Here is a 127700-nt window from a genome sequence, read left to right on the forward strand (position 1 = left end):
AATCATTACCTCACATACTTTTATTCATTTTGAAAATATCTTGTCTCAAAGAAGAAGAAAGTTTATCATCTATTTGTACGCATAAAGTATAAAATATACACCACCACGCCACCTAAGGATGTCTGAGTGTCTAATAAACACTGGCCACCCCTCTACCCCAAAGCATAAACAGTCATTTGCTACATCTAGTGGGCATAACACAACATTACAGACACTACACGGCGAGCCAGATAACTCATTCTACTTTGCAGTCTGATGGTAAAATATGATATAATAGCAGCATCCATTTGTACGTTAGGTGTTCTGAATTGTGAGTTACAAACGGATGCTGCCATCAGCGCCACCTTCATTCGAGTCAAACGCAGATGCGACCGTCAGATCAGATAGAACCAAAGTTAAACAAATGTGTCCAACTGAGAGGAGCAGCTGCTTTCGGCTGCAAGGAGCCTGTCTCTCAGATGTCCGGTGCATTCAGGCCAAATTCAGAAAGCAGTCCCTTGTAATTTTGATGAAGGGCCGTGCTCTTGTCCTCCCACCTCCGTCGAGCCACAGACAGCTGAGAACTCAGGCTGTCTAGAGTATCCTGCAAAAAAAAAGAAAAGAAAAAAGAGATACAAGTTAAAATTTTCACTTTAAATCATCCACTTGTCTGACCTGATACCACCCACCCCCAACCACCACCACCACCCTCCTCCTCCCTCCCTCCTCCACCTTTAGCTGTGATTAATTTCAGGAGAGCTAATGGAGAGGAGGCATAATTAGATTCTGTGCCATACTGAGAAAGAGAGGATGTTACATATTAACATCTTAGCGCTTTAATCACAGGCTGAGGCCTCTAACGGGGCTCAGGGCTTGATCACTGGCACTGCGCTAACATTTTGCATGTACACCGTCTGTGCTCTGCCAGTTTGGGCTGTGCTTATAAAAGGCCAACAGCAACCCCACTATATATAAACTCTAATGGAGAATTCTGCTATTGCACAACTTATGTCTTATTTTCCTGGTTAGACACAATATTATGTACATGTGCGTTAGCACCACACTGTATTATCGTGGAGACAGTAGAAATTTTGGATTGTCGTTATCATTCCTCATTCTTCCGATTTCTCAGTTGCGCTGCTGCTCAGATAACATCTCATATCTCTCTGTAAACAAAGCATCTAGGTCATACTGCAGACACTGTAATGATAACAAGTGATAAGACTGCTTAGTTTTATTGCTAACCTTTGCTTCGACATGACGATAGCTGCTTCTGGCTGTCAGCTGTTTGAAAACTGTCCAGTCTGTTATATCCAAAGTGACCACAGTGAGTGGCCTACAGTGTTATGTTAACCTATGGATTTATTGGACAAAGCTCTGATCCCGGTTATAAACAAAGGATTCTCCTTCATGTGAGGTCTGGAGCAGCAGGAATGCTTAAGTACAGCATACAGTCATTGTGTCTCTGATTGACACAGAGTTCGCCCTTTGAAGGTGCTTAAGGGATAGTTTAACATTTTGGCAAAATGGCCCATAATCTTTATAGCAGTAGGTTTGTTAACTTTATTTGTCGGTGCAAGCTATTTTTAGAACGGCGGAGTAGAGCCGTGAGCTGCTCAGAGCTATGCTACGGAGGCTAATGGGATTTCTTGGTTTCACCTCATCAAACTCATCAAATACACAATCCAACAACTCCAAAACGCTCTGGTGGACAAGTTGTGACCTGCACATTCACCACGCTATGAGATAATAACAGAACGTTATGAGACGGAGTTGTTTTCGAGGCAAATACAGAGACTGCTTGTTGAAAAACTGCCCCCGACGGAAACATGCATCTGCGGTTTTGCATGAATTTACCTCGAAAACAACTCCGTCTCGTAACGGTCCGTTATTATCTATGAATGTGCAGGTCACAACTTGTCCACCAGAGCATTTTGGAGTTGTTGGATTGTGTATTTGATGAGTTTGATGAGGGAAACCAAGAAATCCCATTAGCCTCTGTAGCGTAGCTCTGAGCAGCTCACGGCTCTGCTCCGCCGTTCTAAAAATAGCTTGCACTGACAATTAAAGGCAACAAACCTACTGCTAAAACAATAGGGAATGTGGCAATGGGCCAATTTGCCAAAATGTTCAACTATCCCTTTAAGAGCAGCATCTGGTGACCTTCTGCTGCATCCTACAGTAGATGTGGGATTTGATCATTTCTGACCAAAGCAACTGTTTGTGATCTCAGAAGAAGACATGCGTCGTGCTATTCTTCAGACAGAAGATGCTATCTATCAGACAAAATGTTGAAAGACAGAAAAAATGTTCTACACAGGGATATAAACTCTCTACCACTATTGTGATATACAGTATTGAATGACTGTGAATTTCCAGTGAATGGGCCTCAAAGACATCGAGTCAAACCTTCAGCGTGCTGTTTGTGGAAGCTTCTTTAAATCACCATTCTCGTTTTGACTCGGTTTGTGTTGCTACTCACGTGAAGGATCTTCTCGTAGTGCGTTTCCATGTTGTCCAGCTTGTGTTGAAGGTCAGCTATGGTGGCGTCCTTGTCCTGTTCCGTCTCTTCGCGCTCTCTTTTCTCTTTCCTCAGCTCCTCCTGACACAGAGCTGGGCAGACAACATGCATACAGGCTAGCTGTCGCTTTTAATTTGTGAACTAACTGGCACCCCTTGGTCTTTATGCATTCAAGTATACACTGTGAAAAAAACAGATGTATTCATACCCAGTTTTTCATTCAGCTGGCTGACCTCCTCCTCCAGTCTTCTCACCCTGTTGGTCAGCTCTGTCTGCATGGTTTTATACTGGCGACTGAAGGCTGAGGATGAACATTTGTGTTAATGATGTTGGACTTAGCCTTCTTTGCCATAAGGCTAATGCAGCAATCAGCTTAGGCACCGAGCTAATTAGACTTTTTGTTTCTCAAAAATTAGCCTAACCATGGCAAACACACCCCTTGTCCTCACCCCCAAAGGGATGCACTGCTTTATCACAGGTTATTAAAATAACTAACTAATTGTTGATTCGTGCCCTGGTCTGTCCTGTACCAGAGTTGACGTCCCTGTGGTCTTGTCTCTCGTGCTGCAGTTTCTGCTCCATGTCTCTCACGCGCGTCCTCAGGTCAATTCTGTCAGACTGGACCTTCATCACAGACTCACACTGCAAAGCTGTGGTTATCAAACAAACACACACATGCAAGTGTAAAAAAAAAATTGCCTACTCTGAAAGCTTCATTAGTAAAACATGCACAAGTACAGAATTATGCTTCAGAGTGTGAGCTGTAATTCACTGTTGCAGGAGGTACACATGCTGCTAGCCTCGCTTCCGCTGGTTATGCAAAATATTAAGATCATCCTACATCCTACATCAGCAACAATGCAAATTCTTCATTCAATGTGCAAGTCCATTCAAAATCTCTACCCAAATACAAGTAGCCTACAGCAAAGTACTTGGGCAGAGACAGGTTTACTGTACTTTAACTGGGTTATTATAAAGTAACAGTTAACTGTTGTAGCTGGACAATGAAGAGCTTAACCATGGATGGATGGTCATAGCAGTAACTGTTAACAATGGCTGTCAAAAAGTGAAACATTTCCCTCTAGTAGAACTACAGTAGCAGAAGATAAAGTAGCAAATTAATTGATCAGCAGGGAATTAATCAAGTAGGCTATTATTTTGATTATTTCATATTTGTAGGAGTCATATCACACACTAGTAGATTACATGATTAACAAATATAATGAAAAAATAACTGTAGCCCCAGGACATATAGCCTACTTAACATCACTTTTTAAACAATGAAGTATGGATTAGTGAACTTAAAACGTAAATAGGTTATGTTGAACAAAAGTGACATTATCTTTGACTCTGTAAGTAATAGAGCATATTATACAGTATAGTAGTTTGGCCTAATACATTATTAAAATGCTCACTAGAAGAAGTTAAAACAGCTGCTTACCGATTCGGTCCTGTAGGATAGCTACATCCAGAACACTGCGCTTATACTGGGTCTCCAAGTCATTGTCACCTGCAACAAGACAAGATAAGTGTTCAAATGGGACAATTTAGCAAAAAACAGAGTCAGAATCACCTCAGGAGAAAAGTTACTTTTTTCAGGAGTCTTCTTCTTTGTGGTCTTTTTTGTCTTTTTCTTTGGAGGCATGTTTGCTTGCTGTGAGGCTGGCTGCCTCTGCTCAGTCCTTTGAGAACACAAAGTGTAGGCTACACACATGCACATGCACATGCACAGGCCTTCACTAACTACAGACAAGGATGAGTCTTTGTTGCTGGGCACTGGTTGCCAAAGTGAGTTACCATGGCACCAGAGCGATACATGGCACTAACTGTCCAGCTTGATTGATAGTTGGTTCACTTAGATAACAGCCAATCACAAGTTGACTGGGGGTTATTAGCTCTGCCTTTTTAACTTATGCACACGGGCCATGAAATTGGATCCTTATTTCTTCTTTCTTTTTTTTGTGAGACATCTCAAAGCGTCCTTTGTTGTCAGGGGTGACCACGGCCCGCACGGGGGGGAATCCAGGGCTGCATTCAGCATCTCTTGGACGTTTTATGAATGCTGCACACTAGGCAGGGGCGCGCTCCCGAGCACATTCATGACTCGGGGACGCGCACGAAGAAGGCGTGGAGTTTGGGGGTTTTGAGGGGAGGAGGAGGAGAAGGAGGAAGAGGAGGAGGGGGGCGAACGGAAGGGGACGTACAGGAAAGGAAAGGGTCGCACATACACGTCACGGAGGAGGAGGAGGGGGGGGAAACAGAAAAAATACAAGGCAATGTTTAATTCCCACAATTATTTATTCGCCCTGGTTCCCGTAGGTGTGCGACCGAGGCCGAGCAGCTTTCGCAGTTTTGAGCGCAACTTCCTCTCCTCGGTGATCGGTGAGTGTGCTGCTACTGCTCCGTCCGTGTCGTCAGGCTCGCAGCCCGCAGAGGAGGAGGAGGAGGAGGGCTGACACTGTCACACAGACACACAGACACACACAACTTCCCGTCAAGACCAAGACACAACAGCACAGGCGACAAGAGCTGCTGCTACCACCGCCGCTGCTGCTGACTCAAGAAAAAAGGGGAACGACGTCGGGTGTTTGTCGAAGAAGAGGGAGAGAGAGGACGCTCCCGGGCAGAGAAAGAGAAACGCTGCCATTGTCCTGCAGCTGAGGGCGAGTGGAGGCAGGTTAGGTGGGTCTGCTGCTGCTCTGCTGCTGCTCCGCTAATTAGCTGCTGCTGCTGCCGCGGTGAGTCCCTGCAGAGACGGAGCAGCAGCTAGCTGAGGGACCGAGGGGGGCTTGGTGGTGTGGTGTGGACATTTATCTGGCAAACTGATGTTAGGTTAACTTGATGGGAGCATATAATATCCGATAGACCCACCCCCACCCCCTCTTCCCCCCTCTTCCCCCTCTCCCCTTCCCCCTGACTGACTGACTAACTAACCCCCCGCCGGGCCGAACCCTGGCTCGCATCCGCCGCTCGGCTGTCCTCGCCGGGGGGAGCCGCCGCCGGAGGATCACCATCGCCCGCCGGTCCAGCTAACTGCAGCACCCCTCATCACCCCTCTGCCCTGTCCTGTCCGGTCCTGTCCGGTCGACCCCCCCCCCTCAGCCGAGCCAGCCGAGCCCGATCATGGCAGGGAACTTGAAGAAAGGCGGGGGGCTCATCGGGATGATGAAGGATGCCTTCCAGCCCCACCACCACCACCTCCACTCCCACCACCAGCCCGGGGCCGTGGACAAGAAGACGGTGGAGAAATGCTGGAAGCTGATGGACAAGGTACGTGCTAATGCTGCTGCTGCTGGTAGTGGTGATAGTGGTGGTAATAGTGGTAGTGGTCTCCCATAGATGTGTATATATATGGTGGTGGTCTCTCCGTTACCGTTAACCGTTAGCGCTGGGTGCTGCTAGCTTCACCTCAGCGCAGCAGCTAACTAGCCAGATAAGCTAGCTAATCTCCGCCTGCTGCTGCTGCTGCTGCTGCGGGTCTGACTGGGGCTGGGGTCGCTCGGGTTGAGTGGGTGAGTGAGTTAGTTAGTTAGCTGCTCAGCTGGGGCTAATGTCGCCACATAATAAACTAAGTTAAAGCCTAAATAAAAGTCTCTCTCGGGTGTAGCAGCTCGCACTGCTTAAACAGACAGAGACTTTTAACCGCAGCGCAGCGTTATGGTGGTTAGCCTGTGGACTGAGTCTGTTTAGGTGTCACATCTGTGTGCTAGTGCTGTAATTTACCTCTGTCTGCTAACTAGCTGTCATTTCGTCTTAACGCCAAACTTGTTGGGCCACATTACACCTAACATGTATCGTAAACATTAAAGAAAAGAGCTGCTGACTCTAGCTAACCCATGACAGTGTTTTAGCATAGTAACATTATCTTCTTTCTGTACACTGTTGCTCTAATGTTGTCCACACACACACTAGTGAACTGACTTGTATTGAAACTGTAGCCTAACAAAGCATTGAGTTGTATTTAAAAGATAAAACAAAATGCGTCCAATCATCATGTAACCACCAGGCCAATTATTCTCTTTCACAGGGAAGTCTCATTTCACAGCTTCACTTCTCGGAAAAAAAAAGAAAAAAAAAAGGCTGTAGCATTTTGACCCCCAGTTTCCTGTGAGATTCACACAGCAATATTAGTGTGAATAGGAAGACAAGACACTCTTTTGTGTCTCCTCTTCCTCTTTGAGGCCTCAGTGTAGAGCTCTGATGTTAAGTACTTTTACAAAGCTGTTATTAAAAAAAACACACACACACACATTCCTGTTTATTTTACTCCATTAGCATCTGTGGTAGATTATCCTACTAGGCTGTTATGGAGGGCTAAACACTTATTTTTGATCCCAGCTAATGTTCAATGCTTCTCTATAAACTTTGTCTGTCTGCACAGCTGTAAGGGCAAACCAGCCAAATGACACAGCTAACCTAACACCACTTGTGCAAGTCAGTTTGGCTTTTTGCAGTTTACAGTATGAGAATAATTTACCATATTCATCTGACCCAGTCAAACAGTTGAGTGGCAGCGCCGGTTAAGGTGAATAAATAGTCTATTAGCTACCTCTCGAAGGCTCTACGACCAAAAGTATTTTTACTCCACCAGATAGTTTAAAATAGCACCGGAAATATTGTTCAGCACCGTCTTCAGGAAAACCACAAGTACGTACGGTAGACCAGCACTTGCAGAATAACAATTTCTAACAGTTTCTCTTTGATAAACAGCTCTCAGGCAGGACGAGGTTAATTTTTCATCAGAAGCATGAGGTTAATTTCCCTCTTCAGTTGCCTACCTACCTTCTCTTCTTCTGTTGAAGTGCTCGGCATAACAAAGCTGTATTGCTGAATTCCTGTTTCTAGGGCTTTTCTTTTAATCATTACATATTTGATGCTGCCCCCAATCAAAGGGGCGTGTAAAGCTACCTGAATGAATTTTAAACAGAAAATTAAACTCTGCATCACTAAAGGTTTAACTATTGAGTTAACAGTAAGTCACTCTGTTGTTGACTTACTAAATGCCTCGGGCCAAGTGAATACTCTTAAATCGAGGCCTGGCTGAAGCTGAATGTGGAAAATCATCACCAAATCATCAGGCAAGCAAGGAAGTACTGGCAATGATTAGTTTGCATATTTAACCAAAGACCATGGCAGATAACCACCAGTGAATTTCAGTTCCTCTAGTAATCAAAGATTACGTGAATACTTTTTGTGCATTTTTGTCTCTTTTGTGCACAAACAAGAGTAGTAAGACATTAGTCACTCTAAACAAAACTTCAGTGGTAGAAAAGTGGTGTCTTGCTGTTACGAACTTTATGTAAGATAAATAGATATTAAGTTGCACATATACCGGTAGTTATTAATCAGATTTACTGCAAAAAAAACATTGTATTGTGAAATTTAAAACTTGTGAAGTCCACAAACTATCATTGAGCTCTGCAGAAAAAGGAAGCACAACGTTACCTGTGTACAGCTAAAGCCTAACCAAAATTCAGCCAAGGTCAACTGTTCTTCACGCAGGTTAAACTTTGCAGGCAGTTTGAACTAGATGTGGAACAACCACCAGGTCCATGTCAGGTGTACAGTCGAGTCAGGAGAGACAGAGAGAGAGAGAGAAAGATGAGTGGAATGCAGTTCATCTTGGAAACATTCAACATATCACTTCAAGGCAGTAGCCTTCAAACACACTGACACACACGTTGTTGTGGCATTGCATGCATGCACATGTGCTTGCCTGAGGTTCAGTTGCAAGTGTTAGCAGGGAGGGAAGATGATAAAGTTGGTGTTATAACCTTGGTAACAGTCTTATCTGGTCTCAGACATAGCCTGTGTGAACCATCTACACTTGGACGCCCGAGGAAGGGGAAGGAATGAAGCACGGTGTTGGAAACAGTGTTTCCCTGAGATCTTTTTTTCATCAGTGGAATAGATCTTGGAATCACAAAATATCAGATTGTTTTTGTTTTTCTTTTGGTCTTTTGACATGTATTTGTCGAATACCTCGTTCCCTCTCTCTAACACACTTTAACACAACCAGCATTTCTACAGTATGGGTCATTCTGTGTAGGCTGTTTTTGCAATAAAATTCAAAACAATCTTCTCATTCATTTAAAAGGCAAAGTACATTGCATCCCTAGTTGGTTTTTCCTTACTTCAGCTCCACCATAGTCACCCTCCTCCTTCTCCCTACCTAACCAGTTCAGTGGACCAATCAGAAAGTTGAAATACGACGTAATTTAGATATTTATGTACGGGACAAAATGTGAGTTCAATCTAAGCTCATACCTGACGTTCACTTACTGAACGAGCCAGTGAAGTTGTATTAGTACTCTTGCAGCTTAGTCAAATAGCTCACTATACTAGTAGAGGATCTTAAAGGGATAGTTCAACATTTTGGCAAATTGGCCCATTGCCATAATTCCTCTAGTCTTAGGAGTAGGTTCGTTACCTTTAATTGTCGGTGCAAGCTATTTTTAGATCGGCGGAGCAGAGCCGCGTTATGGAGGCTAATGGGATTTCTTGGTTTCCCTCATCAAACTCATCAAATACACAATCCAACAACTCCAAAACGCTCTCAATTAAAGGTAATGAACTTACTCCTAAAACTTTAGGGATTATGGCAATGGGCCAATTTGCTAAAATGTTGAGCTATCCCTTTAACACTGGAAACACAGGTAATAATAAAGAGCAGCTAATTAACACGATTTCCTATTAATGTTAGCTAACATTAAATAGCAGCCTGTTCATGTTGGCTCGTCTTGGGGAGATGTTTGCCAGAACTGAGCCCACTTCACTTTTTTCCAAGCAGTTGGGGAAACAACATATGACTTTTCTTGATATTTATCTACTGACACACTGCAGCCCAGTCTGTACGATGTACTGCCATATTGACGGTATCCTGCTAACCTTTTCTTCTGTTCGCATTTACTGCTTCATTACTCATGGCTGCTCACTTCTTATGCACACCAGTCTGTTACCTTTCACATAGATGTCCTTTTTAGAGAATGAGGAGATGTAACGATGGGTGTTGCTGTTCCCACACATCTGCAGTAGCAGTGGAGCCTCACAGCTGATATAGTGGTGATCATTAATTTTCAGTTGCCGATGTAGTCGAATGAAAATCGCCTCTTATCCAGACATCTACCACAAACACATTATCCAAAATACACTTAGGGTACAAAGGGTACTATTCTTTTAGTGTGCTGCACAGAAGCCATCTTTAAGCCCTTCTTTCTCCTTCAGTTGCATCTTAGTTCTGGAAATTACATTTTAATTAGATCGATTAAATCGGCAAAAAGGAATCCTTGTGATTAATATAAATCAAGACTGTTTGCTAGTTTCTGTTGCTTAAAATATTATTGCAGAATCCAGCCCAGCAATGCTTTTACACAATTTCCTTGATGTCCGTGATTGTAGATTTTGTAGATTACGCATTGATAAGATAGTATGAAATATGGGCTTTGTAATATTTATTATTAGTGAATAAGGTTTCACCTGTGATCAGTTCACCCCCCCCCCCCCCCCCCCCCCGACCTCGATGGCAGGCTGACTTGAATTTTCACGAACCGATGGAGGCCCCACATGCTCAAAACATTTTGCATGTTGTGAAAGCAGTACTGCTTAAAATATCCTACCAGTCAAGTGTGACCTCATTCTTTTTGAGAGGCATTTGATACAGTGAGGATGAACCAACTGGTCCGGGCGCAGCGGCCCATTTACCAGCTGCAATCAAATATTCCTGATATGTTATACACTCTCAGTACGTTAGTAGTATATAAATGTGGTCTCGTTATGTCTGGTGTCTCTTATCTTGGGTACCTTAGATGGGAATAGGAACAAAATACTCTGAGTGAGATGAATGAGCAATGATTAGATATAGGGCTACAACTTATTATTTTTCATAACTGGCTATTTGGATGTCAAAAAACTGTGATGCCCAACACAATTTCCTTACAATGTCAGATTGTTAACTTCTGATTCTCCAGAAACCAAAGATATTCAGAAAATAAATGAGAAGCTAAAACATTCTTTTAAAAGATTAGTTAGGCTAATAGATAATGGATCAAATTTTGTATTTTATTTTTCCATCCTTGGGTTTATCAATTAATCAAATACTAAATCTATGACTGGCCAGGATATTATGAAGAACTGAAATCCCCATTTATTTTTTTTCCCATATTGACAAACCACCGGCTTCCAAAAAAAAACAGAAGAGGCAAGGAAATTGAAACCGACATTCTTGTCAGGCTGTTCCTGCCATATTTCTTTCTAACACACAGACATGATTAGTAGACAATAATTTGGCCTGGTCTACAAAAGAATGAGCCACGTCCTGTTGACTCGACACGCAATTGTTCGGTCACCGCCACCGAAGCCGAGAGCCCGGCTCCGTATCAGCGCTGGTTCACACAATCGGGACATGAGGGACCGTGATGATGACACCCCCCACCCCCCCACCCCCCCCAACCCCCTGAACGATTGAATAGCTGAAGTGTAGTTTAGTTTAGTGCCACTGTGACTGATCACACAAGTAAGGTCCACTTGAATCCAGTGGTGGATTTGCCTGTAACCATTACAGAGCTTAATGACACGGTGTTCTCGGTGCCTTTTGTAATGGTCAACCAAGTGACTCGGATACAGTGAGATGGTTGAGGAAAAGGTTGAACATTACTGAGGATGAAGTTATGCCTTCACACAGTCTGGTGAGCACGTAGCACGTAGTTGACCTGTCATGGTCTGACCATCAACAGGGGGAGGTCTAAATTTACATGTTGTATAAAACCACCACCCCCGCTCAACCATCACTTTGGTTGCGTCAATCATTGACGTTTGTTAAGCTTTCTGACTGGAAGTTTGTGCTTGTATTAAAGGGATAGGCAATGGCAAGGCAAGGCAATTTTATTTGTATAGCCCGTTTTTACAAACGGTTTGTCTCAGAGGGCTTTTACATGGCATCGTAACAACATCCTCTGTCCTTAGACCCTCACATCGATTGAGGAAAAACTCCATGGAAAACCCTTTTAACAGGGAAAAATCTGAGAAACCTCAGGGTGAGCAACAGAGGAGGGATCCCTTACCCAGGACGGACAGACGTGCAATAGATGTTGTTACAGACAACATCCTATCTATCCTATTACAGGATAGTTCACCCAAAATTCAAATTTCACTCATTATCTACTCACCCTCATGTCGACTAAGAGCTGTGAGAAGTTTCAGAGTCCTCCGTGGCTTCTCTGAGTTACGGGGGCGGGGTCCGTGCAGCAGTATTTGTCCATATAATGGTTGTGAATGGATACCAACTTTCTTCGTCCAAAAAGACACACCAAAAAACATCCAAATACCTCCACGCAGCTCGTCTGCAATGTCCCTCTTGTATTGAAGCCCCGACAAGAGAAATTGTTCTGAATTTTTTTTTAAAAAGTCTATATTTTAAGCTTGTTTGTAGCGGAAGCTCCCAGTGTCTCAGTTCACTGCTCTTCCTGTGTCAGTGCACTGACCGGCGGAACAATTTCTCATTTCGGGGCTTCAATACAAGAGGGACATTACAGACGAGCAGCATGGAGGTATTTGGATGTTTTTTGGTGTGTCTTTTTGGACGAAGAAAGTTGGTATCCATTCACAACCATTATATGGACAAATACTGCTACGCGGACCCCCCCCCCGTAACTCAGAGAGGGAACGGAGGACTCTGAAACTTGAAACTTCTCACAGCTCTTAGTCGACATGAGGGTGAGTAGATAATGAGTGAAATTTGAATTTTGGGTGAACTATCCCTTTAACAGGTTTTTTTTTTTTTTTCAAGTTTACTTTGTGCGCGCCATTGATTCGTCGCTCGAATTGAAGCACGTATAGGCCAGACGTTGGCGGCGGTCTCGCAGCCGCTGTTCAGCTGTTCAAATTTGCAAAGTGATCATGTTCAAATGTTGAGTAAAAAGAATGTTTGTCTTGAATGAAGAAGCAATATCGGATGTGCAGATTGAAACGGGGAAGTGTCAACAAATCAACATGCGGAAGAAAGTGGAGAACAGGATCAGGATTATTGACAAAGTAGTCGGATAATAAGGTGCAAGCATTCCCGTGGTGCACGTCGACAAGAAAGATGTCTGTTTGGTTAAATAAAACAGAAATGGAGATGATTTGCTTATGCGACGTGAACAGAAGCCGTGAAGGGGTAAAGAAAGAGGAGCGACGGTGTGATGCTGTAATGGGCTTGAACCGGTGATCGTTGGGGTGTTCCATTACACAAGGTGTAGACTTGCCATAGTCTGAGAGCTCCGAGCCTGACGGAGCTTTTAAGGGCCTTTCTTTCAGTCTTCATCTTTGTTGGCATTTTCCATTTTGCATTTTGTCTCCTGTGTTGGCTCACAGACAATACTTAAGTGCTTCAATACAGAAAAGAGCTGCATCATGCAAAAGCTCTGTCTTACTAACACACAAATGCATAACGGCACTAGAGACGATTCTCAGATTTTCTGTTGTTTTCTGTTCTCTGTCACTTTCCCTCAACCCCTGTCTCACCTACATTCTGCCTCGCACCCATCTCATATCTGTAACTGTATCTCTCCCACCTTCCCCCCCCCCCCCCCCCCCCCCCCCTACACCTCGTATCCTCCCTTTCTGCAGGTGGTACGCCTGTGCCAAAACCCCAAATTGGCTCTGAAGAACAGCCCCCCTTACATCCTGGATCTGCTGCCAGACACCTACCAGCACCTGCGCACCATCTTGTCTCGCTACGAGGGCAAAATGGAGACTCTGGGGGACAACGAGTACTTCCGGGTCTTCATGGAGAACCTCACCAAGAAGACCAAGCAGACCATCAGCTTGTTCAAGGAGGGCAAGGAGCGCATGTACGAAGAGAACTCGCAACCCAGGTGAGTGGAGCGGATAAAAGAGCGGAGCATCTGATTGATTTTCCTGAATGAAGCTGCCTGATGCGTGATTCCCGAGGTGTGAAGTCTTCATAACGCAGAAAGTTCATTCTGAATAATTCTGACTAGCACAGGCAAGGCACCGAGTTAACAACTGCACCCATTCCTTTTGCCCCAGGGTGGTTGTAGCTCAAGATGTATGACAACAAGAGGAGAGAGGTGTTGCGGTTTGAGCATGTGAGCGTATGTGGTTAGAATGGCGCTCAATCTACAGCTGCCTGTCACTTTGTTTTTTCGTGCCTCGCTATCTCTACCATCTGCTTGAACGTCTTCTCCTCGCGTAGCCGTCGTGCTGCGACACTTTCTGTTTTGAAATCACACGGCGGCTCCTCCTCTCACTCGCTCTTCTTCCCTCTCACATTCGGTTAATCTTTCTCCCACTGAAAACGGACGTAACTAGAGTACAGTCAGTACTGAGAATAAGCAGCTGTCTTTGTTTTCTATGTGTGGGGAGACTTGTGTAAGTGTGTAAGGTTTTTGTTCCCTTGCTTAAACACCAAATTTGAACTCAAGACAAATGGATTTTGGAGATACACTTGTGTTAATAAGGTATCAGGGCTGCTCTTACCGACTTGTTTATACCGCTACAGTTGACTTCAGGTCAAGGCTGTGTATTTTAAGCAGATGTTCAGTCATAGCTGAACCAGGTAAACGTCACCTAACGAAATAGTGTGACAGGTTTCATTATGTTTCTGTAGGAGGTGTTGCATGCAAGGTGAGATACTATCCCGCAGAGGGCTTTCTCCAGAATCGTGTCTGGATCAGTTGTCTTTGTTGCTTGCTGGCATTGAACAAGCTGCAGGCAAATTACTGTTTGTTTGTTTTAAAGAAAACCTTTGTTTGGGCCAGACGACTCTCTCTGTCTGGCTGCTGTTTGTTGCCGCTCTGCAGGAGCTTTTAGATTGGTTTGTCGGACAATGACACCGAGCGGATGTGGAAAAGGGTGGCAGACAAGCTATCGCCCCAGGGTCGAAGTTAATGGCAAAATAAGGACCTAAATTTGGTTCATTCATGTGACAAGTGGAGTCTTTTTTTTTTTTTTCTATCAACATATTTTCTATTTCTAACAGAGTTTTCAGTGGCATCCTTAACAAACTACAGCTTAGTTATTTGAGCTACCATTTGGAAGGGGACCACCCCCCCATCCTTCATGAATAAATAAATGGTGGCGCATAATGAGCAAAGGAAAACAGCTGATAGGTTTAACGTATTCAACATTATTTACGAGGTGATTATTTTCACCCCTGTGGAGCAAGTAAATAGTCATAAGCAGAGAGCTGATGTATAGTCAGAGTCTCCCCTGGTATTTATCTCAGCAGCGACGTGCTGCTGTTTACACATCCAGGAGTGATTGCCACGATGGACCCGCATTTATGCACATGTAGTAATAAATGATGAGGAAGGAAATGCCTTGACCCAGAAAATTACTCAGGTTACACTTTAATTATAGAGCATAAATTTAAAAAAAACTGTCATTGTAACACGACATGTTTGATTTATTTTGCCTGTCTTGACACTGCTCATCCTACCCCACACTTAATAATGTATATATTTACATACGTGTGGGGTGAATATGGGGTGCCACGGTCATAAGGGGCAACGTCTGCATAAGGATAACCGTTCAGATGTCCAGATGTGTTAAACTAATTGTTTGTTTTCCTAATGTGAAACGTGCAGGTATCACAGCCGTGTGCAGAACAGCCTGCACGGCCGTGTTAAAGGCAGAGCTTTAACAGGATTAACTAGTAGCCATTTAGCTTGTCTTATTACATTCACTTCACCACGGACAATTGGAAACCTTCACTTTGGTTAACTCAATTCTGGTGTTTGTCTTCACTGTTGCTGCCTTTGGCAAAGAAGTTAGTTAAATACTTTCCATTAGGAGAGGTAGGTGGGTGTAACTCGTCACTGTAGGCCGCCTCTCCCAAGTGAATTGGCCGGCTGCTGCTGCTGCTCCTGCTGCTTCACACACGGTCCCAAACCGCCTATGTTGGACTGCTAACTGGTGACACCACTTTGCTTGCACATATGTATTCGTATATGGACGTGTGGCTGCACACTAGCCCCTGCTGCACACAATGATGGAAAGTACAAGTTGCACTTGTTACTTTTTGTTGTGAACATTATGGCCAAGTGAAATTTCCTCATCGGCTGGTAAATTGCCAGTTAAAATGTAACGTTTCAGTTTCAAACTTACAGTGACACAATGCACCCTTAAAACTTTTAAAAAACCTTTAAAAAATGAGTCCATTATAAAATTATGTGACACTTTTTTTAATAAAACATTTTGCTGTTTAGCAGATATTTGCCCCATTGGGATTGATAAAGAGCAAACATAACTCTCAGTTACTTAAACATGTTTTGCATAATAAAAGTTCACTATTTTAATTCCAACATGAGGTGCATGAGGTGTTGTCTCCTACCTCTAGCTTGAGTTATGCACGGTACTTGTTTGTATCTATAAAAAGAGTTAAAAACTGGAACATCTAACCACCATGCAGGAGCCGAGCTTGAACTACGGGAGCCCAGCGGGGACTGGGGAGCGTCGGTTCCGGTCTGTTAAGGAGTTTTTTTGTTTAAACAAGTCAACCTGAACTATAAATTCAAATTTGATCGATAAAATGGATTTGATAGCCCAGCCCTAAGCAGAGCTGACCCTTGGGAGCAAATCCTTGAAGGAGAAATTGGTGAACCTCTAAAGTTTAAAGCTCAAAGGCCTCAACTTTGTGACTATACAACTGCTCCCATTTGACCGTGACCTTGAGAAAGTTTTATCTAGCCGGTTTGAAGTCATACATCCTCATGTTGTTGCTCAGTTCCTCAGTGAGACCGTTCTTTCTCAGCTAGCACCGCTGCTATCTTGCAGAGAGAGACAGAAAAAAAACCCCTCAGTGACGCAACCTAAAAGAATAGGAAGCTCATCAACCCATGCATGTATCAACGTCTTCTACGAAATTCATTTTCATCATCACTTTATTGCACTTAGAGTCTGTGCAGACACAAATTCCTAGTTGAAGCGGAGGAAACACACACACACACACACACACACACACACACACACACACACACACACACACACACACACACACACACACACAGTAGCCAGGCGTTACACACAAAGACTGCTATTGTCTGTGTGGAGAAGGCAGTGGCAGTGACACCGACCAATGGGTATTAGCCCCCTTAAGAATGCTATGGAATCAACCAATGGGCGCTGAGCCGCTAGAGAGACTAGTATGTTAGGCTGCAGCTGAGCTCAGCACATGGCTTAGACAGGAAAAGTCACAGTGTAAGGAGGAAGATAATCTGCCTGAGCGCAGAAAGCCTTTAATTAAACACCGCTCGCTCCGTTTTCTTCAGTTCAGCCTGAATTAAAACGACACTGAAAGATCTGAGCGTGTCATGAGAACCCCGAACGCAGCGTGGGTGGATGTGCTGTACTGTGAAGTCGTGAAGTCGTGCAGACTTCTCCACATGGTCCTCCCCAGAGATTTACATCCTCTATTTATCTACACCCCCCTCCCTCTCCCATATGAATCACAAAGATTGTTTATAGAAGTGAAGTAGAGTCGAGGTAGTGCAGTGTAACCCCCCGGTTTGTTTTTGTTGAGCAACAATTGGAAGCTTGGTCTTGACTTTAGCAGCCGCCCGGCTGCGTGGGCAAGAGGCGTAACGTGTTGAATGTTTCTTTACAAACCGACAGAGGAGAGAAAAACGCGTATGAAAGTGCGTCTGTTGCAGAGCAGGACTTAATTATTAACACCGACAGCCCATATTCAGTGAGAATCAACACGGCACAGTCGGCACTTCCTCCTTGTTTGCTTCACTTACTTCCTCTTCAGGCTTTAAACAGCACGGGCGAGACCTTTTGGCAACGACCCGCACAGGAATGAGTTTGTTTTTAATCAACACATTTTTTTTAAAACTCCTCAACCAACCGTAAAAATGTTTCTCTTTTAGCTCATTCTATGAGCACAGTGATTAAACTCCAAAAGATGCCCAGAATCTAAACCAAACCGCCTCATGAAACGGGTCGTTATAGCTGGGCCAGAGCTAGAACTGAAACAATAAATGAGTTTATTGATCGGTTGATCAACAAACAATTAATTGTTAAGTATAAACAAAATAAAAGTGTGAGTATTTTCTTCTTTGGTTCAGGTTTGAACTTTGTAACACGTGATGTGAAGATAATGATGTGGGTTTTCTTCTTTCTTCCATCAATGTTGTCATTTTACAAGATGGCAGTTAATAAAGACACTAAGCAGCATGCTAATGAAAATAACCCTAGTGTGAGATCTGTCATCAAGTATTTTTAAAGTTGAATAATAATGCTTTTTTTCTCTCTATCTAACTGAGTAATTGTTATTACCAGCTGTGGTCTATTAATGTTTCTCACATTTGTAGATGATGACCTCAAATCGCCTTTTCTGTCCCACACACTGTCCAGAATCCAGAGATATTCAGTTCACTGTCACATATAAGGAAGGAGAAACACCAGTTCAGCTCCAGAGGTTTTACTGACTGCTGGCTCGCCGGTCTCCTGCTCAATAAGCCACGTATAGCAGATAGAAGGTTTTGTGTGTTTGACTTCTGCATTAACTGAACTCTGGTCTGTAGATGAAAATGTTTGCTGATTAGGTTTGGTTCATTGTTACGTCCACACACACACACAGTCCCTGTGAGCTTCCTCTTGGCCCGAACACAGCTGCGTCGTCTGCAGCCAGTTTCTGAATTTACTCATGGTCCAGTAGGAAACCTATACCTCCTCCACGTCTCTAACCGGATATGGCTTTGACCTCTCCGTGAGACTCTGTTTGATCGTCTTCCTGAGCTAAGCTGCCATTGCATCCTGACCACCGTCGATAGGTCCAGCTGGTCACAGGAAGTGGTGGGCTTCTAGGCTGCAGGGTGATGCATCTGCACCGCGGGACAGCCCACACTGCAGAACGTGATAAAGCCGGAGGCTAATAATATGCTGTGAATGTTATTTGTAGTAAGGGTGTATATCTCTTATGGTCTAATTTGTCTCTTTACACCCCTAGACTGTTTCCTGTGAAATGACTGTTGGCTTTGTTTCCAAGCTCTGTCAACGTGTGTGTGTGTGTGTCCGTTGACATTTTCACATGTTCAGTTTCAGGTTTGGGATACCACATATAGAATAGGCATAAAACAGTTTGTTAAACAAATTCTGTTCTGTTCTGTTCATATTTATTTATTCAGCAGTTATTGTGATATTTATTTGAAATATATGTTTTTAGTTCATCTAGAGCTGCAAGTAACGGTTATTTTCATTATAGATTAATCTGTTGTTTATTTAAACTATTAATTGATTAGTTGTTTGGTCAATAAAATGTAAAAAAAATATTGAAAAATGTCAATCAGTGTTTCCCAGACCACAAGATGACGTCCTCATATCTTGTTTTGTCCACAAACCAAAGAGAGACTCAGTTTATTGTCATAAAGGAACAAAGAAACCAGATATAAACACATTTAAGAGGCTGAAATCAGAGAATTTTGACTTTTTTTTCTCAAAAAACGACTCAAAGCGATTATTCCATTATCAAAAAAGTTGGCGATTAATTTAATAATTGATTATTGTGCGATTAGTCGATTAATTGTTGCAGCTATGGGACCAACAGTGAAGCTATAACCTCTCAGTTCTGGATAGTGAATGTTTTCTGTGTCATATAATATAAACTCATTATCTTTTACTGTTTTTTTAGGCTTTTCTGACATTTTGAGACCAAATGATAAACTGATTAATGATTAGATGAGACGGCAGGCAGACAAACTGATAATAAATAACATTTTAGTCGCAGCCTGACACACATACTGTATATTCAGTCTCTGAGCGCTACACCTCCTGCTCTTTTACTGCCTCCATCGTCCCGACCTTCCTTTACCGACAGCGTATATATCGCCTCGGCCCTTTGCACAATAGAGAAATGCATTCCAGACGTGCTTCAGTGATATTATTACAATGGTTGGTAGGAACAACTTCCTCAAGCCTTGACTCATTCAGCCTTCCCTGCAGCTGAGCTACCGTTCAGGCCTCAGTTTGCAGGTGCCACCAAGAGCCTCTGACTCCACGATGTTGTGGATCTATTTTTCTCGACTCCCCGTGGCAACATTCAGCCGTTTCATAAATGTTTTAGTGGCTGCTGCTGTGTGAAATGGTCCATGCTTGTGAAATTGAAAGAGATTCGAGTGCTCAAACCCACCCGATGAGCTGCTTTTTCCTCCTCTTTTGTTTTATGCTTTGTAGAAATGAAACTTTTCTTCATGTTTTAGTTTATTTACATTTCACAACTTTCATTTAAATTCCTTGTTTGGAGAAGGCCTGAGCTGTTTTTGCACCTTTATCTGAAGCATAGTGCAGGTGAAGCGTGCAGGCTTTGCATGAGGTGCAGACAGGTGTTTGGCCCTAATGGAAGATTTTACATTATTACTGGCTGTACAGCTCCTTCTTTTGTCACCACTCTGCTTGTCTGTACATTTGTGTTTTGGACATAATGAGCGGTTTTAAAGTTCATGTCTTCATTTTGTTAATGTTTATGAAACCGGCGTTACAAGATGACAGCAGCAGATGCATTCTGTGGCTGTTTACAACAAAGGCCATGTGTGTTGGCAGTGATTGAAGCAGTCCAGGCTTTTTGGACAGAGAAAAACATGCGGCTGTACGGTACGGTACACTACCTCTGATATTTGCAAATGTCACTTGCACCCATTCCTATTTTGGTTCACCAACACAGCCCCCCTCCTAAAACCTGACTTCCTATTTTCTGTAAATGAACCTGGCATCCACGTGAAACAAAGGCCGCGTCTCTGAGAGCAGCATGGGCCTCGGACTTTGACTATCTGAGAAATCCATCTTATCACTGCGGGGCCGTGACACTGTGAGGAAAGCTTTGTGTTTGTAGTATTGGATCTAGGCCATCAGGAAACGCAGCAGTGCATTACAAGGGTGAGCAATGATGGAATTGATTACAGGAGATGTTTTGAATACGGCTCACTCCTGATCAGCAGCTGCTGCGCTAACTTTAGCTCCTCTCACTGCCGCGTGTTTTAAAAACCAGAGAAATACGCTCACCGGCTGTTTGATATGAAAGATTAAACTTGTTGCTATATTTGAACGTGGGCGGCTTCATATGTGTGCAGTTCATAGTACAGTAATGGGAAATATGCACCCCTGAACTCCTGCATTATTGATGGCCTGGTTGGAAACAGGCTGCGAGTGGTCCGCCTCATGGGTTTCACCGCCGGTCTCTAGAGTTTGGTTGATGTGTTGTTCTCTCACCAGCAGATGAATTAGAAAAGTAGACAGTTGTAATGTGTTGATGTATCACTGCTCATTCACATGTTGATATGTTTATTTGTGAGGATCCCCAGTAGCTGCACTGCGCTCTAAAGCAGTGGTTCTCAAAGTGGGGTCCGGGGACCCCCAGGGGTCCTTGAGAGGGTTCAAGGGGGTCCCCAACTTTTTCTTGAAATCTTACCACTTCTTTCTAGAACTTTTTTATATATATATAATTTCTTACCACTTTTACCACAAATTGTACCACTTTCTCCAGAAATTTCTCTACAATGTTTCTATAAATTCATGCCATTGGCCCTAATTTGAATGTACATTGACTACAAAAGTAACGATTTTCAGTATCAGAACAAATATTTGTGTATTTTGCTTCAAAATTTTGTACAATGGGGGTCCGTGGTCTAATTTGTGTCCTTGATGTAAAAAAGTTTTCCTGGGGTCCACATTTATTGCCGTGTTTTTCAACCTTGGGGTCGGGACCCCACGTGGACTCACCTGGAATTCAAATGGGGTCGCCTGAAAGGTCTAGTAATTGAAAAAAGACTGATAAAAAAAATGTATTTAACTAATTATTATTCTTTTTTAAATTATGATTAAAAACACCACACACCATCTTAAACAACTGTATTCTATACTTTCACTTCATCGAATATGAATTGAGTTCAAATAAAATGCAGCATATAAAAATATCTGAGCCGGCGCGGGGTTGACTGTGGGATCGCCAAAAATGTGTGATGTCAAAATGGGGTCACGAGCCAAAAAAGGTTGGGAACCACTGCCTTAGTGGCTAGCCTAGCAGCTAAAGGGCTGTAAATGGAAAACACAGTTCACACCTAAGAACCCAGGTTTTTTTTTTTAATGCTTAAATTACATTTGCTCACCCTTGTAGCTTTAGGCTCTGTACAGATAGTACCTGCATGTATGTGTACAGAATAGATACACAAATAGCAGAGCGTCATGGTTATTTATATTACTGAGCGCTGAGCAGCCGACTCATGTAAGTCCTCACTTTATTAGATTATGGTGATTAGCATGATGCAACCCGCTAGCTTCTGTGGCCCTCAGGGTACACCACGCACTGGTTCTTTATCCACACAGATAAATGAGCTTTGATATGCACTGAGATATGGCTATTGAGCCGCGTTGAGAGGATTACGCTGACACGGAGCTGTTTTTTTTTTTGTTTTTTTTGACTATCTTTTATTTCTCAGTTACAATAATCTAAGTTTAAGCCTGTCTAATTGTCAGGAGTGATAAGAGCTTTGAAAGTGATAGAAATAAACATTTAAATACACATTCAGAGAAGTTGTCTCGATTTCACACAGGTGCGTGGCAGTTTGATTTTATATTTAGTTTATAAGTTTATATAAGGAAGTGGTGGAAATGTGTTTTTATCGCTGCTTAAGTGCAGTGCAGCATAGTGTCTGTGTGTGTGCATGTAACGGAAACGGCACATTAAAAAGTGATGCTGGAAGTGTCACAGTGGTGTATTTATTTATAATATTTAAAGCTGATTCACTGACAAAACGATGATGAAGAAATGATATCATGATATAATGAAAACTGGTTCCATATCTCACAGAATAAAGTTTGCACAGAGTTTTGCAAACGTATTGTGTAATTTATTGCATCGGGAACTTCCTAAAAAAAAGTCCTCCAATTGCATACAAATGGAATCAACAGGAGTTCAAAAGGGTCATGGAAGCAAAATGTGTATTTTCTCCTCAAGCTCCTAATCTAGTTTTATCTGATTCATCTTATAATTTGTCGGGAACAAGTTTTAGTAGCTTTTTTTTTTTTTCTTTTTTTTTTACAGGACTCAGTTCGTGCCTGATCTAAATTTTTTCCATCCAGCCTTGAGCAGAAAAGATAATACAGCTGCGTGATGCTATTACAGCTACTTGTGACTCTTCCAATCCAGACAGACTCTGTATCTACAGGGTCGACCCTGGCTCGGCTTTGCCGCGGCGCTGGCCCGGGCCGAGCTGAGCCGCGCTACTTTATCACAGCCAGCAGGAAATAGGAAGGGAGCAGCCAGCTGCAGGGTCAGAGGTCAGGCTATAGCATGAGGGGGGATGGTGGACAAAAACCTAGTGTTCAGAAAAAAGGGCGGCTTAATTTACGTTTTTTTTTTTTTTTTTTTTGCTCCGGTCCTGGTTAAGAGTGGTAGATGAGAGATGGAGAGAGGAAACACTGCAGAATCCCATTCCTGCTACGTCTGAAGCCCACTTGTCAGGGTCGGCATAGCAGCTTAAACAGCAGTAACAGTTGTAGCGGGTCGGCTATTAGGGCCCTGGCTGCTGCTCAGTGTACACACACACACACACACACACTGCCCACCCACTACAGAGCTGGTATTGTAGAGAGAGAGAGGGACAAGGACAGACAGAGTGAGATGGAGAGATGCTAAAAAAAAACACTTATCAGCTTGTTCTGCTATGTACGAGATTAGATTTGAACCTGTATCTTACTTAGTTTCACATTTGTATAAAGTATGTCCTTGATAATGTTTTTCTCTGTCATAGAAACAAAAAAGAAAAGAAAAAAAAAACCTCAATGAGGTCTCAGTCACAGGGCAGAGCTGGTGCCAGGGACAGCTGTGCCACCCCGTGAGCCTGATGCCAGTCAGGCCAGTGTTGACTTTCACATCCAGTCTCTGTCCCTCACATTCACACAGTATGGATGTTTGCTGTCAGAGCGCACACACCGAGTTCACGTGGATGGACTCACACTGTACGTGAGCCAAGACCTACACTTTTTTAGTTTTTTTTGCTGCCGATCCCAAAACAAATCTTGAGCTGTGGCTTGTGACCCCCAGACATTGTTTCAACAACTCAACAAGTGCACAGTCACATGTTTGGGATTTCTTTTTTCTTTTTTTTTGACTGAGCATTTTGTGTGTTTGCCTCCTTATGGAAACCTTCCTGTACTTTTACAGATACACAACCTCGACTGTGTCTTTTTAAAAGAGCGACGTCTCCAACATGTATTAAAAAAAAAAAAATTATAAAATTATTCATGACATTTAAAACAGTTACAGTAGAACATTTGAGAGATTAAGGGTTTTCTCTTTTCATCCTCTCCCAAGATTTTTTAAAGGGCAGGACTCAATTTGTCACATTCTGACATTCATGTTTAGAAATATCAATAGATATCATTATTAGATAAGTTTTGTCTTGCCAGAACTGTCAATGACATTTGATCAAATGACTCCCACCTGCACAAATCCCAATCAGGATGATAAGCTGGAACGACTGTTTAAATGTTCACTTCTTCATTCCATTGAATTTTTCCATTGGCTTTTGGTTTGGGTAAACCGCTGCCTGCCAACCCAATGTTTACTTACATACTAACATATTTTGTATAGCAGGGTAATTGTCACAAGATGTGAGAAGTCAGAAGCTAATGTTACGACATGAACGACATCCAGGTCACGTGACTCAACAGACCTCCATCCTATCGTTTGATTTCGCTCGCTTGACTCAGCAAGAGTTTACAAAGAGTGAGAGTATAAAAACAACAGGACAAACATTCACTTGGACTCAAGGATGAGCTGATTAGAGTTTGGTGCTCAAAGGTCAAAGTCACTGTGACCTCACAAAATGCAATGGTTCTCAAAGTGGGGTCCGGGGACCCCCAGGGGTCCTTGAGGGGGTCCCCAACTTTTTCTTGAAAATTTGTAACTTTTTATTTTATTTTATTTTTTTAGAAATCTTACCACATTTTTTCAGGAATGTTTAAATGTTTTTTGAGAAATTGTTCCACTTTTTTTCCAAAAATTTGCGCCATTGGCCCTAATTTGAACGTTCATTGACTAAAAAAGTAACTTTATTCAGCAGAACAAATATTTGTGTATTTCTGGTGTGTAAAATTTTGTCCAAGGGGGGTCCGTGGTCTAATCTGTGTCAATTTAGGTGGTTCTTGATTTAAAAAAAGTTTGAGAACCACTGGCTTACAATGTCATATGTGAAAGAAACGCTTGGTTAGTAGCTAGTTATGGACGTGGTGTGATGAACGAAGTCTCTTGGATTCATGCAGCATGGAGTGAAGACCCTGACATAGCTAGTTGTTGTTGAAACTCTTGGAGAACGTCTTGTCTGATGTACTGCAAACAAAAGGGCTGTTGCTGACTTTTCAGACCTGGCATTAACACACAACGTCTTCAGTGATCCGATCAGTGGTCAGCCCTGACTACGTAGATACCGTAGATCACACTGGACTTCAAAGCTGCCAGCTCTCCGCTTCATGTACAAATAGACGGGTATGATCGATGTGTTGTTTTTAGCCGACCAACAAGTCCGTTGTCAACCTGCTTGTGTCTATGCGTGTGTCAGAGCGGGGCTTGGAGGGGTTGAGAGTGGATGAATGCACTGCTTGCAGATCTTCCAGTGAAATCAGGGTTGATCCACTTGAAATAGTAAAATAGGTTGAGCTCATTAGACTGTGGCAGCAGAGAAATGTGGGCAGAATAGGTGGTCTTTTGATGTGGCCACATCACACTGCGTGCACTCGAACCCATGCAGCGACACCAAATCAATACATCAACCACAATCTGAACTGTTCATTTCCCACACTAATAGGATTAAACGATGAGGCCGTTGCCCACAGCGATCGACCTTTTACATGAATCCAAACGTCATCGAAACCTGACAGAATCACTCCTGTGCAAGTGCTGCTGAAACTGCTTTTTTAGTCGAGTCATCTACAAACATTCTTGATCTTGTCTAGGGATAGACCGGTTATCCGTATCACCGATATTCTACATTTTTACGATAATTTGTATCAGCCATTTATTTTTACCTATAACTGATAAAATAAATGTATTTTAAAACGCACTCCTCCGCCGTCTCTCTACCTGAAGTCACCACTCTTGGCTGTGTAACAATGTCTCGCCCACTGAACCAACAGCTTTTATCCCAGTGTACAAAAAACAAACAGTATACTGAAATCTGTCCAATTCCAGGTGTGTTATTCTAAATTTTGACATCAAATTTTTGTTTTTAGTGTAAAACAATATTGGTTCTAAATATCGGTTATCAGTTTCCTTGATTACTAATGATCAGTATCGGCCCTGAAATCCCTAATCTTGTCATACTCAACAACAAATAAAAGTGCTCTAACCTGCTATGAGCCGTGATTGGCTGAGTAGCATCACATGACCAGTGTTATAATATGAAGATGTAGAAAGGCTGCACCGATTATAACAGAATCACTCAGTCAAAATGTAATAAATCTCAATAATTTCCAGATTAAAGGTTATTTTTGATTCATCACAATCGGAGCGACCTGAGCCAGTTGCCCATCATCAGCAGCAGGCCTACTTGTTAAAATCCACTCCTCAGATCACATTATTCCAGCGCATATTGTGCACATAGAAACCGTGTCCCCCAAGTGAGCTTCTTCAAACATATCATTAGCATTCGCTGGTGAATTAGAAATGAAATGAAATGGTGGGTTTGAAGAGAGGGGCTTAATAAGCTTAAAGTCTTAAGTAGCCCCCATGAATGTTTCAAGTCCTGAGACGAGGAGAGTCGACGAGTGTGTGTGTGTGTGTGTAAGACGGCGAGCCGACTACTACTAGATGTGGAGAGGAAGGCTTTGAGTGAGATGAGATGAGATTCAACACATGACCCTTGGAGAGACGGCGCTGCTCCTGGTGTGATTAGGTAGTAGATGAAAGTGCAGCAGGAGGATGGGGGGATGGGGGGGAGTTAGGGGGAGGTTGTTAAACTACGTAGCTCAGATAAAAGCACAGAGCAGAGAGAGGTTGACAGAAGAATGGATGAGGCTGCGGCTTTAAGGCTCAGTTGTAGGCCAGTAGGGCCAGGAAGCAGGAGAGACCAGAGCTGCTGAAGAGAAAACACACACATACACACACACATCATCTTCTCCTTCTTCACTGCAAAGCGTACACAATTACGACTGCATGAGCTCTTGAGGGAAATGCCCGGAGTTAGTCGAAGAAGGTCTCATTTTCCACATTGCATCAGTGATGAGGAGAGCCCCCGACATCAAAGACGTACAGTCAGTGGCCGGCCGCTGCATCTGCCTCCCAGCTTCCTTCCTTTGCTTTGCTGTGGATTTAAAGTGGGCAGTGCAGCGAAAGATTAGACAGCCTATAGCTAGAAGGGTGCTCACTGTTAGAGGATCATTTACTGCTGAGAGGGTACAAATATAACCCTTTATCGCCGTTTGCCATCATTGCATCATTTTTTTTTCTTTCTCACTCTCGCTCTCTCTCAGATTCTCACACGGTTCCTCCGAGGCGAGCCACCGTCGCACCCGCTCTGTTCTGGCAGGTTCTCAATGTACACTAGTAATCTTATTCATCTATCTTCGGTCACTGTCCTTCCTCATTCACTCTTTCCACTCCCTCTCTCTCTCTCTCCCTCTCCACTCATAGGGTTTGTAGTGTAGTGTAGTGTAGTAAGTGTAGTGTAGTGCGGGGCAGCTGCAGCAGAGCCACTCTTTCAGCGCTGCCTCTCTCGTGCATGTCAATTCCCCCTGCCCGGCAGCCAGGCACAGTCTCGCCTCTGTGCTGCCTCGTAAATCATGGCTTTCTCAGCACAACGTCTCTAATGCTGCTGCGATGGGGCAAACGGGGGGTATGGAGACATTGTGCAGCCTGGTTCTCTCATTTCCTAGTCTCCTTTTTTTTCTTTTTTCTTTTTTAAATTTGTATCATCCCCGCTCACTTTTGTCTTCCACAATTATTATACTCTTCTACTCGTCTTCCTTCTTTATTTATATACAGCAGGGAAAATAATGTGGAACAGCGTCAACATTTTTCTAATAGAGCTATAGAGAATGTGAAGTTACGTCACGCCGCTTTGCATTGTGGGACGTTGGGCGCCATCTTTGGAGGATCGCGGATGTAAACACTTGCTTGTCTCCCAAAAAAAAAGTCCCCCAAAGTCTTGAATCCAGTCCCTTAACGGCAAAACGTAGAGATCGACACCGTTAATAAGTTGTAGTTTTTCTGTGTGTACCGTTGTTTCTCGTTAAATTTGAGTTTATCACGATACGTTCCTCCTTCGTTTTCCTTCCCCTTCTCCATTTCTTTTTTTCTTTTTGTCCGTCTTCCTCGTCTCTTTTTCTTTCTCTTTTTCTTCTTGCTCGTTTTCCTCCGTTTTCCCCACTCTCTGTTTACGTTTGCGTTCCTCCAAAGATGGCGCCGACGTGACGTCCCACAACGCAAAGCGGCGTGACGTCAGCTTCACATTCTCTATTGACATGAAATTTTCCCCAGATGTCGGCAACAACCCAAGTAATGCACATGTTCAAAGAAATCCAAACATTTATGTCCATAAATGAAGTAAATGTGTAAATAACGTGGAATTACACGGGGAATAAGTATTGAACACATGAAGAAAAGGAGGAGGTGCAAGAAGGTTTGGAAGCCAAGAAGGCAGCTGGAGTCTGTCAGTATTTAGAAAGTCATCCTGTGCCCTATCAGTGCAAAGTAATATCCGCTGCTTTAGTTCAAATTGACAGTTTCTCATCACCAAGGTGTCACACAAAGAGGCGTCTCATGATGGGTGAAAGCAAAGAGCTTCTCAAGACCTTCAGAAACTGATGTTGCAGAACAAACTGATGACGTTGGTTACAGATGTGTCTGAATGCACCTTTAGTGGAACTAAAAAGAACAACATTTTACTACGTATAAACTGGCCACGAACAGCCAGGTGCTCACAATGTTTCTGACAGAGTCAAAAGAAAACTAAGAAGAGTTGTCCAAGAGCCAAGGATCACTGACAGAGAGCTTTAGACAGACCTGGAATCAGCAGATACAGTTGAGTACAATGAGTAATGCATTTAAAGACCCCCTCCCATGAAAATTGTGTTTTTCATGCTTTTCACATGTTCCTGTGACATTTTTTTGATGTTAGAGGACATAGCAGCAGAAAAGGAAGTGCAAAATTGCATCTCTCAGTTTTTCTGGCTTCAAATTGCTGTGAACCAATGGCAGACGCAAACTGGCAGTTTTCAGGGAGACTGGGGTTGACGTGTCAGAGCTCCAGGGGAGGGCACTAGTGCTACAAGCTCCCGCCCCGCTCTGCATCTGGCTCAGAGGTGAAAGGCTTGGCAGCTCGGTGTAGCTGTCAAGGTATAACAGGTATAGCTCACCTGGTAGAGCAGCTTGCACAGTGAGCAAGGACTATGCTCCAGTCTGGGATCGAATCCCAGTGTGGAGTTTTACGCTAAACGCGCTGAATCTGTAATTGTACAATGTCCAGCTGTCAGCGAGGGGGTGGCTGGGCGGGTGCAGAGCAGCGTAGTCTCCGCCCACCCTCCAGAGGTGCATTGCTAATGAGCTGCTGGTGCTGTGCAGAAGAAGAGCCCTGGGAAATGGCACAGGTTTTGTGATTTTGGCTAAAAACTTCATAATCACAGTTTAAAGACCACAGAGAATGTTTTAAAATAACCAAAAACGATCGCGGGAGGGGGACTTAAAGTGCCATGGCCTCTATGCTGCTCACAATGCAAGTCTATTATTGACGCGTTCATACTTATTTCCCCTGCTGTGTCTTTGCCCCTAGCCCTTTCCTCTGCTGTCGCACTCCAACCCCTTCTGCAACTGGGACCGAAGCTGTACACTAAAACCCACTGGCCTCCACATGTCAGTCGCTGTGTGATTGTGTATGTGTGTGTCCTTGAACACTATGTCGTCTCCACGGACCTACTGTATGGCTATTTCTGTATCGCGGAGGCAGCTAAGGACAATTCTCAGTAGAGGAAAACACCGAGCAGAAACCCCGGCTACGAGCTACACGTCTTAACTTCCACCCTCGAGTCGACCCCCCCCCCCTCCTCCGTTAACTACAGTCTGTCTCGCTGCATATTTCACACACCGTAACTTGTTGTTCTTATGGAAGCGTACAGTCGACTTCACTTACTTTTCTAAACATTCACGTTGCCTCCTCGCTCCCTGTCCAAACTCATTTTAAGGCTTTAAAGTCATCGAGTTTGACTCCAGTTGGAAAAAATAAGTGAAAACAGATGAAGCGTGACTTTGTATAAACATAGTTTTCTGACTGTCACCAGTGTTAACAAGTGTGAAACTAAATCGCTCGTTGTTGAAAATGCAATAGTTGTCTACGACAGAAGTAAACCAGTGATAACGGTTTAATCTGGGTTTTTGTTTTTTATTGGATAAAGTATGTGACTGCCAACAGTTAACCCTTAGTCAAACCATTCAGACCACAGCCTGTCATGTAGATCATAGGGACAGAGGTAAAACAAACAGTGAATGCAGATCATCTTCCCAAGCCACCAGTGGAACATGAGTATGTCAGAGAAGTGTCAGTGTTGGATGGCACAGGTGTCAAGATGAATTTACAATAGAAAAAATGAAGAAACAAATGAGAGAGGATGGATATAATCAGCAAACGTGTACAAGGAGATGTTTCACTGGAGTCATCTTTTCTATTTGTCTGCGTATGTTTCTTCTGCATCGCTTATTTTCATGACTGACCCCTGTTACTAGGTTAGCTAGTGAGATCTTAATGTTGCCTCTGCTCCATAAAGGTTAAATGTTTGTGTTTAGAAAAGCAAATGTAAAAGTAAAATGATTTGCAAAAGCACTAGACATGTAATAACAATTTTTTGCGTCTGGGAAATTTTCAGCACTTCCTTTTTTTTGTCCTGTCATTGCCAGTGTCTCACATCGCCTCACTGCATTTCTTTTGCATCGCCACAGATGTCAAAACCAACAAGTTTGCGAAATAGGAAGCTATTTATAGTCGCCTGTGAAAGTTGCATGTTTGATGTGCATTTGAATATTGACAAATGGACACGTGACGTTTTAGCAGAACTCACATTGAAACTTTTCCCCGTCCATTTGTTTTTTGTGAAAGTGTCTTTGAAAATAAAGTAGAAAACACACACATTTGATTCTTAATGATCAGGTTTATAGGACTGATGTGATGCGTTGACGTCGACGGTGCCGAAGACCCCGTTATCTGACACGATCTGCTCTTGACTCCCACAGGCGGAACCTCACCAAGCTGTCGTTGATCTTCAGCCACATGCTGGCCGAGCTGAAGGCCATCTTCCCCAACGGGCTGTTCCAGGGCGACAACTTCCGCATCACAAAGGCCGATGCCGCCGAGTTCTGGAGGCGCGCCTTCGGGGACAAGTGAGTCATCGGTTACATGATGTCGCTTTCCACGACCGAATATGATATTTTTCCTCTGGCGGTTTCCACGCTGCCATCCTGGGGCCCTGTGGGGTCCCTTACAGCAGTGGTTCTCAACGAAGGGGGTCCACAATTTATTTCTTGAAAATGTACCACTTTTTTCTGGAAGTTTTTTTTTTTTTTTTTTACTTTTTTTTTTACGAGAAATTTTTACACTTTTTTCTAGAAGTTTTTTTTTTTTAATTTTACCACTTTTTCTAGATTTGTTTTAAACTTTTTTGTTTTAGAAATTTTACCACTTTTTTCTAGAAAATGTTTACTTTTTTATTTTTATTTTGAACATTTTTTACGAGAAATTTTACCACTTTTTTAAAGCCAGGCTGAAACTTGTGCACACCGGCACGGACGGACAGGTGCGTTGGAGAAGACCTGGTGGTCGAGTAACGTGAGAAAAAGCTCCCGCACACTGTCATCACTTGCAGAGGTTTTATTGAGCAACGTTTCGGTCCTGAGAACCTGACGAAGGTCTCAGGACTGAAACGTTGCTCAATAAAACCTCTGCAAGTGATGACAGTGTGCGGGAGCTTTTTCTCACACCACTTTTTTAAAGAAAATTTTTATTTATTTTTATTTTTTACTTTTTTTTTTGAGAATTTTTACCACTTCTTCCTAGAAATGTTTAAATGTTTTTGGAGAAATTGGACCACTTTTTTCCAGAAATTTCTCTATAATATTTCCAAAAATTCACGCCATTGGCCCTAATTTAAAAGTATAAAAAAGTAATGTTCTTCAGTCTCAGAACAAATATTTGTGTATTTCTGGTGTTTACTTCTAAATTTGGTCCAATGGGGGTCCGTGGTAGCCAGGCTAGCGCCGCCTACTGGTTCCGGCAAATTTCATTTGCCTCAAACATGTAGTCAGGACACTAGCAATGCGTTTCGGTTTGCTCCGTCCGCCAGAGCGGACGGACCAATCAGCGAACAGACGGGTAAGTGAAGGCGATGACGTTGAACTCAAGCGCTCAAGATTAACCTATGAGCTTAACCGGTGTATAGCACACGTGACCACCAAGCAGCAGCGATTAGTTGAAGCAAATGTAAGCAACCGCCTCCCGGAAGCAAACAAATCCCTATGGCTCGTGTTCAGACCGCTATATGAAATGTAATGAAGTAAGCGGCTGATGCATCAGGCTAGGTCCGTGGTCTAATTTGTGTCAATTTAGGGGTCCTTGATGTACAAAAGGTTGAGAAGCACTGCCTTACAGGATGTTCCCCAAGAAACTGTTGAATTCACCATTTAATTAGTGGTGACTGCACATCTAAGAGAAATAAGTTTCAGTGCCATGCTCTTCCTTTACAGTAGTCATAGACAGTTTTTCTCTGGAAAATGTAGGTGTCTTTTTGAAATGATTAACATGTCAATGTAGTGTTTGGGTTCTGCTACAACATTTCAGCAGCGAAGTCGCTAATGCAACCATAACTGAGCATTTTAGATTTGAAAATGTAGTTTCAAAGCCAGAGTCTGAAAAAGTTGGATTCATGCATGCATGCATTTGCATACTCATGAATATTCATAGAATCTGGATTTTTCAATGAGGGAGAAATAGTAGACGTGTTTTTAGCCTCTTTGAGAGTTTTTTTAAACACCTTTTTTGTGGGTAAGCAATTTTAATCCCAAAAAAAAGTCAAAATTTTTTACAAATTTTAAAATGCCTCTTTAGGGGGACTCTAAATAAATAGATGTGACCCGTAAATGTGCGAACTCCCCAGATTTTACAGTACATTTCAACGACATTAAATCAGACCTGTGTGACTGGAACTGACCAGAGAGTACGACAACCACATGGGAAAGTTAAGTTTTGTATTTTTGCAAATCTTGTTTTGCAAGGCTGAAATAAATAACCCCACAATCTATTTCTTTTCATCACGTCAGCTTTCATGACCACTGACCCTCAACTGTTTTTAGGAGTGATCAAACGGTCTCTTCACACAAAAAAAGCATTTCCTCTTTCACACATATGAATAACTACATTTTAACTTCAACGGGAAATGTGGTTTACAGCTGCAGTTAGATGAAGCACTGTGCATCTCAAGATGCATACACCAATCATCACACCAGTTGGTGCTAAGTAACACCAACACCTTCATGCACCTACAAGGGAACACCACCATTCATTATGTATGATGTGCTGCTGTTTGTTTGATTTCAGTTTGTGCACAGGGATCATCTGTTGTCTTGTGTGTGTTACAGGACCATCGTGCCTTGGAAGGTGTTCCGTCAGTCCCTTCATGAGTTTCACCCCATCAGCTCCGGACTGGAGGCCATGGCCCTCAAGTCCACCATAGACCTCACCTGCAACGACTACATCTCTGTCTTTGAGTTTGACATCTTCACCAGGCTATTTCAGGTACTGAACACACACACACACACACACACACACACACACACACACACACACACACACACACACACACACACACACACACACACACACACACACACACACACACACACACACACACACACACACACACACACACACACACACACACACAAATACTCCTGCACACCCTGCACCTTTCCCTTAGTCTCATCATTTCCTTGAGTTAATGAGAGCAGAGATGTGCAGAGGAAGAGAGTGACAGAGAAGACGGCGAGAGAGAGAGAGTTGTTCTGCAGTCCGTTAGCCTCGGTAAAGGAAGCAAATTTCATTTGAGCAGCACATAATGAACTTAAACTAATCTGCCACATCTTTTTTGGGCTAACACTATCAACCTGTTAGCAGGATGCCTGCTGACACATTCGCACTGAGGCTGAAGTTGAAGCCTTCCTCCTCTCTGCTCACACAGTCACAGATAAGGGGGTCGTGGTGAACTACACGCTAAATGCAGCTGGCCGTGCGTCGTTTCCTGCAGCTCGGTGTATATACGGCTGAAAAACACACGTTCACCGTTTTTTTCTTTTTCAACTTGGGATGAAGCAGCCGGAGAGGGAGGGTGGATAAAGAGGGGGAAGGGAAGAGCAGAGGGCAAGTTTATCAGGCATCATCCTCGGAGCTTATCTGCACAGTAGCACTTAGTGCAGGCGTCCTGTATCAGCATTATAATTAACAAGGTACCAAATGAAATGCAGTTTATTGCATCTCATACTCCAAACCACTGCATTTTAATTACGTCTGTGCACTGACAGCCAGAGCCAGAGGCGTGTTGTTTCCAGCTTGTCCAGGCAGCTACAGAATAGATATTAAAGTTCTGCTGAATGGTTTAGGTCCAGAATACATGAATGACATGTTAGTAGAGTATAAACCCAGTAGAGCTCTGAGATCTGCTGACTCAGGTCAGATAGTCGAGCTCAGAGTTCAGACCAGACATGGTGAAGCAGCATTTAGCTGTTATGCTGCAAACTACCAGCAGAACTGAGATCAGCCCCAACTGTCAGCACTTTTAAATCCAGGTTGAAAACATTTCTCTTTTCACGTGCTTATAGCTGAGCTCTTCTTTAAGAACTTTAAACTCTATCTATTTTCCTTTCTTCTACTTTTTTATTCTTCTTTGCTCTTGCTTTTAACTCCATGTTTAATGTCTACAATTTATTTTTAATCTTTTAAAAATTGTTTGATTTTATGCTGTTTTATGCTTTTCTTTTTAAATGTTTTGTCGTTATGTAAATCACATTGAGTTGCCTTGGTATTAAAAGCGTTATGTAAATAAATATACCTTGCCTATGTACTGTACTGCATATGATATGTTGTCAAATAGGCGCACATTTTCATTCAAATCTGGCCTGTCAAGGGTTAAAAGGCCATGGCAACCTCACTTAACATGGTTTTTAACCTTGTAAGCACAATATCAACAGCAATTATTATGATAATTTCACATAAATGGTTAATAATTTATATAACTCTGGACAGGCAGGGATGTAACCTTCAACGAGTGACAGAGGCAGTATTTCTAGTTTACATTACCCAAATCCCTCCTGCATCATATTTCCTATGCATTAGTGCGTGTGCTGTTTGCTCCCTCAGTGACATTATCCCCGGCTACTGGTGTGCAGGCCAGGGCAGCGACAGCCTTAATGAAAACTAAACAGATTACAGACATTTCCTATGACACTCCCTCATGCAGAAGTGAAGTCCTCCTCTAAATGTCCTCAAACTCAGAAGAGGAAGTGAGCCTGTGGCCATTTTAAGCTCCGTCCTTGATATGCAGTAGACTGGAGGGGGCGGGGGGTGATTATGCAGTGTTTTTATTACATTAAGAGCACTTCAAACGTGGCGTTTCTGCCTGAGCGAGTGATGCGCCGGTGATTATAAACCAATATTTAAAGGCAAAGTTTGCTCGCTGTGCTCACTTAAGTGTAAAGATGACCTAGGTTTGAATGGATGTCCAAACAGCACAGATGTGACTTAGTGAAAAAATAAAAGACCACTGATGGGCTCTTACATTACTGAGCTCACTTTTGTTTACTAATCACATTACACTGAAGACTGATACAGTACGTCCAGCAGAGGAAACGCTTTTAACTTGTCACTTCCTGTGTGTAAACAGTGTACGTTTAATTTGAGAGATGAGGCTGCAGCGCGGTTGGACAGTCAGTCCCTCTTTGACATTACCCAATTTTTTCTTTCTTTTTTTTTTAAGTCTGCGCTTTGCATGTTAATTAGTCGTGTAGCTTTAACTATAGCCATGACCTCTGCAGCTCATTTTCACTGTTGCATTAAATCCACTTCCTTTCACACATCAGACACACTGTTGAGGGTGATTGCGGAACCTCCTACACACTACTGCACTCCACCCGCCCACTATAGGACACCCTTACATATGATTTTATTATTGTGTTTGTGTTTTTCTCTTTATGCTCTGCTGCTGCTGAACTTGTTTTGGGTCTAAATGGAAAAAAAACACCTGTTGTGTTGTGTCTTACCTGCTCTACAGAGAGCGTGAGACGGATTCTGCTTGTGTGGATTCCACCTTCCTCATTCTGCGGCTCCAGATGGCCCCAAATGAGTCGCATGCTGTTTTTTTAAGTGCTGCTAATTAAGCTGTAAGGAGCGTTTTACTTTGCTCGGTCCGGATTGAAACGGCCGTTGTAAATCTCACTCCAGCAAACAGTTGTTTTAACTTCAGCGGTGACGGTGTGACGCATCCCTCCCTCCATCACTCTGCTGGTAGTATTATTGCTGTGTCGAATCACTCACATCTGACGAGTCACTCTCTTCTCTCTTTCATGTGTGTGTGTGTGTCTTTGTGTGTGTGTGTAGCCTTGGTCGTCCCTGCTGCGGAACTGGAACAGCTTGGCAGTTACTCACCCAGGGTACATGGCCTTCCTCACCTACGACGAGGTCAAAGCACGACTGCAGAAGTTCATTCACAAGCCCGGCAGGTGAGACTTAAAGAAAGATGTGTGTGGGCGTGCGTACACATGTACACACAACCTACAATTCAACCGCAAGTGGTCTCAATCGGTGCTTCCTAGTGCGTCTGCAGCGCAGTCATAACCTCTTGAACACAGTTTCTATCTAAACTGGGGTTGTCCACGCAGTCGGGTCACATTGAGATTTTATTTTGGCCTGTTTGTGGCAGAGTGAGCGCAACGCACTTTCATTTAAAATGTTTGAATCTTAACGAGACACAATACAGTTTGGTACAGTTGTGGGTTACTAGTTCATTGTAGTTCTCACGACCTATTTTAGGAGACTCTGACCGAGCATTTGAATGCGTATGTGTGTAGTATTGTTACATAAGCGGCCAGCGCTTTCACAACGCATGCAAACACACATAAATGCAAATCATCAACGTTTTGGTTTTGCATCAACAGGGCACAAGTTCAGTCTTGGTTTTACATTCCTTTTATTCTGCTGTGTGTGTGTGCGTGTGTGTGTGTCTGTGAGGGCTTGTGTGCAAAAGGACCCAGGGCAGCGTGGCACTGGTACCTACTAGCATCAATGGTCTGATTGTACACTGAAAGCTGATGTCACTGTTCAGGCCCGGCCTGCGAAGGGCCACGTTGACATCCCAGCAGTTTATTGGCCCCATTCAAGTGCAGCGTTTTTTTTTAAATTTATAAATTACAGCTTTTTACTGACAGGAACGATCTGTTTATATTATGGGCGCAGCGCTCGATCCCACTTCAAAACTAAACATCAAGGCCATCACCAAGACTCCTCTCCTCTACTCGTGCAGTTCCGCCAAACTCAGTCCCGTCCCGCCGGGAAATCCTGATAGATGCGTTTGTGTCATGTACGATCGATCAACGGTGCTGCTCTTGTTTTTTCTGGCCTACCTAAACAACTTACCGAGGTCCCCGTCCTGCATTGAATGTCTGTACGGATATTCAATACCCCCCCCCAGGAGCTGATTTTTAATTTGGTCATTTCCTGAAACAAATTTGTCAAGTTCTTACATCTGAGCCAGCAGCCAGGAAATGTTGGCCTCTGTGGCGACTGGCTCACTTTTCCACTCTAGTCTGGTTCATTTGGAAGATCTTATCTATTTACTGATGAGTATTTGATGTGTGCGGATGATGACGTGATTCTGTCACCCACTTAAAAGTCCAGGCTTCAAATAAAGATCTTTTATCTTTTTTTTTTTTTTGTGCTCTTACGCCAAGTCTTCCTCCGCCAGGTTCACTGATAATAACCATGATGACGTAACTATAGCTGCTTTCCTATTGTACATACAGTAATGTACAATGATTTACCACTGTGTTTTGTGTATTGAATGTATTTTATCTCACTGTGAGTTTTCTTATCTTTGGATGAAAGATCTTCAGCAGTTTCATTCATCAGACATTAGGGAGCTATTTCTATGCGGAGTTCGTCCCAGATATTTTCATTTGGACTCGATTTATTTTCATGAAAAATGATATGCATCCTTGAAGAATGTGTTTCTTCATTTTTGCACAGTTTGCAGGAGCCATTTGCAACCCTAATGTGTGATCACTTCTTCAACTAGAGTGTGTCTTACGTCTTCATGTCTCTCTCTCTCTCTCTACAGTTACATCTTCCGTCTGAGCTGCACGCGGCTGGGTCAGTGGGCAATCGGTTACGTGACAGCCGATGGAAACATACTCCAGACCATCCCCCACAATAAACCCCTCTTCCAGGCCCTCATAGACGGCTTCAGGGAAGGATTGTGAGTCCACTGGCATCTTGTTATGTTATATGTCATGTGTAGGATTCTTTTTTTTTTTCTTCTATCATTTCTCCTCTTCACTCCCCTCACTGCATGCAAGGCGGCTCTGGTTAGCATCCCACCACTGAATCTGCCTTTCAGCTTTAAACCAATCCAGCCATATCATATTGCTCGCTCCCTTCATTCCAGTGTTATCATAACCAGAATAGAACTGTTGGTTTCCGAGTGCAGCTCAGCCGGCGGTTTAGCCGGCTGGCGTGAAACTTATCTCTTTATGCCAGCGTTGATTCCTTTGTTTAATGAAATCGTTTGGCCCGCTCCAACCTGTGATTAAGTGCTTATTTAAACTGGGAAAAGGCCTATACAGTACATCGCCTGCATCTCCAAAACATTTGTCAAACGATAATTACAGCATCTGATCCATTTGTGAATTAGTCATGTACTGTAAATGCATCAAAATCGGCGGTGATATGAAAACGCCGCTGCCAGATTGAATGAATGGACTGAACAGATGTTTTCATTACCGCAGCCTGTTAGGTATACATGCATAATCATCATACTCACTAATGATGATGTTAAATTAAAAAGGAAAATGCCTGTGTGGAAAGACCCGTAGATAGTTGAAGGGAACCTCTGTGAGCTCATGCGCCTCTGCCTTCCTCAGCTATTTATTCCCCGACGGCCGGACCCAGAACCCCGACCTGACGGGACTGTGTGAGCCCTCACCTCAAGACCACATCAAAGTCACACAGGTCAGAGCAATGCGCTTCTCACACTTCACCTACACTCGTTTATGTCTTTTTTACTTTCTTGTTGGTTTTTGTTGCATTTTATCGTAAAGATTAAATGTGTAGAAACACATGCCAGGAAATACCCCTGTTAAAAAAAAAAAGATGTGACAGGGCACACAACCAAAAGGAGAAGTAAAAGACATGATAACTAGACCCACAAGAAGTTAGCCAAACTTACAAAGTGGCTGAATAATTAATAGATTCAAAGGAATAGCACTGTTCTCACATTTGTTTTAAAAAAAAAAACAACCAGAGCTAATGAAGTGTACCAGTAAATGCAAAAACGGTGCCATTGCACAGATATTTGCAGAATGAATGTTTCCTGCCTGACTTACTATATTTTAAACAGGATGTTTTGGCTTCAGCGTTGAGTCATCACCAGCCTCTAAGTGTGTGACAGTTAGCCTCATGGTCCGCAAGTCAAATACCAGAACATGACTTTGACATTTAAATAAAGTTTTTTTTTTGTTTTTTTTAAGAATAAATGTAATAATTGTATTTATTTTGTCAGTTCACGCTTTCTCCGTTGTTGAGCTTAACAGGAAACAAACCTGTCCTGAAATATTTCATACTCTCATCACATTGCACATGTTCAATAAGCAAGATCCAAACTGTGAACTGGGAAATATCATAAAGCATCATGGATCCAGATCTCAGCCTTGTTTGTGTTGCACATCTGCCCAGAGTTTGGGCAGATGTTAATGAGCAGACTCATTCTGCTCCAGCACAGGAGTGAAACTAAAAACACGCCCCCACGTTTTGACTTTGCTCCAAATCAAACCCTTCCAGGCTCCGTCAGGTGATGCTGGTGATGTGTGATGTGTCTCTGTGTTCAGGAGTTGAGAGCTCACACTTGTCTCGTTTCTTTCTCCCCCTCTCCCCCTCTCCCCCTCCCCTCAGGAGCAATATGAGCTGTACTGCGAGATGGGCTCCACGTTCCAGCTGTGTAAGATCTGTGCAGAGAATGACAAGGACGTGAAGATCGAGCCCTGTGGTCATCTCATGTGCACCTCCTGTCTCACCGCGTGGCAGGTATGTGAGTGGGCGGATGTGAAGGGGTGGTGGGGGGGGCTCTGTGGGGGTGGGTGCAGCTCCAGCTCAAGTGTCATAACGTCATACAGTACGTGTTGAGAGGAGAAGTCACTGTCACTGTGTTCTCCGGTACAGACGTTATTAAAGGTCCGTCAAGGTTTAGGATATTGTTAAAATCTGAATATACTACCAATGAATATATCTGTATAAGTGTATAATCGCTATAAAATAAAATATGTTTGCTCTTCGTCGCCTTATAATCTTCTTTCATATATACATATAGCAAGGGTCTTGCTTGGAGAGTGTCGCCATCTTGCGCCGCCATGTTTGTACGGAATGGAAAATCCAGCCAATCAGAGAGCATGTTTCCAGAGTTTCACGTTCATAAATAAACAATAGAATTATTTATGCTGCGTCCAAAACAACTCGGAAGTTGGAAAAAAACGAGCTCTGAGTTGTAAAAAACGAACTGAACGGTGTCGAACTCGGAAATTACAGGTCGGAAACTCAGGTATCACTTCAGAGCTCCGACTTTCCATGGCGGCCCTCGTCTTTTTGTGTATTATTGCACTATATGAAATACATTTATATTAAGCTGTGATTGCTGTATTGTGTGAAATTGTGGTCCTCGTATGTAACGGAAATAACGTTTAACGGTTGTCAAGGCTATAAACGTCTCCTCGCCTCTTCATTTGCCTCCAAAACAAACATCATTTACTGCTGCATATATTTTTCATATTCAGCGATGAGCCACAATACGCACAAAACTTCCTTCGGGTGTCCAGTTTCTGTAGCGTGAACGCAAGGATGTCGGAAGTTGGACATTTCCGAGTTGGGAATTCCGATCTCCGAGTTGTCTTGAACGCAGCATTAATAGATGAATAATAGAATCGGAATGATGTCACTGTTTTCCCCTCATTTTACACACTGGACCTTTAAAGCGCATCACCTCCTTCCATCTCTGCGTGCCGTTACATCTGCCATGTCTGTCTGCGTCACAGGAGTCGGAGGGTCAGGGGACGGGATGTCCCTTCTGTCGCTGTGAGATTAAGGGGACAGAGCCCATCGTCGTGGATCCTTTTGACCCCAAGGACAACAGCGGGGGCTCCTGCAGGAGCTCGTACGGGGCCGAGGGCGCTCCGTCGCCCAGCTACGACGACGACGATGATGACAGACTTGAAGACCCCCACCTCATGATGAGCAAACTTGCCTGTGCGAAGGTAAGACATTACAACAGGGTATTCGCGGAGTCTTGAAAAGTATTGAAAGGTGATAAATCAATTTTGGGAAAATTGAGACCCTTAAAAAGTATTAAAAAGTCTTTTCATGACTTTATAAAGTCTTACATTTTTTATTATTTTTTTCTGAATTAGCTCTCCAAGAGTTTGAGTCCTAAAAAACATTGTAAAAGTGTGTGAATTTATTCATTTTTATTAAAAAACAAAGATGAACCGGTACATAAAAAAGAGAAGTGTTTTTTGAGAGTGGAGCAATGTTTTTTTTGGATAAACTTTGCCTTTGATCTATTATCCTAACCTATTTTGAATTCTAGTCTTTATCACAAACTAGAATTGTTAAAGCAGATATCAGCTTCACGGCCGTTTCGGCTAATGCTGCGTTCAAGGCAGGCTTTTGAAACCGTAAGTTACAGCTTCAAGTCACAACTACGACTTGGTAGCGTTCCAGGTAACCCGTAGCTCGTGTTTTTACCATCCTGTTGTCTGTGAAAGTTCCCTATAACGGCCACTCGTAACTTCCGACCCGTGAACTCGTACCAGATCGAACTGGTATGACTTCACAGGAAGGAAAAACACAAAGTACGAGTTTCTTTGAACGCACCATGAGTTAGCAGCCCCCGCCCTTGTCAGGCATCAATTGGTCCTCGTGCTACGTCACCACATTCACGCGCATCCCTTGGCTGCACACACAGCCCTTCATGCCGTTCTCTCTCCTCATTGGATAACACTTGTATCCCACAAGGAAAATTTTCTCCTCGGGTTACAGCAGAGCAGAGTGACGGAGAGACTCGTGTTTAGGCTGAAACACTTCATGTAAGTGATTGCTGACGGAAAATAGGACTATTTAGGACTTATATTAACAAAAACATTCCACTGATATCTGCTTTAAGTTAGAAGTGTTACTGATGTAAGTGGTTACAGCTTGAAGTGGCGGTGAGGTAATAAAAAATATTGAGAAGGTCTTGAAAAAGCCTTAAAAAGGTATTAAAATTAACTTTAAGGTTCCTGTATATACCCTGTACAAGTTGTTCGAGTTTCCAGTCACAGCACTAGGAGACCTGCTTTAGTCTTTCCGAACACTGATAAAACTCAAAGCGTCTTGGCTTAGTTGGTTTGAAACCCCGGGTAGCACCTCATGTGTTTTCTACTGTCCTCCTCTCTTCTCAGTTTTTTTTCTGTGAGACCTCGTCTCTGTGCAGATGAAACACTCCCTGCTTCACCCTTTTCACTCTTTGTGCGCTTCAAGCTCACGGCTCATATCTAAAAGTCTTTCATCTCCATCTTTCACGGTGCCAAGGTAGCAGCTTCTTTTTTTTTTCTTCTTTTTGTGCCTTTCAGCATTTGATATGTGGGGCATTCTCCTATCCTCCATCTTTTATGTTCCTCGGAGAAGCTGTGTGTGCATTAGCCTGCTTATAGAGGAGCTGAACACCTGAGATCACACACACTTTGATGTGCTCCCTGGAATCTGGGGCTTTGATTGCTGACCGGGCCTCTGTCTCATCCTTCTTTAAATGTACTTGTACACCTTGAAGTATTTGGCTGTACTTCATAAATATTTTTGTGTGGATTTGTGTTTCACGCTAAAACAAAATATGTTTTGGATTTTTCTTTTTCTTTAAAAATCTGAGCAAGATGATGCCTTTCCATTGGATGGGACGTGACAATCTTGTCGCTGCTTCACAGACATCATGCATTAAGGTGTCAGGCTGAACAGTTCATCAAAATGATCAAAATGGGAACATGACTAAGTGCAATATCCAAATCATTGTAGCATTGTGATGCTACTGACATAAGGGAACATCCGTGTGTGGTATCAACCCCAATAACACATGGTATTCCCATTAAAACAGTGACTTATTCTATGTTTGTAATATGTTGAAATATATTACCTTTATTTTTTTACATGTTCTTCCTACTACACTGTATAGATCAGCTAGCTAAGCCCATTTTATCAGGCACACTTATAAAATCTAATGCAATCCAATACAACAGCTCAGCTGTGTGATCTACCTTTACAACGATAATATTTATTTGTGAATGACACTTTTAACTAAGTGCTAATTTTATATGTTTATTATAAAAAATACATGTGTGAACCAGGAAAATCACAAAAAAGAAAGAGCACAACCTGTGATTGGTCAAAAACTACAAATCCCACAATCCTCTGGCCTCAACAATAACAGTAGTTAGTGTAAGTAAGGGAGAGTGGAGTTGTCGGTGAAAAGAGGAAACAACACCACGTCTGGTCCTGTTCTATGTTGTTCGTTCACACCGTCACCGTTTATTCGTTACGTCCGCGGTGTAAAAGGCCGTGACGCAAAGACGCGATTAGGCGCGAGACGCGATTAGGCGCGAGACGCGGTATACGCGACTTTTTTTTTTTTGCGACGCAATACGCGATTCTTTTATGGCGACGGGACCTTCGCGTCTTCGTCTATTTCATCGTGTTTGGTGGGAAGACCCGCAAGGGGCTTCCCACTCAAACACGAGGAACGCTTTTTTTTCGCGCGAGCTTTTACGCGCAACCAAACGCGAGATACGCGAATTATCGCTCCTTCTGACTCGTGTCAAAAAAAAATTCACGAGCCCGCCAACAACTTTTTTTTTTTTTTTTTCTTCTTCAAAGGAGGTTCAACTGGACTTAGTTATTTGTCTAGGAAGACGTTTCACCTTCATCCAAGAGGCTTCATCAGTTCATGTAGCATCTGACCAGGCTGGGACTGGTCCAACTATCTGGTGTGGAGACTCAGTATAAGTCCAGTTGCTTTCGATTTAACCTCCTTTGAAATACTATGACCTGGACAAATGAGAATATGCACAGGCCTACAACAACATTTCTGCTCTCACCAACCATGGTTGAGGTCACAACGCTGCGCTGTAGCTGCTCTGGAAGTCCGAGACGTCTGAGGCCAAACGCCGTCGCTTCTGGTCCATGAGGCGAGTTCCGGGCTGATGAGCTACAGAGACTTTAGAGTCAAAGAGGAGCAGTGCGTCGCTGTGTCGGGCTGTGTCGGACTGTTTGGATTTAATGAAGAAGCTGCACAGAGTCAGGTGAGCAGAAGCTGTCCCCCCCCCCCCCCCCCCCCCCCTCACCGTGGAGCCGCTGCTGTCTCACAGCCGCCACCGACCCCTAGAATAAAACACCACTAAGCCGTGGACGGTCGCTGCGTGGATAAAATGCTGACGACCAAAACAGCCGCCACCAGGTCACTGACTGGAGAGTTTTAAAGTCGGCACATGAACCAGCTCAGACCGGCCGGTGCCTCAGCGCGGTGATCAGCAGGACGCTATAGCCTACCCAGTACCGGCCAGCTCAGTACAGAGGGGGGGGGGGGGGGGGGGCGATAACGTGACGCACAGTATACTGTTATGAGACACATTATGCATCCCAACTGTCTTTTTTTTAGAGGATTTTTTTTTTTTTACCAAGAATGCGCCCAAAACAATCATGATCCAGGGGCCAAAATTCGAAACAAATATATATATTTTTTAATCATAATTCTCATTGTTCTCCTGATGTCGGTTTAATGTAAACAGATTGCGCTGATATGCGTCATGTGACAGCGGGGCAGAGCTGCAGCTGCTGTGCTGTGATGGACCTGATCAGACTGGTGGTGGTCCACAGTCAATCAGTCATCATGTGGCTGGAATAGAGCCAGTCAACAGTAACATGTGCATTTGTTCGGGTTGCTGCAGATGTGCACATCAGCTGACACCGCCGGTAAAAGAGAGAGAGAGAATGAGTGTTGTCTCGAAAAAAACAGTGAAGGACAACTTGGACAAGTGACTGAATAGACGCTGGTGCGCAATGGGGACATCAGGCAGCTGGAGCGGACCGTGGTCACCTCAGTGTGTGCGACAACTCATTCATGGTTGTCTCTGATTATACTGGTAACAGCCTTCCTATTCACCTCCAATGTAGACGCGCCGTGCGCGCTCGTTACCCAAAGCGGCGCGTATCCGCGTGCATTCGGTGCGACGGCGCTGCCGTTTTTCCCCCGTGCATGTCCGTTGCTGTGTCAGGCAGGTGTTTCCCACGGAGCTCTGCCCCGTTTCAGAGGTGAAGGAGAGACGTCGCCTCCGCGATGTAGAATGTGTTCAATTAAAGTGAAACTAACACATTATATAGGCCTATATGTCCATTACACACTGAATGGGATGTTAATCCCATGTCTTTATTTCTTCAGTTTATTTTAATAGTAATAATTATGACTAACATTCAGTGAAGACCTAAAAATCAGTATCTCCAGACAATTCCTCTCTTTTTTGGTCCTGACCCGTAGTTTGCAGTGGCAATGAACAAGATTTATTTTCCTGAAGAGGATGGCTCACATTTTGATTTAATGATCACAGTACCACACTCCCACCACCCATGTCCTTCATATCAATGTGTTGTTAACACTTCTGACAGTATTGGAAAAAAGTAAACATTATAATTTGTGGCAGATCTGCTACATTAGATTGCATTCTATTATATAGGTGTACCAAATTAAGTTGGCTCAGACTATATACGTATCTTTAATATAACAGATAATTTGTATGAATTAGTTCCATCGCAAACAAGCTGAAAGAATTGTCTCTCAGATGCTGAGTTCAAAGACAGAGAACAGACCATAAAACCAACCAAGCAAGTTCCTTTTAATCGTAAATTAAATGTACTGCCTCTGGAAGATGAGAAACAGTGAGAGTTTGTGTTACAGACTTCACTTGTTCTTCTTCTTTAAGAAAAATGAGAATTTAACAGAAATACCATTCATTCTTATTACTTGCTATAAAGAAATATTTCCAGCACTGTCTTCCTGCTCTAGACTGCCTTAAGAAATGAATGCAATAAGAACTGTATTGTTCTGTATTGCTTCTGAATCTACAGTATACACAACATAACTGGGCTTGCATTAGAAAACAATGTAGATGGGTAACATTAGCTGCAGTTTAGATTGGCAGCAGCATTCATCATCATGTGTATCATGCACATGAGAAAAAGCTGATTGTGTCGAAACGTTTCCCATGTAGCAGAATTTGATCACGTGTTTTGCTCCGCTGCTGTTAATGTGATCCAGGTGGAGCGGCCCCCGTCGCCCATGTCCATGGCTCCTCAGTCCTCTCTTCCCCCCGTGCCACCCAGACTAGACCTGCTACCACACAGACCTCCCAACGCCCCGGGGGCCTCCAGCCCCGGGGCCACCACAAAGGCAAGTGAAACTAACACAACCAAACAAGAGAAGACATTACGGTAAAAATTCAGTCGATGTGTGTGGTGCGATTGTCTGGTTTATGCTGAGTCATGGCCTGCAGGTAAACAGCAACTGGTTACCTTCATAGGTGAATGAGGCCACTTTTATTACTGATGCATATAGGAGTTAATTTCATCATTTCAAGCTCCACTGCAGCACCTGCAATAAAAAAAAAGATACCATTTCGCTCGTTGCCAAAACCCGGGTTGCTTCAGGTTTCCACTCAGACTACTCAAATATTCTGCTTTGCTGACGCACCGCAAAAAAATCAAGCCATGAAACAGCTGCAAAGTCGAAGCAGAGAGGAAAAAGAAACAGACCACAATGTAAAAATATCGCCTGTAACCCAACTCTGTTATTTAAATTACACTTCCTCCTATTACACCTTCGACACCAGCAAGGTATTGAAATAACAGCCAGAGAAATCAATGTATTTTACATTGTGATGTTTCTGACACATACAGTATATTGATGATTCCAGTGTAGGGTTGTTCGGTATACCGGTACTAGATTGGTACCGGGGTACTGAGGCATTTAAAACGGTACCATACTGCGCTTAGATGGGACCGGTACTTTCATTTTGCGCCGCCGGCAGCGGTGACGTCGCCCCATTGTAATTTGAGCCGCGGCGAGCGAGTGAGCGAGCCACAAACGAAGCAAGGTGCTTTGGTTTGGTCTACGTATGGGAAACAATAGGTGTGTGTTTGAGTAACATGAACGTTTGTGTTTCATTCTACAAACTACTGATAACAATTTCTCCCAAAAATTACAACTGGTCAAAATAACAAAAAAAGATGCAGTGTTTTCAGACCTCAAATAATGCAAAGAAAACAAGTTGATATTCATTTTTAAACAGACCACTAATGATTTAATTTAGGAAGAGTTCAGATTAATATAGATGGAAATTTAATCCTGCAGCAACAGTAACTGTTTACTGATTTACTGATTATTTACCGATGAATATGTTATAGTTCTAAGATTTTCTATTAAAATTAAGTCAATAATGCCATTTTTTGTGTTCTCTTTTTATTTGGAAAAGTACCGAAAAGTATCAAAAAATATCGAAAAACATGTTGGTACCGATACCGGTACCAAAATGTTGGTATCGTGACAACACTATTCCAGTGTAGATAAATGGAAAATGCTAGATAGGGATTGGGAAGTGAGGAACGTTTCACCTTAGTGTTATTCATCTTCTAGATGATGCATGCTGTTGATTTTTATGTGGAATGCATACATCATGTTGCTAAATGGATTATTCCCAACAGCTCAGAGTTTTCTTGGACATCACATCAATATTGAATGCACTCTAAACTAATCCTCCTCCTTCTCCCCTTCTCCTCCTTCAGGCAGCATCTCACCACAAAGACAAACCTCTCCCCCTCCCCCCCGGACTGAGGGATCTTCCTCCTCCTCCTCCTCCGGACCGGCCCCACGCAGCGGGGGCGGCCCCCGACGGCCGGCTGCAGAGGCGGCCCCTCCCCTGCACCCCCGGGGAGCCGCCTCGAGACAAGCCTCCTCCCACACCTCCCAACCGGCCCCTGGGCGACTGGAACTCCAGGCCCGTCCCCAAGGCCCCCATCGCCTCCTCCTCCTCCTCCTCGTCCTCCTCCTCCTCGTCCACGTCCTCGTCCTCCTCGTCCTCCCAAGTGTCGAGCTTGGGCGGGGACATCCGAGCAGGTGTCAGGGAACTTTCCAACCGACACTCCCTCCCCCTGGCGCTGCCCTCGGCTCTGGACACCCGCTCGGACTCGCAGAAGAACAACAGCTCCCTCAGTCTGGATCACCAGCTGGTCAGAGGAACCGCAAAAACACCACACACTAAAACTACCATTTGGTTTGATGTGTATTCCTTGGCTGCAATTACAAGCTCACAGCACTGCAGTCAGTGGTGACCGGCCAAGGAAAACAGGAGAAAGAATCCAGTGTACTGTTATGTGGGTTTTCAGCTATTGTTGGTTCTTAGCAGAGTGGATCAACGCACACCCGCTGTATGAACACATGTACAACAGAAGCATGAAATCAGCGTATTTGTTCGCTCTGTTGCCATCTGTAAAATCCACATTGTTCACAGAATAATTCAACATTTTGGGAATTACACTCATTCATTCTCTTGCTGGGAGTTCGATTGAACCAGCCTCGTATTTACAGTACTGACACGACACATGTAGAATTACTACTCAAACATGATTAGTGTTTGTTTTCTAGATTTTTTTTTTTTTGTCTAAATATTCTTCAGTTTAAAATTTCTAACATTTCTGCTTCTGCGTCTTTTTCAGAGTTTTACCGGAGTAACCGGTCAAGAGTACGACAGCCCCAAAGTCAAGCCCTCAGCCTCGGCCAACGCCATCTATTCACTGGCAATAAGGTATGTCGTACTGGCACTATAAAACACAATGGGTTATTCTCGGATCACGGTTTGTTCAAGATATTCATTAAAAATAAGATATTAAATGATTATAAAACCTGAATTTCTCTAAACAGCTGTTCCATATGTGTTATTTTTCCATCAGACCCACTCAGGCCCTCAGGGGAGCGGCAGCAGAGGAGGCACGGGACAGCGAGGAGGAGTCGGAGTACATGATCCCCTCCTCGCGGCCCGTGCTGCCCCCCATCACGGCAGCAGCTGCAGGGGAGACCCCACCGGTCCCGAGGCAGTCGCAACCTCAGCCTCCTCCGTCGGCGCTCCAGACGCAGAGCCAAGCCTCCACACTCAACTCGAGGTATTCAACACGCTCGGTGTCTCCACCTCCAGCAGGACACAAATAACACAGTAACTGGGTTTCCATCCGAATGTATCGAATTTAAGAGCGGATTTTGTGAAAATGTGCAAAAAGCAAATGCGAATTTATGCCCGTTTCCAATCAATCAATCAATCAATCAATCAATCAATTTGTTTATTTCGGGCATGTCAATTTAAATCATCATCATCACACTTCATCTTAGTTCAAGTAATACAATAAACATGGCCGAAAGGGAAAGCGGGAGAAGCAAAAGCTTATCTAGTCCCGCCCCCATTACCCACAGAATAAAAATCTTTATCATAATCTTTTCTTTTCTTTTTTACATTTTGACATAACATTCTTTTACTTGTGACATTTTAACATAACGTGTTACAGCAGTAGGTAGTAAACAGAGCTGAAGTCTAGCTCTAGACAGTACATACAGATTACGTGTGTCTGCACATGTGTCCATATTTATCCGTCATGAGTGAACAACAGTCTCATCTTATCGTAGCTTGGCATGTCACAAAGTCACAGAGTGGTCCAATCGACAGAGAGCAAAAGTCCAGTGTACTTATTATTTGTTGGGATGGTGTGAGAGCCCTTTTATGCCATTTTCTTTTATTCATCCATCTCCTCTGCGTTATTGTTTTGCGATTATTGGGAGAGGAGGAGTGCGCCGTGAGATTACGTCATAAGAGAGCGTGAATGTATCCAACAGCTGACACTCAACATCATGGACAATTTACTTACTTTCCGGACTAGACGCACCTGTATATAATCCGCACCAGCTAAATTTAAAAGAAAATACATACATAGGCCGCACTTGAATATAAGCCGCAGGTTTTCATGTTGTAACATGAGATATTTACACAGAAAGACAGTAGGGAACTGTGCAAGTCCGTTCGCTTTTCTGCTGCTTTGGTTACGCTCCTCTCCTCCATGTGCATTTGTTGGGTCCATGCCTACAGTATGTTCCCACAGCCCTATGTTCCCACAGCCCTATGTTCCCACAGTTCTAAGATTTTTCTCAAAATTAGGCCCTATGTTCCCACTGGACTCTCTCTACCTATCTGGACTCTATCTATCTGGCCTGTCTAGCCTCTACCGGGTCTTTTTACTAAACTTAACCAACTCTTTTCTTCATTTCCTAAACCCAACCAATGGTGGGACCAAAGGGCTGTGGGAACATAGGGCCTAATTTTCAGTGACAACAAAAGTTAGAAATGTGGGAACATAAGGCTGTGGGAACATAGGGCTGTGGGAACATAGGAATGACCCCCATTTGTTGACAACGAAGCCGGCGAAAAATCAATAAATGGAGCGGTGGATAACGTTACATAACATATACGATGTTACGACGTGTGTGTTTGTGTAGTCTTAACCGTCATAAACAAAAGATTACGGGTTACGGAGCGCGTTTGTGTTGCCTCGTGCAGAGACGAGAGCTGGGAGACCGGGGCGTCGTTCTCCATTTGTTTGAACGACGCTGGGTGAAGTCCAGCAGCACTTCACCCACAAACTCTGGCTCAATTCGCATAACCTGTTTCCATAACAAAAACTCGCATTTTCCTTTTATCGATACGCTGACAAATCCACCCCCCCAAAGCGTAAAAACTTTTTCGAATTTCTGGCATTTCCATTCAAGTATTTATTCGCAATTTTTGAAAATGCGAATAAAAATAGGTGGATGGAAACGCAACTAGTGTCTTGTAATTTCACCGTTATCTGTTGTTTTTATTATAATTGTGTTGTTTTACCGTTGCAGGCTGGCGCTGGCTGAACAAGAGGACGGACCTCAGATGTATGAAGCTATGTACAACATCCAGTCCAGGTCCCAGCAAGCCAGAGACTCAGGTATTGTGATTCACTAACCCTTGGCTGACTGGGATTAGCTGAGCCAGGGCATTCGAGGTCGGCGACATGAGTCACTTTAATAGGCTGTTTTAAATTTGTACCTTTCTGTCTAGATCTCCTCGTGTTTACAGTTAACAAAACAAACTCTTAACCAGTCGATCTGAATGTCTGAAATTTAGTTTCAACAACATCCACACCATGTGGGGAAGAATACACCTACTCTGTGTTGGCAAAGACTGCGGATTCTGTTTCTGTTCACAGTTGTGAGTCATCTGAAGCTGTTTCGGGAGGATGAAATGATCAGTGTGTATGAATGAGAGCATGTTTGTTTTCCTTTCAGATTATTCAGAGTTGCCCCCTCTGGCGATTGCCAACGGTCCCAGAGACCACACAGCCGACGACAGGGAAGAAGAGGAAAACGGCTACGACTTCCCAAAGCCCAGGCTGCCGTTGCCCCCTGCCCGACGGACCCTCTCGGAACTGGGGGGATCTTCCTCATCCTCCTCATCCTTCTCTTCGTGCTCATCCTCCATGGCTGCTTTCAGCCGCCTCTCCTTAGATTCAGACGCCGGAGCTGCAGCAGGTACGTTTACATGGTCCCGTTAATACAAGTCAACCCCAGGCAATCTGATTTCAAACTACATGTACTGATAATATTCCCAAATTTAAGGGATAGTTCAACATTTTTGGCATATTGGCCCATTGCCATAATCCCTATGGTTTTAGGAGTAGGTTCGTTACCTTTAATTGTCGGTGCAAGCTATTTTTAAAACGGCGGAGCAGAGCCGTGAGCTGCTTAGAGCTACACTACAGAGGCTAATGGGATTTCTTGGTTTTCCTCATCAAACTCATCAAATACACAATCCAACAACTCCAAAACGCTCTGGTGGACAAGTTGTGACCTGCACATTCACCACGCTATGAGATAATAACAGAACGTTACAAGACGGAGTTGTTTACGAGGCAAATGCAGAGAAAAACTGCCCCCGAAGGCAACGTGCATCAGCAGTTTTGCATGAATTTACCTTGAAAACAACTCTGTCTCGTAACGTTGTGTTATTATCTCATAGCGTGGTGAATGTGCAGGTCACAACTTGTCCACCAGAGCGTTTTGGAGTTGTTGGATTGTGTATTTGATGAGTTTTGAATCCCATGAGTCTCCGTTGCGTAGTTCTGAGCAGCTCGCAGCTCTGCTCCGCCGTTTTAAAAATAGCTTGCACCGACAATTAAAGGTAATGAACCTACTGCTAAAACTATAGGGATTATGGCAATGGGCCAATTTGCCAAAATGTTGAACTATCCCTTTAAGGAGTAGTTGATAATGAAATGTATTATAAAAGGGAAAGTTTGTACCCACATCGACCAGGTTTACAGGTCAGTTACAGTATTTTCCACAACGTGCGCATGTGATAGATGTGAAAAAGAGAATATATATGCCGCATAAGGTTTGTATGCTAGATAAGGTTAATGTGTAACTATCAGAGAGAATAAAATGAAAATTAAACCACTCCAATAGCTAGATACACTAAGGGTAAACAAGAACTACTTTTTGTTATTTGAATGTTTAAATGAGGACTTAGAACTGGGGCTCTTACGTATATGAGATATTTGGCATCTAAAAGCTTAATTTTTTTTTACATTATATTGATTTATGCGGGAACTTGCTGGCAACATTTCACGAAGTCACTTGGATGTAGAAATTAATAGCCGCCTCTTCAGGTCCCACTCAGCTCAGCCACTCAAAATGAATCAAAGTTGCTGATGAAATCTCTTGAAGTAGCACAAAAGTTCTGTGATGGAGAGCACGGCCCCAAAAAGTCGCCCTAAGTGTTTTGCTGCTGCCTGGTACGGGGCCAGAAGTAATACAGATTTTCCAGAAGCTCTCTGAAGTTAATGCTAGACTCCAACTTGGACTTTGACAAATTGCCACCAATCGATTGCCAGACATAATTTTCTCCAGTTTGTGCAGTCACAGTGTGCAAAAAAAAAAAAAAGGGGGCAAAGACGGGTAATTACAGAGCTCTTCACTTGCACCAGTGACCTGAAACCTGGAAAAAAACACACTCTGGGGTTTTTAGAGCAAACCTGGTGGTGGTGGTGGTGGTGGTATAACCATCTGTATCTCAAAGTGACCAATGATACGTCATCGCATGCAGCGAGGTCGTGTTGAGGTTTGACTGATGCAGCGGCAGTGACCTCAGTCGACCTCTCACACTCGCACATGTAAAGCAGGTGCAGGAGGAGCCGTGGAGAGGGCAGAGCAGGACCCCAGTGCAACATGGGAGGTGGTTCTCTAACTTTTTTACATCAAGGACCCCTAGACCATGGACCAATTTGCCAAAAATGTTTTTTTTTTAAAGTATATTTTTTGGCTTTTCATGCCTTTATTCGATAGGACAGTTGAGAGTGTGACAGGAAATGGGAGGCAGAGATGGGGGGAATGACATGCAGGACAGGGCCGTCCGACGCGAGGACTATAGCCTCAACACATGGGGTGGTTGCTCTACCAACTGAGCTAAACACTGCCCCACCAATTTGCCAAAAATGTTGGACTATCCCTTTAAGGAGTAGCTGATAATGAGATGTATTATAACGCCCTTTTTTAAACAAACACCAGAAATACACAAATATTTGTTCTGAGATTGAATATCATGGCTTTTTTTAGTCAATGTAGGTTCAAATTACAGCCAGTGAATTTTTGGAAAAAGAAAGAAATTTCTGGGCAAATAATGTGGTTACATTTTGAGAAAATGTGAACCCTCTCAAAGACCCCTGGGGGTCCCCGGACCCCACTTTGAGAAGCACTGTTCTAGCAGGGTATCTGCGGGGTCTTGAAAATTATTAAAAGGTGATCAATTTTGGGAAAATTAAGACCCTTAAAAAGTATTAAAAAGTATTTTCACGACTTTATAAAAGTCTTAATTTTGAGGGTATTTTTTCTGAATTAGCTGTCCAAGAGTTTGAATCCTAAAAAACATTGTAAAAGTGTGTGAATTTGTTCATTTTATTAAAAAACAAAGATGAACCGGTACATAAAAAAGAAAAGAAGATTGTTGTTTTTGTTTTTTGAGAGTGGAGCAATGTTTTTTTTATTTTATTTTTTTATAAACTTTGCCTTTGATTTATTATCCCAGCCTATTTTGAATTCTGTTGTACCATAGTGGTCTATAGTCTTTATCACAAACTAAAACTGTTAAGTTAAAAGTCTCACTGATGTAAATGGTAACAGCTTGAAGTGGCCGTGAGGTATTGAAAAATATTGAGAAGGTCTTGAAAAAGTCTTAAAAATGTATTGGAATTAACTTCAAGATTCCTGTATAAACCCTGTCTAGAGGAATGTGGTGGATATCTCCAGATCGACGGTGCTAATATGAAGCCTCTTGGCCTCGAAAGCCACAGTGCTAAAAGTTAATCTTGACACAACGGTGTTTAATTTCTCTGTAATCTCTGTCAATAAGTCTCTGCAGCAAGATGACATTCAACCACATGTGATGATTGCCCGGTGTCTGAGTGCTCCACTGACGGTTTGAGGACCAGTGAAGTTGCTCTCATGCGCAGACAAGCTCTCACTTTATAATTGGACTCTGATTGCTTTGTTAAAGGTCACTGCTGTGGAAATGTCAACCACTTCACCATATACAGTATATGCATTAGGATAAAAATATGCAGCATATTACACAGACAGTCCACATGCCGTCCGCTACAGTTGCCTGATTAAAATGATCAAGATCTTTGTCAGATTTACGTCTGAAATTTAGCAGCAAAGCAAGTTAATATTCACACTTTTTAAAAAATGAATTTATTTAGTTTCAGATGTAATAAAAGTTAAAGGGATAGTTCAACATTTTGGCCCATTGCCATAATCCCTATAGTCTTAGCAGTAGGTTTGTTACCTTTAATTGTCGGTGCAAGCTGTTTTTTAAAACGGCGGAGCAGAGCCGTGAGTTGCTCAGAGCTACACTACGGAGGCTCATGGGATTTCTTGGTTTCCCTCATCAAACTCATCAAATACACAATCCAACAACTCCAAAACGCTCTGGTGGACAAGTTGTGACCTGCACATTCACCACGCTATGAGATAATAACAGAACGTTACCAGACAGAGTTGTTTTCGAGGTAAATGCAGAGACTGCTTGATGAAAAACTGCTCCCGATGGGAACGCGCATCAGCGGTTTTGCATGAATTTGCCTCTAAAACAACTGGTGTGGTAACGTTCTGTTATTATCTCATAGCGTGGTGAATGTGCAGGTCACAACTTGTCCACCAGAGCGTTTTGGAGTTGTTGGATTGTGTATTTGATGAGTTTGATGAGGGAAACCAAGAAATCCCATAATGAGCCTCCGTAGCGTAGCTCTGAGCAGCTCACGGCTCTGCTCCGCCGTTCTAAAAACAGCTTGCACCGACAATTAAAGGTAACAAACCTACTGCTATGATGACTATATAGGGATTATGGCAATGGGCCAAAATGTTGAACTATCCCTTTTAAGAGTGTTTCAGACTTTGTGATTTTTATCTCGTGTGTCCACTCACTCACTGTCCCTGTCTCTTCAGCCTTCTCAGAGCCGGTGGAAGCACCAGAGAGACCTCCAAAGCCCCTTCCCAGAAGAATCAACTCGGAGCGTCGCCACAGCCCCGTCCCGCCCGTCCCCGCCCCCACCCCCTCCAGCAGCGGCAGCGGAGCAGCAGCAGCAGCAGCGGGAGGAGGAGGAGGAGGAGGAGGAGGAGGAGGAGACGCCAACCCTCAAATCAGCAGCGAGATCGAGCACCTCATGAGTCAGGGATACTCTCACCAGGACATCCAGAAAGCACTTATGATCGCGCAGAACAATATCGAGATGGCCAAGAACATCCTGCGCGAGTTCGTGTCCATTCCCTCCACCGCTCACATCCTCACATAGCACACTCCGCTGCTGTGCCTCTCTTTCCTGTTCGCTCTCTTCTCGCCCTAAGCTTGGCCCAGCCTGGTTGGGTTAGGGGTTTGGCACAGACCAAACCTAAAACCTAAAGCCTAAAGCCTAAAGCCTAAAGCCCCTCCCCCAAAAAAAGCCCATCGCCTGCAGCACTACCTCTGGTGCTGGCTGACGTCCCTATATACACACACACCCCTGTGGATTTTAACTGGGCATCTCCGGGGACTCCGCGCCCTGCACTCCATGCGCTTTCAACAGTGTCTGGCCTTCTTCTTGAAACTGTTACGGGCAGGCCTCTTCATTATTATTATTTTATTTTTTATTTTTTTTCCAAGAACATCTCCGTGGGACTTGACTGAGCGCGTGTGGAGCGACGACGACGGGACGCCGCCACATGACGCGAGACTTTTTTTTAGTAGGAATCCTGGGAAGAGAGATTCTTATTATCTTTTCATGTCGAAGCCTCTTGCTGAAAATGTAACCAACACCTCACAAATGAAACTAAAAAAAATGTATGTCTATATGAAAATTTAATATATGAGTAAATATATATTAAATGTGTGTAATATATACAGTACGTGCATATACAGTATGTGAAAAAATGATTTCAGCTTTGAGGGTCGTCGCTGTTGGTACAGTACAAGCGATTGTGGGGAGTAAGACGTCACGGGGACCAGATTAAAGTGGAAGTGGGAGGGAGGAGAAGAAGAAGAAGAAGAAGAACGCGTGAGGAAGAGCCGGGGGCGTCTTCCTCACCAGGATGTGTGTCGGTCGGCAGCAGCGTAGAAGACACGCACACGCAGCAGAGCTTTTCCGTGATGAATTAAGTCTGTTACGGCCTTTGATTAACAACTTTGCTTTGGTACTTTTTTTTTTTTTTTTTTTCTCATTGTTTTTTTGTGTTTTTTTTGTTTTTTTAAAGTGGGATGACGATGGTTTCAGGTCAGGGCTGTTGTGTGTGTGTGTGTGTGTAAAGTGTGTATGTGAGCATGCATGTGCCAGATCTGCTTCCTCATCCCCACCCCTCTCTCTCTCTCTCTCTCTCTCTCTTTCTCTTTTTTTTGTTTGTTTTGCTCCTGTACAACATGAATGTGGAGTTTACAGTCGGTATACTCTGTACTGTAAACGTACTACTGCTCTAACTCATACGACGGGGCCCTACTAGTGTAGCTGCAGCGAGATTATTAGAGGACGTACTAATGTCGACAACCCCTGCAGTTACCAGACAGGCGAGTGTTGCGTGATCCACGGCGGCTGAAACGTGTTTTTTTTTTGTTTTTTTTTCGTTCTGTCTTCGTCTAACTCCACTGGCTGATTTCAGGTGTCCACCCCCAGCTCAGTCCAGTGTTCTGAAACAAACAAAAAAAAAATGTTATTGATTTACTTTGGTAATATATTATTGTAATATGATCATAAATATTGTTATTATAATTAATTCAGAAGTGCTTCACTGCTGCTACTATTGTTAGTGCTAAACAATTAAGCCTTAAATGTACATTTGTGAATATTTGTGTTTAACCGTCATCCTGTTTCTTTAAAGTGACAGTATCGCCCGTGTTTTTCTCCAGTCCGTAATGTAGCATACTTGAAAGTACAAACGGCTTGTGAGATTGCAGCCCTCTCAAGCTGTCAACTCTTCAGTGTTTTAAGATTTCTCTTTAGTTTTTTTTATTTCTCTTTGTTTGTTTTTTTTCCTTTAGTTAGACTCTGTATAGCAACAGTAAAAAAAAGAAAAATGCTTTGTCTATGGAGACCAGCCATTTTGTTATAGATTCAGGCTTCTCTTTCACATCGGTTTCCTTTCTCCAGTGGAGTTCGCCCCCACTGAAAGGGAGTGAGGCTTTTTAGACAAAAAAAAAAAAAAAAAAAAGTAGGCTCATGGGTTTGCTGGCCCACCCCCTAGTCTACAATGAAATCAGTATTTGGGCCGACTGTAAGAACTAACTCAGGAATAATGTTTATTTGAACACGTGGCGTTCACCCTGGCTGTCAAAAGATTTAGAAAAATGAAAAGACAAAAAAAACATGGGAGGAGTCTCATTGGCAAAGACAGCAGCTCATCTGTCGACTGTCTGTTCATCCAGGTGACATGTAGCCAAATATATCCGCTTAATGAAGTCACACAAGTAGCCTATTACCTTCTCTTCTCTTTTTTTTTTTTTTTTTTTGGGTCAAAAACATTATAACTTGCACATTTTTCTCATATGATTTTCAATATTTCACAGGACTAGAGACAGCAGCTTCATTTCCAGGTACTATGAATGAATTAAGAAATAAATGCCAGGAGCTTTTAGGTACATTGACTTGAACCTCTCCCAGCATATGAAGAATGTTGTTTTTTTTGTTTTTGTTGTTTTTTTGGGAGGGAGGAGGGTGCAGATGACACGTCAATAGCTAATCAGCCCCAGCTCATTCTGGTGAAACGCTGTGTATTGACTTGTCTGACTCTCCACACTGTCTGGCCATCCTCTAGCTCCTTTTGTTTCTGTTCCTAGTTGCCTTGAGAAACTTCTTGAATGATGGGTAACGGACGGGGGAGATGTCCCCCGATCCTCAATACTGTACCAATGTTTTGTTGATGTCTTTGAGGACAGCGTTGTCGTGTATTATTTTACCTTATTTTTTGTTGTTGTTGCACATTATACCAATTTGTGCTTCGATACTGTCACTCTAAAGAAAAAGTGAATTGTATAAATTTAGTGAAATGGAGAAAAAAAAGCTGTTTTATTTCATTTTGCATTCCTGTACATGTACTTTTGTTCCAAAGGTTTTGTTTACTTATGTGAATAATTCTGTAAGCAGTGCCATATGTTTAGAGATCCTCACCACGTTTATAGAGTAAGGCCTTGTTTTTGAAGAGAGTTTGTAGGTATTGTAGGTATCAGTACCTGTCGGGTCTCTGAAGACAAGATTGTGCAGTATTGCTTGTATTAATCAGTCCTCTCCTGAATCGTCAGCCGCATCCTGGAGAACGAGGAACCGCTCTGCATCCCAGACCGGTTCCTCGACCCCAGTGATGCTCCATGTGCACCAGCGGCCGTTGCATTCGAGTCCCTCTGCTGGGGTACTTCAACTTTCTGCCAGAAGGGGGAGCTGTTGTTCCATGTAGCCGTGTTGCTTCTCATCAGTAAAAGGCATTCATTAATACTTTTTGATGGTTTTTAAAGCTCATATCACTTTGGAAGTATGCACAGTGCTGTTAATAAAAATGATACGCAAAAGACATCACGTGTCTCTCCGTTCAAGAACGTTTTGGTCCGTAGATTACATCACTCTATTATCAAATGTTAACACTGCATTTCTTCTGTTTATTGTTCGACAGTTTATGCCAAAAAGACAGCAGGGAGCAAGGGTGACAACTCAAAATGTAACCCAGGCCGCTGAGGTTAGGAATTTTCTATAACTCATTAACAGAATTAATGCACTCTCTGGTTTTATGATGGGTTATTGTAAAAACATTACAGTGACTGTTTACTTAAGTATTTTGGTATCGTAAATATCTAGATTGTAGCAGCAGAAGCAAACATTTTGACATTGAAGATGACTGACATCAGTTTACAGACTCAGTGACAGGGTTAGTGGGACACTTTTAGTGGAGTGTGGAGCCAGAGCTCATGTTATTTACACCTGAAAAGTCTGAATGCACCGTGACCGATTGTTGAAGTGATACAGATGAGAAGTTGCACAGGAGCGGACATGACTGTGGAATCAGTCCAAAATGCAGATTTGCAGGGGCGGGTCCAGAGTATTTTCTGGTGGGGGCCACAGGGGGTAACAACAGGGGGGGGGAGCAAAAGTAACAAAAATGAAGGCTGCCACTGATCACTCTCTTCATTATTGTTCAGTTACACACTGTTTACAGTATGTCTTCATCTTGCTTTTATTGGCCACCTTGAATCTTTAACATTATAAGGAAGATGCCTATGACATTTCCATTTTCCACTTGTCAATATTAAAATTATAGTCAGTCAATAATCAACTCTATCTTGTAAGTAAGAAGTCTTAGCAGAATAAGCAGCACAATATATTCTCACAGTGACCAGAATATACTGTATGTTATACGCTTATCCAGTAGTTAGAGCTCAACTCTAAACAATTAACATCTCAGTGTGGTGTGGGTGCCCCCCCTGTGCCACCACGGAAGACCGCCCCTGCAGATTTGATGAATATCTGTTTCGAAGACGATGCAGCAAAGTGTTGTCTGACAATACAGGGCAGCATATATTCAGAAATCAAAACAGTTCTTGCACACAGACCTGCAGTCAGGTCCAGGTCTTCAGGTCCGTCTCCGCCTCTGCCTTGTGGCTGGTGGTCTCCAAGGTTCAGTGATGCATTTGGTAACTGCATTAAAAAGCTAAATCTGATTTCACTGCCGGATCAAATCAGCATCATTTCTGAGCCATTTTTAAAAACCCTTGCATAACTTAATAAACCTGTATCCTCTGCACCAATAGACCCATGAAGGTATAACGTGTTTGTTTATGTCTGTGGGAGTGAGACGGGAACATGTTTTAAGTGTCTGCATGTTGCTTGCAGGAACACTTATGTAATTTATAGGCCAGTCGTTTCCAAACAAGTTATAGAAGAAAGTTGCAATCCATCACAGGAGAAATAGATGTTTTCTTGAAATTTAAACCCCAGTAAATACTCCTACACTACTATTATCACTGTAAATGTAAGAGTGTCCCTTATGCCACATTTCACTACAAAACTGACCTGTGAATTGACAAAAGTCACTCTACATTAAGTTAACTGTATTACAGTATGACCTGCAGTGACCTATCATGACGCTCACTATCTAACTTCAACAGACACATTTTCACATCCTCTTTTCTTTTCAGTCAATCTTTATTTGGTATAATTTTCAAAAACTACAAACAATGAATTGGTTGGTAAATTGGTTTTGAATGCCGTCACTGACATTATTTCTTTTACATTGTACAGCTTCCAAGGCATTACTGTAAAAGGCATTTTACCGACTTCAAACATCTAAAACAATTTAACACTGCTGGGTAGATCTTAAAAAACAGAAGAAACAGAAAACAGACTTAAACAGAGGACAGGAGGGGTGAGTACGACAGCTGCACAGAGCATCTTCATTTGCATATGTGGAGTCACAGTCATTCCCCCCCTCAGCGGGAGTTATGTAACAATGTGTCGACATGAAATTACATTTAAATGTGAAGGAGGGTGTCAAATTAAAGGGATAGTTCAACATTTTGGCAAATTGGCCCATTGCCATAATCGCTATAGTCATAGCAGTAGGTTCGTTACCTTTATTTGTCGGTGTAAGCTATTTTTAGAACGGAGGAGCGGAGCGGCAGGCTGTTCAGAGCTACACTATGGAGGCTAATGGAATTTCTTGGTTTCCCTCATCAAACTCATCAAATACAAAATCCCAAAACTCCAAAACGCTTTCGTGAACAAGTTGTGACCTGCACAATCACCACGCTATGAGATAATAATGGAACGTTACGAAACGGAGCCATTTTCGAGGTAAATACAGAGTCTGCTTGCTGAAAAACTGTCCCTGAACGCAACGCGCATCAGCGGTTTTGCATGAATTTACCTCTAAAACAACTCTGTCTCGTAACGTTCTATTATTATCTCATAGCGTGGTGAATGTGCAGCTCACAACTTGTCCACGAAAGCGTTTTGGAGTTTTGGGATTTTGTATTTGATGAGTTTGATGAGGGAAACCAAGAAATTCCATTAGCCTCCATAGTGTAGCTCTGAACAGCCTGCCGCTCCGCTCCTCCGTTCTAAAAATAGCTTACACCGACAAATAAAGGTAACGAACCTACTGCTATGACTATAGGGATTATGGCAATGGGCCAATTTGCCAAAATGTTGAACTATCCCTTTAAGGCATGTCGTCTGAGGGGGGCTCGGTGCGTCTCTCTGATCCATCAGTGTCAGCCAACACGTGAATCAGTTCATTCATTCACTCGACAGAAACAACTCTTTCCCATAAAGGAGGTCGACTTCATACTGTGATATTTATATATTCTTGGACCAGTAAGCTGTTCTACCTACCCTAAAAATAAGGAATAAAAAAAAAACACAACCCAAATCATTTTTCCTTCACAAACAGTCACGTTAAAAACAAAACAACGGTTTCACATTAGAGAAACACGACGACACGACTGCATGAAGAAGAGTAACAACAGAGAAATCAGTGCACTGAACATTAAATAGAACAATAATAACTAAGAACAAAATGTGGAGTTTCTACATGAATGTCATTTAAGGCAACTGCTACTGTTTAACCTGACTGTTGGCAAAGCTTGAACTCAGAACACACAAATTATATCAAAACTAGACAGAGACAGAGACAGTAAAGTCATGAGAACTACAAAATAATGTTACAGTAAAGTAAACCCTTCTAAGTCAAATCCTGAACAGATTATTCACCCGTTTGGCAAAAAAAAAATATTTCCTTTAATCTAAACTGGGTGGTCTGAATGAAGGCAGGTGTGTTAGCTAGCCGTGGAGGAAAAACAAACAAGTGTGAATTAAAACTTTGGGGGCGAGGCTGGAAGTGGCTGTAGAGGGGAAGCACTGCTGCCGCCCAAACATTTCAGTGTACAGACTTAAGCAAAACAGAAAACACAGACAAAAAGAAACAAGATGGCTAGAACAACCTAACTGTCCCTGCTCTCTATGAAGAGCACCAGGACAAATAATAACACTATCTGGTCATTTATTTTTATTTTTTTTATGTTTTATTGTGTTATTTTAAATAAAGAAATATATACACATTATAATATATACACATGGTAAAGAGCTGTTTCTAACTTCTCTTCAGTGATTGCTTTGCCTGAGGTGATGCTTTGTCAGGTATATTTATATTTATATATATAAAAAAGAAGAAAAGTCCCTGGTCACTTTGTGCTCTAATAATTGTTCTACAGACGATCAGCAGTTTACAAGGCTCTTTGGTTTGAAAGGTGGGTGGATTGATTATCGGACTTATGTCACGGAGCGATCAAATCACTCCTGACTAAAAGCTTGAGGTGCGTTTCCAAGAGAAACGTGCTGGGATGTAAAAGGGGCGGTGAGCGGAAAGCTGCAGCGTGGTGGAGCGAGGCCGAGTCCCCCCCCGGCGGTCGTCCATCGTGATGTGAACCGACGAGGCGACGTAGTAACTCTGGGATAAGGAGCTCCGGTGGAGGTTGGATGGAAGGCTTCAGCAGGATTGAGGCCGAGAGGGAAGAACAGGAGCAGCTGTTGTGGTGTGTGTGTGTGTGTGTGTGTGTGTGTGTGTGTGTGTGTGTGTGTGTGTGTGTGTGTGTGTCTGAAGTCACGTCCTCACTTGTGCACGTCCAGGTACTCATCACCCTTTACTCCAGTGTGCAAACACAGAGACAGAGACAGAGACAGAGACAGAGACAGGGGGGGGATGTGTGAGAACGTTAATGATCTGATCAACAGGGGGGAAAAAAAGTTTTATGTTTGATATGTGAAAATAAACAAACAAACAAACAAACAAAGTAAAAAATATATAACATATAAAATCCAAAACAATGTGAAGGGGAGATGCCAAAAAACCCAAAAAAGGGGCTTGTAGGGTGGCATTCTCCGACTACAGTTCTAAGCTAATGAACATACATTTGTGAGGTACAAAAATCGTTCATACATAATAAATACAAACATGGTTTAACATGATTTAACATTGTACAATGCAATACAAAAAGCTTGATAAACATATGATAAGAAATATAAAATAATCCCAGTTTAGATAGGCAGGCAGACCATGTGGAAAGTACTGACTGGTTAGCAGGAGAGACTTTAGTGCTCTCCTAAATTGTTGTAAAGATAAATCAAAAAAATGTACAGGTAATAAATTCCATATTCTTGGCCCACAATAATAAAGTATACAGAACTGTGATTGAGAGGTACAACAATATTGGGCTCTAAGGTGACAAGAGTTACGTGTGGAATAGGTGTGAAAGGTGTGTGAATGTTTGGTTGTAAGATGAGGATCTACCTGGTCACTGGGAGGTTGTTTTTCTCCGTTGACGCTGAGGAGAGTAGCTTCTTCTGTGTTGTCGCTCTTCATCTCCACCACTATGTTATCTTTCTTGGACTTCTCTTTGGTGCTGCAAGACCAAGGAGTCGGACACGTTCAACTTAGAGATGTATTGCTCTATGCTATGTGATGATTAGAGCTGCAAAACGGTAAGATGTACTGTACAGTGGCATACAAAAGTTTGGGCAACACTAGTCAAAATGTCTGTTAATGTGAACAGTTAAGCAAGTGGAAGATGTAATGATCTTCACAAGGCACAAAGTTACACATGAAACACTCCTTTGCAATATTTTAAGCAATATCAGTGTATTATTTTTGTTTCCTACAGTTTTAGAGTGAAAAGGGGAAGCAAAGCAGCAGCCTGCAAAAGAATGGGGAACCCAGGAGACTTGAGCTCTCAGATAACTTTGACCAAGGTATCAGACAAGATATCTACTATTTACACACTGTGATAGTTTCCAAAGGGGGGCTACTAGGTACTAACTGTGCAGGGTGGCCAAACCTTTTCCATTTCTGTAATTTTAAAAATGTAAAAGATGAAAAAGAAAAAGGAAAGTTATAAATAAAAAAGTTATATTGTTTAAAATGTAAAGGTAATGTGTCATCTGTAACTTTATGCCTTTTGGAGATCATTTCATCTTTCACTTGCTGAACTGTTCACATTAACAGACATCTGGACCAGGGATGCCCAAACATTTGCATGACACTTGTATTTATATTCTTGTGCATCAACACTCAGCGGCAATATCAGTGTATTGTTTTTGTTTCCTACAGTTTTAGAGTGAAAAAGGGAATCAAAGCACTTTTCTGTCATTTTGAAAATGTAAAAGATGAAAAAATTATATTGTTTAAAGCCCCTATACGGACTTTTCATTTAGTGTTGATTTTGGCGACCCCTGTGGACAAAAGCGGTGGTGTTTTGCCGGACTGAAGACTGCATTTCCCACTGTCATGAAGACGTTTGTGTAGATTTGTTTTGGAAACGTTTTTTAGCAGCGTAATGTATCTATTTGTATCGTTTCATCAGTGGTCCGACCCGACCACGCCTTCCAGAGGTATAGAATTAGACTACTTAGAAATAGCGTATCTTCACACTGATGGGCCAGTTAAAAGCTCCGTACAGGGGCTTTAAAATGTAAAGGTAATGTGTCATCTGTAACTTTTTGCCTTTTGGAGATCATTTCATCTTTCACTTGCTGAACTGTTCACATTAACAGACATTTTGGACCAGGGATGCCCAAACATTTGCGTGACACTGTATATTTTTGTGCATCAACACTCAGAGGGAGGTAATTATGTGCATATTATTCCATCCAGTGCTTTATAACCAAGTCCAGTTGCGTTTGATTTAAATTTCTTTGGGGATCCAGTGCTTTAGTTTTTACTTTTTAAGCTCAGTCAGTCTGCACAGTGAACCTCTGTTTTCACATCTTAGCCCTACAGTACAACACTGTGATGTAGATTTGAACCACATCTCACAGCTCTAGTAGCGATTATTGTTTGTATGCTTTTATTACATTTTTTTTTAACACATTAAGTCACTCTCGTCGCACTCACATGTCTTTCTTGCCGGCTCGGCCACAGATCTTGCCCTTTTTGTAGAGGAAGTAGAGCACGGCCCCAAGGATGGCCAGCAGCAGGATGCAGATGATGATGACTGCAATGATGACGCCGCTGCTCTCTGGTGGACGACACAACACACAACAACAGGCAACAGGGTCACTCTCTCTGGTGAAGGTGGGAATATGAACGGATGGGATGACGGCACGAGGGGCCCCCGGAGAGTCGGCTTCAGGAGGTGCGTCGGAGCAGGCTGTGTGGCATTCACCGGTGTGTGTGTGTGTGTGTGGCAGAAGGAGCAGTGGGGAGCGTCCAGGAAAGAGTGCAGCACTAGCATCATTCAGATGATCTAAACCTGGAAACCCTAAAGTCATCCAGGAGTGCAGGAGGAGAGGTGTGCCCATACAAAAAGCCAGTTTCATGCACAGGAAGAGGTGAAGATGAACTATTCGCTGATAGTTTGAGGTGTTGCACATTGGGGGTGGGAGAGGGGGGCGGGGGGTTGCTGTGGAGGAGAAGTGGAAAGAAGCTTTTTTTTTTTTTTTTTGCCTTTGAGCTTGAGAAGTGAAGCAGCGCATCATACAAACCTTTCTTGATTCTCTTTGGTGGAGCAACCGTTTCTGGTTTAACTGAGAGAAACCACAAGAGCAGAGTTATGAGCGGGCGGCTGGGTGTATTTTAGAGACACACAGTTTAGATCTTCAGCAGAGGCGTGAACTGACTACAATCAATGTTTAGCTCGAGAGGGAGCTTATCTGTTTATTTGAAACTAAACATCTACTCGGACCGTGGTCAGCGGCACAGCGGTCACTTCCCAGAGCAGCAGCGGGGGCCGAGTTTAATCTCATTTTGAGAGGCCCTTTTTTTTTTGCAAGAAACAACAACCCAGGACCAGCTTTCCTCTGAGGGGCTGGATATTTCCTGGCATGACGTACAGTAGTAGAGGACAAGAGGGACGCAGAAGGAAGAGAGGGAAAACACACAAGGCAGTGGGCGTAATGGGAGTCAGGAGACCGGCTCTGAGTGCATTTAAAGCATCAGCTGCTTTCTGCAGCCACACTGATTTCACGTGTGTTTGCGGCCGGGTGCTGTGTGTGTAGCTGCACGGCCTAATGCTAACAGGAAGGCTCATATTTCATAATGCTCCTCTTTCCAGAAGGTGGAACATGTCAGCCCCTTTTTTTTAATTTAAAGGGATAGTTCAACATTTTGGCAAATTGGCCCATTGCCATAATCCCTATAGTTTTAGGAGTAGGTTAATTACCTTTAATTGTCGGTGCAAGCTATTTTTAGAACGGCAGAGCAGAGCTGCTCAGAGCTACGCTACGGAGTGGTTTATTGGTTTCCCAAGAAATCCCATTAGAGATAATAATAAAACGTTATTAGTTGTTTTCGAGACAAATGCAGAATTGCATGAATTTACCTGGAAAACAACTCTGTCTCGTAATGTTCCTTTATTATCTCATAGCGTGGTGAATGTGCAGGTCACAACTTTTGGAGTTGTTGGATTGTGAATTTGATGAGTTTGATGATGGAAACCAAGGAATCCCATGAGCCTCCGTAGTTTAGCGCAGCTCGCGGCTCTGCTCCGCCGTTCTAAAAATAGCTTGCATCGACAATTAAAGGTAACAAACCTACTGCTAAGAGTATAGGAATTACTGTATGGCAATTTGCCAAAATGTTGAACTATCCCTTTAACCAATTATTTGGATAGAAACCTTCTCTCATGCTCTAAAGTTTTAATTTCCACATCATTTATAAAACTCATATTAAAATGTCATAAAAGAAGTTTAATCATAATGATAACATCAGGTCGGCAACAAATTAGTCAATAAGACACCTCACAGGCCTCAGTTATATTACTCATTTATAACTATAAATACTTTGTGGTTACCACAGAGATTTAATCAGAGCGATCTCTACTCAACACAGTCGTAATGACCTTTCAGTCATGCCAGTGTGGTAATCACTGCAGCCTTCACGTGCACTCTAGTTTTCTTTACTCTCATTCTTTCGGCCTGACTCACCAGAAAATTGCAGGGCTTTTATTTCTAAATGTGATTTAATTAGATTTAGTGATGTTGTAAACTGTCTGTAGCTGATTTGAGTCTTGAATCGACTGCCTGCCTGTGGTCTTACCTGTGCCAGAGGAAATGGTAGTGCTAGAAGTAGGAGTAGGAGTAGGAGTAGTAGGAGTAGTGGTTGTGGTGGCTTGTGTGGTGGTCTGTGTAGCTGAAAACAGGTAGAGGCACATAAGGGAAGACCCTCCCTGTTAACACACTGGGGAAGGGGAACATTGAACAGCCACAAAGCTTCACGTTGGAAACCACAGTGACAACAACACAACAACACAACTACAACAACAACAACAACAACAGTGATTGTGAATAGTCCAAAAATCACAGGCAAGAAGTCAACGCACATGACGGCTCTCGAAGTACAAATAAAACAAAAGGCACGACATAGACGAAGAGCAGAAGGAAAGGGGGGAAGTGAGGAGGACCACAGATAGAGACGTACACCAAGAAAAAAAAACACAGGGTGGGGGACAGGAAGGGCCGGCAGCGGGGCAGGAGAGGTGGGAGAGGGGGGGGGGGGGGGGGGGCTCACCGGCTTTGATGGTGAAGGCCACAGCGTCATGGCCGAACTCGTTGGAGGCGTTGCAGAAGACGGTGAGGTCAGAGGTGACGTCGACGCTGACCGCGCTCTGGACACCTGCCTCGGTCGGCTTCTGGGGCGTCGACTTGAGGACCTGAAAACGCAGAGTTATAGAGGAAAAGGCGGGGGGTCAACCGGCAGGAATGGTCCCCCCCCCCCCCCCCCCCCTGCCTCCGACTGCAGCTCTCACAGGCTGAGGCAGCTCGCAGCACAGGGGGCTCTGGTAACTTGTTGTTTCGTCACAGTCAGAACGAAAGTGGTGAAGATGTCGCACATGAAACGAGATGAACATTGATGCTGATATGCTACCCTTTGATTGCAAATAGCAATCAAAAATAGCACTTGACAACATTTATTGTTGGATATATGCACTTTAATATCTCACCACCACTCGTTCCTTCCGACTGATGCAACCATTGTGTAATGTATTGTATTTGTATTATGCTTCATCATTTGTTTTGCTGTTGTCTTTTACTGTAATTGTATTTCTGGACCATGGGAATGCAGATGGAAATTAGCTCTTGAGCTAAATCTGGTATATTTACAACAAATTATTAGGGCTGCCCCCAAATAGTCGACCAAAAAGTCATTAGTCGACCAAAATTTCATTGGTCGTGTTTTGTCAAAATTAAGTCAAAATCAATATGACTGAACCAAAGTCTTTACAATATAGAACATCTCTGACTGAACTGTATATGAAAGGCTACAGGGCTTTTAATTTGAAGGGCCAGATACAGGAAGTTGTGACACTCAGTCGCTGTCGGTTGATTAGTCGACTAATCGCCCTAAATGACGACTATTGGTCAACCAAGAATGTCTTTGGTCGGGGGTAGCCCTACAATTTTTTTTTTTTGTATGTTCATGAAAGAGTCCCATTACAAATAAACTAATAAATGAAATGAAAATTGCATACATTTTTTAAAGATAATTTATAACTAAAAGAGTTAAAGGGATAATTCAAATTTCACTCATTATCTACTCACCCTCATGTCGACTAAGGGCTGGGAGAAGTTTCAGAGTCCTCCGTGCCTTCTCTGAGTTACAGCGGGGCTCGGCGCAGCACTGCATGTCCATATGACGGTAGCGAATGGGCCTCACTTTTCTTCGTCCAAAAAGACACACCAAAAAACATCCAAATACCTCCATAGTGCTCGTCTGTAATGTTCCTCTTGTATTGAAGCCCCGACATGAGAAATTGTTCCGAAAAAAATTTAATAAGTCCATATTTTAAGCTTGTTTGTAGCAGAAGCTCCCAGTGTCTCAGTTCACAGCTCTGCCGGTGTCAGTTTTTTGGACGAAGAAAAGTGAGCTCCGTTCGCTACCGTCATATGGACATGCAGTGCTGCGCTGAGCCCCGCTGTAACTCCAAAAAGGCACGGAGGACTCTGAAACTTCTCCCAACTCTTAGTCGACATGAGGGTGAGTAGAAAATGAGTGAAATTTGAATTTTGGGTGAACTATCCATTTAACATTTAGGTTTGATCCAATTGATCCCGACATGAAGCTTCCCTCTGCTGTACCTTTCCATCAGAGGTGCTCCAGGTGATGCTGGGAGCAGGGAAACCTTTGGCGAGGCAGCTCAGTTCTACAGAGCTGCCCTGACTCTCCTCTATCTGTGTGTTGTCCTGCGTCATGACCTCTGGTGAGCCTGGAGAGAGAGGGGAGCAGGAAATAACCTTAAAATTATAAATAAAAACAACTATAAAGTACCTGATGCAAACGCACAAGTATTGTATACTTTTCTTTAAAAAAAAATGAGGAAGTATAAATGCAAAACAAAACCAACATAACCCAAAATAAAATCACATTATAATAATTTCTTAAGAATATTGGATTGATTAACGAGATTAATGAGTCAGTCACTGGACTCACCCTTCACATCAACACTGAGCGTGCCGCTGGTCTCCATCCCCTCGATCTCAGGGACGGTCACCACACACACGTACGTCCCTGCTGTGTTGAACGTAGCGTCCTTCAGCATCAGTGTGTGACCCTTCGCTACCTCCTGTCCATTCTGCACACACCAGGGCAGAGAAACACACATTCAACACACACACCTAAAATTATCTGACAGTGAAACAGTGATTAAGCATCAGTTGTGCTGGAATCAATCTCTACACATCATTTCAAATCCCCTTTTTTAGGGGTCAAACTACTGTAAGTTTTGAGAATTCTTTACATTAACTGATGTGTGGCATTGTGATAAAAACATAAAGGACTAATAAGGAAAAAATAATAATTTGTATTCTTTGGGTGTGCCAAAAAAAGTTAATATTTTGACTTATTGTCACACTGGCTCCATGTTAGATTCACACACAAGAATAATAAACTCCAACAGTAATGGCTGAACCTTAAAGGTACATTGTGTAGGAATTACTCCCATCTAGCGTTGCGGTTGTATGTCGCAAGCAGCTCAGTCGTATTTTTCATGCTGCATTCACGTGAAATTGGGCAGACGGCAGTCGGACGATGCATTACAAATTAGCTAGTCAGTAAATGAGTCTCAAGAAAAGAAGAAAAAGAAAAGTCAAAGTTGAGAGGTACTAGTGGTGGGAATACCAGAATAAAAATATTAATGCAAAATCTTACTTCAGTTTTAGTGTCAGGATATGCCTTATGTGCCAGAATTCAAAGTACTCAATCATACAATATGAGCTGATTTACAATAAAAAATATTACCTGCTACAATTTGTGAATTCCCCCCAATGCTCATTAAAATCTTATATTTATCTATAATAATACATCATGATTTAATGCAAATAAATATTCTAACAAATATAACAGCAGAAAATTAATTAACATTGCTTCTCTCAGACAACTTATGCAGCATCTAGGGCCCCAACAGCATACCAACAGAAAGATGAATATATCAGGAATATATATATAGGCCTATATATATATAGGCTATATATAAGACTATAACAACTTCTACACCTTGTTCTGTAATAACATAAACAAGAATGGTGTTTTGTTTCTTATGGGTGAACCTGTCTGTCAGTCCCTGCCCACGTGTATCCTGCAGTCTCACCCTCTTTCCTCTGACTTCACGCTGAAGACAAAGCCCACCTTCACTGCCAAGGTTCACTTGCAGTACACTCATTACACAGTGACTACACATGTAAAAACTCATTGTTCACGCTTTGTGTGTGTGTGTGAGACCTTAAGCCAGGCTGTGTGTGTCGGGAGAGAAGAGAGGGCGTTGCAGGTGGCCTTCAGCTCCCCTCCTTGAGCCATCACAGTTTGTTTAGGCGTCACCACAGCAGCATCGAGATCTACACACAGAAAACAGAGAGAGAAGTTACCCTCCTGAGACCCGGCAATGCATTTTTGTACACTGTAGTGCACATCATATTCAAACCCATTTCTCTCATACTAAACATGTCACCTTATTAAGTCCTGTTGTTCACTACAGAGGACAACTAGCCCTTTCCAATGATATCTTGTGTGGGGGGGGTGTGACCTTCCAATTTCCTGTGCATCTCTTTTAAAAATGGCCGACATCGCAACAAGCACATTTTATGGGAAAGAGTACAAGTGAGCATGATATTTACAATTTTAAGTATTTTGAGTCCTATATGTTGATTGTTTATTATAAATAAACATCTCAGCAACACTGAAGTAAATTTTCAGAACTGAATTGTTTACTTTTCATATGAAAAAAAGCTAATTTTACTAATGTACACTGTAGTGGACATCGGGACTCTGTACTTGTGTTTCCGTCACATTTCTTTGGGAACAGCTCATTGACAGAGGCTGAGTGAATTCTTAAATTCTTAAATAGTTGAGGGGGATTCAGAAATTGATTTATCAGAGGATAAGAGTCCATGGTAAGACAATGACCCTGTAGGAGAGTGTAAAAGTTCAGATGAGGAAGAGCCAGATGAGGGAGATCAAGACACAGAGCTGACGTGGTACACCATTGGCTTTTATGGGCTGAAACCAAAACATAGGGTTTTGAGGTTTTAAATCAGTGCAAAATGAATGCCCATGGAAATATACTCCAGAAAACAGGTACCTTGACTTTGTTCTTGGCTCTAAATAATGATTAATCAATGAAAACTGTTCATGGATGGACAACAAGCCTTTTGTTGAGGCATTAATCATAGGAGCATAAGATGCAACCTGTTTGTCTTTTGCTCTAAAACGTCTGAATGGTCAATGAAATACCATCTCAAATGATGAAATCACAAAGATAAATAGTGTAGTTGATGAAAAAGAATGAAAACCCTATAATTGACATTAGTTTTTATAATATATTACTGTAGTTTACATGATAATTCTAGTTTTTTTAATGTACATTATAAGCATCAAAATATTACACGTTTGAGAAAAATATAGTCCTGTTGTACACTACAGTGCACATCTTGTAAAATTAAAATAAAATAAAATTTTCAGATTTTTTTCTTTGCAATTTGTTCTTTACCACCCCAACACTTAATTTATGTTAAAAAAAATCAATGTCAAAAAACTTTTTTTTCCTGGGTCTCAGGAGGTTACAGTAAATCATCAGGTCGGGGACACTCTGTTTCCATGATGATAAATCAGATAATTTCATATTTCCTTACAGTTGACAGACAGGTTCATATTTGTCGAGATGCTCTCAAAGAAATGCAGGTCCAGAACGGTGCATTCATAAAGTCCATTGTTCAGACGGGTGACATCTTCCAACAGCAATGTCTTTTGCTCAAAAGATTTTCCGTCCTACAAAAGAACAAGAACAAAAAAACATGAAACTTTTAACTTATCATAGCCAAAAGTGTGTTCAATGTAATACACTTCAAAAGCTCTGGAGGAGCTGAGACAACTTGCTGCTTACATGCGTGATTGTAGTGTCGACTGGAAGATTTCCATTGCCTTGGCAGTGAAGCTCAACTGTGTCGCCTTCCTTGATTTTACCCTTTGGCGACTCCACCCACATGTTTACGGCTGTCGAGGGGTCTGAAACAGAGGGAGGATCCAAGGTCAGAGCAGAAAACTCTCCTTCATATTGTACATACTGTGGAGGAAGGAGAGTCTGTGTGAGTGAGTATCTCTGATCTTTTGTCTCATGATGAACAAATGATTATGAAAATGCAATGTTCAGATTACATTGCCTAAAACCTTTTATAATCATAGAGAATACATAACAGTGCCTCGTTAATTTGTTCTAATCAAAGACATAAACTTTTGTTTTACTCACTGTCCTCATGTTATTTCACGCTGCAGTGATGTTAGAAGAGTAAAAACATCAACATTGTCAGGATCTAAAGAATCTTCATAACACTTATGAGAATTATGAGTTAAAGTTAAAGGGACAACGAGGAGTTTTGGAAAAGCGAAGCGTTTTCTCACTACGTTAAATTCTTTGACCGGCGCAAGACAGACTCATGTTTTCATTCATCAAGAATTACAGTCAGAGGTTCGAAGACGATCAGATATCGTCGTAGTTCCGACCATAAACAGCGATTCGGCGGCGTTATTCTCATGACTCGCCACGAAACCGAAAGTAAAGAAACGCTGGTCGGCTCAACCAGCATTTCCGCCACCACTAATAATAACAAAATAACGATAGAGACAAAACGATATATTTATCGAAAATGGGCCCATTAACAAGTGTGGGTAGCGTAGATTCATCCACATTAACGTGAGACTTTTTTATAACCAAATAGAAACTCCTCGTTGTCACTTTAAAACCAGGTTTAAACCTGAAGTTGACCTGCTAACCTCAAATTCAGCCTGGTAGTATAACCTCTAGGTATCTCTTAGCTGGGAGTACTCTTGACTAGTTTATGAGCTGTGACTCTGCTAATGTAACTGTTTGTTCTATATAACAGACTGTGATGTCGGGGGTTTGATTGCTTTATGGGGGTTCCAAGTGTTCAAGGATATCATTGTAGAGTTTTATTTCTATAGGCTCTAATTTCGTAGACCAGGTGCAGCCGAAGCGCAGCGCAGCGCAGGTGATGTGTCCACACACACTTTGCAAGTTTCATGCACCGTGCAGGATCTCCTCTTTCCCACCTCCGTTGAATCAAATCTTCACCAATCAAATGAGCTCCTCACCTTTAAATGTGCTGCAGGCGAGGCGCACTGCAATTTTAACAATTTATATTTCGATGTGTTCAAAACTGTCGCTGCACCAAGCTGAATCTGTCGACACCTCCCCCTCCTGCGCCGGTCTAACAAATTGCCAAATTGGCTGCGTGCGGTGTTGCGCCGGACAAAATTAGCACTGCGCGGTCTGCCGCCACGCTGCTCCACCTTGCGCTGCGCCACGAAGCTAGATCTCCATATGTGAAACTCACAGAGTACGTGGATGTTCGCCCGGATGCTCTCTGTCATCCTGGTTTCTCCAGGAACGAGGTAGACGACCTCGCAGTAGAACATCTCGTCCTTGTCCTCCTTCTTTACCTTCATGTTCAGCTCACTCTTGACTGAGAACAGACCACTGGATTCAGTGGTGATGGAATGCACTATGTCCACCTCTGGAGAATGAAGACATGTGCAGGGATGAAAGAGAGGGAAACCAAAGGAAATCACATTAAGAACAATCAAACATCGAGGAGAAATCTGTTGCAGATGTTGGTGTGAATCTGTCTCACCATCCTGAATATTGCGCAGTGGCATGTTGCCTTTGTACCAGGTGACGTTGGGCTTGGGGTAGCCATTCTTGACCTCACACACCCCAATCTGTGGGAGAAGAGGGAGAAAGAGACACAGACACTTGAGCTAAAGCCTGGCAGTCATTTTATACTGTACTTTGTTGACAAATGGTAGCTTGTTCACCTTGGACAGTTGCTCTTCACTGACCACAATACCTGACTGAACCACATCAATGGTAGGAACGCCAGGTACCTCTGCATAGGAATTGAGAAATTAATGTGCTTGACAAAAGCAACATATAAAGACCACAGAAGACAAGTCACATACAAATGTCACAAGATGGACTGCCCAAGCATTACAGCAACACAGGCAAAACAAGACCCCAACTACAGGTTGTATCTAATTATGTAGTTAATTAGATACAATAATAAAATAAATAAAAGGGGGGGTGTACGGTACATGATAAAAGAAGATAAGATGAGAAGAGATGGGATAAAAGAGTTAAAATAGAAGAAGGCGTAAAAGTAAAACCAAGAGCGTCTGAGTAAAAATGTGAGACAATAGTGGAGGGGCAGTGACAGTGATTCTAATAGTAGAATGGGGAACTAAAGGGTACATTAAAGGGACAGTTCAACATTTTGGCAAATTGGCCCATTGCCATAATCCCTATAGTCATAGCAGTAGGTTCGTTACCTTTAATTGTCGGTGCAAGCTATTTTTAGAACGGCGGAGCAGAGCCGCGAGCTGCTCAGAGCTACGCTACGGAGGCTAATGGGATTTGTTGGTTTCCCTCATCAAACTCATCAAATACACAATCCAACAACTCCACAACGCTCTGGTGGACAAGTTGTGACCTGCACATTCACCACACTATGAGATAATAACACAACGTTACCAGACAGAGTTGTTTTAGAGGGAAATGCAGAGACTGCTTGATGAAAAACTGTCCCTGAAGGCAACGCGCATCAGCGGTTTTGCATGAATTTACCTCAAAAACAACTCCAACAGAGCGTTTTGGAGTTGTTGGATTGTGTATTTGCTGAGTTTGATGAGGGAAACCAAGAAATCCCATGAGCCTCCGTAGCGTAGCTCTGAGCAGCTCACGGCTCTGCTCCGCCGTTCTAAAAATAGCTTGCACCGACAATTAAAGGTAACGAACCTACTCCTAAAATTATAGGGATTATGGCAATGGGCCAATTTGCCAAAATGTTGAACTATCCCTTTAAGACTGGGAATGAAAATGATAGGAAACAAAAGGAAAACGGTAAAAAGCCCATTCATTCTCTCATTGACACGTGCGGTCTCAGTCTTACCAAACACCTTCAGCTTGGTGTGTCCCTCTGCCTGCCCATCTGTCAGACTTTTGATAGAGCAGATAAATTCCACTTCATCCTCCAGCTGGACGTCCTCAATGGTCAGCACCACCGCTCTGCCGGCTCCAGTGCCGTTCACGCTAGTGCTGTTCACACTGATCCGGTCTGTGAACGGCGTGCCTTTATCCACAATCTTCATGGTGCTGTCCTGGAAGTAGATGTTCTGCCTCTCACCCGACCGTTTCACCTAAAGACGGGAGGTGGAGCAAATCAAACATCATGTACATTGAAACATCAAACTTAACGCGTGTGTGTGTGTGTGTGTGTGTGTGTTCATCAGGCTTGACCAGACTCACATAGAGCCACATTATTGTCGTGCCACCGATGCCGTCATCTGATGTGAACATGCAGGTGATCTGAGCCATGTTTCCCCTCAACACCTCCACCCTGTCCTCCACGTTCACCTCCACAGCAGCCCATCCTGCAGAGAGAGAGAGAGAGAGAGTACGTCATCCTGTGCATTCATTACCTTCTTCATCACATCTCATCAAAACAGAGAATATTTATGGAGTCACACAGATCATGTTTGAATGACAGCTGAGCGGGCAACATCCCATGTTCCTTATGATGGTAGTTAAGAGAGTAAACCAATGAAATGGAAAAAAAAAAAAGTGAGAAATCTGACAAAGATATCACATCAATGTGTCATGTGTGCAGTAATTTATGGAATTTCTTTCATGCATGTCACAATTTATTCACTATAATCAATATTTTTATGAATGCACCAAATTTCCTGCTAGTGGAAAACCTTTTTGAAGTTTTAACTTTCGTTTTCTTCTTCTTCTTCTTCGCTATGAGATAATAACGGAAGGTTACGAGACAGAGTTGTTTTTGAGGTAAATTCATGCAAAACCGCTGATGCACGTTTCCGTTGGGAGCAGTTTTTCATCAAGCAGTCTCTGCATTTGCCTCTAAAACAACTCTGTCTCGTAACGTTCCGTTATTATCTCATAGCGTGGTGAATGTGCAGCTCACAACTTGTCCACAAGAGCGTTGTGGAGCTGTTGGATTGTGTATTTGATGAGTTTGATGAGGGAAACCAAGAAATCCCATCAACCTCTGTAGCGTAACTCTGAGCAGCTCACGGCTCTGCTCCGCTGTTCTAAAAATAGCTTGCACCAACTATTAAAGGTAACAAACCTACTGCTATGACTATATTATGGCAATGGGCCAATTTGCCAAAATGTTGAACTGTCCCTTTAATCAACATTAACAGTGTCTCTGTCCTTTACATGTAGGAGTCCACAGTGCGTGTGATAAGATAATATTGGGGGATATATAGCCTGGCTGGTCAAAAACCTCATGCTAGTAAATGCTTCATTGAATTAAACTATCATATAGACATGAACCTGAAAACTGAAGAAACACACAACTGCATCCACACTCAGTTGACTTCAACTCAACAAGAGGCATGGAGGCAAGAAAAAAGAGAGAGAGAGAGAGAGAGAGAGAGAAGAAAGTCATGATGGGTCAAAGGGAAGAGAGAGATGCTATGACAGGAATGAGAAGCCCACCCATGTCCACATTAATGTGCTGCATTCCACCATGTCACCCTCTCGCAGGAAGAAAGGCTCAATTTACAGGCAGCATAGTGGTCCCACTGTTCCTTCAGCATGCATCTCTGAGGAACGAGTGGTTTTCCCCCTCCAGGGTCTCTCGACGTGACGCATCCTACTAGTTTATAGGGAGGACCCTTAGTTACACGTCGCATAGCAGTGTTTCAGTGAATGTACGAGATGCCAACAAGAGCCTGGAGGTGCGAGGTTGCCAGGTTTGATTTATCCTTTCACTGAGTGTCTGTTCATTGCCTGGGTAAATGTAGTTTTTCCCCTTGGTAGAGGAAGATGTTATGGAGGGAGAGACGCCTGACTTAATGTCAATTGCTGCTGGGGAAAATGTAAATGAGAGTCATCCACGTCCTGCATTGACCTTTATTTACTCATTCATCTCATCCTCCACTAGAAGAGGAAACTTGAACCGAAGTGAGAAACCCACATAGTCTATCATATTCTACACCACGTATTATTGTATATTTAAAAGACAGTGAAGATTTATCTGTGACTTTGCACATTATTTTTTCATGAGATTTGGTCCAGAGTACTGGGAAAAGCTAGTGGGAGGGCGTCGAGTTCAAACCAGTCTTTAAAAGTAACCACATTTTTATGATGGCTAATGTGATAAACAACTTCAAATTATCTGATATAATAAATTCTGACCAGTGCTGCTCTTAAACAAACAATACACATCTCAACAGATCAAAATTAACAGTGAAACTAATATTTACAAAAAAGACTAAAAACAATTTACCCATGGACAAGCCAGTTCTCTGGTACAGCTGCTCACTGGTTAATAGACAGTGGCGTGCACAGACTTTTTGAAGGCCAGGGGCGAAAAGAAAAAAAGGGGCACATACAACGCATCCTTGCCACTGAAGAGGACTGAAGAGGACTTTAGTGTGCATTTTGGCTCCCAAGAGGGCACTTTAGCGCGGGTTTTTCAACAATTGGGCCCCACACACACACACACACACACACACACACACACACACACACACACACACACACAAACACAAGGTTTTGCTGTACATCATCTTGTGTCAACTTTACTACATCAAATCAAACTCATTTAATTTAGTTATATCACTTGTATATGTATTTTTAGCATAATAAACTGAGAGGTTACAATGTCAGCACGCACTGTGAAATTCTTTGACCGGCGCAAGACGGACTCATGTTTTCATTCATCAACAATTAAAGTCAGAGGTTCGAAGACGATCACATACCGTCGTAGTTCCGACCATAAACGGCGATACAGCGCCGTTATTCTCATGACTCGCCACGAAACCGAAAGTAAAGAAACGCTGGTCGGCTCGACCAGCATTTCCGCCACCACTGATAATAACAAAATAACGATAGAGACAAAAAGATATATTTATCGAAAACGGGCCCATTAACAAGTGGTAACGTAGATTCATCCACATTAATATGAGACTTTTTTATAACCAAATAGAAACTCCTCGTTGTCCCTTTAAATTCATGAGAATGGGATTGGACCACCTGAAAACCCATAATGACCCCGGGCTGTTGTCATCCCGGAGGCATAAATCAGATCAGTGTAATCTGCAGTTAAGTGAATTACGGTAACACCAGGGCTGCCTCCCGAGGAGCTAATAAACCAGACTCATCCCTGCTCCACTCCTTTTTACTCCTGCTGCATCAACCACTCTACTCCAAACTAAACCTGCGACAGCTAACGCATCCGTACCAACAACAAACATCCTCCACACCCCTTCTCCATTCCTTTGTCTCCTTCCTCCAGCCTAAACTGCCTCCTCACATCTCTCCCCTTTTCGTTCTCCCACCTGCCTCTCTCTGCCTCTGCTGTGTGTTGCTGTTTACCACCGGCTAATGGAGCCGGACAGATGCTTTCCTGTTAAAGAAATCCAATTAGTCTCTCCAACATAGACATTTCCTGGCCATTAGCGATGAAACGACAGCGCTGACTCACTTGCAGCATCCCAACCTCCCCCACCTGAGGGTTTACTGTACCTACAGCCAGAAGTGCACGATTCACAGCCGAATGGACCGGGTGAAGTCAGGTTGTAGCCTACTTTACAGCTCAGACCGAATGTTTCACAAACTCTTTCTCTGTTGAGCCTGACAAGCCAGAGTCTGTTTACTCATGGGAAGCTGAATCAAATTTCCTTAGTAATTTGATCAGTATTCATCTCCATAGTGCATCAGTCAGAGAGGAGAGGACGGCACTCCAAGGCCTCAGATCGATCCTTTCTGATAATGAGAGAGCAGAGTCCACGCGCATTGGATAATAGTCCTAAATCAGTATGACAGAAGAAAAGCTGAGCATCCCCTCTCACAGCTGGGAGAGCTGGGCCTCTCCAGTTTTTATGAGCTCAGCAAACACAGTGAGAGAGGAGAGGAGAGGAGAGGAGAGGAGAGGAGAGGAGAGGAGAGGAGAGGAGAGGGGAAGAGAGGAGACTGATGACATATCATCTTCTCCTGGCTTCAGAAACATGGACATGTTTGCTGGTGGCCTCCAAAGAGAAACCAGGGTCTCTCTGGTCTGTGTCAACATTACATCAAAAATAACGTCTAAATGGGGATTAAAACTGATAATTGTGATATTAAAATGTCTGCAAATACTTAATGTTCTTCTCAGTTAACCTATGGTTCTTTTTTTTTTATTAATCAATATTTTAGTTTCAGTTATGTTACTTTATTTGTAGGTAAATATGACGTGCAAAAAAAAAAAGAGTCATCAATCCCACACACACCCATTAATGGGATAGTTCAACATTTTGGCAAATTGGCCCATTGCCATAATCTCTATAGTCTTAGCAGTAGGTTCGTTACCTTTAATTGTCGGTGCAAGATATTTTTAGAACGGCGGAGCAGAGCTGCGAGCTGCTCAGAGCTACGCTACGGAGGCTCATGGGATTTCTTGGTTTCCCTCATCAAACTCATCAAATACACAATCCAACAACTCCAAAACGCTCTGGTGGACAAGTTCTGGCCTGCACATTCACCACGCTATGAGATAATAACAGAAAGTTACAAGACAGAGTTGTTTTTGAGGCAAATGCAAAGACTGCTTGTCGAAAAACTTCCCCCGACGGGAACGCACATCAGCGGTTTTTCATGAAATTCCATGAGCCTCCGTAGCGTAGCTCTGAGCAGCTCGCGGCTCTGCTCCGCCGTTCAAGAAATAGCTTGCACCGACAATTAAAGGTAACGAACCTACTGCTATGACTATAGGGATTATGGCAATGGGCCAATTTGCCAAAATGTTGAACTATCCCTTTAACAGACAGCACAGACAACACATGCTTATGGTGAATAAAAACAAATAATTTAACCAGTTCAGGCTTCTTCTTCGTGTGAGTAATGGCTGTGGGGACAAAACTTGGTTTATTCCATTAGTTCTGCTTCTGCATTTTGGGACCATGAACCTTCATCCAGAGGGAGGAGGCTGAAATTCACTGATGACAGGAAGCGAGTGGAAATTTAAGATCACCCTAACCCGATACACGGTAACTGTTTGGTGTTAAGGAACGCTAGTTAAACTGTGACTCACCGATCAGCTCACTGGACCATTAAACAACTTGATTCAGAGAATTCCTCTTCTTCAAAGACAGATTTCTTCCAAACCATGACACCAGAGGAAAAGATTAAAAATTGATTTAATAAGAGCACGGCAGAATAAGGCCATCATGGTCTTGTTAGTAACGTTCCTCACACAGTTTCCAGAAACACTCATGCTTCACATTTCCAAGGTATTTGTAAGTCTGTACACAATTCTCTGTGATGGCTGTGGCACATCATCTAAAATCAATCATCAATCATCTCTTTTGTCTTGTTCAGTTGAAGTTAGGACTCCTCCCACCATGTGACAAAGTCCTTTATGACCGTTTCTGGTCTCATCGTCCTGCAGCCTGCTAACAATAACACAGTGGTTTGCATACTTTAGTGTGGTGCTGTTTTCATACCCGCTCTGACACATATTTGTGTAGGGAATAAATAAAGGAGGTGAAAGCATGCATGCATCCCTGTGGGTAACACAAGGAGCTGATCAGACACAACACAGATCACATCACACGTCAGGGTGTTTCTGGACCAACGATCCAAAACCAAAAGACCTTCATCCTGCTGAGCGACAAACATGACTCATTCAAGGGAAGACTTCAGATCAATCCATCAAGAAATCCGTTTTTTACCGAGTCGTGTGCGTGTGCAGCATAAAATTTTGATATTTTAGGAAATATGCTCCATCTTCGCCAAATGTTGCATGAGACTGATGCTCTGACGTCAGGGCAGCAGCCACATGACACACTACCAGTCAACTGTTTGGACAAACCTTCTCATTCAATGTTTTTTCTTTATTTCTATTATTTTCTACATTTTTAAATTCATACTTCAATTATGTTTTGTTATCTGTCACCTAAACCCAACTGAGATGGTTTGGGCACACTGAGGAAGACTTTGTCGAAACCGGTCTGTGTGTTTTAGCGCCAACGCAGTTTATAATAAAAAAAAACTATGAGAAGGACACGAGTGTTGCTGGCCTTTCTTCTTTTTCTTTAAGTGCAACTTTTGGCCGTGCACCTCTTCAGTTTTGTTCCTGAAAGTTTTTTTGGAGAGTGCATGTTTTTCCATGTTTTGGGATGAGTTGGACCATGGAGTGAAGGTAAAACAGCCAACGAGTGCTCAGCTCCTCTGGGAACTCCTTCAGGACTGTTGGGTGACATTGTGTCAAGAGTGTGCAAAGCTGCCATCAAAGCAAAAGGTGGCTACTTTGAAAAATATAAAATCTAAAACATATTATGCTTTGTTTACTACATATTTCCATACAGTATGTGTTTCTTTATAGTTTTGATGTGTTCAATATGAATTTATATTGTAGAAAGTAATTAAAAAAAAAAAAACATTGAATGAGAGAAGGTGTGTCCAAACTAGCTGAAACACTGAAACTGTTCAACAACTCCCCATCAACTTGCAACATGTTTTATTTCTGATGACATAAGAAAAAATTACACTGATTTAATGATAAAAAAAAAAAAATTCCCACACTGCAGAAAGAGGAAATAATCCTTATTTCAAGAACAGCACTGTTTATATTCCCACAGATACACATGAAAGACACCAAAGAAACCAGTTAAAAGAGATATTTTTTACTCTGATTTATGAGACTAATTGGGTCTGGTTCAAACACACACACACACACACACACACACACACACACACAAGTCTCAGTTAGTGCGCCCTCGCTGATAATCAATCTTCAAAGAGCTCCAATGGAGGCTGCAGGTGATCGCTCAGCAGAAAGAAACGTCGTCTTGGGTTCAGCTGTTCCCCCATAAAACACAACTCATCCCCACAAAGACGACGGTGGATTGTTTTCCGAGGCGCAACAAAATGAGGCACACTTAAAAAGATAAGACAAAGTAAGCCCCACAACACACTGCTTGTACTGTAAAGGAGAGCAGAGCCAGATACGTAGGATAATCTCAAGGGGGAAGTCGTATCAAAGACATTGTGTATCCTGACAAAAGGCTTTGATTTCATTGTAGACATAATAATCAGTGTCTGTGTGTGGAGAGAGACGATAACAAAGCTTCCGGCCGGGCTCTGAGCATCTGTGGCCTAGAAAGTCTCTTCTTGTCTTTTCTTTCAACTTCTTGTAAAATTGGGACAAACTACTGTTGTGATCAGCACTAACATTTATGTCCACATAGATATACTGGCATCTTTTCTTTATTTGACAGACTAAAGCCCTATTCGCACGGAATTAGTATTACCTGGGGACCTCTGGTAATTTGTAATAATTGCGGAGGACGTATGTGATCTTAATCCCGTGCGAATGCGCCATGTCAGTCATTTGTAAAGTAAAAATTCCCCCGCAAATTACCTACTATATTTCACCAAAGACCGACGTCCCGTGGTAAAACTAGTCCCGTGCGAATCTGCATCTCAGTAATTGAGGGGCATTTTTTGTTTTTGTTGTTTTTATTGGGCGCCTTTTCTACTTCTTCCCCGGTTGAAACCACAGCTACTGTACGGGTTGAAACATGGAGGCTGCGGTGGAAATTATGAGCGGCATTTTCAAAAAAGGCGTTTTAGGTGCCAACACGGGCTCGTATCGGTGCTGGAGACCCATTTGAATAAACAGCTCAGATCCATAAAAAGAGCGAAATTTCGGAGGATATTGAGATGGATGACATGCAACAGGCTTAAAGGGATAGTTCAACATTTTGGGAAATTGGCCCATTGCCATAATCGCTATAGTCATAGCAGCAGGTTCGTTAACTTTATTTGTCAGTGCAAGCTATTTTTAGAACGGCGGAGTGGAGCAGCAGGCTGCTCAGAGCTATACTATGGAGGCTAAAGGAATTTCTTGGTTTCCCTCATCAAACTCATCAAATACAAAATCCCAAAACTCCAAAACGCTTTTGTGGACAAGTTGTGACCTGCACAATCACCACGCTATGAGATAATAGTGGAACGTTACGAAACAGAGCCGTTTTCGAGGTAAATACAGGGTAAATACAGAGTCTGCTTGCTGAAAAACTGTCCCTGAACGCAACGCGCATCAGCGGTTTTGCATGAATTTCCCTCTAAAACAGTTCTGTCTCATAACGTTGTGTTATTATCTCATAGCGTGGTGAATGTGCATCTCACAACTTGTCTACGACAGCGTTTTTGAGTTGTTGGGTTGTGTATTTGATGAGTTTGATGAGGGAAACCAAGAAATTCCCTTAGCCTCCATAGCGTAGCCCTGAGCAGCTTGCCGCTCCGCTCCACCGTTCTAAAAATAGCTTACACCGACAATTAAAGGTAATGAACCTATTGCTATGACTATAGCGATTATGGCAATGGGCCAATTTGCCAAAATGTTGAACTATCCCTTTAATACAAATGCCATGACGGCCCGTTCTTGCGACAACAACTGCACTGTTGCGAAGTCACGTTGCTGCTTTGACATTTTATTTACATTTGCTTCGCACATGGATGTGACAGCAGCGGATGTTACGATGTGCACACACAGCTTTGACGTCATATCGGAGCCTTAATGACAGTAAATTCGAGTAAAAATACAAACTTCACTTATCCCGTGCGAATGCACCGCAAGAAACACAGACGTGGGGGGGGTAATTTACACATTACCAGACGTCCCCAGGTAATAATAATCCCGTGCGAATAGGGCATAAAGCAGAAGTAAGTGATATATTTGTGTTAATATAAGTCTTAAATAGTTATATCTTCCGACAGCAATCACTTACATAGAGTGTTTGGACTGAAACACGGGTCTCTCAGTCACTCTGCTCTGCTCTGAGCCGAAGAGAAAACTTTTATCGTATCCTACAGTTTTTATCCAATGAGGAGAGAGAACGGCATGAAGGGCTGTGTGTGCAGCCAAGGGATGCGCCTGAATGTGGTGACGTAGGGACGAGGACCAATAGATCCATGACGAGGGCGGGGGCTGCTAACTCCATCAGCTGACAAGAAGTTATGGTGCGTTCAAGGCAGCCCGTAACTCGTATTTTTCCGACCTGTGAAGTCGTACCAGTTCGATCTGGTACGACTTCACGGGTCGGAAGTTACGAGTGGCCGTTATAGTGACTTTCACAGGTAAAACAGGTCGGAAAAACACGAGTGGGTTGCCTGGAACGCTACAAAGTCGTAAGTCGTGACTTGAAGCTGTAATTTACAGTTTCAAAAGCCTGCCTGGAACGCAGCATTAGCCAAAACGACCGGATCGCTTACTTCTGCTTTAAGTAAGAGAAGGGAATGACAGGGAATAGACAGAGATAGGTGGTGACATGCGGCCGCGGCGGTGAGGCTGACCGAGGCTCGTGTGTGGATCACAGCGGACCAGACGAGGTGCTGTATATTCTGAGCAGATGCTCCAGTCGTCCCTCTGACAGGTACAGTACAGTGGACGGATGATGAGATGTGGCACGTGTTTGTTCACACAGGCTGGAATCTGGTTTGATGTCCTAACCATGAAAGACTCATTGACAGGCGGTAGTCGAGACCTCCTCCGTCAGCCCTGGCAACCGGCCCAGACCACAGATGGTCGCTGGTGGAGGAGAGGGAGGACGTCCTCCACCTTCAGCACATTAAGTGGTATTCGAAGCAGATATATGTCCCATGTGGTTTATTGTCATTAATCGGATTAATCCAACTGGGTGACAGATTTGTAGAGATTTGTTTTCACTCACTTTGTTTCTATTTCTGTTGTCAAACTGTGAGAAAAAAACTGATCTTGGAAACTTGAAACTTGAAAAGATTCAGTAAAACGTTAAAATTACAAAGACACTAAAGGAGAATAAAATAAAATTAAAAGGGGACATTAAAGATGGTATTAAATCCTTTCAGGAGAATTCACCTTTCCCATATGACATTTATGTGCAGTTAATTCTTTATTCGACAATTATATTTTGACAGGGAATAAAGTGCAGGACTGTGAGACTAGAGACCAGGATTTACATCCAGAGTCCAGCCTGTTGTTAAGGGGACTGAAGTATATTGTTTTAGCTCAAGGAAAATAACAATTTCATTCAATAAATGCTAATTGAGTAGTCCAGTCTTTTCCCAACTTTAAAGGGATAGTTCATGCAGAACCGCTCAGCAAGCAGTCTCTGCATTTACCTCTAAAACAACTCTGTCTCATAACGTTGTGTTCTCATCTCATAGCGTGGTGAATGTGCAGGTCACAACTTGTCCACCAGAGCGTTGTGGAGTTGTTGGATTTGTGTATTTGATGAGTTTGATGAGGGAAACCAAGAAATCCCATTAGTCTCCATAGCGTAGCTCTGAGCAGCTCACGGCTCTGCTCCGCCGTTCTAAAAACAGCTTGCACCGACAATTAAAGGTAACGAACCTAATCCTAAAACTATAGGGATTATGGCAATGGGCCAATTTGCCAAAATGTTGAACTATCTCCTTAACTGCAACTAGATGCATTTACTCAGTACATCACAAAAGATAGTCTCCATGTATCATTTTCTTTTCTTTAAGAATGTTTTTGCTGTTGCATATTACTATAGAGACTTTATTTCTTACGAACAAGAGTTGTAACAAGAACAAAGGCTTAAGGCCCCCACCATCAGCCTCAGGAGAGGTCAATGTTCAATACACAATACAATGTGAAAATGCTGGACTGAGTCAACAGGATACTGACGGGGTTGTGCTACAGGAAAAGTAATTACAGGAGGATGTATGCCCCCCTCCGTAGATTCCATGACACTTTGTCCATTAGATTAAAATACATCCTGCGTGCACACCTGACATTTTGACCTGAGGGTGGTGGTGGTGGAAGGAAAGCAGCAAGGAGTGTGTCAAATGGTAAGATTGAAAATGAAAATACAATGCAATCGTTTTGTTGATTAGATTTCATTTCCTTTTTTCTTTTGTTTTTCCTTGTACAAAAGTGAAGAATGCGGCCACCTGGTGCTGCTGGAGCGAAGGTCAGAAGGTCTCTCCAACACCACTGGCTATATCCAGTATTCACTTAGCTGTCAGATCTTTGAAATGGGTGAAGAGAGCACTTTCTCAAATGTGAGAAAAGCTCAGATCAAAGCAGCAGCAGCAACCGACAGGATGATCGCTGAGGTCAAGAGGAAACACACACACACACACACACACACGGTACTTGTGAGCTTTCAGTCTGTCTTGTCGGTCTGTCTGAGAGGTGTGAGGTAGGACGAGCATGTCAGATGTGCAACAGGATCAAATAACACACACCTACGTATATTTATATCCACTGTACGTGCCTCAAGGTCTCAGCCTATCTCACATGTACCAGGACAGTGACTACTGACCTGAACCTGAGAATCTCTCCTCTCCAGCACTAAACACATTACTACACGGTTTTTGCAAACGTCTCAGAGCACAACTATCACATGATACACATCATTACTCTGCCCGCTGTGTTTCATTCACTACTTTTGCAGGCTCCTTCTGCTCTCTCCCTAAAGGTAACTGCGTAGCGTAGAATCCATTTATCTAAAAGAGAGTGCGTACACTTTATACGCAGTCCTTATATAATCTGTTTCTTCTGTTAGGTTAGATATGTACTGTATTAATATTTACATACCGAGGATTCTCCCCGCTTTGACTCCAATTCATGTTTAATTTACGTCTGGCCTGTCCCCAAAGAGAAAAGTCTGAGATTCCACTGCACTGAGAAACGAAAGTACAAAGAGCAGAGCTTCCCATGTGTGTGTTTACCCGTGTGTGTGTGTGTGTGTGTGTGTGTGTGTGTGTGTGTGTGTGTGTGTGTGTGTGTGTGTGTGTGTGTGTGTGTGTGTGTGTGTGTGTGTGTGTGTGTGTGTGTGTGTGTGGTCCTGAACCTGGTTTTAATTGCTAACCATCTCCCACTATATTATCCCGCCAGGTGACAGCACTGCTGAGAGACAGTCTAAACCTTAAAACGACTATTGTGTGGTTTCCAAGTAGTTAGAAGAGGGAAAAAAAACCTGGATATAGGCTACTCAAATATCTGTTACATTACTGTAATGAGAAACATAATCACAAATTTGTGAGAATTTTTTTTTAGTTGCATTATATTATTACAGTGGATGGCTTAATCTAATTATAGCCTACTTTGCAATCAGATTTAGCAATTAGGAAAAGACTCGTGATTTGAGCCCAAAAACACCATATTATCATAAATCATCCAAACTTTGAAGAGACATTTCTGTCATTTAGGCCTATTCAGAAGAAAACAAGAAATGACTTGTTAGATTTGTGTGTGTATTATCATAGTTTTATATTCTCTTAACACTACTTGGTAGTGTAAAGAGGTTATCGGGGTCAATTTTTTACTTAAAGATTTGTTTACTCTCAAATTGATGACTTTATGTTTTCAGTAACACACATTTTTTACCTATAGCCCCTAATACATTAAAACAAATATGGCTACATGTACCGTAAATTACATTTGATTACGACTCAAGAATACATTCACCTCCTGGCAGTGTTGTCCTGTAACACAGTGTGGAGTTAACGGCTGTACTGTATATAATTTGAAACCAAATATTTCCACTCAGAGACACCAGTGAAACTAAATGACAGCTCGGGGGACATGTTACCAGCCCTGTCACGTCTAAGAATAACAATGGCCTATTAAACTTGTTTGCTTACATGATACAGCAGAATTACAGTGCACTGACCCGACTGGCACCAGAAATAGCAGCCCTCCTTCAGAGCAGGGTGAGACACAGAGAGGGAGCATGGGAAAACAGTGCCTCAGTCAGGCTGCTCTTTGTACAGATGTTAATCGGCCTGAGGAGAGTGAATAGAGTATAGAGTTAAGAGTTAACGTGAGAAAACAGATAAGAAGAGAGCGAGTGAGGACAGGAGGAAGAAAAGACGGCGGTAGGATGGGAGGAGAAGTCACGCTGCATGGGGCACAGGAGTGTTTGGAAAGTGTTTGGTTCTCCAACAGTTGCTGTGGCCTCTGACATTTATCGCACCAATCCCTCGGTGGCGCATCAGCATCACGCAGGGAGAAGGAAACGTTATCAAGCTAAAGATAACAGCTGCTCTCATATGGCGAGAAGAGAAACACAGAGCTGTCTCAATGGGCCGGCCCCGTATCGTATCAATTAAAGCAGAAGTAAGCGGAATATTTGTGTTAATATAATAATAAGTCTTAAATAGTTGTATCTTCCGACAGCAATCACTTATATAGAGTGTTTGGTCTGAAACACGGGTCTGTCAGTCACTCTGCTCTGCTCTGAGCCGAGGAGAAAACTTTCCTTGTATCCTACAACCTTTATCCAATGAGGAGAGAGAACGGCATAAAGGGGCGGTCCTCTCTGTGTGTGCAGCCAAGGGATGCGCGTGAATGTGGTGACGTAGGGAAGAGGGCGGGGACTGCTAACTCCATCGGCTGACAAGAAGTTAGCCAAAACGACCGGATCGCTTACTTCTGCTTTAATGTTCCATGTCAAAATAAAACACATTTTCTAAATATAATGTTCATTATAACTCAACTTGATTGATTGAAAGTTGCTAACATTTTTTGATAAAAGGTTATAGCTACAACTTTTTCATCAAAACGATAAATCTTTCAAAAATAATACACCCACAGAACGTCTAGAGGGGTGCAGAATAAAAAAAACTGGGTCTGGTGAAGAGGACAGTATGACTGTCTGTCCTTCAGAGAGGACGATCGTGTACACTGCGAAACCATTAACTTACACTGCGCACATGAAGCAAGCTAACGTAGCTTTGCTGTGCGCATAATGCGTCAGAGGGCTCTGTCATCCTACTGGTCAACGTCAAAGTTCACGTCGTGGGAGATGTCAGTCTTTTTATTATTATTATTATAACCTTTATTTAACCAGGTTTGTCCCATTGAGATCCAAGATCTCTTTTGCAAGAGAGACCTGGCCAAGAATGATAGCACAGTTTCAACACATAGTCACATTAATTAAAAACATAAAACAAACAAACAAAACAAAAAACAAAATTGAATTTTTAAAAAATTAGTTAAAATAATTTACAAGATTAGTCAAACATTTGCACTCAATTAAAACATTTGCACTCCTGGATGTGATGGAATTTATCATGGACTTGAATACATTCAGAGATACCAGACTTTGGAAGAGATACCAGAGTCTTTAAATTCCAAAAATTAAAAGAGTAGAGCATTGTAGAAGCAAAATACTCTGAGCAGCTCGCCACTCTGCTCCGCCGTTCTAAAAATAGCTTGCACCGACAAGTAAAGGTAACAAACCTACTGCTAAAACTATAGGGCATATGGCAATGGGCCAATTTACCAAAATGTTGAACTATCCCTTTAAGAGTTGGTTCCTGATTCTGTTTAACAGGAAACTTCACAATGCAACATCATATAAATGTCACATACGTGTAGGCTATACATAACATAAACGGGGGGCTAGCGGGGGGGTCGTCCTGTTGAGTTTCCCTGTCAGACAGTGAAATGTGATCCAGGCGGTTCAGTTGAACTAACAGGTTAGAGCATTCGAAGGCTCTTCAGATGCAGAAACACTGCACTTGGCTGGATGACGTTGTACTGTAGCTCCCGTTGACCACGGCTGAACTCGTTTGCTGCCAGGCGACCCTGTGTGTTGTTTTGTTGAAGCCCACTCTGTGTTGGCAACCACTTAAAGGTCTGTGTTTGTTCACACAGGGATAAATCGGTCTTGAACTCAGCCATTAACACTTAAGGACGGTTATTCAACGGCTCAAATAAGACACCGGCACTTTAATCGATACCATAAATTATCATTAGATGCGACTTTAATACAGAGTTTGTCCTTTGTATGGAGTCGGACCGTGAGGGGTTCAGGTGATGGTTCAACCGCTGTGTGTGTGCAGAGACAATGAGATGGACAGTGGCAGCTGCAGCGAGCAAACTCCACATTCCCACGATGCCTCTGAGAAAACAAGGTCAACTTGTCACACTGACCTGCCAGACACTTTCCCCAGCGAGCACAGACACACACACACACACACACACACATGGGGTGCTGGAGCCAAATGCCGGCAGTATCCACTCAACATGCCTTCAGAATTAACGATTTCCAAAAGGCAGAGGAGGCGAGACAGAGAATGTAAATACAGTGGAGAGGATCAGAGCGGACCACACAACAGGGGAGAGACACATCGCTCTCTGATTTCTCTTGGTGATGTGATGCTGTGTTCGTATTTCAACACAGACCACCTGTCGCAGGGATCAGCCCGGGCCGGACCTGCCGTGGTTCTCAGCACGGCAGGCGACAGAATGTCCATCATTCACGCCGAGTCGCAACTGTTACAACAGTAATAAACCTCTGGCTGTGTCGGACAGCAGCAGTAGCAGTAGACTCAAGGATGCAGAAAAGAGAGGCAAACAAAAGCACTCCTCCATACCACTGAGCAAGGCATTGTTGTGGCCACCAGTACACCAATGCACTTGATGCATTTAAAGGGATTGTTCAACATTTTGGCAAACTGGCCCATTGCCATAATCCCTATAGTCATAACAGTAGTTCTTGGTTTCCCTCATCAAACTCATAAAATACATATAACGTTCTGTTATTATCTCATAGCGTGGTGAATGTGCAGGTCACAACTTGTCCACCAGAGCGTTGTGGAGTTGTTGGATTGTGTATTTGATGAGTTTGACGAGGGAAACCGAGAAATCCCATTAGCCTCTGTAGTGTAGCTCTGAGGAGCTCACGGCTCTGCTCCGCCGTTCTAAAAACAGCTTGCACCGACAATTAAAGGTAACGAACCTACTGCTATGACTATAGCGATTATGGCAATGGGCCAATTTGCCAAAATGTTAAACTATCCCTTTAAGATGACACTCCACCAGTTTATAGCTTAAATTCAACAGGAGGATTCACTCCTGCGATGATTTATGCAATTAGACACGTGGACTGCTGGGATGGGATTCATCTCCGAGCTGTTTCAGTTACACAGCTGTGAGGATCCAACCGCAGGGGCAGCACAGTTTCACTGACCTGAGGCTAATCCCTCTTTGATAAGCAGCTCTTTGGTCTTCCCTCAGCAGCTACATTTCAAAGAGAGTTCGCTCTGTTCCAAGCTTTGATAACTACTTGGCAACAAGACTCCTCTCTGCTCAAAGTTTCCACACTCGGTTATTTTCAATACGAACACACACACACACACACACACACACGCAGTCCATATATCAGGTATGTACGTGATTTCTGATTTCACATGGGCAGGGCCGTTGCTAGGAATTCTGGGCCCCCTTAAAGAATACTAAAGTGGGCCCCTCCCCCTAACTTTTCCTTTTTTTTCTTAGACTACGTATGTATTATCGTTTTTTATTTAGCCTTCTTTGTTTTGATGCTAATGCAGCATTACACTGCAAAAACTCAAGTATCTTAGCAAGAATATTTGTCTTATTTATAGTCAAAATGTAATTTCTAGTCAAAACAAATCTAATTATACTTAAAATAAGACGCATCATATTAAAAGTAGCTTGTTTTTAGACACTTTTTACTTTCAAGCATATTTTCACTTGGAATAAGTAGAAACAATCTGATAGTGGAGCAAGTTTTTCTTCCTTATTACAAGCACAAAAAACTTACTTTCACTGGCAGATTTTTCTATTTATTGTGAATTTAAGTGAAAAGTATCTAAAAACAAGTTAATTTTTAGGTAATGAGTCTTATTTTAAGTTGAAAGAGTTCAGTTTTGACTAGAAATGAGACATTTGGACAAGAAATAAGACAAATATTCTTGGAAAGATGTTGAGTTTTTACATGTGGCCATTTTCACTTATCCAAACTTATTGAGTCCCAGAAAATTATTCTCCCAATCTCACGAATCTATGCCTACTTCCATATGTGTGTGCACATGTGTGTGTGTGTGTGTGTGTGTGTGTGTGTGTGTGTGTGTGTGTGTGTGTGTGTGTGTGTGTGTGTGTGTGTGTGTGTGTGTGTGTGTGTGTGTGTGTGTGTGTATGGAGGGGGGAATCTCACTGGGCTATTTCCTCATGCCTTCTCCCATGGTGGTACAGACGCCCCCTCCATCCTCTTTCCCACGTCCCATACGACAAATTTGTCTCCCTAAGAACCCGTCCGTGAACAGGCAGTTATAAAATAACACAAGCAGCGTGGAAGTATGGGAAAGGCCAACGAGACGGTATTTTTGTACGATGCTGATTGTGACTGTACAGAGAGACAGGGAGAGAGAGAGAGGGAGAGAGAGGTCCCATGACATGGCCTCACAAGTATGAGATGTGCGTTGCTTGCTGCTGGCATATTATGGCTAAAGATAGATTGCAGATACACACACAGACAAACACGTTGAAAGCTTTTTACCCATTGACTCACAGGATAAGGTACTTAGCAGCAGCACTCTCTCCTTTTTTGGTGGTTTCTACAAGTGGCAATAATGAAAGAAAAAAAATCATTAATTGCTCTTTTGTGACACATTGGTTTGCTACTTGTGTGTGCTTATACGTGTGTGTGTGTGTGTGTGTGTGTGTGTGTGTGTTTCCGTGATGTGGAAGTATCTATAGCAACATTTTAGATTAAACTAAAATCAGCTTATTTCAAGTGTAAGTAAGAGTAACCAAGACAAACAGTGCGATGGCTAAAGGGCAAAACACTTGAGTTGTGTCTGAACACCGTCACGCGTCATACACTGTCACGATGTGTTGCCTTTGCTTGTTGCATGTGTACAACATGGAAATCTGGCATTTGAAATCGAAAGCCATGACAAGAATTCAATACATTCCTATATGAATCTCATGTGTCACAAGCTGGAGGAGTTAAAGATCCCATGAAATGGGCAGTCTTTACATCATGGAAAAGTGTTACCTCCAGGGAAACAGTGTATCTTCAGAGGTGACCTCATGCTGCAGTCATGTCATTTGGGATGGATGACAGAACTGGGAAAAGAGTCAAGTAGAGTAAAGAAGAGCTTCATGTAACAGTTGTAAGATAACGGGGTTGTTACACTGTGCGTTGACAGTAACAAATCCATTATATTTGTGTTTATTCACATTCAACACCAGAGCGTGGCTCGGTTTTTAGACACTTCCATTCAATACCATTAAGCACCAAGTTATATTGAAGCCTGCTGAAAAACTCAGGGTTTCCTGGACACGATCAATAGTCGGATGTTCGTTCAATTCCTATTTAGAACTTGGACTGCTGTAATCACGACAATTTGGATGTAACATAATGACCACAGCATAAACAGGTCCCCAAAGGTTGAAGCTAAAACGTCCAACCAATCAAATCGTCACAGGTCTTGAACATTCTTCGTTCCTGCCCGTCTCGTCACGTTGAACTGCTTTTCCCTCCACGACAATAACCCGCTGGCTCACACTTGAGATCGATCTCTTTCTGTCCAAGTGCGTTATATCAGGGAGGTAATGATACCACTTCATGGAACCTGTAAAGACCTCATGGAATCGGAACTCCATGGAAAAACTAACTTTCTGTGTATTTACAGGCGACCTCATGCTGCTCCAATAATTACATAATTTCCTAAAACGGTTGCATATTTTTGGACGTGTGCTCCTTCGTACACCGTTTTCCCCTCACAGATATCCTGGTGGTGAATGAATGAATGAATGATTGAATTAACAAATGAATGAATGACTGAATGAACAAATGAATGAATGAACAAATGAATGAATGATTTAATAAATGAATGACTGTATGAATGAATGAATGAATGAACGAATGAACAAATGATTGAATGAATGAATGATCAAATGAATGAATGATTGAATGAACGGATGATTGAATGAATGAATGAACGAATGAATGATCAAATTAATGAATGAACGAATGAATGAATGAACGAATGAATGATCAAATGAATGAATGATTGAATGAACGAATGATTGAATGAATGAACGAATGAATGATCGAATGAATGAATGAATGAATGAATGAACGAATGAACAAATGATTGAATGAATGAATGAATGAAGGAATTAATGAATGAACGAATGAATGATCGAATGAATGAATGAACGAATGAATGAATAATTGATCCCTCACTGACTGCTTTGTCCAGCCACAACATCCTGTTTCAATGCATTCATCATATCCACCACTTTCCGGAGAACGACGCTGGGTGTCGCCATGACACTCCATTCATTACATTTTAGATTAACGTTAGCTGGGCTAACCGTTAGCTGTTAGCCGTTAGCAGTGTCTTAAATAACTCAATAAACGGCCCATGAAAAAAATATTTTTTCCAGCGGATATCCTAGTTACAACATGACTGAGCTAACTGAGTAGTTTCATGTCGTGTCCGACAACGGGAGGGTTTTAACAGCTGACGTCCTGGTGTTGGTTTGCTGCTGCTGTTAGCTGTCAGCAGCAGCAAAGCTAACGGCTACGATAGCCATGATTAGTTGCAGAGGCGTGCACACAGAAATAGTGATGTTTGTTCTGTAATTCGTTTTATAGACTTAACAAACATCAGATTAGTCAGGGCAGTTTTGGCGGCCCGGAGCCCCCACATTTGGTATCTACACCCGTGGCTAGCGCCACCAGTTAGCCGCTCGCTACCAGTTAGCAGCTCGCTACCAGTTAGCCGCTCGCTAGAATGCTACTACGGGATGAAACCATAGACTGTAAAAAGAATGGACGTAGCACCCGTGACGTCACCCATTGGTTTGGGGGAGTCTGTTTTGTGCCGCTACTACGGGGGTTTGAACCGCGCCATGTTGGATTCTACTTGCCATATTTGGAGCGGTGCGGCCGTTAGCCGGCCGAGGGCCCGCCCACTGGCCTCGAAGCAGCGGTCTCCGGACCTGTCACTCAACGTTTCCGCGCCCTGATTGGCCAGAACTTTAAACCTAATAATAGTAAAACGGTAGAGTTTAAAAAAATTCACCCCCCTCAGAGTGTGTGCGGGGGTAGAAACTATCGATTGAGACCAAAAAAATAAAATGTACCAGGCTGTAAATATGTTTTTTTAAGCTGTAAAATCGGCTATTTTAACATGGGGCTCAACTGGAGTTGCTCCCTTCTGGAGCCAGCCCCCAGCGACAGCCGAGGGGATTGCAGTTTTTTGAACGCGGAAGTGAGCTTCACTTCTCAGACCGACAACTGCCCCCTTGGATGAAACGGAAGTTGAAAACCGACTTACGTTGTGGTGTGACGCAATGGATCATGGGAAAATAAAGTGGTGGATAACAGAGGTCAATATAATAATTTAACACACTGGGCACACAGGTAGGCTCGTGGTCAAAACAGTGGCAGATGATTCAGGGGTAAAAACAAAAAAAAAATCAGTTCTTAATCAAACTAACTTCATGCCAAATTCTAACAAAAACAGTGCCAGTGTTGATGTGAACTCATCTCTTTCTCACATGCTCCCCTTGCCAAAAGCCTTGCCTGGTTATCACAGTGCAAATAAAAGGTCGATTTTAAACATCTCACATGCTGCGATCTGAGGTTTCCAGTGTTTGTGCAGCGACGGAGCGATGAAAACAATGATCTCTTTCTACTGTGTCAGATTCAACTCAGAGAGGGCTGATTAAAGTGAATGAAACTGAATCGAATCATATCAGACTAGCCTACTGAATGTCTGCTCTGACCTAGATAGAAAAAAAATGTTTCGCAGTTGGTCTGCTCTAGCTGTGCAGTCAGCACAGCAGCACGGTGACAGAGCTGAAGGGCTGCTACGTTGCTTTTGGTTTAAAAGGATCCTAATGTGCATTAGATCTGCACAGAGAATTGTTTCAGGAAAACAACATCCATTATTCAGCAGGGTGTAGAACGGTCAGAGAACAGACAGAGATCCTGACAGGTCTCCACTTGTGCCGGTGCAGCTCCCAGAGGACAACTTCAGATCCACAGATCAGCCAGGACCTGAGCTCCCTCAGCTTCTTACTCTCTGGGAGCTCAACACAATGCAGCTTCATAATGTGCAACAAAACACATTCACTACTGCTACTTACACGGCACATCTAAACACTGGTAAGGTGATAAATTTAACTTTATTTCCCATTGAATTTTGTGACATTCAATCAGCTTCATATTAATATTGGAACAGTTTTTGGTTATTTCACAATGACTCAGTTTCCTCTGAGTGCTAATCAGCGTTCGGCAGCATGGGCGTATTCACACCAGGAAAGTCCACTAGTTCACTTGCTTTGGTGCAGACAAAAATTTTTTTTACTTGGTGCGGTTTGTATTCACATTGCATTTTTTCACAAGCGGATCAACTTTGTAAACAAAAGCACGTGTGTCCCACAGTCGCTCAATCATTGGATCAAAATTATCAGCGGGATCTTCCATGAAAAGTAGCTACACAATGGAGGTCATGAATGCGTTTCTTGCTGCCCTTTCAATTTGGTAGTAGTTGTACCTGTCCTGTGCTTGTTCATCGCTTGGAGGCTGTGTGGCCGTTATGCAGCCGTCCAAACAGAAAGAAGAAAAGAAAAAAGAAAAAAAAACATAATCATTCTCTCAGGATGCTGCGTTGCCGATCGGCATAAGCCTAGTCACATTTATTTCTGGTAACGGTTATTAATCGGATAACGACTTTCTGTTATCAGTTTAAAAAAATATAAAGAATGTGCATCCTTAACGGCGACGGGTGCGTCCTCTCCAGCATCTGATAAATGTTTCCCACTGACCAAATATCAAGGAGGCAGCGTGTCTATCTGTGCTCCATGTCGACTCACGGCTCATTGTTGATCATTTCCACATTTTCTGACAACAACGGAAGCCTGTTGAATCCAAAAAGGCGCTTGGATTTTGCATTTGGTTCGGCAAAGGTTCCGTTTGCGTGCACACCGGACGCGAATCGCACCACCAGGGTTCGTTTGGGACTCTGGTGCGATTCGACCAAACAAGTGAACCGAGTCCCAGCTGCAGAGGTGGTCTCGGTCCACTTGTTTGATCCGCACCAGAGGAAAAGTCTGTTTCAAGCGGACCAAACGAGCCTGGTGTGAATACGCCCTCATCTACTGACAGTTGTTGGGTTGTTGCCTTTCTTTTTTTTCCTGTTTGTTTTTATGCCTGAGCACTGGCACCGGATGGAGACAGGATGTCTTCAGGTTGTCCGTCCGTCCGTCCGTCCGTCCCATTTTCATGAACATGATATCTCTACTTCTTCAAATTTGGCAAAAACAATCACTTGGACTAACGGGTGAACTGATTAAAAATGTTTAAAGGTGAGAGGTCACAAGTCGAGAACAGTGTGACCTCATGCAAGAGAGGTTTGGCCATCGCTCACCAAAACAGTGAAACGATGACATTTTACATCCAAGATCAACTTCACTGTGACATCCTAATGTTCCTGAAATCACTTCTGGCCATTATTCAGTGTAGTAACTCAGGAAAGGGAGATGGGGATGAGGTTTCCTGCTATTGGGCTTGTTCACAGAGGTGGCAAGTCTAGTGTTGTCAAATCAGGCAGCAGCGTGTTGATTGGTGGATTTGAACCTGCCGACAGTAGATAGACAGAGTTCATGTTAAAGGTCGGACTCTGGGTTTAACATGGACTTGCCCTGCCTTAACCGCCTTAACCCTCTAGCTGAATATCTTGGGCCACTTCCCCATCGTCAGTCACAGTGGGACAGTTGATGGGTTTATTAGTGATATATCACTCCTCCTTGACAACAGCGCAGCAGCGAGCCCTCCGCAGCAATTAGCCACGGTCCGTGGTAAATGAGCATCACTGGAATCTCGTCTTTGTCACACTGAGCAAAACGGAGACCAGAAAGTAAAAGGAAAGGCCCCTCGCCCCCCCGACAGACAGTGTTTTTCACACATTGGCAGTAGTTAGCAGGGGGACAGAGAGGGCCTTGTGGGTTTGACCTCAGAGCAGAGACGAGAGGTGGAGGAGCCCGTAAATCACAGCGTCAGAATGAAAAAGGGACTTCTCCCAGCAGGAATCAAAGTGCAGCAGCCAGTGACGGAGGGGACGATGCTGCATTCTTCAATCAATGGTTTTTGTTCACACCATTGAAACATTTTACAGGCTTAACAACATATAATATTTATGATATTGTCGAACATCAGTTTGCCTCAAATACATGTCAAATACACTGTCCTCTATAAGTCTGGTTTCAAACCTTCACAAATCACGAATGTAAAGCATCTGGTTTTTCTCATCCGTACCATAGAAAGCTCTCAGGATCATGCCTGACTGTACATCATGCTGGATAAAATCAATCACACACTGAAACAGCATTGCAGGTGTGCCTCGCGCTGAACTCCATAAACCATGTCTGACACATCTAGAGTACATTTGGAAAACTGAAGCCTGTAGCCTCATCGTGTTACCACGTTATAACTGTGAGATTTCATCAGGCAGCCTCTTTGTTTCAACATGTTACTTGGAATTCTGTTGAATTAATGTCTCATTGATGTTTTCCAGTGCCACAGACTTGCTGCCTGGGTGTCCTGTAGCTCTCCACTGACAGAACTATACAGAGATAAAATACTGTATACAAAGGAAGATTTTTTTTTTGTTTCTTTTAAGACATCTTAGTGGCCTGAAATTCTCCCTGCCGCCTCGATTTTTTGTGTTTCTCCTGCAAAACTGTGGAAAAGCAACCAGACCTGAATAGTTCCCCTTTAAGGCAAAGGAAAATTCAGAGCAAAGCAGCTCTGACTAAGCAGCTGTGTGCAACTAGCTGTCTGTGCAGCTCCTCAGTGGGTCTGCAGAGTTACGGACTGTATTATCAGAGCAGAATTTAATTTGGCTCATATAATCTCTCCGCATTTTATTCCTTAAATAGTCTGGGACAAACACCGTCAGCTCTAATCATCCTCATCTATGAAAATAAATCTAGAGAGGAGATGAACAACTGAGACTTTTGTATTTAGGGCATTAAAGCAGCTGTTCTCAGAATGATGCATGGACCACTTTAAACAATTTCCTTCTAGGGTTTCAGCTTATTCACAGTGGACTCAACTCTCCAGCAGGGAAATACTACAAAGAAAGGTGTGAAAACAGAGCTAATTGGATGTTTGATATTTTACAATTCAGGATCAGATCAGGGAGGCTGTGGCTTAATCAGGGGCTGTAAAATAATTGTATTGACTAGGCCTGTCACAGTTATTACATAATCGCCTGAAATCATTTTGCTTCATCTTTATAAAAACAGCTGAATGAAAACAGAAATATCATATCATATTTCGTCACTATTTCCTCATTGTTTTCCACCGTTTGAGGTTTGACTGGTCCTCTCTTAATGACATCATCACGTCGCGCCCCCTTCTTCTGCTTTGTCTAATGACACATGAGTGGAGCCACAAACTGTTTATCTGGAGGCGCTTCATTTCTAATATTTGACAACCATATTTTGATGAGGATCTATTGGCATTAGCATCATGGATTTAGTTGCAAAGCCAATAAATGGCTCAATAAATGTATGTTTATTATTAAACTATGTTTAGGGTTATACTATAATAGTGGCATAAAATGATCAGAAAAAGACAATTAATCGTTAATCACTTTTATTTTTTTGGCAATTTATCATCAACTAAAATTTCATGATTGTGACAGCCACACTGTACTGACACAACACACACTTGAAGATTTTTTAACTTTATTTAAGTATTTTTTCCCACAGATCTGAGTGGAGGCGTCACCGTAGCGACTGCCTCTCCTCTGAAGACTGGATGTTAAAGGGATAGTTCACCCAAAATTCATATTGCACTCATTATCTACTCACCCTCATGTCGACTATAAGGGCTGGGAGAAGTTTCAGAGTCCTCCTGTCTGCAGAACGAATCACATTGTGTCACAAGTGCATTTCTTCAGTGAATAAGTCTCATTGTAAATCACAGCCACAGACAACATGTTGTAGTAAAGGTTTTGGTTGTGTTAGTGGTTAAGTTAAGAAGTTACAAGGGGACAAACATTTGAGATCTGGCTTCAGTTTCTCACTTGGAAACGCTCCCTCCAAACCATTACTGTGGGTCAAAGGTCGGTGGCCAGTCCCGTTGTTCCATCTTGTCAGTCACACTGACTCTGATGTCAGAGTGGAGGTTTCTACACGGTTATTCATCGGCTCTGACTGAGAAATAGTTAACATTCTTGGGTTTTGCAAGGGTGTGTGGGATTTTTTACCAAAATGTTGAAATTGACACCATTCACACTGTCAGATGGGGAACAGGATAAATGATTCACAGGCCATTATCGTGTAACAGAATCCCTCAGGGCCCAAGTTTGTTAGTTTCAGTGACATTGCAAAACTAACAATTTGCCTAATTTGTAACAGTACCAAGACATTTATATCCCACAGCAACTTTTTACAGCAGCATCACAATGAATGACTGTACAGTGTTGTACAAGAGTGACTGCTTCCACACACGTGCACATGGCACAACACAATAAAACAGTTAAGGGGATAGTTCATCCAAAATTCAAATTGCACTCATTATCTACTCACCCTCATGTCGACTTAAGGGCTGGGAGAAGTGTCAGAGTCCTCTGTGGCTTCTCTGAGTTACAGGGGGTCTCGGCGTAGCAGTGCATGTCCATATAACGGTTGCAAATGGATACCAACTGTCTTCGTAACAAAAAGACACACCAAAAAACATCCAAATACCTCAATGCTGCTCGTATGTAATGTCCGTCTTGTATTGAAGCCCCGAAATGCGAAATTGTTCCAAAAAAAATTAAATAAGTCTATATTTCAAGCTATTTGGATGTTTTTTGGTGTGTCTTTTTGTTACGAAGACAGTTGGTATCCATTTGCAACCGTTAAATGGACATGCACTGCTACGCCGAGACCCCCTGTAACTCAGAGAAGCCACGGAGGACTCTGAAACTTCTCCCAGCCCTTAGTCCACATGAGGGTGAGTAGATAATGAGTGCAATTTGAATTTTGGATGAACTATCCCTTTAACTGTTTTATTGTGTTGTGCCATGTGCACGTGTGTGGAAGCAGTCACTCTTGTATTTCTCTCTGTGCACAACACTGTACAGTCATTCATTGTGATGCTGCTGTAAAAGTCACAAATTACACAAATTAGGCAAATTGTTAGTTTTGCAATGTCACTGAAACTAACAAACTTGGGCCTTGAGGGATTCTGTTACACGATAATGGCCTGTGAATCATTTATCCTGTTCCCCATCTGACAGTGTGAATGGTGTCAATTTCAACATTTTGGTAAAAAAAATCCCACACCCTTGCAAAACCCAAGAATGTTAACTATTTCTCAAAGCCGATGAATAACCGTGTAGAAACCTCCACTCTGACATCAGACTAGTCAGTGTGACTGACAAGATGGAACAACTGGCCCGGCTGGGGACCGGCCACCAACCTTTGACCCACAGCAATGGTTTGGAGGGAGCATTTCCAAATGAGAAACTGAAGCCAGATCTCAAATGTTTGTCCCCTTGTAACTTCTTAACTTAACCACTAACACAACCAAAACCTTTACTACAACATGTTGTCTGTGGCTGTGATTTACAATGAGACTTATTCACTGAAGAAATGCACTTGTGACACAATGGGATTCGTTCTGCAGACAGGAAAAAAAAAAAAAGGCCATTTCTATGGTTTGCAGTCTTGGTTGCTGTGGTAAACAGACAACATAATTCACCATAATTGCAGCTTTAATGCCGACGCCCACGGCTTTTAACGCATCAGCTTAGCTCTTGGTTGCTTAAAGAGCATCTCTCTTAAAATAAAAGGGAAACTTTAGTTAGACGATTACACTGTACATCAGGATTTACATTCAATGGTGGATTAAACTTAAGCCTATGGTTGGCAAGGTATAGCGGAGAGATGCTATAGCTTCACCCAGAAGACTGTAACTGTAATCACAATGTTTCCATAACCCATCACCAAGGGTTTTAGCAGCCTGACCATAGCAATCCATAATTTATTCACTATAACCACAATGATTTCCAAAGCTTAACCATACTGGAGCTACAGCAGAAAGCCTCTCTACAAACCAGACACCGGCCGTACAAAAACACTGTAGGTGAAGATAATGTGGGATTGGGCAGAAGTGACAATCTTGCCTGAAGATTTGAATTTTGATCCAGCAAACAACACCCTTCCTCTACTATTCCTCTTCTTCTTCTTCTTCTTCTTCAAATCCACTCTTGCAGGAAACAGCTGGTCCATGTTAAGTGTGTGTATCAAAGTGAGTCAGAAGGCCAAACCTTATCCAAACATCATACTTGTTTCTCTATTGTCTGCAATGATGTAAGACACCAATACAGCTGTAAATCAATGTAGAAATAGTGCATTCAGAAGTGGATGTAACTCAAGCTCAGCCACCTCTAAAGTAGCTAGTGCTGATGTTGATGTTTTGGGCTGATGAGAGTTTTTTAGGGAGAAAAAAAACAAAAAAAAGCCACAGTGGGGTTACAGTTTATTTCAGACCGGCTGATACAACATGGCGCGGTTTGTTTTAGTTTTAGTTTCGACAGTGACCCGAGAGTAACTCGGCAGGCCGTCCCACAGAGCAGAGCCGCAGTTGTTACAGTATCGTCAGCGCACTCACTGAGCAGAAGCAGATAAACACAGAGGATGTGAGGTCAAAGATATGAGTTCATAAGTACAGGCCAGTGAGTGATGATAAAGCTATTTATAAGACACATTTAATGGTGGAAAGTAGCACAACTTTGATCACAGATGTTTGTGGCCCAACGCATTCGTGTTATTCCCTAAACGTCCCTGTCTTTCTGTTTTGTTCTATTTCACCGTCAAAAGCAAAAGCATCACACACTGAATCAGACCGGACTTACAGTAAGTGGCTGACTGCAACAGACCTCTCCACCACTTGGCAGCTTCATAAGCCCAGTTCTCTGTTATTTATAAGAGACTTCAAAATGGGTGGACCATAGATATTCTCTTTAACACTGCACAATTGAGCACAAGATAGATGATTTCCAACCTACACTCACACCTTAACCTCTCTCACTGCAGTAAAAAAAAAAGGTGCAAGATCACTAAAGGAGAAGAAAATGGATTAAATCTTTTTATTCATTTTTACACTTCACCTGTCTCCCTTGTGCCGGACAAATGCAAAGCTTTTAATATGTTTTATGTCCCAGTTTACATATATAGGCTTGATGGTTCGATGCTTTTTATGTTTGTCAGGGGGATCAGGTAGCAGCAGCTCAGGTCAAGACCAACCGCTCCCCCATGACTGAGGCTTTTAGACTTTATGCTCATTAGCCTTGTGTAAATATCTTTAAACTACTTTCACAGGGACTCACAAAATCATAACAGTTTGGAACTACTGTTTTAGAAAAAAAAACGCATATCTGAAGACGTATCAATCTGCCTCGATGGCGGCCGCCGTTCTGTGTAAACAGGACGCAGATGAGACCTTCGATAAGATCTCATTTATTTATTATTAATGAAATTAGTGATCTTATAAATACTATTAGAGAGGCCACGGAAAATACTCTAAGTGGACAGAGGTTATGCATTAAAGATAACAGTGCTGCAGTCCTATCACTGAGCTAAACCAAGGACAAGGTCTCAAAAGTAATATTTATTCTCAGGTTGCACCGAGTGACAAAGTTTCTATTTCAACAGTAATACTCCAAAATGTGAACAAACAACATACCAAACTACTGACCTCCTCTATGCATAAAGATTACACAAGATTAACATGAAAGAGTTTAGTGTGTGTTAAATATTTAGATCAGGAGATGGCTTCTCCAGTCTGCAGTGGTGACGAGATGATTTTACATTAATAACTGAGGCCTGAGTCTCCATGACGATGGCAGCACAGTAAGGCTGGCAGCATCTCACTGCAAAAAACTCAAAATCTTACCAAGAATATTTGTCTTATTTCTAGTCAAAATGTCATTTCTAGTCAAAACAAATCTCATTCTACTTAAAATAAGACTCATCACATTAAAAGTAGCTTGTTTTTAGACACTTTTTACTTCTTTCAAGCAGATTTTCACTTGAAATAAGTAGAAAAATCTGACAGTGGATCAAGTTTTTCTTTCTTATTACAAGCACAAAAAACTTGCTTTCACTGGCAGATTTTTCTACTTATTTCAAGTGAAAATTAGATTGAAACAAGTGAAAATGATCTAAAAACAAGTTAAATTTGTAGATGATGAGTCTTATTTTAAATGGAAAGAGATTAGTTTTGACTAGAAATGAGACATTTTGACAAGAAATAAGACAAATATTCTTGGAAAGATTTTGAGTTTTTGCAGTGCAACACTCCTCCTCTTCCACACTGACACCTAAACAATCAAATACACTCACATTGTTCATGACACGTGTGTGAGATAAAGGTGAATTTACTAAACAGTCAGGCTTTACAGTTGGTCAGAGTCACCAGTGCAACAACAACCCTGCTGCTTTAACAAAAAACCAGTGATGACAGCGAGTCATTATGCAGTGGCAGTGAGCTGACCCGAGGGTGCACATGTTGTGTGTGTGTATGTGTGTGTGTGTGTTTGTGTGACTCTTTAGGGCTGGCTGGGAGTGTTTTGTCTGCACTGTGAGGGAACCAGGTGTGCACAGCTGTCCGTCCGATCAGAGAACTTCAAAGAGCGGTAAGAGTGGAGCAGTCAGAGGAGAGCTGGCTCTTCACATGCTGCGCTGGCTAATGGTTCATCTGTAAACCCCCCTCCACCCACCCCCTCTGTCTGATACGGGTGAATGTGCCCTGCAGCCATGTATACTGTATGTGGAGCTATATATCAGTACAGTACAGCACAGTGAAGTGGTCCAATGTGTGTCGAGGGCCTTCAGATATCACATACAGATGAAATGACTCAAAGCACATCTGCAGACAAGGCCGATCTTGTGCTGAGGCATCACTTGATGGTGTGTTTCTGATAAAAACCCAACTGTGCTGAAAAAGAGGCTTTGAAAATGGACAAATGTGATTTTTTTTTTCTGAGAGTCCAACATAAGCCAACATATACAGAACACAAAGGTTTTTCTACGGCAGCAAAATGTTGTGAGTGTGATGCGTTCTGATAACTGGGGTCCAAACAAACACAACATCTACTTCCTTCCTTAAACGCATTAAACATGAGTTAGGCCCCTCACTTGGCCAACAAAAGCCTCCTGATATTAAGATATCATTCAAGCCCTTACCAGCAGAGTGTTTCTTTGCCTCAGCTACATTATACAAACAATCATTTTCTGCAACTCAGGGAAAGTACACAACATGGCCCTGATGACAGCAGCACAAAGAGGAACAACCCCCCCCCCCCCCTTCACCTTCTCCATCACTGGTTTGCTATATTGACCCAAGTAATGGTGATAATGGATGTTATTCACATCAATAGAAGGATCAAACAGTAAAAGCAAACCCTTCGCTACTACCGTTCGTTCATGCTCCCAAGTGCACAGCTTCAACCCATTATACGGTTCTACAGGGAGACACTTGATCAAAATGGTGTTTCCATAAAAACACAGGCTGCTTTTCCTCCACTAACACTTAGAAACCCATCCACTGACCTGTGAATTGTGTTCATTTTACCTCACATTGCACAGAAGATGTAAACCCTGACAGTCTACCTACAGTAGCCTATAAACATACCATTTACACCAACTAATCCCTTACATTTGTGACTTCATCAATAAATCAGTCAGGAGGATATACCTTCTCCATGCCACCTTCAAATTCCAGCCTGTTTCTGTCACGGAAAACAAATTTGCACAATTATGATAAATATATTTGATCAATGCATCTGTTCTAGGGCTGGGTATCGTTACTGATTTACTGAATCGATTTAATTCACAAGGTCCCGATTGGATTCAATTTCCGATTGGATTCATTAAGAGATATTTCAGTACTAATACCAATTTTGCTTGGTTATGAAAGAGATTTCCACAGAACTAATGCTGCTAATTGTACAAAGATGGAACTCTTTAACTGGATGCATTATTTTATTTTATTTTATTTTTTTCATAAAAAATTTACCCAAAAGCAGTTACATTTATGTACATTTATCTAACATGACCCACAACAGAACAGTGCAATTCTTCAGTAACATCATGGGCGATAATCCAAGTACTGCAATTAAAGGTCCAGTGTGTAAAATGAGGGGAAAACAGTGACATCTAGCATTCAGATTCTATTATTTATCTATTAAATAATTATATTGTTTAGTTATGAACGTGAAACTCTTGAAACGTGCTCTCTGGTTGGCTGGATTTTCCATTCCGTACAAACATGGCGGTGCAAGATGGCGACACTCTCTAAGCAAGACCCTTGCTATATGTATATATAAAATAAGTATTATAAGGCTATGAAAACCAAACTGATTTTATTTTATAGCGATTATACACTATATATATTCATTGGTAGTATATTATATTCAGATTTTGCCAATAAACCTTGACAAATATTACACACTGGATCTTTAATGAGGAAATCTAAACAGCAGCTTGATCACAGATCGATATCAGATCTTTCAAATGAAGATAGATATGAATCGGGAAACTGATTTTTTAAACCTAGCCCTGATCTGTTCTGTTCATACAATCATTCTGAGAAAGAAATACTGTGATCATAATTGTGTCAATTTCATCCAGCTATAGAAAGTGACACATGGGAATACTAAACATAATGCATAAGCACAAGAGGAAACGTCACCAGAACACAGCCAGGCCTCGTGTACATGAATGGTCTGTTGCAACTGCATAGAAAGGAAGGAAGAAGGAGGTTTTTTCTTCATTCAGATCATGCACAGGCTCCATTAACATAATCATACTGTAATCCTTTCACTTCACCATACTTCCTGTTACAGGTCACTAGAACAGAGCCAGGTTCACATTGCCCACATTGAACAATACCTTTTCTTTTTGACAACCGTGGTACTTCTAGCAAGGCCAGAGAGTCGGACAAAGATGAACTCAAAATGTCTATAACATGCTGAGGAACAGTTGTGGTAGATTTCCCATAGTCAGGAAAAGGACACTGTCCTCTACTCCACTCTGTCTTTCAGTGGCATAATGCTAATATCCACTAGCCTTTGTAGTACTGCTTCCTTTCCAGGTTTCATTGGGGATCTGGATAACGTTTCACTAATCCTAACAACCGTAAATTCACCAAAACAATTTGAGACGTCGCCGGATTGATGTTGCACTGTCACGGTCCAGATCAAAAACAGTGGTGGACTGCTCCTTTTCTGTGTGGCGTCCCGGGCACGCTGTTGCATGGGAACACATAAACAGAGCGCAGACAGCTCAAGGCTTTATTTCAGGACAAAGATAAGACACCATGTGCCCGTGACAAACCTTCCCTCGACATGGACCTGATTTTGGCACAAAGTGTTTACTTCCATCAGCTGGTTCCTGAGACTCATAAATGAATATCACACTTTGGAGCCAGAAATGGATAAAAAAAGATACTCTGCAGTAGTCTGTTGCAGTCATCAAGACAAAATCCAACCTGCTTCCCAAACTAACAACACTTCATAGGCCACGGAAATGAAACAGTCACAGTTAGTCCTCGCTGTGGACTTGTGCCGGAAGAGAGGTCTGAATTTAGGGACTTTTATTTCAGGCCAGCTCTGCACCGCTGATCTCCTGCCAGATTGCCGGGCCGCAATTTTCTATGCTGCGGTGGAGACACAACGGGGACATTTATTGTCCATGAGCAGCTCACTTCTTCTGAAGAGCAGCAGTTGTTGAAACGGAGGCTCGGAGCCTCTGCCGCAGCAGAAAGTGATGACCTTTAAACGAGCGGGGTCTGAAGTGGCTGCTCTCTGACCCGGCTTGATTAGCTGATGTCACAGGAAATGAATAGTAATCCTTATCGGGGGTCACCGCTACAATCCAACAGCATCTCCCCACTTTCCTCTGATGTCATTTTGGCCTGGAGACAGATACAATTGCTTCATGTGCACATTCATGTTGTGCATGTATTCAAACATCCAGCAGAGCCTGAGATAGAGTTAACCAACATCACTGAATGCCTGAGATAAATATTGAAGACCACAAAGCCAGTTTCCAACAGTGAGCCATTGATCCAAAAACTGTGTAGAGCTACATATGATTGGTTACTTCATTGACAAAACGATCAATCTGTAGGTTTTTTTTCAAGTAGGTAAAACTTGTAATAGAAGAGATATGTCACGTTTCCTGTAGTCAAACAGTTGCCCACATGTGATGACGGGTGTAACACATAAAAACAGAGGAGATTATGGGTCAGGGGGTAAAAGGGATAAAGCACAAGAAACCCCAGGAAGTGAGAAAGCCACAAAGTCGGAGGCCTCAGACAATGGTCAGGCAGAACTTAAAAAGGAGATCGGCAGCACAATGCAGACAAGTAAGGAAAGGTTTATGTGGTCAATGACAAACAGGAATGAGGAAAGGTAAAGATGTGGGGCGGGAGAGGAGGGAAGAGGAAACACAGAGAGGAAAGGGTTGGGGTCGGGGGGGGGGGCTGCCTTCTTCAAACAAACAAGTAAAAGCAAAGTACAAGAAAACTCAAGTAAAGCTGTATTTGTGGAGGCAGTACAAACTTCTAAGCCACATTATAAATCTATGCTCTCTCTCTCTCACACACACATTCTCTGCTGAAATTAAACAGACCTGCACCTCACCCTGCAGACAGGATGATAAACTGCACAGGTGAGCATTCCTCTGTGCCTCCATCACACAAGATATCACACTGTAAACCTGTGCACCGGGCGCCATATCTCACTCCGGGAGTGTGTGACAGAAACATGGTGGAGCTATGCAGGCTGGAGCTGACAGAGACCAGGCAGAGAGAGAGAGAGAGAGAGCTCCCTCACTACAACTGCACCTCTGTGTATGTCAGGGGCTAAAAATACATAGAGCAAAACTATTCAAACACACCGAAAATAACTTCATGTTGCATGGAAATTGGCAAAGTGTGACGCTTCATTTTTTTCCCCGTTATAGCTAATCATCCACACTGATGTGTTTATTCACAACATATAGGAAAAATGCATTCCAATTAAGAAAGAAGGGGTGAAAAGGGCACATGCACTCCAAGCCTACATTCATACTGTCTAATGACATAATACACGGTCAGTTAGTGCTGCTAAACCTTAAACTGTGGTGCTTTAAGTTAACAAGAAACTGTGGATCCATCTGAAAGCATACATCCAGACAGACAGGGTAAGGAAGCACACATGCAGCTGCAGTAACGGGATGCTTTGCCAGGTAAAGCAGAGGCCAGGGGGCTGTGGGTGCATGTTATTATCACATCTCTGCAGACATGGAGCTGCTCTCGGACCTGGCACCAGCTCTGCAGTGAGATGTAGGCTACTTTCTGTCCAGTCAACAGTTGACTTTGGACCTGTTAGGCTGCCACACATCTCTCTCTCTCAAAAAAAACAAAAAAAAAAACTGGTGGAAATCCCAACAGATCTGAAAATCTGAACTGAAACTAAACCGCCGAGCCGCTCCTACATCACATGTACACTTTCTAATTCCATCTCAAGATAAACTTCTTCTAACTTTTCCTCCTCTCGCTGTCTATGCGCGATGATGTTTCTTCTTGGGACCAAAAGTTTCCAAATCCCCCCCCACTCCGCGTGCGTGCGTCCCGTGGTACTCACCTCCCCAGGTGTGACAGAGGAGCAGGAGTCCCACGAGCAGAGAGCCAGCGTCACGTACAGCCATGGTTGTTGTTGGTCGGTGCTGCTGCAGCCGTCTGTGCTGGGGTGTGAGTGTGTGTAGGGAGAGTCTGACAGGGGTCTGGTCCTGTAAAACTGCAGGGTGAGACACACACACACAGAGAGAGAGAGAGAGACAGGCAGAGAGAGAGAGAGAGAGAGAGAGAGAGAGAGAGGAGCGGCGACGCAGCGCAGGGAGGCACGTGAAGAGACAAGAGGTCTTCCACTGTAAAAAATAAAAAATAAAAATGAATCAAAATAAAAGCCCCACAGTGAAAGTCTTTGAACTGCGTTTTAACTTCTCAGCTGTTTTTACTTTGAAAAGCTCCAGTCTTGACTCTTTTATGGACCATCAGCCTATAGTGTAGATAAATGGCCAAACAATGTTTCCAAGTCCGAGTTTAAATCAGGCAGTGAGGATATTTTTTACAGTGTGCGTAAAAAAAAAAAAAAAAGGAGGAACTTTAGGGTGGAGGTTTGCAGCGAAATACAGGGTTCAGGTATAATTTACAACTCTGTTTGTCATGCCCACAGTTTAACATGATACATTTTCCTACCAAGACTACAGTGACTGATGTTTTCTAAACAGGAAACAGTTATTTCCAAAGGATGGCTGGCTGAGGAGAAGCATGGGTGTGTGAGAAAGGTGTGGCAGCTGTTGCTCTGTGCATATAGGTGGCTTCAGTACACACAATACAACACAACACAACACAACACAAGCTCTGTTCTAGTACAAAGCACATGGCCTAATGCATGACAAAGAAAAGTGAATATGGACACATTTGCTTTGTGCTATGCACCTGGTGAGACAGGGCTCATTAGGTGACCTCTGTAATGCGTTAATTAATGATATCAGGACTGTTGGCAGTGGTGTGATGCAGGCAGGGTCACATTAATAAGAATCACATGATTACAATGTGTTTAGATACAGAGGACAAATAATAGTTCAACATTTTGGCCATAATCCCTATATAGTCATAGCAGTAGGTTCGTTACCATTAATTGTCGGTGCAAGCTATTTTTAGAACGGCGGAGCAGAGCCGTGAGCTGCTCAGAGCTACGCTACGGAGGTTAATGGGATTTCTTGGTTTTCCTCATCAAACTCATACACAATCCAACAACTCCAAAACGCTCTGATGGACAAGTTGTGACCTGCACATTCACCACACTATGAGATAATAAAGGAACGTTACGAGACAGAGTTGTTTTCGAGGCAAATACAGAGACTACTTGCTGAAGAACTGCCCCCGACGGGAACGCGCATCAGCGGTTTTGCATGAATTTACCTCTAAAACAACTCCATCTTGTAACGTTGTGTTATTATCTCATAGCGTGGTGAATGTGCAGGTCACAACTTGTCCACCAGAGCGTTGTGGAGTTGTTGGATTGTGTATTTGATGAGTTTGATGAGGGAAACCAAGAAATCCCATGAGCCTCCGTAGCATAGCTCTGAGCAGCTCACGGCTCTGCTCCGCCGTTCTAAAAATAGCTTGCACTGACAATTAAAGGTAACAAACCTACTCCTAAGACTATAGGGATTATGGCAATGGGCCAATTTGCCAAATATATTGAACTATCCTTGTAAGGTTAGTGTGCAAGTGTGTGTGATTGTGCAAACAGCAATATGCATTATCTATGGGGATAGTGAAATAGTGATGTACTTGTAGAAGTGAAGCACTGTAGAGAAAAGTAATAAGAGTGGCTGTGGTCCTGACAAGTGATCAGCTCCTGTGTCTCACAGTTTCACAGTAGCACCTGTCAGGAGGGAAGAGTTGGAAAAAAGTTGTGTTCACAGTGCGAGGAATCTGTAGGCTAATGGTTTTTCCTTTGCCCATTTCCTGATTCTTGAAAAGTACAAATCCTGGAGGGTGGACATGGGCACAGGGCAGGCGGTGACGTTTTTCTTTCTGCAGTTCTTATTGTTTGTTGCGCTGGATACAATGCGCCATACTTCCTCAGTAGCTGCAGAAAGTATACCCTACATCCTCTGTGTTGGACTTTTATGAGGATGGAGTTGATGTTGGTAAGATAGGATCTGCAGTGGAGCTATGGAGGCAGAAGCAGAGGGAGGAATAAGAAGTAAACTCCATCCTGCGTGGTGAACGGATGCAGCTGCAGAGTATCTTTAGTCTGCAACTCATTTCCATTCAAAACGCTGAAACACTGTAACACTTGAGGTCTTGTTTTGATGATGAGGGTCATTGAACTGTCCCAGGGTCTGAAGAAGGACATCTCTTTAATACTGTACATCTCAGTATACAAATACTAAAAGTCCTTAACATGATTAAATTAAAACTGTCATAAAAACACACATTAGGGAAATGGAATTAGTAAATAATCTGTTCATGCTATATCTCTCTAGTCTGTATATAATGATACATTACAATAGAAAGCAGACAAATATAATCTAATATCATTGGAATTACTCTCAATTTTAGCTCAATCATGTGAGCCTGAGGATATAATAGTCTTTTATTCTGTGTTCCAGTGTGACACAACAAATCTACAATGTCGTCTGTTTTTGGAAACATTTGCTGCTGATTTATGGGTGAAATACCCCATACAAAACTTTATAATAGCAACAGTGGCATTTGAATAGATTAACTCCATCAACAAATTCTGACGGAGCAGTATTTCTCCAGGACCATGATGCTGCATTACAGTTACAAACAAGCTTTATATAAACCCAAGTGTGTGAACAGTGAACAAATATTTGGGCGGGGGATAGTTTTCTTTGGGTAGCCGCATGTCAAGATGCAATAATACGACTTGTTTGTTTTATGTCAAGATGTCACATGTACTGTACATTTCTCCTATAGCTGAGTCGGCTCTCACAGATAATCTTTATCGGTCTGTTTTAGAACACATAAAACTATGATTCCCACTGTGTGATAGATACCAAGATTAATAGGAACATGATGTGGGAGCTGAATAAGATCTTCTCCCTAAACGAACCATTGAGAACAGTGCTTATAAGAGGACAAGGTCTCAGTTGACCCTCCGGCCAGATAGCGGTTAGTTCTGGACCTACATCAACGATATTTCGAAAGCATCAAAGTGCACCAAACCATTGAAACAGACAACACTAAAGTCACACGCAAAAATAAAGATAAAAATAAAATCAAAGACATGGCAAAGAGAAAAAAAGACAAAAAAATAAATAAAAAACATGAACTGATCTTTGATGTTTCTGAAGTGGCAGTAAACTAGGAGATATTTTAGTTCTGTCTGCAGCTGTGACAGCAAACTTCAGTTTAAACCTGACTTTTGGCACAGTCAGAAGCCGGCGTCAACCTGAGGGACCGGTGTGTGACCAAAAAACACACAACATTTCCTCACACTCGGCACAGACGGTGATAAAAAAAAACTCCAACTCTCAGTGCAGTTAGAAACACTAATTTAATCTCAGTATTATTGGATCCCATGCGAACCATTGCGGTCTGTGCACAGACACAGATCAAAGATGGATAGGGATGTGTCATTATGCACACTGTGTCATGTCCTCTAGTGCTGGAAAACACCACTGTGTCTGCCAAGTGGATTGTCTCTGAGTGCAGGAAGGAGCAGGAGGGAGCGGGCGATGCTACTGTGATGGAGTCCACAGTGGAGAGACAGGTCTGTTTCAGCTGCACAGTCTTCACAGGAAGTAGCCGTTCTCCAGAGACATGCAGCACTCCTGTTCCACACCGTTGAAGTTTCATCTGTCTGGGAAGGAAGAAGTGAAGCCTGAGAAATAATTGTTAATTTACCTTACATGTTTTAATTCAGGGGTTCTCAACTAGTCTCACTCTGGGCTCCACATTTTCCCATGGTCATTAAGTCGCGACCCACTTTTATAGAATTCAAACCAAGATTTTTTTTTAAAGCCTTTAAAAACTAATTTTGCTCTTTATTGAGCAAAGTGCATTTCAGAGCACATGAATGAAACTGGGGAGGACCATGACAACTGCATGTACGGAAGTGAATGAAAAAATATCAAACTGCACAAAATGGAGACCAACAAAACGATATATTTGACTTCTAATGCATCTCTGCATTCAGAGCATATTCACAAAAGTGAATAAATATCAAATTTCACAAAATAAAGACCCACAAAACAAAACAAGATTCACTGCATTCAGGCCACATTAATAAGAAACTGATATCTTTGCATTCAGAGCAAATAATAAGAAACTGAGGAGGAGCATTACAACTGCATGTGTTCACGTGTCTCGTGCGCCTTTCAAAATAAGTTATTTTTCAAAATAAAAGACATGTCCAACATCAGATGTGCATTAAATATTATTTACTTTTTTGACCAGCTGTCCGTGACCCACCCAGAACGGGTCCGCGACCCACCAGTTGAGAACCACTGATTTAATTCATTTAGATTTGAATTTGTCACCAAAAACATTTGGTGACTGACATTGTATTCAGAGATGGACAGAGTACTCCACCCCAGTACTTGAGTAAGAGTACAAATACTACTGGTCAAAATTTACTCCGTTACAAGTAAAAGTAGCTCAGTCGACATGTTACTCGAGTAAGAGTAAAAAAAAGTACTTGCTTTTAAAGGTACTTAAGTATCCAAAAGTACATGCTTTTAAATTTACTTTAAAGCAGAAGTAAGCGATCCGGTCGTTTTTGGCTAATGCTGCGTTCCAGGCAGGCTTTTGAAATCGTAAATTACAGCTTCAAGTCACAACTTACGACTTTGTAGCGTTCCAGGCAACCCACTCGTGTTTTTCCGACCTGTTTTACCGGTGAAAGTCACTATAACGGCCACTCGTAACTTCCGACCGGTGAACTCGTACCAGATCGAACTGGTACCACTTCACGGTCGGAAAAATACGAGTTACGAGTTTCCTTGAACGCACCATAACAGTCCTCGTTCCTACGTCACCACATTCACGGCGTCCCTTGGCTGCACACACAGCCCTTCATGCCGTTCTCTCTCCTCATTGGATAAAAACTGTAGGATACGAGAAAAGTTTTCTCTTCGGCTCAGAGCAGAGCAGAGGGACTGAGAGACCCGTGTTTCAGACCAAACACTCTATGTAAGTGATTGCTGTCGGAAGATAGAACTATTTAAGACTTATATTAACACAAATATATCGCTTACTTCTGCTTTAAGTAAAAGTAAGAGTACATTTCTTATTTTTCACATCAATTAATTACTATAATTTTTTCTACATGAATTTAAGGACCTTTTAACTCTTGTTTGTGAGAATTAACTCTTTGAAACCACCTGCACTGATGTGCTGCTTTTAGGGGTTAGGGTTTCCTTCTTTGACAAACTCAGCTTGTGTCCAATAGGATTTTAGAAAAAAAAAAAAAAAAAGAGCAGACCTGAAAGTAACGAGTACTTTTCAGCCTTTCTAGAAATTAACTCCAGTAAAAGTAAAAAATATTTGTCTTGGAAATGTATTCAAGTAAGAGTAATAAGTACCAAAGAAATCTAATACTCAAGTAAAGTACAAATCCTCTGGATATGTACTCAAGTACAACAGTAGCCTACTCAAGTATACTCCGTTATTGTCCACCACTGATTGTGTTTCAAGAATATTATCTTTAGGTTTGTCAAAAATTTGGGATTTGTTTGTCTGTGCTCCCAGTTATTTTCTTTGCTCTATTTTAATCGGTGGTCTTGAAGATATGTTTTTTATTTGTTTTTATTTGGTGGCAACTAAATAAAAAGGCCGTGAGAGAGCTTCAGGGAACGTTTTCAGCTTTTCGAGCGTGAAGGCTGAGCTCTGTGTGAGGTGCAGAAGTCTCAGGCTCAGGCTGTCGCAGACAAGTGTATAGTCGAGGCTATTGAGGCTTTGAATAAATGATAAAGAATCACAGTTATCCTGTCACAAGTCTTGGATGACATGATTACAGATGACGTTTGTTTAGATTCTTGCAGCCTGAGAGCTGGAAATCTGGCCGTCACATAGAAGCTCACAAATGAGTGAAATTCATCCTGCTGACTTGTCTACCTATATAAAAAAAAAGTGAATTTCAACCTGTTATTCCAAAAAATGTTGATGATGATGATGATTAAAGCAGATATCAGTGGAATGTTTTTGTTAATATAAGTCCTAAATAGTCCTATTTTCCGTCAGCAATCACTTACATGAAGTATTTCAGCCTAAACACGAGTCTCTCCGTCACTCTGCTCTGCTGTAACCCGAGGAGAAAATTTTCCTTGTGGGATACAAGTGTTATCCAATGAGGAGAGAGAACGGCATGAAGGGCTGTGTGTGCAGCCAAGGGATGCGCGTGAATGTGGTGACGTAGCACGAGGACCAATTGATGCCTGACAAGGGCGGGGGCTGCTAACTCATGGTGCGTTCAAAGAAACTCGTACTTTGTGTTTTTCCTTCCTGTGAAGTCATACCAGTTCGATCTGGTACGAGTTCACGGGTCGGAAGTTACGAGTGGCCGTTATAGGGAACTTTCACAGACAACAGGATGGTAAAAACACGAGCTACGGGTTACCTGGAACGCTACCAAGTCGTAGTTGTGACTTGAAGCTGTAACTTACGGTTTCAAAAGCCTGCCTTGAACGCAGCATTAGCCGAAACGGCCGTGAAGCTGATATCTGCTTTAAGTATTGTAATGCAATACTTGGGTAAAAGTAGGTACAGCACAAGTAGCCCATTTTACCCCAAAAATACTGGCATTCTTCTATTATTCATTGTTATCCAGCATCTTATTTTGAACTGGTTCATCCTGAATGATTAATACTTTAACTATACTCTTGTAGCTACTTCTTGGCAAAATTGAATAAACTGAATGTGTGAGGTATGTTTGTACCTTTACTATGCCACATTATGTCCATCATAATTCAGAGGGAAATGTTGCACTATTTTAGCTAGCCCTCACTCTGATACATATTAATAATAACTAAACATATTTATCCACTAAATTATTTTGTACATATTAAGATCAGAGGAGGATTTTATTGATCCTTTGGGGAATTTCACAACTTATGTAGTATAAATCATCATAAACACCATAAAATAAAACTTGGTCATGAGCAAAAGAAGTCTATTTTGTGGACTCAGCATGAGCACTTCGATGTTGAAATCAATATAAAGCTCACTAATAGTGTTTTAGATGATGTTTCTTCCACATTACTTGTTTTTTACTTCTTGCTGTTAAATTTCTAAAATGTTCAAAGCAGGTGGAGTGCAGAAATAAAACAGAGGGGAAACAAGAGAGTGTGTCTGCTTCCAGCTGACAGGCCCTTTAATGTTCTCCAAATATCACTGGTGCTCTGTTTTTCTTTCCCCCCTAAAGCTATCACAGGGGATCTGTTGGTGCAGATACCAGAGCTATTGCTCTGTTTAGATGGAAATGTGAGGCCAATACTGATAACACATCCTAACATCTGCCCGTCTAACTCTGACTGAGCCCGCTGTGATGTGTTGTGTTTATTGGGACTTGTGTTGTGAGGGAACTCGACACAACATCCTCTCTGGATTTGTGTTTCGCTGCCGCAGAGAGAGAAACAATTGGAATTGTCTGATCCGTCACAATGTGCTTCACAATGTGCTGCTATATCTACAGTGGATTACAGCGTTTATCGAAAAACAACCAAGAATCCTACAGAAACCAGCGTCCAGGCCAACACTCACTGATGTTACTGCTTTTTTTCCCTTTCTTTTAAAGGGATAGTACCATTATTTTTTAAAGTGGGGTTGTATGATCTACAAATAGCCCCCGAGGTGTGCCTAAAAGAGGTTTTACCTGAAAAAAAAATACACAGTTCCATTATTCACTATAATATCATTTTTCCAGCCCCTCAAAGTGCAGGAAAAACACAGTTTTTATTTGGACCTAACCAACTGCTGATCGATGGGCGCTAACCCTGGGCCGGAGGGATACGTGAGTTGGTTAGATCCAAATAAAAACTGCATGTTTCCTGCACTTTGAAGGGCTGGAAAGAATTATATTATATTATAAAAAATTATATAAATATTATATAAATTTTATTATAATATAGCGAACAATGGAACTGTGTATTTTTTTTTAGGCCGTGAAAATAGGCCGTTTCTTTGGGTCTGTTCACAACACTGTATGTTGTAAATCTCTGGGCAGGGCTATTATGGGCTGGCGTTGCTAACGGGAGGAGTGCAGAGAGTCTGCTACTGCAATTAAAGTACTTAGGGGCTATTTGTAGATCATACAACCCCACTTAAAAAAAAATGCTACTATCCCTTTAAACTGACTATACATGGATGCAAAGAGGGGTGTAAACCACCGAGTGGATTCATTTCCTTTAGGGTGAAGCATCGTCCTTATGGCGAGCATTGATAGCAAAGAGCTGGTCATTCTCAAAACAACTACATTGTTCTGCCTCTCAAGGTCAGTAAATTATGACTGTATCTTAAAGCCTCTGGGGCGTGGCACTGGGGGAATGAGTACAGTATATAAATACACATTTAGAATCAGAGTTTTCTTTACAGCATCCCTCTTAAAATTCCTGGCGGACAAATTGCAAGAATGTCCCCCTCTCACCCCTTTATTTAATATGATACATCCTGAACAGGGCGTTTGGGAATATCAGGGGCCAGTGGGTTTGGGAATGAGACTCAGTGAGCAGGAAAAGCCCCCTATATACCCACCCCCACACTGTTCCCAGGGACGCACAGTCCTGCAATGTCTTGTTTTACAACCTGCTGACTGGGTAAAACCTCTCACTGTCAGCTACTAGACTATTGATATCAAACCAATGGCAAATATTTTCCCATTGATGGTTATATTGAATCAAAAAATGTCTGTCAAATTCTTCAAATGAAATAATTTGAATTCATAATCAGTTATTGTTCCTCCGTTGTTATAGCTTTGGCTCTTTCGATATTTCCACTCCTGATGCACTGTCTCCACTGTCCTTACCATGTACCTCCGTGTATGCCATTCCTCAGTGATTGATGATTATGCACGACTTCTGTTTATCTCACCAGGGCTCACAGCGCTGTGCTCATGGACTAAAGAGCGCCTGAAGGAAGGAAACGGAGGAAAAGAAGTCATTCTTTCCGAGCCAACGAAGCCAGACCCGAGAGCAAGTTGTTTTGGGGGGGTAGTCTGTCCGGCATGAGAGGCGGCTATTGTCCGAGTCGCTCCAGAGGACGGGGGGCTTTTGAGCGTCCACTGGTATGGTGAGGAGGGGGACGAGTGGGAGAGAAATTTGAATTTCTGCTCAACTCCGTCATAACAACAGCGATTGTGACAAAGAGACACTTTGATAAATGCATGAGCCAAGACATGAACATTGCTTCTCCATGGTGATTATATGAAATGGGGGGCATTTATCATAGTAAATCCACCCACTGACATGTTTCTTCATTGTTTAGGCCTGGGATGATTTTGGTGTTACAAAAGAAGAGAAAAGCAAGATGAATATGAAAAAAAGGGACTAATAAAGGCTAATGACTGCAGTTTAGTATTGCAATTTGTTATCTCTGCTCTGTGGTGACTGTAACAAAGTGAAAATGAGGATAAGAGACACTTACACTGTCCAGAAATCCTCAGTATATCAAGTCTGCGCTGTAGGAAATATTTACCATTGAGATCATTTCAGCCTGTTCTCAAAAGACTTGTTTCAAGAATCTTGAAAAAAATTAATGTGTGGATCTTTGAACTAGAAAGAATGAGCAACATCACTCCACTCAGTTTGAATTGAGTTCTTATCTTCATCATGATGCAATCCTGAGGCCCTTGGTATCATCACAAGGATTTCTCTCATGAAGATCCCAACACAAACGGAAGTGCTCATTATAAATGATTAATCAAATTTAAATATGATAGTTTGGATAGTTCAACATTTTGGAGTAGGTTCGTTACCTTTACCTTCCTCGTGGACAGTGGACTGTGTCTTAACGTTACATTATTCTCTCATAGCGTGGTGAATGTGCAGGTCACAACTTGTCCATGAGAGCGTTTTGGAGTTGTTGAATTGTGTATTTGATGAGTTTGATGAGGGAAACCAAGAAATCCCATTAGCCTCCGTAGCATAGCTCTGAACAGCTCACAGCTCTGCTCCGCCGTTCTAAAAATAGCTTGCACCGACAATTAAAGGTAACAAACCTACTCCTAAGACTATAAGGATTATGGCAATGGGCCAATTTGCCAAAAATATTGAACTATCCCTTTAACAGGTTTACTAACAGGAAACTAACCAATTTCACTCAAATTGTCCAAGTGACAGCTGGTTCATATTTCAATATCATAGTTCATATTTTTAATTTTACATTTCACTATTATCTCAGGATTAATTTACAACATAGATCCAAGAGCTTCATACAGCTAAAAAAATGTAGTTGAATCTAAGAGGGAGGAGGTGGGAGAAACAGCAGCCCCACCTTTCCCATTGATGTACATGTTATTCTCTTCATTTGTGTCACACCCATGCTTGGGTTACTTGTGGTCATTTCCCATTTTATTTTGAAATCGGTGCACCTAATTGCGTTTACTAATTTGGCAGATGCTTTTACCCACAGTGAGTCACACAAATGAGGGACATCACTGTGTTCATTGTTGTTTTACTTCCAGCCTTTGTCTTTTTCCCCGCCAGTTTCAGGCATCATCTGTGCTTTATCAGTCTTTACTCCGTGGCTGGTCACGCTTTCAGCTGCTCCACTGCCCAGTTGTGTATTCTCTGTTTATGACTTGTTGCCTGGTCCCTGGGTTTTCTTTGTTTGCTGTCATGCTGACTGACATCCTGTGTATGAACTCTGGCTTTCCAGTGACTTGGATTTGTGAACTCATGGTGGATCTCCTGTGTGATCCCTGCATTTGAGGTATTTCTGAGTTTAGGATTGTTATGGAGACAGAGGGTTATGACTCCTTCAGGTTTGTGTTAAAGGGATAGTAGCATTTTTTTTTAAAAAGTGGGGTTGTATGATCTACAAATAGCCCCTAAGTACTTTAATTGCAGTAGAAGACTCTCTGCACTCCTCCCGTTAGCAACGCCAGCCCATAATAGCCCTGCCCAGAGATTTACAACATACAGTGTTGTGAACAGACCCAAAGAAACGGCCTATTTTCGCGGCCTAAAAGAGGTTTTACCTGAAAAAAATATCTAATATCTATGCTATCTACAGTGGATTACAGCGTTTATCGAAAAAACAACCAAGAATCCTACAGTAAACAGCGTCCAGGCCAACACTCACTGATGTTACTGCTTTTTTTTCTTTCTTTTAAAGGGATAGTACCATTTTTTTTTAAGTGGGGTTGTATGATCTACAAATAGCCCTTGAGGTGTGCCTAAAAGAGGTTTTACCTGGAAAAAAAATACACAGTTCCATTGTTCGGTATAATATAATTTTTTCCAGCCCCTCAAAGTGAAAAAATTATATTATAGCGAACAATGGAACCGTGTTTTTTTTTTTTTTTCAGGTAAAACCTCTTTTAGGCCGCAAAAATAGGCCGTTTCTTTGGGTCTATTCACAACAATGTATGTTGTAAATCTCTGAGCAGGGCTATTATGGGCTGGCGTTGCTAACGGGAGGAGGGCAGAGAGTCTTCTACTGCAATTAAAGTACTTAGAGGCTATTTATAGATCATACAACCCCACTTTGAAAAAAATTTTACTATCCCTTTAAGCTGATTTTTTAAGATTTTAAGATTTTTTTGTTGTTGTTTGTTTGTTTTTGGCTTTTTTGTTTTGTTTTGTTTTGTATTGTGTTGTGTTGTTCTCTCTCTCTCTGATGAGGATCTGAGAACAGAAGTATAACGGACGGTGAGGGTTTTTCTTCTAAAGTCATGATTTGAACCCGACCTCATAGTGGGAAGAACATAAAATGAGATAGTGTAATAATTTGAAATGTAGAAAAAATAAATTATTAATCTCGTGATTAAAAACTAGATGATTCACCAGTAATGAATAATAAATTGCTGGCCCATTACTGACTAAACAAAGGATCCTCCTTAGGTTATTTTTTGTCACAGAGGCAGAATAATGAGTCATGAAGCAGGAAGCCGATGATATATCCTGCAAACTCATGGACATCCTGCAGATGCAGAGACGAGGTCCTGAGAAGACGACTCAAAGGACAGGAATGTCACGCCGAGGGACCTCCACAGTCTTAGTCATCCCATTCACATCTCTCTGAGGCACATCAGTAGCCGCAGTGACTCCTTTGTCCTGCTGGGTTTGCCATCGCTCCCTCTATCGCCCTCTCAGCGTGCTGCACACAGTTCCTGTGGAATGCGGGGTCCTGCTCTGGGTCTCGACCAGTCTGCACTCCAGTGATTTCTACTGTTTAGAGTTTGTGTTTTCCCAGAGCAGCTTCTGGTCTGCCGCCTACAAGTACCCCCTGTCCTCTTTCTAAAACACACACACACACACACATGTATTCTGAATGTAAATTTATGTGACTCCATGCAGCGTACTGGCCCACAGCCAAAGTAATCACTGAATCTGAGGATCTGAACTCTGCAACAACGTCCCAAAATAAACCACAAAAGCTGGGAACACAACGTAAAAAAAAAAAAAAAGTCCCCCCACTTTGCCATGGTGACAGATTTCCAAGATTGTGGGCAGACTGGTCTGTGCCTCGCACTCTTTACAGACAGCCTGTCCTTTTAAATACTACACATTCACCTTATAGCTCAAAGCTGACAAAATACAGGAATCTGAATGCAGTGTATAATGCTATGTTTCCAGTAGGCCTATCAATGACTCTGCAACTGGTGTGAAGCAGAAAGACAGAGGTTGCAGGCCAGGTAGCCTAATGTTTTTATTTTGTTGTTGTATAACCACAATTCTTCCTTAGCCTTGAGGGAATATTTAACCATTTATGCTTCTTAGTTTCCCGTGGAGAGTTAGAGCAAATTGTGATGACTAAATTGGAGGTTTATCGACTAAAATTACACACAAATGAAATGACACACTGTGGACTTTGGAAACTGGCTGTGTTCATTTATAATTTTAATTATTGAAACAATTTAAATATATAATCAATCAATTATAACTCTGTGGAAGAGGTTTTGTTGGAATAGTTTGACATTTTGGGGAAAAAAATACTTTTCTTGTTGAGTTAGATTAAAGGGTCAGAACCATTCAATTTGTATTGTAAATATGTAACTATAACTAATAACCATTTAGCTTTGTGTAGAGTAAAGATTTGAATGGGGGGAAACAGCTTTTCTGGTTCTGTGCACTTCATCTTTACAAGAAAAAAAGTTCAGTGCTGAGCAGATTGGATGGGGAGGATGAATCACAAGAAAAGGAAGGAAATATTGTTGACATTGTTCAGAACTGCAAATGTTTTTTTTTGTTTCATTGTCATTTAAGTGGCACTGATGTAATGGGAGACAATAGCTCAACAAGTGAGATCATTTTAATGTAAACGGGACGGGTTGGGGACACTGGAAAATACTCACACATACACAGAGAGAGAAAGAGGGAGGGAGGGAGGGAGAGAGATGCAAACATAGGTGGAGAGAGAGTTTCTAAGAACACAAAACATTTTGTTCTCCTCAAATCTATTTATATCAAAACACTTGCCATGAAAACAAACAAAAATGTCCTTTTCCTTTAATTTCGAATTCAATGAGAACTATGTAAGATAGTGAACGCCATCAGCTGATGATGACCAGTGAATTACTCTGCTGCTGGTGTCAAGATAACAGTTAATGTTATTAATTAGTCCACTCCTAACCTCATTAGGCTATATCAGTGTTATAGGATGTCATTATTATAGCTACCACTGATATAGCCTAGTAGGCTACATTTTAATTTTACAGGACCCTCACTTATTGTCGAAAATGTTCGTGTAGTTTATGTGCTGCACCATACTGTGAAATTAAACTTTCTGAAATTAACTGAACACTGAACTAAACTCATCTCCCGAGAGAGAGAGAGAGAGAGAGAGAGATTGATCAGCCCATTTTGTGGTCAAAATAGTGAACTATAAAAACTACGAAGTCTTTTATTTTTTTAAATATATTCACTTTCTGCTGTTTATTTCACATTTTTAGTTAATATTATATATATATATATATATATATATATATATACAGTACAGGTCAAAGGTTTGGACACACTCAATGCATTTCCTTTATTTTCATGACTATTTACATTGTAGATTCTCACTGAAATTAACCCTGACAAGGCACACCTGTGAAGTGAAAACCATTTTCAGGTCAGGTTCACCTCTTGAAGCTCATCAAGAGAATGCCAAGAGTGTGCAAAGCAGTAATCAGAGCAAAGGGGGGCTACTTTGAAGAAACTAGAACTGGTGGGGGCAGAGATAGAGGAGGAGGAAGAAGAAGAAGAAAAGAAGAAAGAGAAGACAAAGAAGAAAATACATGTTTTCAGTTATTTCACACTTTTTTGTTAAAGCAGAAGTGAGTGATATATTTGTGTTAATATAAGTCTTAAATAGTTATATCTTCCGACAGCAATCACTTACATAGAGTGTTTGGACTGAAACACGGGTCTGTCAGTCACTCTGCTCTGCTCTGAGCCGAAGAGAAAACATTTATCGTATCCTACAGTTTTTATCCAATGAGGAGAGAGAACGGCATGCAGGGCTGTGTGTGCAGCCAAGGAACGCCGTGAATGTGGTGACGTAGCGACGAGGACTGTTATGGTGCGTTCAAGGAAACTCGAAGTGTAGTGAAGTCGTACCAGTTCGATCTGGTACGAGTTCACCGGTCGGAAGTTACGAGTGGCCGTTATAGTGACTTTCACTGGTAAAACAGGTCGGAAAAACACGAGTGGGTTGCCTGGAACGCTACAAAGTCGTAAGTTGTGACTTGAAGCTGTAATTTACGATTTCAAAAGCCTGCCTGGAACGCAGCATTAGCGAAAACGACCGGATCACTCACTTCTGCTTTAATTCCACATGTGTTCATTCATAGTTTTGGTGCCTTCAGTGAGAATAAAGGAAACACATTGAATGAGAAGGTGTGTCCAAACTTTTGGCCTGTAGGGGAGAGTGGGGTAAGATGAGCCAGTGGGTAAGTTGACCCACCCCTTGTTTCTAGGAAACTATAGGAAAAAGTTAGCATGTGACCAAATATTTGGGAGGCAGGCATCATTTCATGGAGTCTGTGAAGATTAGAACCACGTGAGTAAAGTGGTTTAACATTTATGACCAAAAAATCATTTTTCACTCTCGAGAGTGAATTTTGTCGATCATACGTTTCATGAGAATTGTGTTTAGACCAAAAGAGATGATTGCAAATTTGTTTTATACATGGGTTGTGGTATCTATGAGCTACAACATGAGGTAGTAAACCTAGCATGAAACTGCACCATTTTAGCTGTGAGAGCAATAAACCCAAGCTAAGGTAGCTGTGGGGTAAGTTGATCCATTTGGCAGGGGTAAGTTGAGCCACCTATCCTATACACTTAATGAATGTATTTTGGCTGTATATGTCCAAATGATTAAATCAAGATTCTGTATGTTTGTGATTACAGTAAGTATGTTCCTATAAACAGGAAAAGTTGTTTATAGTGTGCCAAACTTTACTTTCAAAGAAAAATATCTGGGATTCTTCCCAAGATGTGATGTAATTGCAAAACTCCGCAAATCTCAGTGAGTTGGTGGCTCAGCAGGAAGTCCCTGCAGTTTGTGTTCACCTGTAACCTGGACAGATGAAATATTAAGTAAAGGGGGAGGTAGGAGATGGATGGAAGGAAAGAAGGGGGGGTTGATCAATTTACCCCACTCCTATGGTCAACTTACCCCCCCCCCCCCCCCCCCCCTTTTTTTTTGAACATGCTATATTTTAAAAACAGTTATATTTACACTCATTCTGTTAATTTGTAGGGATGCAAAACATCCTGAAATATATGCAGATGTGTTAGTTAGCGGGCGATTCCACCAAAAGAGTGCCATTTCTGTCCCCAGCATATTAAATGTATAAAAACATGTATCACTGTAGAAATTAAAGATATATACTTTTTTAATTACTATAAAAAGGCTTTCAAAGCACTGAAACATAGCCTTTGTTGTATGTCCCCAGAGCCAAACGCTATAGTTTACCACAATGCATAATGAATAAAATCCTTCTAAAATCTCATTTTTTTGCATATTAGTGTGATTTTATATTATATCTACACTTATATAACATTTTTTAAATTAAAACTTAATTATATTTTGGTTAAAATTCACATTTTAGTCCCGTCCCCAGGTTTTCACTCAGTGCTGTTTTAAATACCCAAACACATTCTACACTCTAAAAGTTTTGGAACATTCCAGCAGTGACATGTTCTGCAGGAAGTGACATCATTTAGGTCTTTTGAAAGTCATGGGAAGACCAAATTTAAATTCTGTAATTTATTTTTCCTGAAATTGAATGATATTGTAGCTATGTCAGGGTCGGTCACTCTTAAAACTCATTCCTGTTACCTAAATTATCTCTAGACAGTGTTTGTTGATATCAAAAGTAAAATATTCAGTTAAATCCTAAGAATGTGCTCTGTGTGCTCAAGCTATTAGTGATGCTATTTGGCTGGATTTCACACAATTGCTGATTTTATGCTAAAAACTCATTGCTGTTACCCTCATTGCTGTTAGGCTACTCATTCTTCAAAAATGCAATGATAAAAGCAGCAATAGGCCTAAATTAAATAAAGTAGCCTGAGATTGACCACTACTCATTTTGAATGAGTAAATGTGTATATTTAAAAATTCTATACTGAAATGGAATGAAAAATTAAGTTTAATTTTTAAGAGTTACAATGAGCAAATGGCACTCTTTTGGCAGAATGACCCTAGCAACAAAACTATAATTGTCTTGATGTAGTGATCCTGAATACAAAAAGTGGCTCAACTTACCCCACTCTCCCCTACTGTGTATATATACACATACATATATATAAAATAACTTCATTCAGTTTGATTGTACTTTAGTGCAGACAGTGCTGTGAATGGGCTGAATGACAGTAAACCGTTTTATTTTGTAAACTCACCGGAAGTAGATTGTGAGGTGACGTCAGCTGACACGCGACCAAAACAAACATGGCGTCGAGGGATAAAAACATCTGACGAGTCGGAGCTTTTTGTGTCTTTTTCTTCGACTCTCGTGACTTCGCCCGTCGCGTTTCACACATTTCATGTTTTATAAAGCGACTGTTTGACCCGTGAGTTATTTATTTTGGAGGTTGTTGTTTTTTTCTTTGACGGAGAGAAACAGAAGAGAAGCGGAAGTGTGAGTCTCTAGTTTGAAACTAAACATCCGCCTCTG

At 42.3% G+C, this 127700-nt stretch overlaps 3 protein-coding genes across 6 annotated transcripts; 1 reads left to right on the forward strand and 2 right to left on the reverse strand.

The window, feature by feature from the left end:
• Positions 1 to 454: 454 nt before the first annotated feature.
• On the reverse strand, positions 455 to 4299 carry drc12 (dynein regulatory complex subunit 12 homolog; the record flags this gene model as incomplete). The annotated part of the gene is made up of 6 exons (XM_083984314.1): positions 4091 to 4299; positions 3942 to 4010; positions 3031 to 3150; positions 2709 to 2801; positions 2462 to 2592; positions 455 to 583 (listed from the first exon to the last, which is right to left on the reverse strand). The coding sequence occupies exons 1-6, from the start codon at positions 4224 to 4226 to the stop codon at positions 455 to 457; spliced, it is 678 nt and encodes a 225-aa protein (XP_083840440.1). The 5' UTR covers positions 4227 to 4299.
• A 424-nt stretch (positions 4300 to 4723) lies between these two features.
• cbl (Cbl proto-oncogene, E3 ubiquitin protein ligase) lies at positions 4724 to 55882 on the forward strand. Its single transcript, XM_083985561.1, has 16 exons — positions 4724 to 5770; positions 13106 to 13353; positions 30714 to 30860; positions 33111 to 33267; positions 36121 to 36242; positions 37856 to 37993; positions 38658 to 38745; positions 39685 to 39816; positions 40818 to 41036; positions 46118 to 46253; positions 47645 to 48084; positions 48571 to 48659; positions 48805 to 49014; positions 50783 to 50871; positions 51212 to 51454; positions 55424 to 55882. Exons 1-16 carry the CDS (start codon positions 5624 to 5626, stop codon positions 55768 to 55770), a joined length of 2952 nt encoding a protein of 983 aa, XP_083841687.1. The 5' UTR covers positions 4724 to 5623; the 3' UTR covers positions 55771 to 55882.
• A 5802-nt stretch (positions 55883 to 61684) lies between these two features.
• On the reverse strand, positions 61685 to 110659 carry mcamb (melanoma cell adhesion molecule b). 4 transcript variants are annotated; one of them, XM_083985862.1, is made up of 17 exons: positions 110472 to 110659; positions 76284 to 76408; positions 75928 to 76174; positions 74798 to 74868; positions 74614 to 74701; positions 74317 to 74496; positions 72849 to 72970; positions 72598 to 72733; positions 71192 to 71304; positions 69905 to 70046; positions 69553 to 69680; positions 67985 to 68126; positions 67514 to 67606; positions 65962 to 66003; positions 65372 to 65495; positions 63773 to 63884; positions 61685 to 63123 (listed from the first exon to the last, which is right to left on the reverse strand). In XM_083985862.1, the coding sequence occupies exons 1-17, from the start codon at positions 110533 to 110535 to the stop codon at positions 63094 to 63096; spliced, it is 1959 nt and encodes a 652-aa protein (XP_083841988.1). In that variant the 5' UTR covers positions 110536 to 110659; the 3' UTR covers positions 61685 to 63093. The 4 variants fall into 4 exon arrangements, with proteins under 4 accessions (XP_083841988.1, XP_083841989.1, XP_083841990.1 ...); XM_083985863.1 differs by having other exon boundaries at positions 61685 to 63128; XM_083985864.1 differs by lacking the exon at positions 67514 to 67606.
• Between the last annotated feature and the right edge of the window lie 17041 nt (positions 110660 to 127700).

This window comes from Trachurus trachurus (assembly GCF_905171665.1).
Source record: "Trachurus trachurus genome assembly, chromosome: 13".
Classification (NCBI taxonomy): Eukaryota; Metazoa; Chordata; class Actinopteri; order Carangiformes; family Carangidae; genus Trachurus; species Trachurus trachurus.

Bases quoted from the DNA above. Each gene is read 5' to 3' on its own strand.
- cbl (XM_083985561.1), top strand. From the start codon at position 5,624: ATGGCAGGGAACTTGAAGAAAGGCGGGGGGCTCATCGGGATGATGAAG. The intron at 39,817-40,817 runs GTATGTGAGTGG...TCTGCGTCACAG, and splicing joins CCTGTCTCACCGCGTGGCAG to GAGTCGGAGGGTCAGGGGAC. The intron at 51,455-55,423 runs GTACGTTTACAT...CTGTCTCTTCAG, and splicing joins AGACGCCGGAGCTGCAGCAG to CCTTCTCAGAGCCGGTGGAA.
- mcamb (XM_083985862.1), bottom strand. From the start codon at position 110,535: ATGGCTGTACGTGACGCTGGCTCTCTGCTCGTGGGACTCCTGCTCCTC. The intron at 72,971-74,316 runs GTGAGTTTCACA...CCTCTGTTTCAG, and splicing joins GGCGAACATCCACGTACTCT to ACCCCTCGACAGCCGTAAAC. The intron at 63,885-65,371 runs GTGAGTGCGACG...TTGGTCTTGCAG, and splicing joins CGAGCCGGCAAGAAAGACAT to CACCAAAGAGAAGTCCAAGA.